Here is a 144179-nt window from a genome sequence, read left to right as displayed (position 1 = left end):
CCGGGTCTGGGTTTCAGTGTTTTCCCGACTGAGGCCACGGACCAGGGGCCTTGGCGCCTGCCGTGTGGCATTAACTCTTGCTTGCTCTCCCCGGACCCGACGTGAGGGGCGTGTAGCGGTGAGCGCTTTGCTCCGGTGAATCCTTGGCATCTGGGGAGTCATTCTGGGGAACGCCGGCGGGGCGCGTTCATCTTTAAAATGGAGTAATAAATAACCATCTCCCTGCCCATCCTCTGCTCCCACGGTGGGCTTCTGTGCGGATCAAGTGACAACGTGTCATGAGGGAGTGAGTGGAAGTGCTTTGGAACAAGGTGCAGCGTCATTTGCACCCGGCAGGGGTCAAAGCACAGGTGACCCTCCCCGGGAGACACCTTATTAGCTCCTCAGTCTCCCCTAACCGCTTCAGAATTCCAGCGACTTTTTGCCTATTCTGGAAATGAAATAATGGCAGGAACGCTTAGAGAAAACTCTCAGAAAATCGAAAGCAAAGAGGATGCCGGCAGGTGGAGGAGTGAAAAGGTTAGGGTGAGGGATGGAAATTGGGAGCGGGTTCAGCTATGGATGCTTCCTAGACTCTGATACTAGTGCCCACGAGTAAAAACGTGAATCCTAGGTATTTGCTCCGGATTCAGTGGGATTCCTCTGTGACTCCTGCAAAGTCCCAGAAATGACGATTCCCTGAGCTGCGCGGATTTAAATGCTTCCTGAGGGTGAGCAGCGAGGAGACTTCCGGGGGGAGCGAGGTGTCCTGTCCTGGACTGAAAACAAGTTGGGAAAATGAGCCCACGTTACCGGTTCCCCCGAAGCCGGACAGAGAGAGGCTCAGAGAAAACACGGCGTCCAGGAGGGCATGTTAAACTAAAAGTTTATAAATTAAAGGAAAAAAAATACAACGAATAGAACTTCCAAATTTCACAAATCTTTTTAAAGTTAATACTCTAGTTGAGTGCACAGTGACCTTAAGGAGGCGACAAGCGGCGAGGTTGACACGAGGTTGACAGGATCACCTGTCTTAGGTTGCAGGGACAGGGATGGGAGAATCCTGGGTCAGGACGCAGGAGTCGCCGAGGCTAAACGGTAGAGACTGGGCCCAGCGGCCGAACTGCAGAGGACGCCGAGGAAAGGCCGGTCAAGGATATTCACATTGAATACAAAAATAACCATCATTTGAATACAAGCAACTGAAAAGTGCTATAAGTTTTAACCTCCGAAAGAAAGAAGGAAAGAAAGAAAGAAAGAAAGAAAGGAAGGAAGGGAGGAAGGGAGGAAGAAAGAAAGGAAGGAAGGAAGAAAAAGAAAGAAAGAAAGAAAGAAAGAAAGAAAGAAAGAAAGAAAGAAAGAAAGAAAGGAAGGGAGGGAGGAAGGGAGGAAGAAAGAAAGGAAGGAAGGAAGAAAAAGAAAGAAAGAAAGAAAGAAAGAAAGAAAGAAAGAAAGAAAGAAAGAAAGAAAGAAAGAAAGAAAAAGAAAAAGAAAGGAAGAAAGAAACGTTCTGCGAAGGACTCCTGGGTTTCCTCTCTCCTGGTTCGGGGGCTCCCAGGAGCTCCCCCAGTTGGTCGCAGCCTGGACCTCCGAAAGGGAAGATGCGGGGCCCTTGCCCTGCCCTGTGCTCAGAGGCTCCCTTCCATACATTCAGCACCCAATCAGGCGCCCCCCACCCGAGCTCTGACACCGGGAAGGGGTGGGGAGGAGGGCCCGCAAACCAAACATTTCATGGTTCAATGAACCCCTAGCCTGGGGCTTCTTGGGGCTGCCAGGGCTCTAAACCCCTTTGTAACAATTGCAATTTCCAAAAATAATAGATATGTAGATACACATAGATTGGTAGCATGGATACCATGAACTAGTGTGGCCTAGCGCACGAAGCTCCCGGCAGGCCTGAAATTCTGGGATTCAGGCTTGTGTGGTCTCCAGGAGTTCTCTCCTCTCTGGGAAACGCCATCCCCAGGCAGACACAATCCAAACCCAACATTATGGTGGTAATAAATAATGTCCAAGGGCTTCTAAGCAAGTGGGGCGGGGGGGTAGGAACAGGGTCCCTAAGCCATAGGACGCCTCTGTTCAAACTAGAAATAGGCGCCCCCCCTCTGGGTAGACCCAGTCCCGCTGCCAGGGCGCACGTCCTGGAGAGCAGAGCCAGGGCTGGATTTCATCCTCCACCTGCCCCCTCCGCGGGGCTCTCCAGTACAGGGCACAACTTGTACAGCCATCAGCGCCCGTCTGGAGCTGGGGCGCGGGGATCATTCGCTGCCTCATCCCAGGCCGGCTCACTGGGTGCCCGCGGCGGCCGCACACGTGGAGAGTGCCCAGCCGGGGAGGCAGTAATAAGGGTAATAGTAGGAGGGCTGCAGTGGCAGCAGCGAGGGAGGCCGCAGCACCTCTCCAGGCAGGTACTGTCTCTGGTCGTCGCGCACCAGCACCTTCACTGCCACCTTCTTGGCGGCGGGCGCCGAGGCCAGTAGGTCGGCGGCCATCTGTCGGCGCTTGGTCTTGTAGCGACGGTTCTGGAACCAGATCTTCACCTGCGTCTCGGTAAGCTTCAGCGACGCGGCCAGGTCTGCGCGCTCGGGCCCGGACAGGTAGCGCTGGTGGTTGAAGCGGCGCTCCAGCTCGAAGACCTGTGCGTGGGAGAAGGCGGCGCGCGAGCGCTTCTTGCGCGGCTTGGGCGCCACGGGCTCCTCCTCCTCCTCTGCGCCGCCCGCGGGCCCGCCGCCGCTGCCGCTGCACAACGTGGGCACGCGTGCGCCTCCTGTGCCAACGCCGTCGTCCTCGACCCTCGGGCTGCGGTCGCCTGTGGACACAGTGAGAACAGAAACGAGGCACTGTCAGTGCCGCAGAGGAGTGAGGTCCGGCCTCAACCGCTGTGGTCGGGGTGGGGGGCGGAAATACCCTTTCATGCCGCCGGAGTGGTGGGGAGGGCCTGGAAGCCGCGGGTCCGGGAGGCAAGTCTTAGAACCCTGTCCCACTCGCTTCCTGCAGCTAAGCTTGTTGTGAGCCGGCAACGAACTCAGCCGCTGTATCAACGCTGTGCAGCCAAGATCCAGCTCCTTGCCCTCTCTGGGCTCCAGGCTCCTCGCAGCGATGTGGGCATTGGGCCTGAGCATCCTCGCACGCCTTCTCCGCCCTCAGCCCTCAGCCCTCAGCCCTGGGGTTCTAGATGGCGTTTCGGATACCCTCCCTGGGTTCACCCGCCTCCCCACACTCACACTCACACACGCATCGTCACAGCACGCACGTGTTGGCTGCGCGTAAAGAGAAAGTGGGGAGATGGATCCTGGAGACAGAAGTATTCGGAGTCTTACGCCCCCATCCACCCGGAATTGTGGGAGGGCTATGGCAATAGGCTGAGTCAAGGCCACGGGTAGGCTTCTACCTCTCTCTTACAAAGGCAATGAAAGGAGGGCTGGAGTTGAGGGTAGAGGGGTGTCCCTGCTTCGAATCCTTGGACCCTAATCGGACGACAGCTCCTCTGCCTCTTCCCCGCTCTCCCCGCAGAACCCTAGCAGGGAGGTCCAGCACTCTGGCCCGCAGCAGATAATATTTGCTTGGGGCCAGCGTGAGGCCTACAGCACCGTCCAGCTGACGGGGCAGGCATGGGGGTCTTTCTGACCAAATGACGTGCCAGCTCGTGGTTGAGGAGGTTCCTCCCCCTGCTGAGTCTGGGATGACCTAAATCAATCCCCTCTGCCTTCAGCTGGCTGCAGGGTTTGCCTCCAGCTCTTGGGTCCTCAGCCTGGCACAGGTCTTCTGGGCCTGGGGTCTGGGAAAGCTAAAGAAACCCTCCTCCCGAAGCTCGGGCTCGGTTGGCCTTCGGCCCACTTGAAATTATCCCTCGTTACCTAGAGTCTGTCATACAGAGTGAAGTAAGTCAGAAAGAGAAAGACAAATACCGTATGCTAACACATATATATGGAATTTAAGAAAAGAAATGTCATGAAGAACCTAGGAGTAAGACACAGACCTACTAGAGAACGGACTTGAGGATATGGGGAGGGGGAAGGGTAAGCTGTGACAAAGCGAGAGAGAGGCATGGACATATATACACTAACAAACGTAAGGTAGATAGCTAGTGGGAAGCAGCCGCATAGCACAGGGAGATCAGACCGGTGCTTTGTGACCACCTACAGGGGTGGGATAGGGAGGGTGGGAGGGAGGGAGACGCAAGAGGGAAGAGATATGGGGACATATGTATATGTATAGCTGATTCACTTTGTTATACAGCAGAAACTAACACACCATTGTAAAGCAATTATACCCCAATAAAGATGTAAAAAGGGAAAAAAAAGAAATTGTCCCTCGTTACCTATCTTTGAGCTGCGGGGCAGGCTCTGAGACCTCGAGCTGGGAGCATCTCTGATCTCTGGGCTAGGGCCCGGATACTGGCTACCCGAGGTTTCTGGGACCCTTGCTCTTCCCTTTCCTCGATTTTGGGGATTTGGAGACAGACTCAGCCGAAGGCACTGGCAGTGGACTCAAAGCCAGGGTGCAGTGGTTCTCTCCCAGTCTGGTCTAAAGTACACTGCCCCACGACGTCGTCTGAGGCTTTACCCCAGGACGCAGCGTTCTGAGGAGTTTCTCGGTCCTCTCTCGGGCTCAGTTGCCAGAGGCTTAGAGCAGCCCGCGCCGATGCGCAGAGCTTACGGTCTTGGCTAACCCGGGGGGCCCAGGGAACAAGGTGCTAACAGCAGGCCCACCCCACTCGGCGTGGTTGCTCTCCTTGCCCAACCCCTCAGCCCGGCACCCTTCCCCGCGAAGCCTTAGCCGACCTGAGACGCTGGCCGACATCTCACTGTCGCTCCGGCCCGCGGCTTCCTCCTCCAGGTCCTTGGCTGCGGGAAGCTCACAGACCGGCTGGCCGAGGCCCAGGGTCGCCCCTGTACGGCAGGCCCCGCTGGCCCCCGGCGGGTCCGCGCAGCGCCGTCCGCCCTCGTTCTCCTCGCTCAGCGCCGAGTCCGAATCCCAGCCTCCCGGGCTCTCCGTGGTCCGCCCCGCAGCCGTTCTGGTCCCAGGAGGCGACGCAAGTAGAGAGTCCTCGGCGCCCCCCAGCGCGCCCGCGTCTGTCTCCCCAAAGAGCCGCCAGCAACAGACAGCGGGTGCCGCTGCCACCGCTGTACCGCCGGGTACGGGGCGCCCCTCCGTCGCGGGCAGCCCGCCGCGCTCCTCTTTCTTGTTGAGGATCGCCTGGATGGAGAAGGGCGTCAAGGTGTTGGCGCCGCGCACAGCCATCTGCGCCGCGGGCCGGAGCGGCCGGCCGGGCGGGCGGCTGGGGCGCGGGGCAGCTCCGAGCTGAATGGAGCGCGCGGGCCGCCGCAGCGCGAGTGAGCCCCGCGAGCGAGGCCCCTGCAGCCCACTCCTGGGCTGCCCAGCAGCCTCCGCCCCCCTCTGGCCCCGGATCAGCGCCGACCCTCACTCCCACTTCCGAGGCCCACCCCGCCCAGAGACCCCCTCCCCCCCAATCCAGCGCCAGAAGTTCTCCTTTCGCAGCTCAGCTGGATTATCTCATCGCCTCGCGCCCTTAGGGGCGGGCCGGGGTCTGGCCCTCGGAGGACGTGGGGGGAGGATCAGTGAGGCCCCTCTGCGGCTGCAGTCCCCTCCTGAGCGCCTCCGGGGTGCACGGCCCGAGTCACTTTTTCTTTGCGCCTCTGTCTCTTCCCCGCCTGCAGGATTTCGCTTCTGGATCGTCGTCTCCTTTCCCTGCTGGGCCGGCTCTTCCGGAGCCCACCTCCAGCGGCGGCGGCGACGACTGCCGCTGGATTCCGAGAGGCTCGGGGCACCCTTTTACCCCTTGTCTTGGTTTTATCTGTTTCTTCTCTCTTTCCTTCCTCAGAGTTCCACCGTAGCCCACCCCCCCACACACACACACCCCCGCCCGGGTGTCATTCCTCACTGCTGAGGGACAGCCTCAGGCCACGCCCCTTCACTGGGCTGTCCCGGGAGCTCCCGGCCGCCCATTGGTTGGCTCTTGCTGGACGACGTCGACTTGAACAGACAAAACGGGGCACGCTGCGCGGAGAAAGTCAGGGTCTGACTTAACCCCTTTCCTCCCAAGCCTGGTCCTCGAAGCATCCTCCAGCAACAGAGAGGCTCACCCACCTAGACACGCTGAAAAACCACGATTCTTACCTCTACAGATGTAGCCACCTATTCTAGCACTTTTATGGAACACGATATTTAGTTGACTCAGATCTGGGAGGGAAACCCAAAGTTAACGCAGTTCCATAAAACGCGCGTAGTTTCTGTTCTCTAGGGAGGTTTATAGATTCGAAGAATGAAATGCTTCTTCTCCCCTTATACTTTCGCGGATTCCTCACTGGAATATTATTTTCTCTGAAATAATAAGTGAATTAAAATCACTGTAGAAATAGTTTTCTTTCCTCACCGGATTTTATTTGTTTCAATTTCTATAGAAGAATTAAAAAGAAAAAGATGGTAGAGATAGAGCTAAAGTCAGGAGAGAAATTAGAGGGCATCTTTGGGAGAGTTTCTGGAAATTGCGCGGTCGTTTCCCTGGGCTGTCAAAATTGAATGCACTTGGAGTTTGCTAAATTTTACACGAGGAAGAAAATTGAAACTTTGTTCTTTAAATATTCTGTTACTTGTGAGTTGAAAAAAATATGTTTTTGTTTAAAAGAATATCTGGGAACTACCATAGTAAAGATTCTGAACTGATGACATTAATTCGCTTTAAAAAAAAATGAGTAGTGCATTATTTTATGTAGTAGAAGAAGCCAGGCTAAGAAACACAAATACTGTGGATATCTCAAAACATTTGTTGCCTATTTATATTATTTATTTTTAAATGAAGAAGTTGCTTAAGGAACATACATCACTGTCTTCCGTAAATTTTACCAGAGATTTAAATTAAAACCAAATACACAATTTGAACCATTAAATACGTTTAAAGAGCTGTGATTTTAATTTAGTAAATTGCTGAGATTGGTGTTTTTGGTGCCACTAAAACAAATAATATTCGCCCTTGTAGCTTTCTTTTTGGTAGTTGTTTTTCTACACCTCAGGTTGAAATACATTAGTAGTTTTCAGGGTCAGTGGGTGGGGGGGGTGGCTTCGCAGCATCTATACTTTCCAGCATTTCAGCCACGTGATGCTCTTTTGCATCCCAAATACACTACAGTGCACATCCTGTAGTGTATTTGGCAGGGGGGAGCCTCATCCTTGAAGAGGTCATTGCCCATTTATAGCTCTTTACTACTACTTCAGTTTTGAGGGAAAGGTGTTTAAATTTGGTGTCAGTAGGTGGCAAGTGTAAGGAACGGGATGCTCTTCAGGCCCAGAGGGGGAACAGAACAGATGCTTAAGAGGTTTCAAAAGAAATCTGTCCTTTCCTTCCTCCCGCGGACCTTCATTTATTAAGTTACACCCCTCTCCCACCACCCTAGACAATTTGTAGCTACTCTCTGGGGGCGAGTTGAGGAGCAGATTGACTGACACAGGTCACCCAGAAGAAGAGAAACGGGCAGGTGTGAGCTGCCTGTCGCAAACAGCCATCCCTTTGTGGGGTTAGGACTTGATGTGGACAAATATAGAATGAGTCCGGACACACAGGCAGGCAGAGATGTTTGCGGGTTGAGTGACTGAGCATTAGAGTGAATTTGGGGGCTATACAAAGACTTACTTGAATATATAACCACCACTTAGTTGCCCCTCCCCGCCAATTTTTTTAAAGAACCCCAAATCAAAGTAGAATATACCCCTTGCCACAGGCTTGGATAGAGGTTTTCAAAGCTTAGAAAGATGCAATTCGGTGACTTTGAATTGTCCGGTTTTTGGTGTGTGCCCGGGGTATAAGAAAGTGGCCGCATTCCGAGTCTTCAGGAGGCTCACAGAGAGGGAGGCTCGTGTCATCTCGGGCAACTGCGGCGGTTAGTCAACCTTTAGGTCTGGGGAATGGCTGCAGGCAGGGCCGGGAGTTGGGTGTTGGCGGAGAGTAAACACACGGGTCTGGAACTACCACTAGAAGCTGTTGGTGGGGTTGGGTGGGAATGAAAAGGCTTTGGGGGCCGGTGAGAGGAGGTGGACGGATGCACAGAGGCTTCCCCGGGTACGTGCAGAGTCAAGGCCGGTGAGTGGGGGTGTGTGGCGAGGGCTCAGCAGGTCAGCGCATGTCGCAGGGCTGGATATCGCGGCGATAGGGGCGCGCCGGGGCCCCGCTTCCAGTTCATAAAGGGCGATTTGCTCCGCGCTTGACCGGGAGCTCCGGGGACCTACGGCTGCCTGACGGCGCCTGAGGTTCGGTGGGCGCCGCGCTCCGGCCTGGGCCGGCCCCGGGAATCTGCGGAGCTCCGGACCCCCCTCGGCCGGCCAGTCTTCGAGGGGGCGCCAGGCTTGCTCTGCGCCGGTGCCTTCCTCCCCGGCCCCTCGCTCAGCTCTGTCCTAATCTTCCCCTTCTCCTTTCCGACTTCCACCCTCGACCTCCCCTTCCTCCTCGGCAGTTTGGTTCCTGCGCGCCCCCTACATGCCGTACCCTCCAGCCCCGGGAGCAGCCTCGAGCCGAAGCGCTGCCGGATGGTGGGGCTTCCGCGGGCCGCGGCGCAGCGCAGGATGAGGGTGGGAGAGCCGAGGGCCCCGGGAGGAGGCAAACCCCATTACTCTGGCGCACGCCGCAAGCTGCTACGCACGCTTCCGGGACCCATGTCCGCGGGGATTTTCCTGTGGGGCCACCGCGCGCAGCGTCCCTGCCGCCCTCCACCTGCGCCCGCGGCAGGATGGAGGGAGATCCGGAGAGGAGACCATCTCCTGTGCCCACGAGCGGCCCGAGGGCGAGCGCCAGAGGCTGTTTTGCAGTGGGAGGCCAAGCGCGTCTCTCAGACGCCAACGGCGGTGACCGAAGTCACCTGCCGTCTCTTGGCCACGGTTTCCAGTCCCTTAAAACGAGGGTTTTTACCCGGTGCTCTCCGATGCCGTTGCTAAATTGCGCGAGTTGACGGGCAGGGAGAGGATGCCGGTGCTGGCTCTCCTGGTAGGAGCCAGATCCAGGCAGGCCGCGCTCGGCACTTACCCTCTGTCCCTATCCACAGGCTCCCGAGGGCACTCCAAGCATCCGAAGAATCCCAAGCATCAAGCAACACGCCACTTTCCCGCCAGCAGACACTGGCTCCTGGGTTCCTAGGTCATCCATTTTCAGACCCCACCAGGATTTTTCTCGTACGTGGTCCAGGTATATCAGACCATTATTATAGGCCGAGGTAGTTTTATATTTAAACAAATGTTGCTCACCAACAATGTGCCGGGACCGTAACTTATTGTTTTCTTTAGTCTACATAACCCTGAGGGTGGAGTGAATAGAAGACATTATTATCCCTATTTTACAGATGAGGAAACTGAGACTCATGGAGTTTAAATGATTTCACCATCAGTAAGCAGCTAAATCAGGATTCAAATCTGACTTTGTGTAATGCCAACCCAGCTGGGTTTTCTACTCTAACCGCTTTTTCTCATAAACCTTCATGTTTATTCTCATTAAATGTTTCCCATTGTCTTCCTTACTTATTTCTATGCTACACATTCATCAGAAAAGGAACTTCGAACTTAAGGAAATCAAAGAAAGAATTAGGCAGGAAAATCTAACGATTTTTTCAGTTTCGTACTTTTGAAAATAAAGAACGCTAAGGCCTGTGGATCTGAACCTAAACCTTGTTTATGTAGAAGGAAAGAAATACGCCATTGTTATTCTAATTAATAAACTAAACCATGTGTAGAGGGAGACAGCAGGTGATGGAAGTTCCGTTGAGTTCAGAAATATGGGGACCTGAGTTTTGCTCGAGGCTCCTGAGATGCTGCGATACGTCCTCACAGAAGACATTGTTCCTTTGGAGTTAGTTTTCTTACCTGTAAAAAGCCAGATTTGGAAATCACCTCTCAGGCTTAAAAAGAAAAGTACCCTTTTCGCCTGGGTACAGTGGAGGACGAGCACCACCTAGCGGGCACCTCTGAGGGATGTGAGGATACCAAGGTAGAGAAGTAGTGTGATAAGTAGAGTCAAAAAGAGAATGTTGGTTTCGTAAAACGGAATGTTTTTGCTCCTAGTTTTATGTTTCCACAGTCTCATGTTGTCAGGGATATAATAACCGAGGTGTTCCATTAAAGAGACTCAGCCAGACACAGTCCGGATCCCCACTGAAGACTCACCTCCCTCAAGGGGAGGGGGAAACGATGGGGGCGGTTGCAGTGGGAGCTCAGAGATCTCCTGGTCTAACATCTTCTTGATTCCTCTCTGCTAGCTCCGCTGACTGCCTCTCGTGCAAACTGGACCCGGGCACCCGCTGGATGGCGATATAAGGTACATGCAGTCTGTGAGATTTACTGGAGCCATAGGCAAGTTTTTCATTTTTTTCAGAAGCTAACTTTTTCATGAGACTAATTGGGGTATTTCACCCTAAACATCAATAAGTTCTGGCATTGCAAACAAGTCTGTCTTGTCGCTCAGATTTTGTTTCTTCATTTGGGTTGTCAGTTAAGACAGTGGGCAGATGATGATGCTATTTGAGGGGGCAGTTAAGGAGAAGAAGGAGATCTGAGTGGATAAAGGGGAAGATGCTATGTGCTGTTACTTGTACTGAGTTCGAGATGCTTGTAAAATAACAAGCAAGTCTTCTGAATTTACTGTATTTCTGTCTCTAAGTAACTATCCTGAGGGCCTTTGTGGTGTTATGCAGGTTCCCTTGTAAATTTTCCAGCCAATTTCCCTTTCTGTAGTCTCTTCCTATCATTTATTTAAAAATGTTCAACAAATATTTGAGTGCTTACTGTGTCTCAGCTACTGTTCTAGGCTCTGGGGCTCATGGCCCTGTAAGGCACTACTCTCAATAGGCTAACATTCAAGTGGAGAAATATCATCAAGAAGCAAATGCCTGCATAAAGCAATGGAGGAAACATCAGATGGTGTAAGTGCTCTGAAGAAAATTAGAGCGATCTGATAGAGGGTGATTTGGGGCTATTTAAAAAAAAAAAAGAAAAATTTTTTAATTTATGTTTTTATTTTAGTATAGTTATATTAGTTTCAGGTGTACAACATAGTGATTTGATATTTGTAGAGATTATACTCCATTTAAAGTTATTATAAAATATTGGTTCTATTCCCTGTGCTGTATATTACATCCTTGTGTCTTATTTATTTTACACTTAATAGTTTGTACCTCTTAACCTCCTTCCCCTATCTTGCCCCTCCCCCATCCCCCCACCCACTCCTCTCCGCACTGGTAAGCACTACTTTGTTGTATGTATCTGTGAGTCTGTTTCTGTTCTGTTATATTCATTTGCCTGTTTTATTTTCTAGATTCCGCATATAAGTGAAAACATACAATATTTGTCTTTATCTGACTTACTTCACTAAGCAGGATACCCTCCAGATCCATCTATGTTGCTGCAAATGGCAAAATTTCATTCTTTTTTGTGGCTGAGTAATATTCCTCTGTGTGTGTGTGTGTGTGTGTGTGTGTGTGTGTGTGTGTACACCACATCTTCTTCATCCATTCTTCTGTTAATGGACACTTAGATTGCTTCCTTATCTTACCTATTATAAAAATGCTGCTATGAACATTGGGGTGCATATATCTTTTTGCATTAGTGTTTTCATTTTCTTCACTTATATACCCATATGAACGATATGGTAGTTCTGTTTTTTAAAAAAAAAAACTTTTATATTTTATTTTTATTTATTTATTTATTGGCTGCACCGTGGGCCTTATGGGATCTCAGTTTCCCAACCAGGAATTGAACTTGGGCCACGGCAATAAAAGCCCTGAATCCTAACCACTAAGCCACCAGGGAACTCCCTCTATTTTAATTATTTGAGGAACCTCCATACTGTTTTCCATAATGGTTGTACCAATTTACATTCTACCAACAGTGTACAAGAGCTCCCTTTTCTCCACATCCTCGCCAACGTTTGTTCTTTTTGATGATAGCCATTCTGACAGGTGTGAGGTGATATCTCATTATAGTTTTGATTTGCATTTCTCTGATGATTAGTGATGTTTAGCAACTTTCCATGTGCCTGTTGACCATCTGTATGTCTTTGGAAAATGTCTATTCAGGTCTTTTGTCCATTTTTTTTTTGGTCCATTTTTTAATCAAGTTGTTTGTTTTTTTGATATTGAGTTTTATGGGCTATTTATATATTTTGAATATTAACCCCTTATCGGTCATATCATTTGCAAATATTTTCTCCCATTTAGTAGAGTGCTGAGACTTACTTTTATTTATTTTATTTTTTTTTGCGGTACTCGGGCCTCTCACTGTTGTGGCCTTTCCCGTTGCGGAGCACAGGCTCCGGACGCGCAGGCTCAGCGGCCGTGGCTCACGGGCCCAGCTGCTCCGCGGCATGTGGGATCTTCCCGGACCGGGGCACGAACCCGTGTCCCCTGCATCAGTAGGCGGAATCTCAACCACTGCGCCACCAAGGAAGCCCTACTTTTATTTTTAACTAATTATTTTTATTGAGATATGTTTGACATATAACTTTGTATAAATTTTAAAAAAATAAATTTAACTATAGTTGATTTACAATATTGTGTTAGTTTCAGGTGTACAGCTTCCTTTTCATTACAGGTTATTACAAGATACTGAATATAGTTCCCTGTGCTATACAGTAAATAGCATTGTATAAATTTAAGGTATACTGCATGTTGAATTGATACATTTATATATTGTAAGAGGATTGCCCTTGTAGGGATAATTAGCACCTACACATATTTATTACTTCTTTTTAGTGGTTGGAATAACTAAGATCTAATCTAACAAGTTTGGTGATTATAATGCAATATCGTCATCTATGTTCCCTATGCTGTGCATTAGATCTCTATTATTTACTACTCATTGCATCCCCCTTAAGCATCTGTCCTATTGCCCTTCACATTCCCTGATAACTACATTTAATACCAGAGATTTATCTTTAGATAGGAGATACTAGAATATGTTTTTATGTCGGTGTAAATAACCCAATAGAGAAAGATATTTTTTTTATTATTCCAGTAACCCAATTAAACCAAAAAAATTTATTTATTTAATTTTTGGCCACACCACGCAGCATGCAGCATCTTAGCTCCCTGACCAGGGATCGAACCCATGCCCCCTGCCCCTTAGGAGCACGGAGTCTTAACCACTGGACCCCCAGGGAAGTCCCAAGAAGGATAACTGATAATGCAGAAGAGAAGAGAAAACTGCAAAGTCCTTGAGAAAGTGAGAGCAGTTGGTCTCTGGTAAAAGAGAATGATATAGATGCTTTTAGGCTGGTTACTGCGGTGACTGACAATGACGTAATAATAACCATGGTTGACATTTACTGAGCACATACTATGAGCCAGGTACTGTTCAAATGCTTAATGCTTATTACTTTACTTAGTTCTCTCAACAAGTATGAGGCAAGCTGAGCACAGAGAGTGGGGCAGGGAGGATTAGGGGGATAGGGAGAAGGTGCAAAAAGCCGTTTGGGACAATGGGAAGGGAAGAAATCAGAATAGTTAGGTGGAACAGCTGAGCAGGAGTGAGGGTATATTTGAGATTCATGTCCATGACCTTAAAGTGTGACCAGTTAGCACAGGTTTGTGCTTTTCTCCAGCAACATTCCCTTGCTCAGGGAAACAGACACACACACACACACACACACACACACACACACACACACACACATATAGCATAGGTTGGATAGATAGTTGGGCTACTCAAGGCGGGGCCATTGCTGGATCATTAACAAGAGCAGCCAGGAATTTAAGGCTGTTTGTGAGGGAGGGCTTAGAATCATGGAACCTAAGCTGGATCAGGGCAAAAATAGTGACTCAAGGAAAGTGATTGATCGATTTAGGATCAATGGATTTTTTTAAATTTATGTATTTATTTTTTTGTGGTACGCGGGCCTCTCACTGTTGTGGCCTCTCCCGTTGCGGAGCACAGGCTCCGGACACGCAGGCTCAGCGGCCATGGCCCACGGGCCCAGCCACTCCACGGCATGTGGGATCTTCCCGGACCGGGGCACGAACCCGTGTCCCCTGCATCGGCAGGCGGACTCTCAACCACTGCGCCACCAGGGAAGCCCGGATCAACAGATTCGAAGTCCTAAAAGAGTAAAACACTTGCTGGAGTCTGAGTGTGGGTATTAGGGTTGTGAGTTGGAAAGAGGAGTGGTCACAGATTTGGGTACTTAGTCGAGTTCCAGAGGTCCGCAGGTTATCAGTGACACAGAGGTCAAGGTTGATGGTGGTAGGTAGAGGATTGACTCCTGGGGGCACTGCCTGACTTCCCCTAGCTCCTGACACAGCCGAGTGACTCCTGATGTTCCTCTGAAACCCCTCAAAACCTTCACTCCTGTTCCTACCGCCTACAGGCCATCTGTCCTGTTCCTCATTGTGGAGACCCCACTGACCCACCAGGTCTGGCGAAGAACACAGAAACAGAAAAATGCACTATTTTAAAAAGATACTGTTCTCCACCTGCCTGGCTCGGCTCACATATTATTTCAGTCCTAAGTCCTTCTGAGAGTCTCCCATCCCTACCTGTTGTGACCTTTTCCTTCTGGAAACAAGGAAACCCTCTACTTCAGAATGATTTGCCCATGCCGCCAACCTGAGCACTTGTCTTTCATTAAACCGACTCATCTGGGCAAGTTGCCACTCAGTGATGATAAACAAAGATGTGTGATTCAAAAGAGTGGCTTTTTTGGAGTAGCATTTCTTAAATTACGACCCTTTGCAACCTCTTTTCACATTTTTGTCCTCTGTGTGTATCCATCTATAATCTCTATTTACTTAATACCTTTATTTAAATGACTACTTTCCTTCCTTCCTTCTTTCCTTTCTTTCCTCTCTTTCTTATTGAAGTATAGTTGATTTACAAAGTTGTGTTAATTTCTTCTGGACAGCAAAATGATTCAGTTATACATATGTATACATTCTCTTTATTATATTCTTTTCCATTATGGTTTATCACAGGATATTGAACATAGTTCCCTGTGCTATACAGTAGGACCTTGTTGTTTATCCATCCTATAAATAGTTTGCATCTGCTAATCCCAAACTCCCACACCATCCCTCCCCCAGCCCCCTCCCCCTTGGCAACCACTAGTCTGTTCTCTATGTCTGTGAGTCTGTCTCTGTTTTGTAGATAGGTTCATTTGTGTCTAAATGACTACTTTTTAAACTGGAAAAAATCTCACTTTTAAAAGAACGTTTGTATAAATAACATCAATAACGTGAATATGTTCATATATAAATATACACATATATGAAGCATCATTAACCTATTACCAAATATAATATTTTAAAAATATATGTATATAATTCTGATAGAACTGTGTTGATACACTAGTTCGATATAATAGGATGCTGAAGGCTCTGGGCCTGAGGTTGGCTCTCTGTCATAAGGACAGATTGACAAGAGCTAGAGAGACATTACAGCACACCAGCACCAACCTGAGACTTTCTCTCTGACGTAAATAGAAAGACTAAAAGGGAATTGATCCAACAGAAATGTGTAGGAAAGTTCCCCGAAAGATGTATGCTAGAATGCTCAAAGCCTCTTTTCCCAGTTTCCAAAAACCCTGAAACTACTCAAATGTTCATCAAGTGGAGGATAAGTCAAATGTTGTACATTCACAACATAGGATACTACTCAGCCATGAGGATGAGCCACTCCAAGGCTGAAGGCAGCTGTATGGATGAACCTCACGAACATTCACCTGGGTGTCCCCAGTGCCTAAAATGGGCCTGGCACATGGTAGGCTCTTAGCAGATATTTATTAAATGAATGGTCTCTTTATTCTCACACAACCTGAGATCAGAGGGACAGGTATCAGGATTTCTATTTACAGATGAGGACTCTGAGACGTAGAGAGGCCAAGTGATTTATTCAAGATCACACAGAGCACAGCTGCTGCATCAGGATCCCTGCTAAGGCAGCCTGCTTGGTAAAATGTGTTAGCTCTCTAAACTTCCTCACTTACACAGCTGTTCCCTTAGTCTTTTAGCACAAATAACATATTTCAGCTTCTTTTGCTGTTGTTAAATCATCTTCTGAGGCCTAATTTGGAGATGTTTATTTCCATTATGGGATATTTTGGACTGGGTTTTGAAAGGGAAAGGGACAGAAAACTGTGCTTTCAGAGAAAGGGGTTTAGGATAGGGGGGAAGCTTACTGGAGAGATTTATGTCGAGGAATTACAGCAAACTCTGTCATTCTGTCTGATAAGTGTGGCTAGAAACAGGAAAAGGAGAACAGGATATGGTGGTAGCACATGGGCTTAATGGAACATCAAGTGAACAGATGGGACTGAGCTGTCCTGGCAACTATCAAAGGAAGAAGCTTGAGGAGCGATCCCTGCACAAAAGCAGGTGAACCAGGGCTGGAGACACGTGCTTCCTGTACGTTCAAAAAGGGCTCTTAGTGCAGTATCAAAAGCCCTCTCTTTAGAATCAATCCATATTTAGCTCAGAAGGAAGTAGGGGTCTGAGGGGCCGAGGGTGGATGAATTTATTGAGACTTGAATTTCACTTAAAGGTTGTTTTTTTTTTTTTTTTTTTTAATTTTAAATGAGCTTATTTATAAAACAGAAACAGACTCACAGACTTAGAAAACAAACTTATGGTTACCAAAGAGGAAAGGTGGAGGCAGGGGAGGGATAAATTAGGAGTTTGGGATTAACATACACACACAATATATAATAGATCAACAAGGACCTACTGTGTAGCACAGGGAACTTTACTCAGTATTCTGTAATAACCTATATGGGAAGAGAAGCTGAAAAAGAATAGAAATATGTATATGTATAACTAAATCACTTTGTTGTCTACTTGAAACTAACACAACGTTATAGATCCACTATACTCCAATATAAAATAAAAATGAAAAAGAAGTCTGAAGTGACCAATTATATGTCCTTTTAAACTCCAAGAATGCTTACTGGGGAAAGAATCTTTTTGAAGGATCAGAGGACCCCCAAGTGACAGGGATGAAATGAAAAACAATGTTTGAGGGTAAACAGAGACACATGAGCCCAAAATAGGAAAAGGCAAATTCTTGATGAATACTTCTTTAGGGATGAAAAAAATGTTATTTGACTCTTTCAAGTAAGACTTGTTGAAGAGTGACAAATTGTTTTCTGCAAATAAAAACAACTTTGAGCTTTGATGATATACTTATTTTGAAGGAATGACATTTGCAAAAAAGCATGGGACAGATTCTGCCAGTGATCAGAGGGGGCACATTTATTAAAAGCTAATGGAGAAGCTGATCCTTCCGGAGATAAAAACTGAGTGAATGAGAACACAGATGATTTCTGCAGAGAATGTGAAAAATGTATTTGGAGTTTCCACTTTAGAAAGCATGGCATATTAGGTATTTGTCAAGGCTCCACTGTAGCAAAACAACCAGATGCTAGACTAATTACAAACTTGAATTGCATCCTTAAAGTGCAGTGCTGAGCTTGCTACAGCATAAGGGAAATCCACAAGCCAGTTGTTCTTGTATTGAAGTTTAAGTATATGTAGTAGGGTGGGATAGAGTTGAGTAGTCAGAGGTGTGGCTTTGCCAATTATTAAGCTATCATCTCTTAGCTTCACATCTACCTTCTATATTCCATGTTGTGTTGGCTGGGCTGGGACTTGGAAAACCCCACTTCTTCTTAGCCAGATGGCTCTCCAGGTTCTTTCTGCCTATTTGGGGCACTAAGCACAAACTAGGAGGCTGAAGTTGGAGAAGGGACTTGCTTCTCCTTGTTTGGTCACTCTTGTTAGCCTCCCCCCAGAAACGGTTCTTCACTCCAGCAGTGGCAGCTGATTGCAGACACAGTTGGCTCCAATTTCCCATTTTTCCCCCACTCTAGGACAAGCCACCCTGTCTCGCCAACCCAGCCACCCTGTCTCGCCAACCCAGCCACACGCCTCAGGGGTCTGCTCATCACCACTGCTCGGTTTCTTCTTCAGTTTCCTACCAAACTCCATCTTTTCTTTCTGTTCCCCAAGCCAAGCAGTGATGGTGGTTGCTTTCTGAAGTTACTCTGTATCATGTCAGGATTACTCTTTTGCTCTTTAGTCCTCTAATAGCTACTGAAACCAACTGCCAATATTAAATTATTTATTAAAATAACTGATATAGTTTCTAATAGCTGACTGGACCATGATTGAAACGGGTCTGAAATGATTTCCTATAACGTAGTAGGAAGAATATGGCTCTCAACAGGCCTTCAATCCAGCACTGAGAGCTGCTCCTGAGAAAGAAATAAGGTGACCTGGAGTTAAAAATTCTTGTAAATTTGCTAATGATTGGACTCTAGGCAAACAACGAATGGTGTTTGCTAGTGGGAGAGTTGAAACTTAGGAAGTGCTTTCGACAGGACGTACCTGGTCTGTCCAGGATTGCTTACAGCAACAATACAACAAAGAAAAAAACCCTTTGGAATCTATTGATTTATGGGGCTTGGCTCCTGGGAAAACATCACGCAGGCTGTGTAACCTTCTGAATAGAGATGTTCAATGACTGAAAAGACTTTTTCCTATGTAAGTAGAGTAGCTGCAGGTATTTTTTTAGAGACTTCTTGTATTAATCTGGGCACATGTGCATCCCAGATCTCCATGCTTGATGGCACCAAGCAACTACTTATATCCTTGAAATTATTAGTAAAGATTTGTGCTGGCTATGGTCTCTGATGAGTCTGCTTTGACAGTTGGTCCTTTATGGTATTACAGAGGCCACTTCTCATAATGCTACTGGGGCTTCATCAAAATACAGCAGTAAACAAGCAAGAGGAAGATGGGGGATGCAGATCTTAGAGGCTCCCAAAGATGAGAGTGGTGAAGGGCATCCCCAGGATGGTGTGAGGAGACTCAGGATGAGATGGCAGCCAGCCCAGACTGGAGGCGTGTGACTCAAACGACTAATAGGCTGAAACCTGTTTTCAGCCAGATCCTTCGGCCATGGAGCATCTTTTAAAATCTAGTGGTAACTTCGAGTTTGGCCTGAATTCTTTTTTTTTTTTTTTTTTTGGCCTGAATTCTTTAGTAGACTTGGCTTGCCTGGGTCATGCACTGATACACCTCTTGCTTTCTTCTCTATGCTCTAAATGTGAGAGGCAACACATCAAAACTTAGAGATATCTGTTTGATCTTGAGTCTTAAGACACAACAAGATCTAATTCCAAAGTGAAATTTATATTCAATTACATTAAAATTAACGAAAAAGTACCATAAAGAAAGTGGAAAGATAAACCACCAATTGTGTGTGTGTGTGTGTGTGTGTGTTGTGTATTTGTTTGGGGGAGTGGTATTTGCAACACATTTACATGAAGGTTTGTTATCCAATATATAAAGATATATATATTTATATCTTTATATTAAATATATAAAGAATTCCTACAAGTCAATAAGAAAAACACAAAGAACCAAATGGTAAAATGACATGAACAGGCATATCACAAAAGAAGAAATAAGGATGGAAAATAAACACATGAAAACATATTCAACCTCCTTATAACCAATGCAAATAAAGACTACAATGAGATATTTTACATCCACTAGATAGGCAAAATCAAGAAGTCCTATATTACCAAATGTGAGGTAAACACACTGCTGGTAGGAGTACAACATGGTAAAAGCATTTGGGAAGAAATTTGGTTATCTTATGAACCTGAAAATATGCTTACTCTAGGAATTAGCAGTTGTACACTGAAGCAGAAAGCTGAGTGTGTCTTGGCATGGGAAATGGGGATATATATTAATCCCTCAGCCTTTGAAGTGGCTGAGTGGTCCTCTGGTTCACAGGCTAACGGTCGCCTCAGGCAGCAACCAGCCTGCTCCTTCAGCTTCCCTTAATGTGCCTATAAATGTCATCTTCTATATGTATGATGATAAGTTTGGGAGGCTCTGCCCATAAAATATCCATAGAATATTCATAGAAGCATTGTTTCACCTGGAAACAACCTAAAGACCAGTAACAGGCAAATGAACAGCTTAGTATATTGTGATGTATTCTTTTAACGGAATACTATACGGCAGCAAAAATGTACTAACTGGAGGTATGCATATTACCATAGAAGGTGTGCACATTACCATAGACGAATTTCAAAGCACAGTGTAGAAGAAAAAAGCAAGTCTCAAATGATCCTTAAAATATGATTCTATTTATGTAAAGTTCAAAAGTATTCAAAACTTAAAATATCGTTTAGGGATGTATATACATATACAGTAAAATGATAAACTTGTATTTAGAATGGTGGTAAACTTGGGGGCACGCAGGAAGCTTCCAAGGTGTGAGTATCGTTCTATGTTTCAATGTGTTGGGGGGCCCATAGTTGGTGTATTAAATAAAGAATGTACAGATTATAACCTGCTGAACAAGGAGGCACAAACCACCCTCATGGGGTTGGCAGGTAGCTCTTCCGGCATCCGATCTCCCACTCTGGGGAAGTGAAGACCCCGGGGTCACTTTGATCAAATGTGCAGTTTCAATACATTCATACAAAGGAAGTAAAGTCCCAAGATTTGTTGCTTACAGATCACAGATATGGAGGTGGGGTTGAGGGAAGTGCAGTGAGCTGGGGGAAGGGCAGTCCTCTGTCCCAGATCACAAGAGAGCAGGAGATGGAGAGTGGGGTACCAAGCACCTGTTACTTATAAGGTGTTTGGGGCAGAGGTCACTTATTTTTTGAGTACTCAACTCTAAGTGGTTATTTTAAAAGGTGCCCCAGGAAAAGCACAGCGGGAACTTAGGGCAGGAATCCTCAACTCAGGTTCTTATGTAAATGTCCAGAATCTGGGTGGGAGCAGGATTGTCAAATAGATGTTAAATTGTTGAGTTTGTGTGTGTGTATGTGGTGTGTGTTATGGGGAGGTAGTAGGGGTTCTAAGGTTTTGACAACCTTGGAAAATTCTGGGTTAAACGAAGTTAGCCAGATTTCTTAGAAATCCATGTGTGCTCGTGTGACTAACGAATTTCCAAGAAGGTGTGCAGTGTGAGTAAGCAGCCTTTGGAGCTATGTATGTGTTTTGTGTGGTTAGAGCTATGTAGATATTATCTGTGTGCTCCTCCTCCTGGAAGTTTCTGGAAGGTTGACTTGGCAGTGAGGATGGGGCCTGTCGTTGCCAGTCTGCTCCTCAGCTTTCAAAATGTTCTATTCTTTAGGTCCTAACCTTGCTTCAAACTCCATTTTATATTTAAACAAACAAAGACTCTCTTGTCCACCAGGAGTTCGTCCTTTGGCCGGCTTCTCTCAGGAAGGTAACTTTCTTCCCTGCTGCTGTGTCCTGCGGTGCAGTCCCAGGGCAGCACAGCTGGGACTGGGGCTCACACTTATGTCCCTGGTGTTGGGCTAGGAGCTCAACAAATGTGCATCCCAGCAGAGCAGTTTCAGCGGGAAGACACTGGCTATACAACCATTTCCTTCCCCTGAGAAAAATGTCTCACTCAGTGTATCAGGAAACACTTCTTGTTCTTGATTTAATTACACAAGGATAGCTAAGAAGTGATTTTAGGAAATGTAAGGTGCTCTCGCACTCAGGATGAACAATAAATAAAAAACAGATGAAAATTAAATCATTGAGCTCGAGTCATCCCCCCACCTCATCTCAAATCAGTTAGGTTTTCAGTTGTGGAGATGTTTGGGGATTCCTCCACTATATCATGGTCCTGCTGTGAGTGAGCCTGCTGTTGAGGTAGGAAGATCCATCCTCCCGCTGTTGGGGCTTTGCAGAAAGAACCTGGACCTGGGGTGAGAAGACAGGAGTTCAGTCCCAACTTGGCTCACTGTGAGATCACCAGACGGCCATTCCTAATGGCTGGCCTTGGCAAGCTGGAGTTAGTAGGTTCTAATCTTGAAGAAGTCTAGGTGATGGGGGGGGGGTCCAGCAGCATCGCCCTGAAGAAGGCAGGGAAGGACCAGCTTCAGCTGCAGAGGAACTGGCTGCATTACTTTCAGTCTGGGGACAGGCTGCCCCTTTGGGATGTCCCACTGCATTGGCCCAGCCTTGTGTCAGCTCCACAGACGCGGGACTGCTCAGGTTGCCTACGGACGAGCAACGAGGCATGGCAGTGGTCACTAAGCTGAGACGAGGGAAATGGAGAGTTTGAGGTGGTGTGAAAGTGTTTCCCAGTGGGATCTTGGGGGGAAGCTCCTGGCATTTTGGGCTGTGGAGTCAGGGGCTGTTCTGTGCATTGTAGGACACTCAGCATTCCCAACCTCCTCCCTTCTACTAAATATGGACCAGTGATGCCAAATCCTTTTGATGACCAAGAACTGCTCGAGTGTAGTTCCAGTGCCCCATGGGGTGGCAGCTCCTCCCTACACGGGTTTCAGAACCGCTGTAGGTTAAGTGACCCAGCTGAGTTCCCCACCAGACGATTCCTTATGCAGCTGCAATGTTTACTTCCAACTTTGTTAAGAGGTTGCATTTCCTCACCACCCAGCTACTCAGTCCCGTAAGGTCGTGCCCAGGGAGGGCGTTACTAAACGGAATAAGACTGGTTTCACGTGGAGAATACATTCTCGGGTGAGCACTTCTGGCGAACCAATCTAGAACCATCTAGTGCAAAGATGGTTTGCCAAGGAGTTTGGAGCCTTGGAACCTAGTCTGGCTTCTTACCCTTAACTAACTTTGAGCTTTGGTTAAACTCAATCATATAAATGGAAATAAGGAGTTCTCACATTCCTTGCCTCCCAAACCCCTTCCAGATCTAACCCTCAATTCTACCGAGACAGAGAGGCCATCACTGACTCAAATTTGAATGTGAAAATGGAACAATATATCTAAGACCAATTATTTAGAGAGATGAAACAGTTTTCACGGGAGAAATTTTAAAATAGGGGGAAAAAAATTCTTACCACTCAAGTTTTGGGAAACATTTTATAATTTATATATAAAATCTCAGTAAGAAACAATGTAAAATGACAGAAATATCCAACTTACATTAAGAGTTCAAAAAAAAAAAATCACACACACTGAATGTAAATTTTAATTATAAAACAAGAATATGAACAAAACATTTTAAAACAATCTCAATTATTTGGCAACTCATCACATCATTGCTAGAGGCAAATTTGATCTTAAGAAAAGCTTAATCTTATGAAAAACTTAAGTTGGACAGTTTGCTCATATGAGAGTTAAAACATGTTTTAAAAAAAGAATCTGGCAATAAAGCCAGTTTCTATCTTGAAATAACTGTGTATAAAATAACATATAATCCTGAAGCTCGATAAACAGGAGTGACTTAATCTTCAATGCATTTCTCTTCACTGAAAAAGACATTATGGAAAGAACATGGGGCAGCACAGAGAGGAATGGACACCGACACAGGGGTTTATGCTGCAGGTGACAGATGTAATTTTACTTGAACCGGAACCTCCTACGTCAGTGGGGCTGGTAGTAAAGTCAGAGATGCGAGTATAATCTAGAAACAAGTTACATTCTTAAAAAACAGAATCACAACTGTGAACAGAAAAGCAATGGAGACCCCTTCTTGAGCTAAACTACTTTACTTGGATACATGCGAGAAGAGTCTGTATTTCCTGCCAGATGAAATTCAGATAGTTACAGGGCAGGCAGAGTCCTAAAACATCTCTACTAATGACTGCATAGCATTTAAAACCCTTTTTTTTTATTAAAAAAAATAAAATAAAATAAACAGATATATAGTAAAGTTCACAGATAAGTTTTCTCTGTAAAATAAATAAAGTGTTCATTGATTAGCATCATACATACAGTAAAATACAACCTGTTTTTACATGTTTATATACTGTACACAGATTATCAATTGGCAGCCTGGTGTCTGATGGGCTGGAAGGGTTTGCGTGAGTGATGTGTCACATCGGGAAATCCCAATTTCAAATGTTAAAATATACAACTACTTTGTTTTGAGTTCAGGTACAAAGTAAACTTATTTTCCTTTATCTGAAATAAATGTACATAATACTTCTATGAACAATAGTTTATAAAGCTGTTTAAAACATAACAAGAAAAAGCTTGCACCTAGGAACTTGGGAGCACATGCACGGCCTTCCCCTGGTTAAAAACAACAGCCTGTGGCCCTGAGGCTTGTCCCTCTTCTCTCTACCGTGTCCCCTTGTGGACCAGCCAGGGGTGGCCGCAGTCAGATTACCGCTTTGCCTTCTTCACCGGGGTCTCCTCCACCCTCTGCTGGCCTCTGGTGCGTGCCCCGGGAGGGCTAGCTTCTCTCTTGCGTTTGGTAGGAGGGGAGAGCTGTGCCTTTGATCTGCAGTAAACAAAAGTCAAGGCCGTGGTAAGACTTAGAAAGAGTTGCTTCAAATAATTTGGGAGTTCTTCAAAAATTGGAAGATTTTTGACCTTGAGAGCCAAGAAGAGAAAACCTGGATAAGGTCTACACAGGACACGAAGACTCTAGAAGAGCCTATGCTGACTGGTTACTTGCTGACAGCCTCACATCCTAACAGGGCACGGGTGGGGGAGTTTGGAAGCCTGTACTCTGATTCCGGTTCTGTCCTACTCTGGGTGTGGACCTTGGTCAAGACCACTTTCTTCTCTAGGCCCTAGTTCTTCTATCTATACAATAAAGAAATCAACGGCCAGTCCCATGTTGAAACAACTGGTGAGAACACAGCAGGATGGCAGCCTCCGTCTGAGCACGCGCACAACCGTGTCTCACAGGACGTTACCACAGAGGACAGCTGGCAGTGTTAGAAAAGGCATGGGAACCTGAGAAGAGTTTCCTACCCAGTCTCCCTGCCAGCAGCCTAGCCCTGCTCTCCATTCTGCCATTAGACTGATGTGTCGGAAACTTCAGTTAATCATGTCAATATCACCGTCTGTCTTATCTCTTCTCTAGGATCTCTGATACTTTCAGCACAAAGTCATCCAGAACGCAATACACAAAGTCCTTTACCATTTGCCCTCAACGGCTGCACCATTCTGGACTATAGTCCTGCCAAAGTAGCCCCATTCCCAAACACAAAGTGTTCTCTGACATGTTCATATTTTGGCATGTGATTTTTTTTTGGAACAACGCCACACCTCCTATCTGGCAAACCTCATTTTGAAGCCCCAGTTCAAAAGCAACTCCTTCTGGGAAGCCTTCCTCATCACAGAGCAAGCTGCCCTTCGGAAACCCCACAGCACTTTCTGTTGTTAATTTATCCACTGGAGTTTTTCAAATTGCAGGCTAGAGCCATTATTTTAAAACAATGTATTAATAGAACACAATAGACCACTGATATCACTTCTATTCAGTTTGGCTCATGAAAATTTTGTTTCAGTGACAACGACAATATTGCAGAATACATTCTTAACATGAGCTGCTTACTGTCAAAAAAGTTTGAAAGTCAGGTACACATACGTCCCTCCATTAGACAGGATGTTTCTCCAGGGCAGCTGCTGAGGTTATTCCTTTTCCTCTCTCCAGTGCCTAGAACAAAGCCCGACATGTGTGGGCGAGCAGTAAATGTTATATCAGTGAAGACACTTGGAAAATAAAACTGCAGGAGATGGGACTCTACTGATGTGAAGACATGTTTTACTTATTGTTCCTTTGACAGCACAAGTAAATAAGCTCAAATCGAGTCAAATATTGTTGTATATGATGTAGTTTCAGCATGTTATCTATGCATGTGTTGAGAACGGCTAAAAACCAGTGGTTGTCAATATCCCATTTCAAACCATAACCAGGGAAAGCCATCAGCCACTAAGTGTGCAGCTATTTACCTAGGAGTGGGCGTGTGCCAGCACTGTGCTGGATGTCATACCGCAGAGAACAGAAGCTTTGCGCAGGGGCTTCCGTCTAGCTGTGTGAGCTTGGCTAGGTCACCTGACAGACCCTTTCCTTCCACTCAGAGGGTGGCCTATGACCAGCAGCACTGGCAGCACCTGGGAGCTTGTGAGAAATGCAGACCATCAGGTCCTGCCCCAGACCTACAGAATCAGAGCCTGCATCTCAGCAAGAGCCTCTGTGACTGGCCTGCACATTCATGTTTGAGAAATAATGAACCAGACCTTTCTAACATTCTTCTCATATATAAAGTAAGGATAAATACTACATTTTACTTAATGAGGATTAATGGGAGAATAGATGTGAAAGGTGCCCGGCACTTCAGTTTGCTTCGCTTTCTATAACATGGGGATAACAATGCATACATACAAGTATGCTAGGAAGATCAAATGTGATAAGAGACATCAAAACAGTTTTTATACAATGTGAAGTCTTTTATTTTTTGATGCTATAATGTACAGAAGGTAAGGCAAGTCCCTGACCTCAAGGAAGAAGCTTATGGACCAGAGAGGAAAACAAAACTAACACACTTAAAGCAATGGTATATGCCACTGTCAACTGCACAGCCCCAATTAGAAGGGCAACAGGAAGGAGGTGAGGATGAGCTGAACGGGCAGGGCAGCATCCTGAAGGGGGTGGGTGTACAGGACGGAAGGACCTGCTGACTGGGGGCTGGTGGTGAGGGCGCTCCTCAAGAAAGAGCCAGAACAAGCAGAGGCAGGGAGCAGGGGTCGGCACAACCTGTGGGAAGCGGGAAGATGAACCAGGCCAGGCTGAAGGTGTAAGCCGGCTCGTGGCTATGCCTCAAGGGCTCTCCTGTCACCTCATCACCTCTCCAGTGCTCTGGGCAAAACAGAAATGACCCCGGGCTGTTACCTGCTGGACCCTGCTGCACTGCTTTAACCAAGCATTCAGGTCTGTGACCACTCGGGGAGAAACAAGCCTTGTCTTTGGTTCTGGGGGGCAGGAGTTGGCAGGTAAGGCTCACACGTGTCAAGGATAAAGCCTGTGCAGGAGGGCTGTGAGGTGGGGCAGACTGGTGAGGCCACCGAGACTCCTTTTGGCAGCCCTTCCTACTCTGTTTGGAGTAGATTTCATTTGGAAAACAAATGATTCCCAAAGACAGTTATTTGGCAAGACAAGAATCTTAAACTTAGGGAGAAAGCATCACTGCACCAAAACCAGTCTCAGGGGTTTAAAAGTGACTTGAACGTCAGCAGGACTTACCTTCCTAGTTGGGGAGATTTACTAACTTTTTCACTGGTAGATAATTTCTCTTTTGCTAATTTTTGGTGATTTCTAAGAGAAACTGTTTCTGGGCTGCCAAGTTTGGATGTTGCATGTGTAGATGGCTCACTATGATGTTTTCTGAAACAGATGATAGAAACACTGGGCAATGGCAGCACTGAACACTCCAGTCCCTGGGACTCCAGAAAGGACGAGGCTCCTCATGGGCAAGTCAGAGAATGGGGACTAAAAGTAGGAAAATGGCTGGTTTTCTGGACCACTGTTGGTAAGCAGGTCTTCATGTCACCTGAGACTAACTCTGCTTATATGACTCTAGCTTTGCTTTCACTGTGTGGGACAGTATATCGTGATTTAGAGAAAGATAACTCTGTGATAAACAGAAAATATATTGGCTGATGATATAAGATCCCAAAGTGCTCACCAGAGTAGAATAAGGGGCCAAGATCGATGAAAGTACAGTTCACAAAGCTGAATGTTAAGGCCCTGGAACCGGGTCCAAGCAGTCGCCTGCACAAGCATCAGGTGAGAGAAGAAATGCCCCACGAGGAAAAAGAACGTGCTGAGCTGGTGTGCAGCCCAGGCAGAGGGAGCCCAGTGAGCTGGATGCATGTTGAAGCACAGTCTAGAAAATAAGGTGGACAGGCCTCTTCTAGATTCATCAGCGCACACTTGGTGTAAACATTTGCTTCTTAAAAGAGAATACAGATAAACTGAGGAGAACAAACAGGATGATGAGGGGGCTCAAAACAAGAGAAGACCTAGAAGCCACCCTCCAGTGTTTAAGGGAAAGTTGTACAGGCTCCAAAGGTAGAAGCTATGGGGAGGCCAGCATCCATTGGACACAAGAGAATGCCATGAGGAGGTGGCTTTCCTGTCCTGAGGTAACATACAGAAGCAGAAATACCTTTACAGAGGAGCTGCTGGCAGCATGATCGAGGTACTGATGGGTTTGCAGTATGGACCCACTGAGACCCCATGTGACCCTGAGAATCTGTGGGATTATAAAGATGCCAGAGCCCTGGAACCAATCAACCAATGCCAAGGAATCTAAAGTGAAAAAAATCCCTTTGTAAGTCACAAGCTCCTAAAGTGCATTAAGGAGAAGCATTGATAATCCGGGTGATTATAGAACCGTAAGTCAAATACGATTTATTTTTGAAGAATAAATTTTAAAGGGAAAATCTGTTAGCTACTTTTAGACACTCACTTGAAGATGCCTAGAAGGCCTGTGGAACTTTCTGAGTTGGGCTCGACTATACTGGATGATCTTTTCACGAGTGTAAAAGAGGGAGGGGTGTCTGTACCCAAATGCACCCTCTCAATCAGCAGATATCTTAATTCTGTGATTCCTATTTATCTGAGCTGCCCCACCTAAAAAACAACCATGAGACACCTCGCCTTCAGCCCTGTGAGCTCATAAAGTCTTCTGGCTCTAAAATCTCATTCTTTGAGAAACTAAACCACATCATGAATGGCTAATAATGTACAGGTTTAGAGGAATTAGAAATAGGTTCATTTTAAGTCTTCATGTAAACATAACACATTATTACTATTATACTACAGTGGCAGATGTTAGTAAGTGATACTCTTGAAATAAATATTCCTGAAATCTTGGATAATGAAATTATAGATGATGATACCAAGATTAACAGCTTGTGAATCACATTAAAAATAGAAAATATTCACGCTTCAGAAAAAGTTATAAAACTGTAAGGTGATGCAACACTTCTCAAGATGGGCTGTGGGGAAAGGAATACTGATTGATGTTAAAAGGTATAATAACAGGGGCTGGGGGGCCAAGTATAACTGACAAAGTTAAATAGGTTTCTTTCCTTTAGGACCATGATAAGCCCTTAATATGGTAATGTACACTATGGCTTAAGAAGGAGAGAAAATTCAGAGGCATTCCCCAAACTCACTTGACCATGGTCCTCTTTTCTCCAGAGGCTCTGGCTAGACTAGGGTTTGGGAGAACGTACTGTGGGAAACATATGAAATTGCCAGTTATGTAAGTGGAAAATGGTGGCCATCCTGGCGATTTCACGTGATGGACCCGTTACACAGCACTGTGAGGTGCATCTTGCAACGGGTATGGGCTCGTGATTTCTCTTTCTCACTGCAGCTAAGCACGCTGCACACAGAGACTGTGTTGTATGTATCTGTGTTTCCACCCACGGTGCTTAGCACTGCATCTGAGACATCTACTCATCCTTGATAAATATTTATGAAGGAACTAAATAGGTTGCACCAAACAGGTTTCTAAAGCCTGGAAAAGATTCCAAAGTGATCCTCAAAAATGGTTTAAGAGGGAAAATAGCCTCTCCCAGAGGAAATGAAATGTCAGAGGACTGGGAGCATGTTCTCTCCTGAGGATAAAACGAAAGGAAAGAGCTCACACTGTGGCACAAGTGAGTCAAAGACAAGAGAAACCCATGAAACCCACAGCTATTTTCTGATGGAGAAGCTGGTAAAGGTTCTGGAAGCTCTCCTTTGTCCCCTGTTACCTCTGAGCCTCTGATCTGGTGCTGGACCTTGTGGTGGCTCCTGTGGGCTCATCCTCTTCCTCTTCTTCCTCTTCCTCATCAGACTCCTGGTCTTTCTTGTCCTCAGTTGCTTCAGAAGCTGATTTCTGGCGTTTTCTTTCTGGCTCTGAGGACTCTGTTCAGACAGAACGGTAACACCTGGATTGTACAATTCCCAAAGACACTTCCAAAGGACAGATATTAGGGCCTTGGAGGCAGAAGAAGTGGTTTTCCACTTCCTTTTTGTTTCAGCACTTGCAATTCACAACTGTTTAACTTAATCTCTGGGATAGTTTACTTAGGCAGTTCACAGCCAGCATTTGCAAAAAATTCACATGTACTCAGAAAAGCACCTGGGATGTACCATTTCTGACACAGGATTAGAGCCATTTCACACATATTTATGTAGTATTAATACTAGCTGCACCCCCTGGATTTTTCCTCATCCAAAGAAAAACTCTTAAAAAGGTGATTCTGAAATGATAAGACTCTGTAATTAAGACTCTGCCAGGAACATACCAGCATCATCTGATAGAGTGAGCGAACGCTTGGGCTTTCTTCCTCTCCGACGCACATTTGCTACAGATTTTTCTTCACTGTCATCCTAGAAGCAATAAAATTAAAGTTGAAATGGTGGTCACTTGAGCATTTACTAAGTTTATTTCTAAAGGACATGTCTTGATAAGAAAATTAACACTTACATTGCTTCCACTTCGTTCTTGTAGGTTAGGTATTTCTTTATTGGACTCATCTTTAAGAAAAGGAAGATCTCTGCATTAATATTTTAATTAGTGTCAAATTAAATTTCAACAGTTTGGCTTGCTGTCTGTGAATGTACCAGTGATAATTAAGGTATTCTTACGCAATTTATCATTGTTTTTGTATCAGCCAAGCAAACGTTGAGGTGGAATACCTAAGCAAAAAAGCACGTCAGAATGAAAGTCAGGATACCAAAGTTTGCGTTTCAGATCTGTCATGAATAAGCTATGTGATCTAGGCAAATTACTTAAATTCCCTCAGCCTCAGCTTTTTCATCTGTGAAATGAGGATTTGGGTTAGATTGCCTTCATGGTTTCTCTCTTTCAGCTCAAATGCTCTGAACCTGGAAAGGGAGGAGGAAGGGGACATCTAGGGAGCCCCCAAGAAACAGCAGGAACTGCAGGTCAGGATTCCAGACTTTACTCAAATTGTAATGGAGCTCTATAAATAGTACAGCCCTCATTTGATAGGTAGGAAAATGAGGCTTGAGTAACTTAAGTAATTTGTTCAGAGTCACGTAACTAGCAGGTGAGGGGGGGGAGTTGGAATTCTTATGACTCCATATACTTATATCATGGTATCTAGAAAAGTACATTTTATAATCCTATTTTAGGTTGTGAATACCTATTCTTTATGTATTTGCTTTCTGTAGATGTTATCATTTTCTGAGAATGTATCTTGGTAAGAAAAATGAAGTTTAGTTCAATGCACTGTTTGAAGCTAAGATTATGAGGATGCTGATTAGACACTCAACAACCCCAAAGTGGACTTACTAGTGATGAAGACTGCGTAGCTGCCTTTTCTGCAATTTCACTAAACTAACGTAGGTAGAAGAGTTAAAAACCAAGAAAAAGGCTCACAAAGAAGAATCCAGTCTTTAACTGGTCATCATTACCCAGATTCAGAAAACTACTGCCCAACGACAATACTAAAACATAATTGCATAGCTTACAATAGAGTCTTTAAAGGGCATTTGAGTTCTAAAGATTTCTTGTTGTATGGATATAAAATATTATAAAATTATGAATAAAAGGTGGTTAAAAACAAAACATAAGCAAAACCTCCTTTTGTTAAAAAAAATAAACAAACCTTAATTTTCAAAGAGGCAAGAAAAAGTAAAATATGATCATAAGATCCCACACGTAGTTAAATGTGGAAAAAAAATTTAAATTACACATTTGCTTTTACCTTGCTAATCAAAATATGTACTTTCCTGATATGACCATGCTATTTATTTGGTCCAAAATACTTGTCATATTCTTTTTTTTTTTTTGCCTGTGTCAGCACTTTCAAACCCATCAATGGCCATTTTTTGCTTTTATGTATCAAAAAATTTAAACCATGAAATTAATACAGACACATAGTAAAGATTCTAGAAAATGCAGGCAACAGTAAAAACATGAAATGTTCCTACTATCTCACCAGCCAGAGCTAATCATTATCAACATTTTGGAATATTTTTTCTTCTTGAAATGAGGACAAAAACACTTCATTGAAACAATTTTATCTCTTGCATCCTAGTTCTGGAAGCTGCACAGGCTCCTTTCAAAATTCTTCTTCTGAAAACAATAGGCTCTTGGGCTGAATTTCTGTCTTCCTGATAAGATTTCCCAGTCCCAGGTTGATCTATTTCTCCCTAAAACATGTCCATGAAAGTATGGTTTGGACACAGCAGTGCCTTCCCTCTTTTGCTCCGTGTTGCCCTCCCCCTCCTCTCTGAAGGCTTCCCAGACTAACAAAACTGAGAATGACTCATTTCACAGGAAAAGCCACTAGCTAGAGTCTCTCATGGCTACAAGGACAGCCGCTTTTACCAAGGAAGCCACCCACTTCATTGGAAAACAATGAAATTCTAAAACCTTCCCTGACAGCCAGGCTTCCCCACCCCTTCCTTAAATCATACACAGAGCAATGCTTTTAGGTACATACCTGTTTGCATTATTTTCTGTTTGCTGCCAGGTGGAGATTGTTCTACCTAAATTTAAACAAAGAAAAAAACTGAAGTCAGAAGTTTGTTATCATCACGTAGAAAGTCAATCAACAATGTAAAGAAGGTACAGGAGGACCTCTGTTTATTATGTAGGCAGAATATCTGGAACCTACTTCCTGCAGTTGATTAAACATACCAAGCAAATATGGATGCCTATGATTCTGAACACACAGGCCTTTCCACAAGGAGGATTAGGGCTGCCACAAGCCTCTCCCAGCCACTGTGCTGCTATGCCGGGGGGCAAGCAATGGAGGGACACACATGGCCTGCTGTTAATATTCCCGAATCCGGCCCGGCAAACCATCTTATGTGTTGGTAAATGCATTCACACTCTTACATGTGGTTCTGTTGTCTTATAAGAATTCTAGTGAGATAATTAATGCAGATATTGTTATACTACTTTATATCCAAGGAAATGGGAGTCTCGAGAGGGTCACATGACTGGCCCAGTACCACAGATCTGGGAGCAAGTGGCAGAGCTGAGGCTTGAATCCCATTTGCTTTTGTTAGGTCAGTGGACATGTCTGTCCTCTTAATAATGTTATCATTGAAACTCATGCAATGACGTCTTGGTACAATGATTTTGTTGGGTATACACTTCAGGGTCAAAGATAAAGAATATTAAAAAACATAAAGTATTACTGCCAATTTTCCTGCATCAAAATAGGTGTACATTCTACTATAAAAGGGCCTCCATAAAAAGTAGTAAGATAGACACTTTGGAGGTTTCCATAAAGAAGCCGTTATCTAAAAATCATACAAAACAGCTATTTTCTATATTTTAATCAAGGATGACAAGAAGATAAGTCCCTAGATAATTTATATAACTGAACTGACAGGTGAGGATAGAGTCAGAGTGAATTACAATTAATATATTTATATGATGCTATTAGTAATCATAATATTATCTGAATGGTTATTTGATGTTTTATTTAAGAAAATCTCTTAAAGCTTTTCAAATACTTTTTAGAAAAGATAGTTGAAAATGCTAATATTGCAGTATACTCTTTCCAGTCAAGAGCAGATATTTGAAGAATTCTCATCTTTTGCAATTACTTACAGTGACAATGCCAGCATCTGTTTTGCAGTCATCTTCTAAAAAATAAAAATCTCACTTAGAAAATCAATTTGAAAATTTCTTTTGTGTGAACTGAAAACACACCAAATACCTACTTGTTTTTAATGATGTTTCTACAGGGTGTTTACGAGGTCTTCCTCTTTTCCTTTTAATAATTACTGGCTGATCTTCCTAAGGGGAAAAGGAAAAAAAAGCAATACAAAGTTTTATCCTCTATTATACAAATAGTTTGCTTTCTCAAAATGGGATTTAGAGTTCCCTCCTAAGAGGTCTCAAATCCCAGCTTTGTCTCTTAAAAAATATGTGACCTTAGGCTTAGTGCTTCATTTCTCTCAGTACAGTCCCCTCACTTGACAAACAAGTCTGAGTATGAATGAGTATGAGCTGACTGAGTATAAATTCAGAGTCCTGAGGATTATGAGATAATGAGATAATGGAAGTAAGTGCTCAGTGTCAGCTTTTACTTCTGTAATAAATATGTATGTCCACTTAAATGTGGATTTGGTCCTAGTCACTTGTGACCAAATGGGATCCCTTATAAAAAATAAAGGAGGCCACTGAAAACAAACAGAACTATTAAAAAGCTGTATCAACAAACAGCTTGGAGAGGGTGTGGAGAAATGAATAAATGCTGGAGAGGGTGTGGAGAAAAGGGAACCCTCTTGAATTGTTGGTGGGAATGTAAATTCATACAGCCACTATGGAGAACAGTATGGAGGTTCCTTAAGAAACTAAAAATAGAACTAGCATACGACCCAGAAATCCCACTACTGGGCATATACCCTGAGAAAACCATAATTCAAAAAGAGTCATGTACCACAATGTTCACTGCAGCACTCTTTACAATAGCCAGAACATGGAAGCAACCTAAGGGTCCATCGACAGATGAATGGATAAAGAAGACGTGGCACATATATACAATGGAATACTACTCGGCCATGAAAAGAAACGAAATTGATTTATTTGTGGTGAGGTGGATGGACCTAGAGTCTGTCATACAGAGTGAAGTAAGTCAGAAAGAGAAAAACAAATACCATATGCGGACACATATATATGGAATCTTAAAAAAAAAAAAAAAAAGTTCTGATGACCCTAGGGACAGGACATGAATAAAGATGCAGAGGTAGAGAATGGACTTGAGGACATGGGGAGGGGGAAGGGTAAGCTGGGATGAAGTGAGAGAGTGGCATGGACATATATACACTACCAAATGTAAAATAGATAGCTACTGGGAAGCAGTCGCATAGCACAGGGAGATCAGCTCCGTGCTTTGTGACCACCTAGAGGGGTGGGATAGGGAGGGTGGGAGGGAGATGCAAGAGGGAAGGGATATGGCGATATATGTAAACATACAGCTGATTCACTTTATTATACAGCAGAAACTAACACACTATTGTAAAGCAATTACACTCCAATAAAAATGTTAAAAAAAAGAAGCTGTATCAAGACTGGCAAACTTGGCAATGGTTATGTAGATCTGGCTGGTGTACAAGTTGTTTCCCTTGATTTATGGGCCTCCGTCTCAGGTCACTGTGATTCTGTGTCCCACTGGGCTCTCTGCAAATCCGAAGGGGCCTGGAGTGAGCAGGGATGGAGGTCTGCCTTTCCTGCAGCCTCCCAGGAATCCCTGACCTCACCTTGTCAAACTGGGTCCCGTCTGGCACTTGCTGCAGGCCTTCCGCACATCCTGATGCTGCTGCTCCCATTTCGTTCTGCTGGACTCCAGGGCTCAGCAGCTCCCTGTTCTCTGACCTGAGCTGGTGCCTGGCTTGGCCGTGCTAAGCCTCTGGGTCAGGAAGTGACATGGACACTGAGGTACAGATCTGGGCTGATCCCATGTGGCTGACAGAAGTAGGTCTCATACAAATGTTTGGATAAAATTAAGATATAGGGAACAAAATGAATCAAAATGACACTGATGAAGTGCACTGCATGAAATGCTGTCCTAGTGCACTAAAAAAAAAAGAGCTACTTCAAAAGCATTTAAGAAGAACTTTGGGTAAGAGCATTGAATGTATTTTATTTGTTTGTAGTACTTAAATAAATCTGAACAAATAAATATAAAAAACATTTCTCACCTCCTGAGATTTTATGTTGTCATCATCATTCTGCTCTGTCTTTTCGCCAGAGGCTTCACTGCTGCTGTATTCATCTGAAGAAAGAGCAGAGCTCGTTCACTGCTGGGGACTACACTCAGCCTTGGCGCCAGGACACCTACCAAGGTGACCTATGTCGTCCCCGTCACACATGCACACAGACTCCATTCTCAGGTGGACACACCAAAGTTAATAAGCCAGAGTCTGGTTAACCGATAAGAAGCACACTTTGGGTAAAACAGGAGCCAGATTAAAAATGATCCCCAAGTGCTACTGATACTCAGCACGACGTACTGTGTTATAACAGGAAGGCAGATCAGCAAACTGCAGTTTCAGTTGGTGAAGCCTGGTGAGAGATATGCTGACTGCTTTGAAGGATTAGTCTCCTCTTAAAACAATTTATCTAAGTAGATGTATTACTCACCTTTTTCTTCCATGGCCCTTGAAGCAGTGTTGTTTGTCTTAGAACTTGTTTTAGGTAACTCTTCCAAATCTCCAGAGTTCTCTTCCTATGGAGAAGTTGAACAAGACAAGAAGCTTCTTTTTCTTACTTATTTCAACAATAATTTCCTAGCAGTCTTTTAGATATCTGTGGGAATTTTTTAAAAAAAATAACAATCTTGCTGCTTGGGAGACTACACAAAAAGATACAAAATCTGAAGGCAGAAAAGCATGAGATAAGGCTATAAAGCAACAAGGCCATTTTTTTTTTCCCCTGCAAAATGGAAATTGCTCTCCTCCCTCACCCTGGACTTTTCAAGAGAAACTCCAAAGAAAGAACTGAAAGGAATTTACAACAGTTTTTTTTTTTTTTTTCTTTGCTGGTGGAGGCGAGGGACTGGGGGAAACGAATAAAGCAGAAGATGCCAAAGAGAACTTCTGGGTATCCAGCTGGGCTGATTTAGAGCAATGATTTCTCAATGGTTAAATTATTTGCCCTTAGCTGCAAAGAAGTTTTGAGCATGAAATACCAAATTGTTTATACTATGATACTAATATAATGTATAAATAAAAATATACAAGTTAAATTTAAAATCAGAATACTGTTTTATATTGAGAATATTACCTGTATATGTGATTTTTAAATGAAAATAAGTCAGAGTATATTTAAATTTAACATTAAAAACCTTACACAAAGTTGAAGGGAGAATAAAAGGATACCCTTTAATCTGTTTCTTTCCAAATTCAGGAGTACTGTCTCAAGATTTTTGTTCTGGATAGGGCAGGGGGAGTGATGGGCTTTTTAAAACCCAGTATCTTTCCTTGGCCACAACCAACTGAAATTCATGACAATATGTGACTTTACCTCTTCGGTTGTTAAAATTCTTTTACTACTTTTTATTTAGTTTATCAGTTATTGGGAGGAAAAGAGACTATAAACTGGTTTTAGTGAGCTGGAAGTCAGCTGCATATATTTATAAGGTGACTTAAATACTTTTGGAACAAGTTGGAAAAACAATAGATTAGGGAAAGAGAGAGAAAAAGAAGATGGAGGTGGACTGGAATAGACACTGAGAAGTACTGTCTCAGAAATGGGAGAAAACCCAAGAAGAGGTTATCTACCAGGAAATGGAGAAATCTGGGCCTAGAACAAAAGACAGGGTAAGAGCAGAAATGAAAATTTGTGAGCCGCTTCCCTGAGTCACAAGGTGAAAATAAGATCATAGGAAAAAAGAGGCAATGAGGGAGGGCCCATCCTTGGACTACCTATATTTTAGGGGCTGGAGTTATGGTAAAGAGAAAGCCAAATATTAAAATTTTTAAACAGTATGTATCACCGTATTTCACTGTTCTCATGTAAGTATATCTATAATAAAGCATATTACACTTGGGAAGAAAGGACCTGGAAACCTAAGGAAGTCAATGAACAAAAACCTAAGCAATGATTATATCTAAACTGTGATATTAATACAATCTCACAGTTTAAGATTATAAAGTGCAACATTTGTTTTTTCCTTTGAGAGAGCCTAAAAAATATACACCTTTTATTTTTAGAGATACATAAAGTAAAAGGGATATTAGAACTATATATATAATATATACACACACACACATATATATAATACAAAATAAGTATACACAGTGATGTAATTAGGTTACCCCTAAAACTTAAAATTAATATGTGGAAAAAGTACCTTTGTATCCTGTGGCTCAGTTTCAGAGCATTGCCTCTGTCCTGTTTCTATTATGGAATCCAGGACATCTGGATTATCATCTGTAAATCAGTTTGCACAGAATCACAAAGGAATAAAAGCCAAATAAAATGCATAGTTCTATTTTAAAAAATGACAGTTTGAGACTTCTATCTTAGGCATTTATGATGTCATGTGACTTGAGCACTGAACACTGGCCTTGGCCCTAGCAAAACCAAAAAAATAAAAATAAAAAAATCTAAATGCTCAAATGGCACCAACAAAGCAGGAGGTTCTGTGGAGAAGGCTTAGGACATAGCGTTTCCACAGATTCTTTTATTCTTGGCTGAGCTGTGTGGCTGTGGTTCCCCAACCAGGGATTGTACCCAGGCCACGGCAGTGAAAGTGCCAAGTCCTAACCACTGGACCTCCAGGGAATCTCTGTCCACAGACACTTTTAACTTCCTGAACAGGTTAGCACCTAAGAGGTATGGCTTAGCAATTAAGACCATGCTCTTGGGAATCAGATTTACTTGATGGCACCTGGTTGGGGCCCAGGCCCAGGTTACAGAGGAAGCCTGGGTTTTTGTGATTTCCAGGGGTTGGGTCTTCTGCAGGGAATAATCTAGTTTCTAGATCAAGTCCAGAAAAGACCTTGGAGGTGTCAAGCTGGTCTGGAAACACACTAGAGTTAAGAGTTGTAAACAATTACTACCCTCAAGAATTTTCTATGTTACCGGCCCATTATTTTGGATGTGAAAACAATATGATTTTCAAAGATGTCTAAAACAGGAACACATATATTCTAGATACCCAGTTCATCTTCTGAAGAGAGATACTGCTTCTTTCTTTTTCTTTTAGGCATGTGCCTTTCTTCCTCTTCAACCTAGAATTAAGAGTGACTATATTAAAGACAGTAGAATTTGGATCCAAATCTACTTAAAGAGGGGCACATTGTATTAGTTTCTAGCCCTTGGAATAAATTTTTTAAAAATCTAGAATATTGCTTCTGGCATCTAGATTTGGATTAGGCTCATTTTGTAAGCTTGAGGGTTTTTTTTTTTTTTTAAGATTTTAATATAAATCCATACAAAATATCCATATCTATTTTTGGTTACATACTGTATTTCAGCAATTCTAAAATACGTTAAAAAAATTCTCATTTTACCATCTCTGAAGTCAAACTATGTGTTACAATTGATGGCATGTCATAAATTAATTGGCAACATTTTTCTCCCGTCTTGGTGGCCTATTAAAGGGCTGATGAATGGCAGTATATGAAAAAACATCCTTGACTGTACCGTAGGGACATGTCCAAATAATCCTGGGACCTGCCAAATTACCTAAACCTTACAAGAACATAAAGAAGTAACAGTGATATGGAGAAATCTTAATACGTACATTTAATTTCTTATATACACAAAGAGGTAAAAGCCTTTATGCACAGGAGAAAGCACTATGCATAAAACATGAAATACTTGAGTTTCTTATGAAAACCCACCTCTTTAGGATTTGTTTCAACACTATGACTTCTTACGGCTTCTGTGTTGTCTTTTCCACTATTGGATGTCTCTGAGTAATAAATACAAAAGAAAAAAGAAAAAAAACAAAACCCCACCTTAAGTATTCACTCCAATACTTATTTTAGGGGTGTGTGTGGAAGGGGGAAGGAAAAGAAGAAAGAATACTTTACAAATGACTGTGGTGGGATCCTCACAAAAACTATGTCAGGTAAGTTCCATGATTTCCATTTCTAGACTTGAGTAAATGGAGTTGAAGGAGGGAAGAGAATCACTGGAATTTACATGGTAAATGTCAAAGCCATTTCTCCCCCCAGCTCCTGTATCAGCACAGTATGAACAAGTGTCCAAGGAAAACAATAGATCATGCATGGTAGCTCTCTTTGTAATTGGGATAAGTTGCAAAAAACCTCAATGTCCACTAACAAAAGAAGCAAAATAGTAACTGTGGTATATTCACACCATGGAATACTAAAGAGCAACTGAAGTAAAGTAACTAGAATTATACATGTCAACATGACAAAAAAGAGATTGGGATTGGGGAGGGGGGTGTATAATATGGATTCAAATATATCTGTACAATTTTTAAAAAAAAGTTATGAAGCAAATATACTGCATTTTAAGATATGACAAAACTAGGTGATGGATACATGGGTGTTTATAATTATTGCCACTTTACTTTGGTTTGAAATATGGTATAACTTGTTATAAAAATAACTGTATAGGGGATTAAGACCTCTTTCCCCATTCTTGGAATAGGGAATCAACAAAATCAGTAGGAATCAACAAAATTCTACATTTTGTTTTGAGAAGAGAATTATTCCTCTGGGGTTGGCAGTCTCTGCAGGTTGCGTGCAATGAGGTCTGACCCCTGGGCGATGAGCCTCATAAATGTGATGTCTCTGATCTGCTACCAAATTGAGATTGCTTGTCAGAAATCAACAGTTAAGTACTTAGCACAGAGCCTCTCCTATGATACAAACCACTGGGGTCTATACATTTTGTATCCACATTGGATAAATCTACTGTGAGGTTTCTGGCAAAGTTCTAGTAGCTATTTAAGGCAAGGCACCACTTACAAGCTATGCGGCCTTGAATGAGACACTGGACCACTCCATGCCTCAGTTTCCTCAACTACAGATGTGATGCTGTTAATGCTCATTGTAATGGATCATATAAATTAGATGAGTGAAAATTTGCAAACTAATTATAATTAGCACAGGGCATGTCACACAGAAGGCACTCAACAAATGATAACTATAATATTAAAATTACTACTATGAAATACACTAACTTACCTTCTTTGCTTTGAGATTTGCTATGAATTTCATTTGTTTTTGAGCCTGAATTTTCGACCTAAACACGCAACAGAAAAAGTTACTTATGGATAATCTCACACAAATCTTGAATATCTAGAAAATAATCTGGCCGTTTGTGGGAACGCTTAAAGGAACTGGAGTCCGTGTTTTTTTAATAAATTTCACCCACAAGCTCAAGAGCATAGGGCATTTTCCTTTTGAAGAAGTTTCAGTTTAACAAATTAGCATCCCACTGTGTTTACTCTCCTTGTCTTTAAAATGGTTATGGCAAAAGAGTAAGAAATAAGAGAGAAAAAATTTCCGAATTCTATGAATTCTCTTCCCATCCAACAATCCCTGAAGATTTTCTTTACTAAAAAATGTTGAGGGATTCTGTCATTCTGTCATAAGGTTTCCCTCTGGGAAATCTTGTCAACTGTACTTTTTTTTTTTTTAAACACAGAGAGGAAGTCTTAGAATATCCTACAACATTCTAAATCCTAGCTACAGAATTTCATATTTGGAAAGGGCAGCTGTGCTTAGATGGGAAAAAGCCAGCTGGGGGATTCGGGGAAACAAGGTAGGATGCTGGGGAGCTCTGGAGGTTTCAGCCACATTTAGAATCCTTTTAACTCCTGGAGGGTAAACCTGAACAGAACCAAGTGGGGCTTTTCTCTTCCTTTTACTCAGTAGACCGTGTGTGAGCTTCTAGATACAGACTGGAATGTCTCAACAGGGTGAGGTAAGCCCTCTGATGCCATAGTTGTCTGGTAGGAAGCAAAGCTCTTCTGAGTCCTCTAGGGGCACTGGAAAAAATGTAGCTGTCTGTGATTTGCAAGCATTTTACAAAATGTTCACTTCCCTATGCACTAAGAAAGAAAAAAAAAAGCAAACAAAAACCCAACTCTTTCAAGCACAAAAGGGATTATGAGAGCCACAGCTGGGAAAAAATATGTATATATAGCAATTATAGTTTAGTATCTTCACAAAAGGTTTCTAAAGACATAAAGTGAACTTTAGTTTTTAAAATAAAGTCGGTTTGGTCTACAGCACCAGGATAATTTAAGACATCACAGTCCAATTTGCAATCCCATTATAGTAATAAAAAAAATAGAAAGCTCCTAGCTCTTTGAAGGATTTCATTAGGATTACCAGGGGAGTTCCCTAGTCTGAGGGATCTGGGCCACCTTCTATTTCCTTAGTGCTGTTTCATGACATGGCCTAAACAGCCACTAGAACACAGTGCAGCTGAATTGAGTGACTCCTTTTTTCTGAGAAAAACAACTACATTTCCTGACATCAGTGGATATAACTGAACATGGAACTGAAGGTGTCAGTAGGTTGAACTTGAATGGAGAGCACGTCCTGTCTTCTAAAGAAATGCACAGCCAGCCCCTCCCCTAAATGTAATTGCTCTCAAAACCCCAAATCAAAGCAACCCCAACTGATAACAACAAAACTCTAACCATTACAGTGACTTACATTTAGTGATTCAATCACCAACAAAGGCTCCCTCTGTAGTTCAGCTGTTCAAAAATAAAAATGAGAAATAAGGAAACTGAATGTTGTTTCTGAACCACAGAGAAACAAATTTAGAGCTTTTTAGTTAAGTCGGAATATGTCGCTAAGTGGCCTAGCTGCTTTTGTGAAATATACAATCCGTGTTCTGTCCTACTATCAGAAAAACAATGTTGCCTGCATTTTTACAGTAATGGCAGTGATCCATTAAATCACTATAGTGATGTAGCCATGTCGGTGATCTGAAGCTTAGAAGGACGGTGGAAGGAAGGCCTTTGCTGTAACTGTTAAGCGACAGTGTAACACTGGTTCATTTAAAAATAACGCCATCAAATGAAAAGTTAGATCCTATCCCTTCAAACGGCAATGGTCTATTTATATTCTTTGGAAACTTGAAGTACAAGGTCTACTGTTTCTACTCAACAATGACAGAACACACATTTTTCTTTTAAAAACAACTTCCTTTTACATAAGTAGATCTCTTATTGAACTGTACCTAAACACAGTAAAGTAACCTGAAATATAACTGTGGGGACAAAGGACTTCAGAATCCAAAAATGTTACCTTCTTGACAATTAACAAATGGGATATTAATTATTTGTATTATAACACATACATACAAATTTTAATTAATACATCTGTCCAAGTTTTGGATAGATTAGTCATCGTTAGGGTTTTAACATGTGAGCATGAATGGCTTACCAGGTCTTGGGGTGGTCTTCCAGGACTGCCTGGTACTTTTGCTTATAAGGCTTCTGAGGTCACATACTTTGAAGGCTGCCCTTTCAGATGGTTGTGCCTTGGAAGGTCCCTACCCTGACTGCCCCTGATAGTTCCGGGTGAGGATTTATACACACTGCCTTTCTCTTTGCCTTGTCCACTGAATATACACCTACTCATCCTTCAATATTTGCCTCCAAATTAGGGGGACTATCAAGTGCTTGAAATGAAAATACAAAACTTACATATTCTTTGACCTCTCAACTCACTCTTATGAAAACACTTAGGGAAATGCATGGTTACATGCATATGGAAGCTCACTGCAGCTAGTAAAAACTACAAAATCTGGAGACCACTAAAATATCTAATAACAAATGGGAAAATGCATTACAGACCACTATTAAAACAAATGAAGTTGATCTGTATACAGTGACAATGAAGGCTGCCCACAATATATGGCTGAGTTAAAAAAAATGATAGAACAATATAATTCAGGTACCTAAACTGAATCAGAGTAAGTCTCAGGATTTCAGCCATGAATGACAGCACAAAGATATCTTCCTAAAGACCAAGAATGAGAAAGTGATTACTTCTGCTGGGGGCTAAAGGAGAAGATAAGAAATTGGGCCTTTGCAAGCTGTGTCTTTGCTCCTGGATCATGCTTTACCTGAACTTTTCAGTTTTTTGAATGCTATGGACTGGATGTTTCTGTCCCCCTCACATAGAATATATTGCCACCCACCCCATATACTGAAATCCTAATCCCCAATGTGACGGTATTGGAGTTAGGGTCTTTGGGAGGTAATCAGATTTAGATGAAGTCATTTGTAAAGTGGTCCTGACACCAAAGTGTTTGAGAGCCGCTGTCCTAATCCTGTCTGACACTGAGGCTCTCCCCTAAAAAATACTTAGTGGACACCGAATACTACTGCACAGAGAGACTGAGAAGAGGCTATGCAAACGGGAAGTAGCTTCAGTAACTGGGCAACTGCCAGAGCCCAGGAGCCATGAGCGTGAGGTTAAAAGAAGTGGGAACAGGGGCCGGAGACTAGACTTTTGGAAGTGAACTGTGATAGCACCTGAAAGGACATGGAGGGCCACACTGACACATCTGTGAGCCTGAACAAGGGTTTGCTCCAAAGCAACTTGTTTGACCACAATTATTTGGAGACATTGGTTTTAAACAATTACCTTACATAATATTGATTGACATAATACTGATACTTCATGAGAAAAAGTATAAGTTAAAAATGAAATAGTAAAGAGTTCCCTCTAACCTATGTTAAAAAGTGAGAGGTAAATCCATATAGCCTGTCAATGTTTTATTACAAGTTAGCTATTAATTTTATGTGGCAATAAAAGATAAAACCACATGCAAGGAAAAAGTAATGTGAACAACCACTAAAAGGAGTTTACCGACTCCACTCAGCTTTCTCCCACTTGGACTTTCTGGTGGTGCTGGAATTTCATGATTTTTCTCTTCCTCTGATGGCACAAATACCTAAAAAGTCCAAAGCACCATAACAAATAAGTTAAATGAGGTTTTTGAAATAAGAAGGTAAGTTTAATTCACCTCAAGTGAATTAAACAAAACACCCAATATCCTGTGACAATATAAAAGTCTACTTTCAAGTTTGTGAAATTTAAAAATGAATACTGTCAACCTTCAGAAACAAAAAAGTAAAATAAAATAAAATATGATAAAACTAATTTCATCCATCAATGGCTCTCCTACTGCTTTAAAGTAAAAGAGTACAACACACAAGGCCTTTCCTGATCTGCCCCACTTCCTCAAGAGGCTCAAGTCTCACCACAGCTCACCCTGAACCACTGCAGTGTCCGCTGTGATAAACAAAAACAAAAAAACACCCCCCAAACTAGATTTTATTCTAAGTATGATGGGAAGCCACTGGAAATTTCAAGCAGAGCAATGACATGACCTAATTTATGTTTTTCAAGATAGCTCTCAGGGCTGTGTGAAGACTAGAGGAGGGACCGGAGAGGAAGAAAGTCCAATGGGGACACTACTGAAGTAGTGGCTTAGATTATGTGGCAGCTATAGAAATAGAAATAGATGGATTCAAGTTATATTTTGGAAATGGACTGAATGTGGGGTGACTGAGGGTGACTCTTGGGTTCCTGGCTTGAGTAGATGGAATTGATGATGGCACTATTAACTGAGGTACTGAGGTTCTTAGCTTTTCCCCTACAGGATGTGACAATAACAAAACTTAAATGTCTTAAGTACAATGAGAAGCTATACTCTGCTTGTATAGCTATACAGAATACAGGAACTATATTCTGCTCAAGTGTACATATGTCTATATATGGTGAAAAGGTACTTACACCACTGACAGTTCAGCATAACTGAATTACCAGCCATACCTCAGTTTTCAAGTTGGCTTTCAGTCCCAATCCTCCCAAATCATTCAATGGAGACTCTTCCGTGCCTAATGAAATTCAAAGCACTAAATCAACTTAAGAATTTGCTTGCAAAATACATCCTGAATCAAAAGGTAACAGAATGTTGTTATCTAGTATGCCATGCCCTCTTCCTCTGGTATCAATAGAAAACAGTAAAAAGGAATATATATGAAAATTCTCAGATGAAAGGCAAGGGGTCATTTACTCATTTTTGGTGGAGGGGGTGTGTGAAAATGTTTTCTTGCTGTTAAGATGGCTGCCCACAAAGAATGAAACAATATTATTTGTGAGGACATCTTATTTCCAAGAATTTTTCTATAGTGATCTACATCAAGTTTGTCCCTAAAAGAAAATATTCTAGGCCACTGTGGTATATTCCCAATAAAGAAGGTGATTTGTGAATAGACTCACTGTACTTGCTTCATGCTGACACAGCAAAGTTGAACATAAAGTTAAAAACTGTGAAGTGGATAAAAAGAGAACAGAATTTTCTCTGCTAGAGACTCAAACCTATCCCTGTCTTGGTCATTTCTTTCCTTCTCTCTTCTGTCCTGTGACTTCCAGTTTCTCTCACCTGCCCACATGTAAGCCTCCAAAGAAAACCCTTCCTTTCTCCAAGAGGCTGCAAGCTTGCCTTTGCTAAAAGCCCTATTTCTGTTCCTTCAGGGGGAAGAAAAGGGGAGAGGCAGGAGGAATAATAGACTGTAGCAATGGTTGAGCCATAAAAAAACTTCCAGAGTGTTCAATTTACCCTAAGCTAAAATCAATGGAAAATTTTAAAGTCACTTATTTCAACCCTTGGGACATTTCTTAATGTCTCCTATCTAAGTCCCTATTTCTTAATGTCTCCTAAGTCCCTATAATGAACAGGACTAAACCTACTGGCCTCAGCCTCTGGAGGCTGCATTTATATGGTATCTAAGGTCTATTCCAGTTAAAAAGTCCAGGATGCTACAATTTATACAATCAGAGTAGAAAGGAAGACAACATCCCTGATCCCTTCAAGTCCAGCCCATGTGCCCCCTCTGAGTTCTCGCAGCATTCTGTGGTTAACCCTATTCTAAGCACCTGTCACACTGCAGAGTCACGGCCTATGTACAATACATGGCTAGATTCACAGCTATTTTCCCCTCTTGACTATTTATCTTTGAATCCACAGTGGTACCTGGTGTAATGTGTCTGAAGTGGGAGTGTATGAATGACCAAGCTTAAAGCTTACACCTTTGAAAGTTACCAACTGTTTCTAACAAGACCAGCACTCTCTGAAATCTACCAGGAAGGAATGCTTTTCCTTTTCAAACAATTCTAAACCAGAAACTAACTCATTTATATGAACAATAAACTCCATTAAAAACAATAATGTGCTCCCTCGATTAGAAGTAGCCAGCTAGACTGAACTGACACATAGTTCAAGTCTGTAAGTCAGATAAGGGTTAGAAGGATGCTTGTTTTTGTACTATTATCTCCTTTTTATACAACAGAAAACTGAGGCTCTGAAGTAATTTTTTTTTTCTAAGAGGCACCTGAGTACTATGCAAGTTATTTAAACTCTCTGAATCTTTTTCCTCATTTGTAAAATGAGGGTGATAAAAAATACACTAATTTCATACGTTGTTGTGAGGGATCTTCATTTTGATTGATAAGAAACCTGAAGGTCCAAGAGGTTTAGTAACTTGCAACAGTCCTGCAGACAACACTTGGCCAGCTGATGACCTGGCTCTCAGCCTCTGGCCTCATCGCACATGAGAAGCAGGTCTAAGGCTTTAAGCTTTTAAACACAATTTTAGAGAAGCTTGACCTTCAAGTTGGATGAGAGCTATTTTGTAACGTTCTAGAATCCAAACCATCTTTTGGAAGATTGTCTTAAATGTCCTCTACACACAATTATCTTTGTAAAATGCAACAATGTGCACTTAGGAGATTCTCACCTATGTTACGCAAATTCTCTTCAGAAGAAACAGTGACTTCAAGGCCTCCTTCTTCCTGGAAGGACACGGTCATGCTGCTACCATCTCCTGTTTTCTCAGCAGGCGCTGGAGCGCTCCACTTGCCACTGCGATCACTCCTGATAGTCAAGTCCTGCTTGCACTTAGGAGCCGAGAGAGCTACAGCGTAGGCAGCAGGAAGGACTGTCATGTGAGACGGAGCAACTTCTGATTCTTGGCCATTAATACACTCAGTGGTGGTTTTCAAGTTGCCCTCAGGCCCCTGCTGATCATCAGATTTTTTAGCACCAGTATGTACGGCTGTCAAACAGAGCAGCCTGACGGAGGAGTCGTTGGCTGCCTGTTCTGCTCCTCGAGGGTCGAGAGGCAAGTCCACACTAACCCCTGCCGGACACCTGCCTGGAGTGCTGTCCCCCGACGTCCCTGCCTCAGGGCTTTCATCTTCTCTCTGAACTTTGCCTGCACAGTCCTTGCCAGACTTCAGTGTCTCTGGTGCACACCCAGCACCTGCAGAGAGCACGCTGACCGACACCCTGTTGTGCCCTTCCCTGGTGCCCACTGCCACCACGGGGCCCACTTCTTTTTCTCCTGTGGATGGCCCAGGATACTGACAGTTGTCCTCAGCAATTAGGCTGGGCAGAGGGGCCTCAGCCTTGCTCATCTTCGAGGCTAACAGGTCATCTTTTCCTTCAGGGCTGCCTGCAGTCAGCTGACTCTCTTCGTGCCTGTCTAGGCCAGTGGCGGCCAGCACACATTCGGCTGTGCTGGTGGAGATGATGGCGGCATCGCTCAAGTCCTCTGTTCCCGCAATGGCGAGCTGATCTTCATCCTGTGGGACGGCACCCACCATGACTGCCTCACGTCCTTCTGAGGTGCTGGTGGAAATCATGGCGGTGTCACTTGTCTCCTCTGCTGGTGTGACCAAGGGATGGACTTCGTCCTGAGGGGCAGCACTGGACACTGGGCCCTCGCAGTCTTCTACTGAGCTTGTTGATATGATGGCACTCCCATCTTTCTCTTCCATGCCCAGGATGGATCGCTCATGTTCCCTTCCCACAGCCACACCACAAATGGAGGCCTCGCACTCTTCTGCGATGCTGGTGGAAATGAGGGCACACTCATCTTTCTCCTCCTTGCTGGTTGAAGCGAGGGGGCTCTCGACTTCTGCAGGTGCGCTGGGCATGGGCACATCAAAGTCATCAGCGCTCACCAAGACTGGCCCTTTAGCTCTTTCTTCAACTGCTACAACTGGCTGCTGACTCTCGGCACCTTGGATGGTTGTTGCACTGGAAATGGGCACTTCGAACTCCTCCCCTATGCTTGTGGAAATCATGGCACACTCGTCTTTCTCCTCGTTTCTAGCAGCTGGGAGTTGGCTCTCATCGCTTGACACTGCGCTGGGCATGGGGACCTCAAATTCTTCCACGTTCACTCTGGGGCCTTCCACACTTTCTTCAGTTCTTGGGGCACCTGAACGACCTTCTTCCATACTTACCATTGTGTTTAGCTGCAGGGTGAAATCATTTGTTGTACTGGTAGAAATCATCAAGCCTTTGCCTTGACTTTTACCGCTGGCTAAACAAGCCGGGTTCGTAATACTGACACTGGCTTTAGCAGCCACAAGGCCGTCACAGTCTTCATTTTCCACAGAAGTGATGATACCTTCATCTGCTTTTTCACCTGGTGACGTGTGATGAGCCTTGTATTCTGGGACTGCACCAGATACAAGAGCCTCATAACTGCCCCCCACCAGGCCAGTGGAAATAGTGGTATCGTTGACGTTTTCTTTTCTGGTGAGCTGACTGTCACTGTGATCTGAAGCTGCACTAGTCATGGGACCCTCGCAACCTTCACGAACTGCAGCCACTTCGCCCTTTCCTGCAGCTGCGCTGGTCACGCTGCTTTCCACAATCCCTTTGGCACTGGAGCAGATCTCTGCATCTTTAATGTCCTTCTTGGCACCACTCATGCTATCAACATTACTCTCATTTGCATTCGGGATGGCAGCCCCAGCCTCGGCTTCTACATGCCCCACTGCAGTGCCAATCCGACCATCCCCTTCTTCTGCACTTTCACAAATGGACACCCCTTCACCTTCTTCTTCAATCCCTGTGCATGTTGATGCGTGCCCGATCTCATTTCCTCTTCCAGTACTGGTCACAACACCCTCCCCTTCGTCATCTTCCTCCTTCGCGCCTGTGCTGGTCACGATGTCTTCGTCATCGCATGGACCAGCAGCAACTAATGGTATGTTGGTGACGTCTTTGGCAACTGTGCTGTCCATTGCACTCTCTCCGTTTTCTTCTGATTCGGAACTTAGAGCAAAGCCTTCGCTGCTCTCTTCTGAACCTGTGCAACTTGCCGGCCCCTCCCCATCTTCCTCTGTTATCCCTGTGCTGGTGACCGCGCTTTCACCTTCTGGGCCGTCATTCACAGACCCACCTCCCTCCTGGGTGGGACTGGCTCCTGCTGACGTGTCATTGTCTACTGGGACCTCAGGGGCCCCTGTAACCCTCCGCTCCTCCTGTGGCCCTGCACCAGCTACTGAGCACATGATGAAGCTATCACTTCTCCGTTCTGCTCCTGTACACGTCACAGTCCCCTCAGTTTCCTTCTTGGGGCCCATTCTCATCATATTTCTCCGGAATCCATCCACCTCTTCACTGCTTAGGGACCCCTCTCTGATTTCTGTGCCGGCACTTGTTACCGCTCCATCACTTTCAACCTCGCTAATAAAAGTAACAGCTCCCTCCACGAGTCCTGAGTCCCCACTTGAAGAACCCTCACACTTCCCCTCGGAGCCTGCACTGGTCACAGCATCATCCTTCTCTTCAGGTGCTGCGCTATTGACGTCGTCTTTGGTGGTCCCCATGGGAGCCGTCACTGGGTCAGCCACTCTTTCTTCTGGCTCGGCCACAGCACACTCCCCACTTTCTCCTTCCTTGGTGCTTGTGAGGAAAGTTTCACTTTCAGCAAATCCTTCTGTGACAATGCCTCCACCCTCCTCTGCTGCAGCAAAGATGGTGCCTTCCCTGGCTTCCAGCCCAACGTGAAGACAGTGCTTTCTGGAGTGCACACCCATTGTGAGGCCTTCATCCGCCTCGATGCTTGTGCAAGGCAGGGCCACCCTGCCCTCTGCTGTCTCTGCAGACGTGGTTGTGGCATCCCCCGCCTTCACTGGGTTTAGGGGAACACCTCTGTCCTTCCCTTCAGTACTGGTGGCAATGGAAGTCTTTTCTGCTCTACCAGACCTGGCTGTTGCAGTCTCAGCTTTCCGGCTCCTTTGGTGTAAAACAGAGGATGCAGTGTTGCTTTCAGCACTGGTGTCCACCTCACTGTTTTCATTCCTTCTGTCAGCATCAGTTGACAAGTTTCCTATTTCACCTGGGCCTCTACTATGCTTAAGTCCAACAGTTTTAGCATCTTTTTCTGTACTCACACCTACCACCTGATCAACAGCAATGCCATCCTTTTGGCCATTTTCTACAGAAGCCTTAATTGTCTGCTTTGAACTCAAGTTACTTCCTTTCCCAGCCACGCCCATTGAACCACCTTCTTTGATAACATTCTCATTTTCCATAGTCATGTCTGTTAACTCACTACCAAGAGGCATGTTTACTTTTCCTTGCTTGCTGTGGAGTACAGTGGCCTGGGAACCTTCTGGAATGTGTCTTTTGTTATCCATGCTTGCTTTTGCTGGTTTATCTACTGTGGAAACTGCATCACCTTCTTTGCTGTCACTTGTCCTAGGGACTTCTGATTCCCTAACAGTCAAGCTTTGGTTAGGGATTTCAGAGTGGTCCACAAGCAAGGTGCTGGCTGTGCCACCTTCTGAAACAGTTCTTTTGTCAACTGAAGGAGTTACACCTGAATCATGAGATTGTTTCTGAGGCACAGCAGTCACAGAACTTAATGACAGGGAGGAGTCTACATTTGTGGAATGTTCAAGAGCAGTATCTCCTTGAGCAACACGTTCTTCAGTGGGTCTGGTGGTGTTTTTCAAATTCTTTTGCGCCCTGTCGCTTTCTGACAGAGCACGAGGTAACAATCGATGACTTGTTTCAGAGTCTACATTCATTTCATGAGTTCCTTGTTGAGTGGGCTCTTTCTCCCCGGGATTCTGTTTGGACACAGCACCTTGGAGATGCACTTTCTTGGTCAGGGTGCTTTTATGGTCAGCGTGCTTTTCAGAATTACCAACAGTTCCTGTTCCACGTCCTGATTTACAGGCTGGAGCTGCTGTTTTTGAATCTACTATGGAAGTTCGTAACTCATCCTTTAGAACTGTAGTGGTTTTTTGTTTTGTAATATTTTCTGAGTCAATGTCTTGCTGAGAACTACTGCTTCTGATGTTTTGGGTTTTTGGTACTTCCAATGCATTTTCCATGGCTGGCTCCAGGTCAATTTCCATTGGCTCTTGTTCGGGCATCAAGGCAGGATCACTGCTTTTTTTGGGTCTCTGAAGGGAGGAACTACTGGGAGTGCCCAAAGGGTTTGCTGCTGGTTTTTCTTCTCCTTTGGTCATTTCTTGGGATAAGCTTCCTCTTCGATTTTCACACAACCTTCTGCTTAATTTCTTTTCCACGACTGAACTGTTTCCTCTGGACTTTTCATGACTGCTGTCAACTTCCTTACCATCCTTATCCTCTGATTTATTTTCTTCCTTCTTTTTCACGTCCTTACTACTATGCTTTAAGCTCCTGCTTTTGTGCCCATCTGATAACTTTCTCTCAAGTCTGGCAGAGCTTGACTCTTTATCACCCTTGTGCTTCTCCTTTGCTAGTGGTAACTTCGCTCTGTGACTGGACTCTCTCTGTGCACCGTGTGTTGAAGAGGCAGTGCTCTCTGATGCAGGTTCCATACCACTTTCCTCAGAAGGTCTGTCTTCAACTCTAGACTTCCGCAGCCTATCTGGGTCACTTTCTTCTGTGTTCTTCTCCTTATCTGGTTTTGAAGTGGTCACCTGTTTCGTGACATTTTCTTGTGATTCTGTTTCAACTGCTTTTAACTGTTTGCCTTGGCTTTTGGATTTAGACTTTAACACAAGTTTCTCTTCTAACAAGCTCTTGGTTCTTCGCTTCTCCTTGTGAACAACGTCTTCTGCTTTTGAATTACTATCTACATTAGTCGAGTCCGTATCACATTTATCCTCTGAGTAACTTTCACTTCTTCTATGTAAGGTGCTTCCATGTTGCTTGGAACTCAGAGAATCTTTCTGAATTTTAGAATCACTTGATCTTCTTGATTTGTGCTCTGCCTTAGTTTTGTCAGCTGACCCATGTCTCTCTTTTCTGTTGTTTTCTTTACGAACATTCTCATCAGTTTTTATAATATATTCAGAAACTGGTTTACCATCTTTGCCCAAAATTGATAATTTCCTTTCATTCCTATGTTTACTTTTTCGTTCAGCTTTATCATCTGAAGAAAGCCTTGTTTGTTGACTTGGCTTCTGAATATTTTCATCAACTTTCAAGCCTTTCTCAGAAGAGTGAAGCTCAGTCTCATCACCTGTTTTATGTGTACTGTCACCTTTATACTTGTGTTTTGTAGACAGTTTGTCTTCTGACAAAGTTTTCTCTTTTTCAGGCTTGTCCTTGGAGGATTTTGTCTCTTTCTTAGGCAGGCTTCTCAAGTATGGTGTTTCAGACTCATCCTTCTTTAGATGCTTTTCATTTTTAAGTGTGCATTTCTGTTTCTGGGGTTCTTCTGTGACACTTTCTGACCGTTCCACTGGCCTCTTCCCATCTCTCATGTCAGTCTCTTCCTGAACCCCTTCCACCACAACAGGGGTTGAGGTCCGTCTTTTATGTTCCCTTTCTATTTTGGATTCATTTTTGTTTTCATCAGCTGAATGCAAAGACTCTGAAAGTCTCCGAGCAGGTTTACTTGGTTCACTCTTTGCATGAATGTGCTTCAAATCCTTTGAAGAAGATACTTTTTCCTTTTCAAAATGCTGTAAGAAAATAAGTTAAAATATAAGAAATACTAACATTAAATTTTATATTCACATCTAACATTTGGGTGCATATAGTACGTTGAGTGCTGTCACATGTTACACCTTACTTATTTAACCTTTGCCAGCAGCCAGTAGATATTGTTAACTTCATTCTATGCATCAGGAACCTGAAACTCAGCATGATTCAATAACTTGACACCCAGAAATGAGTTCAGATGATTTCATTCTGAGTCTAGTACCCTTCCCACTACACTGCAGCATCTTTTTAGAGAGTAGTTCTTTCTCCTGAGATAGGTCCATGCATTTAGGAGGCCTTCTTAAACTCTAAGTTGCCAAAGCCCACTAATGCCCAGTGGTCATTAATAAATATAAGCTGAAAGAATGGCAAAGCAATGTTCTTTTTAGTCCAAAAGCTGAAAACCTAATGAAGGCAATTTAAAAATTTTGCAATGAAATAAAGGTTTCTTATATTTTAATTTAGAAACCCAAATTATTTATAGGAACTCCATGAATTTAGGTTACCTGTAAGACAAGCTACTTAGGAAGCTTCAAATGCACACAGTAACTCACGGTAATAATAACGTTATATATAATGTATGTATACATTGATGTATCCGAGGGAAGATACTAATAGACCAAAACATCCAAACTTTCCTCCCTATCCCACAGTACAGCTCTGAGGGGATTAATGTTAATGACTAAGCACACTCTAATAAAGACTCATGGACTAGCTATAATTATTCTTATTCAAATAATGGGCTAAAGTACTCAGAAAGCCCTGTGTGTCTCTGGGTCAATTTATCACTGCATCTTTTTACATTTTAGCAACTACTAATATTGGGATCAACATCTTAAAAAAATACTTTAAAATTAAACTCCTCAAAGAAAGAACAGGGATTTCATCAACCTAATTTTACAATAAGTTCTAACCAATTAATGTGAGTAAAATTTTATGAGATCATTTTTCACAGAAATTTCTCATAAAATAAAGTTAAATATTTTAAAGATATGCCATTAGAATATCAGGATATACTTACAAATATGCCTCTGATTTCTGGATAAAGACATCAAGAACATTTACTGGCTATGAATAAATAATTACTAAATCATTATTGTTTCCCTTACAAGTGTTAAGATAGTTCAGCTACAGAGTTACAAATATGGCAGTATACATAAACATTTAAACCCAGTGAAAACAAAAGTTTATCTCAAGAAAATAAGGCAAAAAGGAGAAGAAATGTACTTATTGAACATTTTGGGGGTAGTTTTATGTACATATTTTTACTATTTAATATGATCACATCTTAGAAACAATCTAAGTGCTCAACTAAGAAGAAATGCTTAAATTATGGTATTCAATATAATATTATACAATCAAATATTATAATTAGGAAGTTACAGCATACAATGAGCAAAGAGGGAACATTAAAAATACTTTGCGGGGCTTCCCTGGTGGCGCAGTGGTTGAGAGTCCGCCTGCCGATGCAGGGGACATGGGTTCATGTCCCGGTCCGGGAGGATCCCACATGCCGTGGAGCGGCTGGGCCCATGAGCCATGGCCGCTGGGCCTGCACGTCCAGAGCCTGTGCTCCACAGTGGGAGAGGCTGCAACAGTGACAGATCCACGTACCACAAAAAAACCTCCCCCAAAACAAAAACACTTTGCAAGATTACATCTATCTACAAAATTATGAACATATTTGATGAGAATGGAAGAGAATAGAACAGATAATCTATTTGTAGAGGGATTTTAGCTTTTTTTCCCTTTTCTTTTTCATTGTTATTCCTGGCAATTTTATTATTGCCAATATAGGAAATAAGAGGTGGGGAAGTTGGGGGAAGGGAAGGGAGTAGAAAAGTAGCTATTATCCAGATAAAAGATCATAAGAATCAACTTGCCAAAATGAGGACTTCTGGCCATAATAGGATGGGTGTGTTAGAATGCTGAATGTGATGGATTTTTTATTCAACTTGGAAAAAATCATATTGTATTCTAAGTTTTACTACAAAGGACTGAATGGCATATATCTAAAAAAAGAACAGTTAAAATGGGGTTTTATTAATTAAGACACACCTCACTTGTTTTGAGGGTTTCTTTGGAATCTTCTTCAGATTGCTGTTTCTTTTTAGAATTCTCGTCAACGTTCCTAGGTGGGGGAAAAAATGAAATATGAAAGACGGAAGAGATATGGGAACATATGTATATGTGTAACTGATTCACTTTGTTATAAAGCAGAAACTAACACACCATTGTAAAGCAATTATACTCCAATAAAGATGTTAAAAAAAAAAGTGAAATATGAACTCTGAATCAAATATCAGAATTTCTCAGGAAGATTAAAAAAAAAAACCCTTAGCTTTTCTTTACTATACACATTTAATTTGTACATAGAGACTAGTGAATTTCAATTTAAATCCTATTCTTGGTCAACAGTGAAGAACTCAATCCCAAATGTGACATGGAACACTCTTGGCCCTATAGGAAAGTATTCTTGAAACAGAATTTCCTGAATGTTGCTTGAAGATGAATATGATATGGGCTACAATTTCATTTTGAAAGTCTTATATTTTGAATAAACAGGGTAGTTTTATTTATTCAGATCGACAGGAATGAGGTCTATAAGAAAAATGAGAGGTAACTCCTCCCACTGAGTTCTGCAAATGACTGATTCAGCTATCTTCAAGTTTAAGATAAATTTATATAACTGCATCACAATGGAACAGCAAAGTTATAGCCCATGGCTAGACAGCCACTCTCAATCTCTTCAGTTTTGTAATTCTTATAGAATTAACCATGATAATGCAGTGCTAAAATTTTTTTTGGCTTGGACCTCTGGTTTATGGGGAGAAGCATGAGATTCTGGTGAAGTGAACTGCCTGGAAAGACTGGAGAATGGAAGCAGTCACTGTCAGTAAGAGGTAACTGAAGGCTTCCCTGGTGGCGCAGTGGTTGAGAGTCCGCCTGCCAATGCAGGGGACACAGGTTCGTGCTCCGGTCCAGGAAGATCCCACATGCCGCGGAGCGGCTAGGCCCGTGAGCCATGGCCGCTGAGCCTGCCTGTCTGGAGCCTGTGCTCCGCAACAGGAGAGGCCACAACAGTGAGAGGCCCGCGTACCACAAAAAAAATAAAAATAAAAAAAAGAGGTAACTGAATGTCCAGAACAGGGATACTTCCTGAGTACTTCTAGAGCGTCTATAAAACTCTCTGAAATTCTAGGGCAACTGTGTGCTTATGCATGTGCATTTTTCTGGGCAAAGAGCCCAAAGCTTCCGTCAGATTATCTAAAAAGTCTGCCCCCTCAAAAGATTAGTATACACTACTTTGAAATATTATAGATATTAATACAATGAATTATGATACTGAAAAGGAAAACCCTAAGGTCTTTCATAAACATGGAATAACATACATATTAAAGGTCTCACTCTTTACTGTCATTTTCAAAGCCTCTCTTCTGAAAGCATGACGAGAGAATGTTACAGTGGGAATGTGGCCAGATAAAATATGTACCTGGAATCCTTTTTTCTTTTTTTGCTTAAGGCTACCTTTTTCTCTAAAACTTTCCGTTCTTTAAGGACTTCTTTACTTCGAGGGGCTTTGGGTTCCAAACTCTTTGTTGATGATTCTTCTAAGTCCACACTACTTTTGCCTGGGAAAGAAGCAATCAATAAACTATCTCACAACAGAGTTTTAAAAACAGTGTAATATTTATTTTTCATTAAGGTTTTCTAATCACTGTAAAAATGCAAAATGGCTTTAATATCTCTAAGCTGTGTTAGAATAAAAATAATTTTTTAGATGGAGAAGTCGTATTTTTTATTTCAAATATTCATATATGTATATCTGTGTATTTTATATCACACAAGATCAGTGTCCAGAGGAAGTTAAATTTTATTCAATGAAATATTCCAGATAAATGTTTGACATTTTGGTTAACATAAAGTATAGATGAATTCCATTATTATCACTGCAAGGCTTGAGGACTCACAGGTTAACAATAAATGTTCCAGTGATAATTCATTCCATCATCACTGGAGAATAAATTGCTAACATGTGATGTGTATTATCTGGTATGTGATAGAATGTTTACTTTAGATACAGAAATATAATTTAAAAAGTGATGAAACACGTTAGATTAAAAAGGAAATCTTCCATACTTTAAAATACATAATTTAAAAAAGTGAAGTTTTTTTGAGATATGATTATAAAATAAAATGATCAAAATTATATCTCATAAGTTATATTAATAGCTACAAAATGATGGAGTATATAAGGTAGTTTAAAATATTAAAAGTTAACATCTCCCATACCTTGATTCTTAGCTTTTGAAGACTTTGTCTTTTCTGCTTTCTGTTTTCGTTTTTCCTCAAGTTTCTCTCTATTAATTTGCCTTCTTAAAAGCCTCTCTTCTTTTTCTTTAGCCTAAAACCACAAAACATTCATAATTATTCTGACAGATTATCAGGCAAAAGCAAAAACACTTTGGGGAAAAAAGCACACTTGCCCTTCAGATGTTCTTACAAATTAATGGGCTCTGCAAAAGTGCATATTTACTACTATATACATATGTGCGTATATGCGTGTGCCTGTGTTTCAATCTGGACGTTACCAGAGAAATAAAAGAGAGAGAAGTTAAACTTTTCCATTACTCTTAAAGAATACTGTCAATTTAAAGGTATAATTTTGGGAAGTGGTGGCTTAATAAACTGCTATTTCAGTTAAAAGGATAGCTGTAAAAATATCTATGAGCATCAAGTGTAGAGGTAGGTCTCCATAATTTTTTGATTTTCTCAAAAAAGAAAGTTGAAATACAGATTCAAGTGACAGGCTAGTCCTACAACAAATGTGACTTTCTGGTCATAATCTCAGGACCCAGGTTTTAGACATGGGACTTTCTGCAGTCATATTTTAAAGCCAGGGAAAATCCAGTCATTGTGTGCTACTCCACCATCTCTTTCCCACCCAGAACTCAAAGCCTCAAAGCACCAAACATCCTAAGCATAAGTGTAACTCCTTATCAACTAACCTCAAGAGATAAGCCACTATTAACATTTTGGTGCACTTCCTTCAAGTCATTTTTCATGTAGTAATATTTCCTCAATCTATGATGCACAATTTTTCATATTTTAATGTTTCTGATATCGTAAGCCATCTTAAAATTGATGTACATATACAACAAGGTAGCAATTTTTTTCTCTAAAAACCTGTTAATAATAGCACATCTTAGAAGTATTTTCAAATGCAGGAAATATGTGGATGGACTGTGCTTCCCTCTTAATATTATGTTAATGGCTGATGTCATCTCTCTTTATGGCTGGATCCATATTTGAGTCAAACATTTCGACACTATGAAACACCTAGGTTGTTACCAGTTTTTCACTACCATTAATCATGATATGAACACCTCCATCATATGTTTATGTCTATTCTGCCTAGTTAAATGACAAGGTTCCTGAAAGTAGAACCTATATGTCACTGTTTCAAATGCTCACCAGTACCTTGTAAACAGACTAGTCAAGTTTGCCAACCTGACTTAACAGGTTAAAATAATAAGAGATCAAATCTGACTTACTATAGATTGCCGCCGTTGTTCTACAGTAAGCTCGTCATCAGAATCACTATAATACTTTGAATAAAGATATGGTTTGTGAACATAAGCATGCCGTATACTTTTTGCTTTTCCTTCACTGGGATCATTGGTTTGAGTTTTTGTTTTGTTCTGCTTGTTCTTTTCTTCGTCTGGAAGAAAGTCAATAGAAAGATCAGTGCTTCTGCCAATCAGCAATAAGATCAACATTATGCTTGATCAGCATTAAGAGGCAAAAGTAGTATAATGTAGTTTGAGTGTATTTGTAGGTCTGACAGGAGAAATATCAGTATCTGAACATCCAGATATTGACATTTTTAAAGGTTATAATCCATTTATTTATTCATTTATTTAGGCTGCACCACATGTCATGTGGAACTTCCCCAACCAGTGATTGAATCTGTGCCCCCTGCACTGGAAATGTGGAATCTTAACCACTGGACCACCAGGTAAGTCCTCTTGACTTATTATTTTTTTCCTTTCTTTCAGCTTCTCACATATCAAAGAGGCAAAGAAAAATTAGGCCTTATAGTTATTTATGTTTCTTTGACAAATAATTAATCCTCATTTGTATGAAAACAGACTTGGTATGAATGCTTTACCAGTATTTAATTGAAAAAAATTCACCTGAAGCAACACTTTAAAGTAAACTTGAGATGTTAATGATAACCTGTGATCTTTCTTTTATGCAAGAGGGAAGAATCAATAATTGGCCCTACACCAAGTATATACTAAAACCTCTCTACCTGAGGAAGGAGGATAAGTTCCCCATGGCACAGCAAGAAGTAAAGAAGTGGTACTAAGTACTCCTTAGTACTCTCAAAAGAGGCATTTTCTTACTTTTTGGATCTCATATATAGAAAATCTAGTTCTGTCCAGGAAAAACCTTGAAAAGACCCAATAAAGGATCTAGAATTAAAATTTCCATTTGGCTAGAGAAAGTAGATTTTTAACAGGAAGAGAGCATTCTTCCTACATTGGTCCTCAAATGACCTCATGATGATAATTATGAAGAGTGGAGATTGCTGCTAATTCAGTTTTTTAATGGATACTAAGAAAAGAATGAAAAATAGGAGATACAGAAAAATACATCTGTGGCATTAAAACCTTCTACTTTTTCTCCCCTATGGTTTTCTCTCTAGGTATTTTATCCAAGAGCCAGCAACAAAGTTACAAGATGCTACCTACAGGCAATTGCAAATCATATTCAATATTTTTGACTTTTCAAAAGGCCATAAATAATATTTAATCATGTGGTAAAGAGCAGCATAAGGTATTGATTATAAGCCCAGACACAGGTTTGAAATGGCGCTGTGCTCACTAGTTATAACACCCTGGACGAGACACCCTGTTTTGGCAACTCTGTTTCCTCACCTGCACCTATACAATAGTGTAATAACTGAGCACAGTGCCTGGAACACACTAAGTACTTAATAAGGGTTGGCTGAAAAACAAACTATATAATAAAAGAGAGGTCTGGTCTTTCTTCTCCATTCTGGGAGGTAATCTCTAAGCCTTTGGAATGCCATGCCTGATAGGAGTGTTTTTATTTACCTAGGGTCATGGGTCAAGCCAAATTGCCCTAATAGTGTGATTTAGGGTGGGAGCATTGGGTCATGGGGTATCAGTTTGACCTCCAGAGGGGCTGGAGGCTGAGGCCAGACACATGGGCAGTCAACTAGGTGTATATGATGAAGCCCCAATAAAAACTTCAGACATAAAGACTCCAGTGAGTTTCCCCGCTTGGCAATAATCTGTATACTGTCAGATATCAATGCCAGGAAGGGCACCGTGTCCACAACACCACAAGGAAAGGACAATTGAGAGACAGCAGAAGCAAGAAGAAGTACAATCCTGCAGCCTGCGGAACAAAATCCACAATCACAGAAAATTATATGAAATGAAATGGTAAAGGTATATATGTCCCAGGTAAAGGAAGAAGATAAAACCCCAGGAAAACAACTAAGTAAAGTGGAGATAGGCAACCTTCCGGAAAAATAATTCAGGATAATGATAGTGAAGATGATCCAGGATCTTGGAAAAAGAGTGGAGGCAAGGATCGAGAAGATGCAAGAAATGTTTAATAAAGACCTAGAAGAACTAAAGAAAAAACAAACAGAGATGAACAATATAATAACTGAAATGAAAAAGACCCCAGAAGGAATTAATAGCAGAATAAGTGAGGCAGAAGAACGGATAAGTGATCTCGAAGACAGAGTGGTGGAAATCACTGCTGCAGAACAAAATAAAGAAAAAAGAATGAAAAGAAATGAAGACAGTCTAAGAGACTTCTGGGATAACATTAAATGCACCAACATTCGCATTATAGGGGTCCCAGAGGAAGAAGAGAGAGAGAAAGGACCTGAGAAAATATTTGAAGAGATAAATCCTAAAAAATTCCCTAACATGGGAAAGGAAACAGTCACCCAAGTCCAGGAAGCACAGAGTCCCAGTCAGGATAAACCCAAGGAGGAACATGCTGAGACACACAGTAATCAAACTGACAAAATTAAAGACAAAGAAAAAATATTAAAAGCAACAAGGGAAAAATGACAAACAACATACAAGGGAATCCCCATGAAGTTATCAGTTGATTTTTCAGCAGAAACTCTGCAGGCCAGAAGGGAGTGGCATGATACATTTAAAGCAATGAAAGGGAAAAAACTACAACTAAGAATACCCTACCCAGCAAGGTTCTCACTCAGATTTGACAGAGAAATCAAAAGCTTCACAGACAAGCAAAAGCTAAGAGAGTTCAGCACCACCAGACCAGCTTTGCAACAAATGCTAAAGGAACTTCTCTAGGCAGGGAAGACACCAGCAGCTTAAAACAATCTTGTACATACATAGACTGCTATATCAAAACTGCATGGGAACAGCAAACACAAAAACTACTACTACTACTACTACACACACACACACACACACACACACACTCTCTCTCTCTCTCTCTCTCTCTCTCTCTCTCTCTCTCTCTCTCTCTCACACACACACAGAAAAAGCAACCTGAACACAACACTAAGGATGGTCATCAAACCACAGAAGAGAACCAGAGAGGAAGGGAAGAAAAAAGACCTACAAAAACAAACCCCAAACAATTAAGAAAACAGCAATAGGAACTTACACATTGATAATTACCTTAAATGTAAATGGATTAAATGCTCCAACTGAAAGACACAGACTGGCTGAATAAATACAAAAAGAAGACCCATATATATGCTGTCTATAACAGACCAACTTCAGACCTAGGGACACATACAGACTGAAAGTGAGGGGATGGAAAAAGGTATTCCACACAAATAGAGATCAAAAGAATGCTGAAGTAGCAATACTCATATCAGCCAAAGTACACTTTAAAATAAAGACTGTTATAAGAGACAAAGAAGGACACTACATAATGATCAAGGGATCAATCCAATTATAAATATATATGCACTCAACATAGGAGCACATCAATATATAAGGCAAATACTAACAGCCATAAAGGGAGAAATCAACAGTAACACAATAAGAGTTGGGGACTTTAACACCCCACTCTCAGCAATGCACAGATCACCCAGACAGAAAATTAATAAGGAAACACAGGCCTTAAATGATACATTAGACCAGATGGACTTAATTGATATTTATAGAGCATTCCATCTAAAATCAGCAAATTTCACATTCTTCTCATGCACACACGGAACATTCTCCAGGATTGACCACATGCTGGGCCTTAAAGAGAATCTTGGTAAATTTAAGAAAACTGAAATCATATCAAGCATCTTTTCCAACCACAATGTTATGAGATTAGAAATAAACTAAAAGAAAAAAAACTGTAAAAAAGCACAAACATATGGAGGCCACAAAACATGCTACTAAACAACCAATGGATCACTGAAGAAATCAAAGAGGAAGTCAAAAAATACCTAGAGACAAATGAAAATGAAAGCAAAGATCCAAAACCTATGGGATGCAGCAAAGGTAGTTCTAAGAGGGAAGTTTATAGCAATACAGTATTACCTCAGGAAAAAAGAAAAATCTCAAATAAACAACCTAACCTTACATTTAAAGCAACTAGAGAAAGAAGAACAAGCAAAACCTAAAGTCAGTAGAAGGAAAGAAAATATAAAGACCAGAGCAGAAATAAATGAAATAGAGATGAAGAAAACAATAGCAAAGATCAATGAAACTGAAAGCTGGCTCTTTGAGAAGATAAACAAAATTGATAAACCATTAGCCAGACTCATCAAGAAAAAGAGGAAGAGGACTCAAATCGATAAAATTAGAAATGAAAAAGAAGTTACAACAGATACTGCAGAAATACAAAGCATCCTAAGAGACTACTACAAGCAACTATATGCCAATAAAATAGACAATCTGGAAGAAATGGACAAATTCCTAGAAAGGTACAATCTCCCAAGACTGACCAGGAAGAAATAGGAAATATGAACAGACTGATCACAAGTACTCAAATTGAAACTGTGATAAAAAAAACTCCCAATAAACAAAAGTCCAAGACCAGATAGCTTCACAGGTGAATTCTTTGAAACATTTAGAAAAGAGCTAACACCTATCTTTCTGAAATCGTTCCAAAAAATTGCAGATGGAGGAAACGCCCAAACTCATTGTATGAGGCCACCATCACCCTGATACCAAAACCAGACAAAGATATCACAAAAAAAGAAAATTACAGGCCAATATCACAGATGAACATAATAAAAATCCTCAAAATACTAGCAATCTGAATCTAACAGTACATTAAAAGGATCATACACCATGATCAAGTAGGATTCCTCCCAGGGATACAAGGAGTTTTTAATATCCGTAAATCAATCAATGTGATATAAGAACAAATTGAAGAGTAAAAACCATATGATCATCTTAATAGATGCAGAAAAAGTTTTTGACAAAATTCAACACCCATTTATGATAAAAAAAACTCTCCAGAAAGTGGGCACAGACTGAACATACTTCAACATAATAAAAGCCATATACATAAACCTACAGTTAACATCATACTCAGTGGTAAAAAGCTAAAAGCATTTCCTCTAAGATCAGGAACAAGACAAGGATGTCCGCTTTTGCCACTTTTATTCAACATAGTTTCGGAAATCCTAGCTATGGCAATCAGAAAATAAATAAATAAATAAAAGGAACCCAAATTGGAAAAGAAGAAGTTAAACTGTCACTGTCTGCAGATGATATGATACTATATGTATAAAATCCTAAAGACGTTACCAGAAAACTACTAGAGCTCATCAATGAATTTGGTAAAGTCGCAGGCTACAAAATTAATACACAGAAATCTCTTGCATTTCTATACACTAACAACAAAAGGTCAGAAAGAGAAATTCAAGAAACAATCCCACTTAACATCACATCAAAAAGAATAATATATGTAGAAATAAACCTACTTAAGGAGACAAAAGACCTGTACTCTGAAAACTGTAAGATGCTGATGAAAGAAATCAAAGATGACACAAACAGATGGAAAGATATACCACATTCTTGGATCGAGAGAATCATTATTGTCAAAATGACTATACTACCCAAGGCAATCTACAGATTCAATGCAATTCCTATCAAATTACCAATAGCATTTTTCACAGAACTAAAACAAACAATCTTAAAATATGTATGGAGACACAAGAGACCCCTAATAGCCAAAGCAATCTTGAGAAAGAAAATAGGAACTGGAAGAATCAGGCACCCTGACTTCAGTCTATACTACAAAGCTCTAGTCATCGGAACAGTATGGTACTGACACAAAAATAGAACTATAGATCAATGAAACAGGATAGAAAGCCCAGAGATAAACCCATGTACCTATGGTCAATTAATCTATAATAAAAGAGGTAAGACTACACAATGGAGGAAAGACAGTCTCTTCAATAAGTGGTGCTGGGAAAACTGGACAGCTACATGTAAAAAAATGAAATTATAACAGTCTTTTAACACCATACACAAAAATAAACTCAGAATGGATTAAAGACCTAAATGTGAGACTGGACACTGCAAAACTCTTAGAGGAAAACACAGGCAGAACACTCTCTGACATAAATCGCAGCAATATCTTTTTCAATCCATCTCCCAGAGTAATGGAAATAAAAACAAAAATAAATAAATGGGACCTAATTAAACTTAAGAGCTTTTGCCAGCAAAGGAAACCACAAACAAAATGAAAAGACAATCAGAGATTGCAAGAAAATATTTGCAAATGATGTGACTGACAAGGGATCTGTCTCCAAAATTTACAATCAGCTCATGCGGCTTAATATCATCAAAACCAACAACCCAATCGACAAATGGGCAGAAGACCTAAATAGATATTTCTCCAAAGAAGACATACAGATGGCCAAGAGGCACATGAAGATATTCAACATCACTAATTATTAGAGAAATGCAAATCAAAACTACAATATTACCTCACATAATCAGGCCATCATCAAAAAATCCACAAACAATAAATGTTGAAGAGGGTGTGGAGAGAAGGAAACCCTCCCACACTGTTGGTGGGAATATAAACTGATGCAGCCACTCTGGAGAACAGTATGGAGGTTCCCTAAGAAACTAAAAACAGAGCTAGCATACGATCCTGCAATTCCCACTCCTGGGCATATACCTGTACAAAAACATGGTCTGGAAGGATACATGCACCCCAATGTTCATTGCAGCGCTGTTTACAGTAGCCAAGACATGGAAGCAAACTAAATGTCCATTAACAGAAGAATGGATAAAGAAGATGTGGTACATATATACAATGGATTATTACTCAGCCATTAAATAGAATGAAATAATGCCATTTGCAGCAACATGGATGGACCTAGAGATTGTCATACTGAGTGAAGTAAGTCAGACAGAGAAAGAGAAATATAGTATGATATTGCTTATATGCAGAATCTAAAAAAAAAAAATGATACAAATGAACTTATTTACAAAACAGAAACAGACTTGTAGACTTAGAGAAGGAACTTATGCTTACCAAGGGGGGAAGAATGGGGGAGGAGGAATACTTAGGGAGTTTGGGATTTCCATGTACACACTGCTATATTTAAAATGGATAACCAACAAGGACCTACTGTATAGCACAGGGAACTCTGTTCAATATTCTGTAACAACCTAATTGGGAAAAGAATTCGAAACAGAATAGATACATGTATAACTGAATCACTTTGTTGTATACCTGAAACTAACACAGCATTGTTAATCAACTATACTCCAATATAAAATAAAATGTTAAAAAAATATATCCTGTGATAAACCATAATGGAAAGGAATATGAAAAAGAATGTATATGTATGTATAACTGAATCACTTTGCTGTGTAGTAGAAATTAACACAACATTGTAAATCAACTATACTTCAATAAAATAAAAAAAAAAAAAGAAAGGACAAGTGGAAGCTCTGTGTTTGAACTTTGCCAGACTCTATAGCCTATATGCCTCTTCCTTTGGCTGATTTTAATCTGTGTCCCTTAGCTGTAATAAACCATAACTATGAGTTTAACAACTTTCAATGAGTTCTGTGAGTCCTTCTAGTGAATTACCAAAACTAAAGGTGGTCTTGGGGACTCCGAATTTGCAATTGGTGTCAAACATGAGGGCAGTCTTGTGGACTGTGCCACTGACACATGGCAAATTCATATAAGATCTCATCTTTTATATTAATCCTAGGGAATGGAGTTAAGAGATAGAAAACCTAGGCTTGTTGAGGTTTAGTAACTTACCAAGCTTGCTCAGACAGACAACCTCGGAGCTGGGACTCAGGAACAAATCTTCCAACTATAAAGTCCCGTGCTCTTGCCACTGTACCACACTGTCTTTCATGATACAGCCATCTGAATATACAAATACTGCTCAATGCGAAGCTTCACAAAGGCATTATTAAGTAAAATGCTTTACCATCTGATGTAATCTCTCCTTCTTCCATGCTATCAGACATTACAACTTCCTCCTCAGTGTCTTCTTCAAAAGATGAAAGGTCACTGGTGTGGACAGAGCTAACTGTGATGTCTGTAAGTCCATCCACATCAGAATCTATCAAAGAGAAATCTTCAAGAAGGAAATATAACAGAAAATAAATCATCTTGTTATATAAGAATACACACAGCACCCAATTCCTAAATTACATTTAAAATTTTCTGGTTTAAATACTGTCAAAGAACTTCAACTTCAGAAATAATCCCTCACCATTAGTAACCAATATCAAATAAGGTACAGTTGTTTGCAGAAAATACAAAGGCAAATTATCCTGTAAAATTAACGAAACTCGTAATTCATGGTCTGAATGATATAAACAAAGGAAATTTTAAGTAAGGAACTGAAATATTTACTATCTAATAATTTAAAGATTATGAATTAAGCTTGGAATAATGTATATGAATAAATTACGAGTTACATAATAAGGTTTAGAACTTCTCTGTTCATTTACTTTGTGAATTGGTAAATTAGTATAGAAAAGAAATATACAAATGTTTATTGCTCATCTTTTAGCAAAGAGGGTATGAGTTTTCAGGCTTTTAAAACACACGTATCAAATACATTTTATTAAAATTTGAAAGCAAATCTGATGTGCCCCCAATGGACACTCATTTGTTCTTTAAACTATTGTTGATTTTTCCAAATTTTTACCTTCTTTGGTCCCTTCGCTGGTTTTAGCTTTATTATTGTTTTTTTCTGAGGGAAGTTTTGAACACTCTACTTCTTTATCCTTTGCTTGTTTTTCATCTTTTACTTTTTGGACATCTTCACTCCTTTTTGAGTGATCAAATTTCTTTTCAGCCTTTTCCTTCTTTTCTTTCTTTCTTTCTCCCTTTTCATTGCTATCTGGCTTCTTTTCACCTTTGTCTGTTGATTTATTTTTTTGGTCACTGCTTTCTTGTTGAACATCCTTATTTAGCAGAACTGAACTATTACTTTCTTTTATGTGATTTTTAATTTCTTCAACTGGACAAGGGAGATCACTAAATTCTTCAGACTTAGGGACTGTTTCCTGTCCTTCCCCTGCAGAGTCAGGTGTAGATTTTTCTTTATCAGCCGTGTCCTCTGAAGTTCTCTCTTTCTCAACAGTAGTCTCAGTGCTTGGCTGAGACGGGAGTTTTTTGGATATTCTCTCACTGGTCTTTGCATTTGACATTTCTGTCGAAGCCCTGGCAGCACTAGCTTCTTGGTTAAGAGAAGTGATGGTTTCCAAGATTGACATGGCATCACTGGCCACATTCGCACTGGCCCCAGGGGCAGGGACACCTTCGAGGGAAAGACATGTTTTAGAATAAATTTATGCAGAAGGTAAACCCCTCTGCTGAATCAAGGCCACTTGCCACTGTCATCTTTACATGACACATCACCTTTAGACTTTCAGGTACTGGTGCTAGTACTTAACACATTCTAAATTCTCTACCTCTGTAATACAGTATATTAGGAAAGGCACCAGCAAATGTGATACTAGTCTAGTTCTCAGAAAAAGGATGTGTTTTCTAATTATTTTAATTATCCCCTCTATTGAAACACACACACACACACACACACACACACACACAAACAGTACATTACTAAAATGCTCATCATTAAAAAAAAAATGTTATGCCAGTTGAAGAATCTGGGTAATAATTAAAATAAATATAATTTCACTAGAGTAGCCAAATAAATAAATGTTTTAAAGAACTAAATACCCCTAACTTGATACTCAGTTCAAGAAGGAAAGCAATGGAACTGACCAAGAGTAAAAGCAAAGCACCTTGTGTAACGATGGAAGAGTCTGGTTTCTCATCATCGGGGGCTGTGCTGCCACCTGTTTCCTCTTTGTGATTTAGCGTGGCCAAAAACTCATGCACAGCTTTCTCCACCTGAGGTCTGAATGTGTGGTTAATCTTTGGATCCACAACCTGAGAAATAATTCTGTCAATACCAGACTCCAACATTCCTGATCTGAAACACAGGGTAATTTACAGAAAGGTGAAAAAGATAATACTACATTATTTGCATTAATTACTTTTAAGTAAAGCCATATCTATTACATATATGTTCAACCTTAAATTGCCTCCAATCCATTCATTTGGAATATACAGAAAGAATACACAAAAGAAAATACGTTTCACAATACAGTGGCATTTAATACATCATACTGCAAAAAAATATGTAAACTTCCCACCACTGTGTCACCAGTGGCAATACTGAGGCAGACAGAACAAAAGCAAAACAAAATACCCTTAGAACTAGACACAGCACATTACCTAAAGACCAGGCTTGTAGGTGATGCTTATCTTACCTCAATCATGCCCATGGCTTATCTCACTAAATGACCTTAGTGATCATTTAGTGATAGGAATAAATGATGATTAAAGCTGAGCTCTGGGTATAAAATAAATCTATGGATTCTGCAACCTCTTTTTTTTTTTTTACCAGAAAAATGTACGCCTCTTGTAAGTATTAGAGCCTCCAGGAAAACTGAATAATATAAACAAAGTATAATTTTACCAAACTTACAAAAAAGGAAAAGAAAAAGAAAAAGAAAGAAAACTTTAAAAGAACAAAAATAAAACTTAAGATTTCTGGCCTTCTTTTTATTATCTTCTTGCTATAAAAACTAAATGATGTATTCATTCAACAATTATGTTACGAGTGGCATCTACACAACAGGCACCATGCTAGCCACTGGGCCACTACAAATCAGATCTGGTCCCTGTTCTGGTGGGAGAGAGAGACACAAACAAAATACAACATGATAGGCACTAGAACACACCATACACTGTAGGAAAAAAGTAGGATATTATTATTATTAGCTATGTCTGAGATTATTTGCGAAAGCTTTCCTAAGGAAAGCTTGATTTCCAGAGAAGAGAAGGGGAAGAAAGTGCACAAAGAAATATCATACATAAGAGACAGAGGAGCAAAAGGGACAGTAAAGTCTGAAACGTGCAGAAAATCACAAAGGTGTCTGAGCAAAATAAGATGACATGAATTTATCTGAAGAAACACACTTCCACCTTGTCCCTTTCTAACAAAGAACTTGAGGAGTCACAGTTCCCTGGATAGAGTTGGGAGAGTGGGGTGCTGGTCTTCTACAGCTCCGAGGCCTCACGCTCTCCCTGCATAGTGGGTGAGGTGTCTCTCCTTATACTTTGCAATGCTATTTCTGAGTGCAGCGCTGTCTGGAGTGTAGGATGGCTGTGATTTTCATTTCCTGAGGCACCTCGCAGCCCTGGGATACTATAATTCCACTTATGTGGACCATAGAGAAAAATGAGTCAACACTGCCCGAAGTAGGTAACCTGCTTTCTAAAGTTCTAAGATATAATACAAAAAACAAAAAAAAGGCAAATCCTGAAAACATTGTTGTTACGTCTTAGAGGTGTCTTTAAAATGTAGCAGGTGGAAAAGAAGCAATGACAAGCAATCTGAAAAATGTTTTGATTTAAGGCACAAGCACAAAGGCACAAAATAAAACCCACCCACCTCCAAATTACTGCTTCAGTCTCTTTCCCTGATGCCTATGTTCTGGGCCCTGGTGTACTTTAGTCTACTCTCACTCAGAGGTCAGCCCTGATCTTAAAAATGTATATGTATAGCTGATTCACTTTGTTATACAGCAGAAACTAACACAGCATTGTAAAGCAATTATACTCCAATGAAGATGTTAAAGGAAAAACAAAAACAAAAACGGAAGCCAGTGCTAGCGACCACATTGCTCTTCGTGGGCTCACTTCATTGAGGTGTGGCCAGAGCTGCCTCACCAGAGGGAGGAGAAGCCACACTTCTAGGTTCAAGGGCAAAGCCAAAATGCCAGCAGCTGGCACTGTCTTGGTTAAAGCTACTTCCTTGTCTTCCTTTTAAACACTGTACAGTTAAGGTCATTATTTCTGAGCTCCCTAGCATTTTTAGGTTTTGTTGTATAAACGAATGCATAAATAGAATAAAATAAAACTTTTTTCCGTCTATTGAGTTGGCAGACTGGCTATTAAACTGAACCATCCAAAACTGCTGATATTAGAGTATTTTGTCCTACAAAAATGGCAATTGTAGATGGTTCAATCTAATAGAGTCAACTGAGTATTTCTCAAAGTATATGTAAGAAAAACTGTCTGACATTGTATTTATAGGTGATAGTCCATCCCTATACCATTAGTTAGACACAACTAGTCTTTTAAGAAACTTTTAACATGTTATTTAAGAGACATAAATTTACTAATGGAATTTAAATAAGAGAACAGTTCTATTAAAAATAAATAAGAGAGCTAGAAGAAAATATACAGATATCCCAGTAAGAGCAATGCCTATATTACCCAAGAGACAGCTATTTCCCCTGTTATAAAACGTCTCTAGAGGAGAGTCCTCATCACCCATAGGTGGACTGCTCTAGTGTTAATTGCTGACAGTCACAAGAACCCTCTACTGATGTGTCCAGCAATCCCTCACCAAACAAGATTCTGTGAAAACAATGCCTTATATTGGTACAACAATTTTAAGTGCTTGATTTTACACGGGCACGACTGAGTTTAGTTCCCTTTGAAGAACAAAATAAATGACTGCTTCCCTACTTTATAGGTTCTGTATGCTAAGGAGTAAATTCCAGGAAATTTGCCTTCCATTTAGTCTCTCAATATATGGAAAAAAAAAAAAAAGAATCCAAGACTCTACCCTTGCACTTTTAAAGCAATGTTTTCCTTTGTGAGAGGGAAGCAGATATGCAAATTGTTGCCTGACAGTGCTCTGCAAGTGTGGACAGTGTCAGTAAGCTTCCCTCCCCCATCCCACCCTTAGCCTCCCATCCCCCTACTATTTTGGTTATTGTTCTCCTGAAGGTCTGGAAGTGAGTAATCACCCCCACCCCAGGCCTGCCACCCAACAGGAAAGGCTTTGACTTTTTCCCAAAAGGTATTATTATGCAGCCCTCTAATGGCATCTTTCACCTTACCTGGATTCTTTTATAGGTTCCTGAACATCCTTTAAAATGCAGACAACAAAGCTATTGTCAAATTTCCCTCTTCTCTTATTTACTAGGACACAGAGTCTGAGCCCCCAGGTTCCTAGTATCTAGTATTACCTGTGGCTAAATGGGTCTTTGAGTCAGAGTGTAAAGTTTTATTTGTGGGGCTTCCTGTGGGTGGAACTATCAATGGAGTAGCACACTAGGTAGGTGTGCAAGGTTCCTGAGGGACAAGAGGGAATTAAGAGGTAACAGCTATAGGGACTTCCCTGGTGAAGCAGTCATTAAGAGTCCACCTGCCAATGCAGGAGTCATGGATTTGATCCCTGGTCTGGGAGGATCTCACAAGCTGCAGAGCAGCTGAGCACGTGTGCCACAACTACTGAAGTCCGTGCACCTAGAGCCCGTGCTCTGCAACAAGAGAAGCCATCGCCATGAGAAGCCCGCACGTCGCAAGGAAGAGTAACCCCCGCTCGCCGCAACTAGAGAAAGCCCATGCGCAGCAACGAAGACCCAACACAGCCAAAAATAAGTTAAATAAATAAATAAATAAATAAAAGATGTAACAGCTGTAAAAACATTTGTCTGTTTAAAAGCCACATTTTGTAAATATTTGTCAAGGCAGGGAGACTAATGCAGTTTTTAAACAATGTAGTCACTTTTTTGGGGTGTGAAGCAGGGAGAGAAGGTCCAAGTCTTCTTGTCTTGTCACATATTTATATTCAAGAACAAGATAATATTGTTAATCTGCTTTTGGGGGAATAAATATGATTTTTTTAGGTCCCTCTAACCATTCCAGCTTTTCACTCTCTTTATGTTTACCAAAAAATGACTCCGACATGTCTAAATGCACTTCTCCCACCTTTTCTGGATATGTCATCATTAAAAAGCACAGGTAAAATCACAGTAAAATGCAAGTAAAAAGACAAAAGAAAAGGAGAGGGGCAATATTAGAACACACAAGACACAGTCTCAAATCAGGGGAAAATGTTTTAATCTCAGTGACCTTTGATGTCTTTATTTGTAAATCAGGCATAATAAACCCTGCTCTTTTAGGGCCAAGAGAATAACTGTGAATGTAACTGTATAGGATATACTTACCTATCTGGCATTAACCATCTATTCATATCATATCTAGAGGGTTTTTTTTTTTTTTTGAAGTCACGCTGTCATTCCCTTCCCTCAATATTTCCAAAGGTCTACAGGAGAAATCAGACTGTTAAATTTATGGGAGAAATGTGAAGTGATTAGCACCTACTCTAAAATCACACTGTATCATAATATAAAGTAGCCACACCAAACTTGACAAAATTATCACCAGGTGAACAAACTTCTGCACCATGTCTCTGCTTTCAGGCAAAGTATATGGTGACATTCTCAAGCCCTTGTAGAAACTCTGCAATTCTGAGGCTTACTTGAGCACTTGCTGTCGAATATTGTTTCTTAGCTGGTTCTTATTGAGGTGCGGACTCCACGTATGAGTTGCTAAGTGGTTTGCAACAAAGTTGTCAACACGTTGTCTCAGATTCTGATAGGCAGGCTAGAACGAAAAAAGACATAAATGTTAAAAATCTCCATTGTTATACAATATCGATAGCCTCAGGAATTTGAGTATCTTTAACAGTGTTAAACATTTCTTAGATTACAGTGTCAATGTGGCAACAAAGTTTCACAGCTTACGACAATCCTGCTTTAAGATAATTTCAGAGTCATTCAAATACCATTTATTTTGTCTAAGACAATACGTTTGGAGATGAGGACTACAAAGAAGACAGACATACCTTCTATTTACAGACAAGGGACTAGAAAATAAGATACCAATAAGTGTTACTGTTAGATGATTTGGAGCAAAGAAAGGGAGAAGAGCAGAGAAAGTAAGCCTTCATTGAGAACGTGGCACCTGAGTTTCACAACACAGCTGGGACCAGGAAAGGCAGGCCTTGCAGGTACACCCAACAATATAAGAGCAAGTAGATGAGAAAACGTGGGGTCAGGAGCATTAGGGAGCCCACCACATTGTTAAATCCAATTTGGATGCAGAAGAGACTATAAAAAAGCAGAGAAATGAAGTTGGAGACAGAGCTTGGGGCCAGGGCCTGGAAGGATCTAGGGACCTGTATACAAAGTCTGGAATTATGGGATAGAGAACAGGAACCCACAACACATATAAGCAGAGTGATATGTGATAGCTGAGCTTTCTGATGAAAACTTTCTGATAAATTAAAAGCTTTCTGATAAAGCTTTTAATCTTCCTACGGTGAAAGAGTAAACAGACACAAAATATACTCAGGAAAGGATGCAATGACTAGAATAACAAAGGTCTGTACTGGGGTGGCAAAAACGGGCTGAAAGACATGGATTCAAGAGAAATTATGAAGTGGCAACCACTGGAGCTAGGCATTAAGTTTGATGTAGGTCACCAGTTCGTAACTGGAAGCAATTGTTGCCCCCCTCCCCCCCGGGGTGGGGGGGTACATCAGGCAACATCTGGAGACATTTTTGATTCTCACAGCTGAGGGGAGTTGCTTTCGGCATCCAGTGTGTCGAGGGCAGGGATGCTGCTGAATATCCTACAGTGCACAGGACAGACTCCCACAACAAAGAACTATCCAGCCCCAAATATCAGCTGTGCTAGAGCTGAGCACTCCTGACATAAGGGAAGCAGGAGAGAGGACACATACTATGTCATCTCATCCTAAAAGGATGCTGCCTAGAAGGAATGTTTGACCACTCAGTCAGGACTGCATGCTTCGTTCCTCCAAGCTGTCCCCCACATGTCATGCTGTTCATATCTTTCTTTTATGTGGCTCTTAACGTAGATGAGTTTGAGTGTTCCGAATGATTTTAAGCAAAACTGTACAGCCTCGTCTTCTGCTATCTGCTCCCTTACCCTTCAAAGCTAATTCTCTAGTGATAAGTTCTCATGCCTTCAATCTTGCTTTCACTTTTGGAGTTCACCCAAATCTGTGAAGTCAGCCTGACACCCAAGGTAGGCTTCCGTGGCCCTTCTCCCACGTACCAACTATCTCCTATACATACTGTCATTCAAGTAATTCTTGTGTTGTACTATATTTTGGGGAGGGGGGAATATTTATCTCCCTACTGAAATGTAAGCCTGTTCCTTCCACTCTTTCAATCTTTGTTTCCACACACCTTTCCACACTGCTAGGCAGATAAGCAACTGAAAAGTCATTGTCAGGTGAGATGACTGGGTAACTATCTAGGTAACACAGATGATAAAGATTTTATCCCTCTGTGACACCCCTTCATCTCTTCCAATTTCCAGACTTTTGCTAATACCTATGTTCAATCCTACCAAAAATGGTCTCACGATCATTTTTCATGTTCTTCTCCATTTATCCAAAACCAATGTGAATGAAAATTAATTTTCTCCCCAATGATTCTAAAACATAATTCTTCTTTGCAGTATTCCCAAATCTCAGAAACAGTTAGGCTCAAATATCACAACAAATTTAGCACTCTAGTTGCCCCATAAAACAAGCTTCAATCTGAACTACAACAGGTAATTCTCCTGGTTGCTAAGTTCTACTTTAGGTCAAAAGCCTAGTGACTAGAGAAATATTTTAGATTCCATTACTCTTCTGGGAATAGCTATCTATCTCTTCTTCCTTCTCCAGCGCTCCGCTCTGGGTCAAAAGCCTTGATGTCCTCCTTGCTTCCTTCCTCCCTTTCACTTCCACCCCTCTTCCAAAACCATCAGCAAATCCTGTCAGCATTAGCATCAAAAAACAGCCAGAACCTGACCACTTCCCTCCTGCTTCACTGCCACCACTCTGGTCCAGAGCATTCTCATCTCCTTTCTAGATTATTGTTGCTGACCTCCCTGAGCTACCCTTGTTTATCTGAAGTCTGTTTTCCACAGTGCAGCTAGTGCCAATCTTCTAAGATTAGGGTAACCATATTAATTTATTGTCCAAACCAGATCATGACTGGGTGCAAAGGGGACACTGTTAATAATTATACGAGGTCAAGCTATCTAAAATGAAAGTCAGATCATGTCCTTCTGCTCAACTCCTGCCAGTGGCTTCTCAGCTCCAGTAAGCACCAAACTCTTACAAAGGCTTCCAAGGCCAGACAGATCTGTGAAGGGAGGGAGGGAGGGAGGGGCAATTCTACCTCACCTCCTGTCACTTTCTCCCTCAGTAGGCTCTGCCTGAGGCCTTCCACACTTGCTGTGGTCTCCACCTGGAACCCTCAGCCCTGATAGCTGGACAGCTCCTTCAGTTATGGCTCAAATGTCATCTCATTGAAACCTTCCCTGAACAACTTACTCAAAACACATCAGCAATCCTTTCCACCCTCATCCTGCTTTCTTTCTTCCATAGACCCTCTCACATATTATTTATTGTCTGTTTCTCTCTGCCGGGATTCAAGCTCCATATAAGCAGGGACTTTGTGTTCACTGCTATATCCCTGGCACCTAAAACAATGCCTGGTACATAATAAGTATTTGTTGGGTGAATAAACTTATATACTTCTGTCTTCTATTTTCCTTTTGAATCTAAAAAGAAATAGACAATAATCATAGTGACCAGGAGCCATTTATAACTGAGAAAGTATCCAAAAATTGGCCTCTACCACCTGGGGTGAAAGGTGCCATATTTACTTGGTCAGTGAGCTCCCTGCCTGGGACAGAAAGATGGGCCTCTCTTGATTTTCCCTCCTCATACTCTACTCAGTGCAAAGGGGTCAGAATGGCTTTGTAACCTCTCAGCTTGTTCCAGGGGTCTGGGAACTGGTAGTCTACAGCAGAGGAGCTTCACCATTAGCTGGATCTTATGGCTGCATGTTAATGTGAACATGTGCATTTTCCCTAGTTTTCATTAGACTGTCAAAGCCCTGAGCTTCCCTCCTTCCCGCCCAAGAAATGTTTTAAGACTCCACTTTGAGAGGATCTGGCAGGGATATTACAGATACAGCAATAACACTCAGTGGGGATGGGGATGAAGAAAAAGTTGAGCCTTAGACATTGCAGCCCCCTCACCCCCACCACCAGCATATTAAATTTTCAATCTGCATACACAATAACACACAGATTTGTAGGTTTCTGTGAACAGCAAAGTGAAAATTCTACTTGCTGAATACAAATAACCAGCTTTATTTAGTTGGGTAACATTTACTTGGCCATGTCCTTTGAAAGGAAGGAAGGGAGGGAGGGAGGGAGGGAGGAAGGAAGGAAGGGGCAATAGGCATTATTTTCAAAAAGGTGGTTGTGCATATTCTCTAAAAGTGAGAAAATTACATATCAATACTTCCTACATAGATAAATATCCCCAAGTAAACTGAATTTTCTGTGGTGCAGAAACTCTGACAACTCAAAAAAGGCACATGCCATTTCTGGTCTACAAGGTGGGCCAGAGTTTTTAAAAGGAAAGATGTTCCCACATATCAGGAAGGTTTTCCCAGAGAAGATAAAGGAATTGTGCGCAGTTCACCACAAAGCAATTTTCTCAAACAAACGAGGTTCTTTAGAACAGCTGAACACACTATGAGAAAACCCTCACCCCATCAAAACTCTAAAAGCAGTGAACCAAACCAGACCTAAGGAAAAAAAAAAAAGAAAACAATTGTTTCCAACAGAAGCTTCCTGCTTCACTTGCTTCCAGACCCTACTGGGTTTCCATTCACCTCACTGAGTGCTCCTTCCTGGTGTCCTCTACTCATCCCTTGCAGAACTAGCTAAGTTTACCTGTTCCTGCTAATGCTCCTTTCACTTTGACATTCGGTACAAAATCCCTTCCCCTTCCTAGCCCCTAACTCTTTCTGTACAGGGAACCACCGTGCTGACCTTTCCCTTCTACCACTTACTCTTCGGAACTCACTCTTTTGTCCAGTCCTTCTTCCACTTCACTATCTGCTGCCCCCTCTCCTCCATCCTTTCCTCAGTTTTCTCTGCTCCTCACCCCTCACCCCACCTCCCTTCTCACTTTAGAGAAGTGACTTGGCCTAAGCTACCTAAATCAGTCATCGGTAGAAACAAAAGTCCTGATCTCCCCAGCTCTGCCTCTTCACCCCTGCACCCCTCACAAAGTCCAGCAATGCACACTGCAAATAACTTGATTCATTACCACTTAGTAATTTCTGCAAAGGACAAAGATATGATCCTTGCCAGAAATCTTCGAAAGAAGGCAAAAATAACTTGGATACAACGTAAACGTGGCGGGGGGGGGGGCGTAAATCAGAGATGAAAGCACAGTTAACGTTAATGTTTCCAAAAGAGTCTCGAAAAGAACAGTGACTCCCTCTTGCTCACCTCTACATTTTCCAGCACCTAAGCAGTGCCTGGCACGTTGGAGGTGCTTAACGCTAGTCTGTTAAACGAACGAAAGGCTAAGCGAATGAATGAACACAGCGTGCCTTGCACAGTGCCGGGCACAAAGCAGCAGCTCAGAGAGGAAGCGGCTGCACAGGGAGCTCGGCGGGAGACGCGCCTCAGAGGGGCCTCGGCAGGGGAAGCCAAGGCGCCGCCGGCCCATCGACGAATGTGGAAGACTGCCCATCAAGGCGGCCCGCGGGTCCTCCCCTGTTCCCCCACGCCCGCAGCACCTCGCGCCCCGAACCTTGGTGTCCACGTCGGCCAGGCAGTCCCTGCGGAACTGGTCGAAGAGCCCTTGACTTTTGAGGTGGTTCACGATCATGGCCACGAGCTGCGGGTCCCCGACGCCGGCCCCCGCGCCGCCCGCCCCGCCCGTGCCCGGGCCAGCCCCGGGGCCGGGCGGCGGCGGCGGCGGCTGCGGCTGCGGCGGGGGAGGCGGCGGCGCGGGAGGAGGCGGCTGAGGCTGCGGGTTGGTGGCCATGGCGGTCTGGGCCGGGGAGGGCGCGGGCCCGGGCGGCCGGCGCTCCTGGCAGGCGGCGGCTGCACAGGTCCCGCCGCCTGAGGTAAGCCAACGGGATGTTGTTACGGAACCAGCAGATCAAGGGCAACCCCGGAAGTGAAAGGGAACCGGGGGAAGGGAGGAAAAGGCGGTGACAATAGCAACGAAGGTCCGGCTACGGGGGCCGCGAGGGGCCAGTTACAGCAGCCTCAGACTGCGGGCGCCCTCGCAAGGCTGGGCTGTGTGGGAAGCGGCGGCGGGCGGCGGGCGGCGGGCGGCGGGCGACGGGCTCTGCGCGCGGGTTTTGGGTCTGGAATCCAGGGCAGTCGGGCGTTTGACTCACGCGACCCCCAGGGTCTGGGCGCCGGCTAGCACCTGGCCGGGGCGGGGGAGCGAAACGTTGACCGTTGGTTGGTTACAACCGCGGTGGCGTTTAGGCCTGATGCTGTTGCTCCTGATTCACGGAGCAGTCGAGATCCATAGACGTTCGCATCCGTAGACATGCGAACCGTTGGTAGAACTGCTTAGTCCAAACTCTCCCAGCCCTCTTCGTTCTCAGTCTGTGATCCTGCCCATTTTTCTTCCAGGCAGGTAGCTCCAGGGGCCTCCTGTCTCTCTCCTCCCCGTCCCATCCCGTTTTCTCTTGAGCATCCCGTTGCTCTCAGAGTGCGCCTGTGGTCTAGAACCGGATCCCTCCAGCACTTCCTTCCTATTCGTGAAGACAAACCGCCAGGCTTTTAGTTTTTAGGGTGTTGCTCTTGATTAGTTTGATCAATAAGTAATGCTTGCTTATATAGCACGCACTAGGAGCCAGGCGTGGCGTGTGCATTAATTCACCCAGTCTTTGGAACAGCGCTAAACTAGGTCTTACTATCACTAATTTGCAAATCAGGAAACAGATGCGAGGAGATTAATTGTCCAAGGTTACACAGAGAGCAAACCGCCTGATTCTTGACTGAGTTATCTTTAAAATTATTCTTAGTACACGATCAAAGCAAAATAAATATTACAAATTTTCATAATTATTCAATAGAATGTAAAAGTTATGGGAAAATACATCTCAGTGAAATGGATTTTGTTGCTTTTTAAAATTCATAGATCTGTGGATGAATATGTCTTATTGCTAGAACGGAAAGGATTGAGCAACAATTCTATTCGTATTTCTAGTTTTTATAGCTGTATGACCTGAGAAATTGTGTTCATATAAACAAGTACTATACCTGGGAACGGAGTTTTATTGTAGCAATACTCAATTCTCGATCTCAAAAAATTAGATTTGATGATCTTTGAGCTGGCTGTTCAATTAGTCCTCCTTCAATTTTCTTGAAAACAAAGAATTGAAAACCACCCGACTTGCCAAAGGATTTGTTTACCTGTTTACCTAGTCCTTATTCTTTTTCGGTTTCTAGAAAATATACCAGATAGGCTTTATCAAGACATCAAATGATTAGAGTAGGGTGTTAAAAAAGAAAAAAAAAAGACATCAAGTGACTATGAATTAGACTTTTTTAAAAATGAGATGTACCTTGTTTAACCCAATATACTCAAAGTTTGGGAAAAACATTGTTCATTTGCATAAATAGTTTTGGATAAAATGCATTTTTTTTTTTTTTTTTGGTTCCAGGTGGTTCAGTTTTGTATTGTCAAAACTTTGCAGCTAATGAAATAGCTGATTAAAGTTAAAACTGTCAAATATAGGAAATATTTGTCATATAACCTAATTAACAGCCATTTTCATTGTCAGACTAGCCAGATCAGCCTGATTGGATTTACTTTCTATCAGAAACAGTTTGACTTCATTGTTTCAATTCAAATAAAGTGTCCTGAATTTTTTTTTTTTTTTTTTTTTTTTTGCGTTATGCGGGCCTCTCGCTGTTGTGGCCTCTCCCGTTGCGGAGCACAGGCTCCGGACACGCAGGCTTAGCTGCCATGGCTCACGGGTCCAGCCGCTCCGCGACATGTGGGATCTTCCCGGACCGGGGCACAAACCCGTGTCCCCTGCATCGGCAGGCGGACTCTCAACCACTGCGCCACCAGGGAAGCCCAAGTGTCCTGCATTTTGAGGAGTATAATGAAAACTGCAGAGAGCAGAAGTCGTGCAATAAAAGCTTTATCACTAAAAGCAAATCAAGATCAAAATGGTATAATATATAACTGTTTTATCTATTTTCAAAATTAGTTATGAAAACAAGATGAGAATATGACGTTGCCCTTTAGTTAATTACCAACAATGCGATACAATATATTGTTAAATGTATATAGTACTTATTGTGTGTAGTAGGTAAAAGGCATGGTATTTCTTTGGTGTATATAGATGTGTGTATCAGATTTACTCAACTATTTGGGAATAACTAAAGAGTCATCCATAAGAATTCAGCAAAATTCCATAAATTTAATTAGGCAAATGATCAAACTTAAGAAAATAATGAAACAATAAGATATTTGGTGCTAAAAATGAATTGGTTCAGTGGCTAGTAAATAATTTTATGTTTTGTAAACAACATATAGAAAATCCTAAATATTTTTAAAACATCATAGGGTGAAAATTAACTATATTCTGTTTTTACTTTTTTATTGATATTATTGATATTATTAATTTTATTTATTTTGATTCATTGGTTACTCAGTATTCCAATTTTTTTTTTTTTTTGGCTGCGTTGGGTGTTCGTTGCAGGCTCTAGAGCAGAGGCTCTAGTAGTTGTGGTGCACGGGCTTAGTTGCTCTGTGGCATGTGGGATCTTCCCGGACCAGGGCTTGAACCCGTGTCCCCTGCATTGGCAGGTAGATTCTTAACCACTGCGCCACCAGGGAAGTCCCCAGTACTCCGTATTTTTAGAGACATTTAAAAGTACATATTTTTGTGATTGTAAGGTTAATACTCATTGTAGAAAATTTGAGAACTATAAAATACAAAAGAGAAAAGAAAAACAGTCTCTTTTTCAGATAACCACTATTAACGTGTTAGTATGAATCCTTTTGGATATTATATTGATATATATGTATATACAGTTATTCCATTTTTTAAAAAACTAGGTAATACATTCAAATGGAACACAGTGGAATATTAAGTCTCTCCCCTGTGCCCCAGTTTCCCTACCCAGAAGCAAACTCTATTACCAGTGTCTGGTATAATCTTCCAGAGATGTTACACACACACACACACACACACACACACACACACACACACGTGTTTTAAATTCCTCTTTATTTATTGGTGAAATTTATAAATCATGGTTGGTTTAAGATGATGGGTTCCTTTTCTGGTCCAATATGGTTTCTTTTTCTTTTAGTTTGTCCCACTTCTATTAATCCTATTCTTTGCCTATTATTTTGCAGAATTATCAGTCTCTGTGTATGTTCCAAATTCACTTTAAGTATTGAGTTTTTATAAACGGTATTCCTAAGAAAATGTACTTCTACCATATGCTCTATAAAATGTCTCTAGTAGTTACACAAAGAAAATTTTTACCTTTCATGGTTCCCTTAAACTTGCTCTGAGTGCTCTAATTTAGACCTCTATAGGGATTGGACAAGGCAATTTAAATTCTGTTCCTTTTGGCAAAAAAAGTAGAAAATTATAATTTAAATAGATAATTCACAATTGATTTTATAAGATGTATGTTAACTGTCTTATTGAATAACACACAGTTAATCTAAAAGAAATGAGAATATTTGTATCCATGGGTTTGTTACACTGGTTACACAGACTGGGTACAGTGTAACTTTGAACAATTTTTTAGCCTTGGAAAGCATTCTAGTTACATTGAAAAGAATCAGGGTCACTGATCTGTACTGCTTTGTCTGTTCCAAGGTGCTTTTCTTTCCACTTGAAGGCAGGTCCTAGGGATGAGTATCGTGAATACCTAGGGGGAAAATGGTGTACATTTAAATCTAAAAAAAGAGGGGAAAAAAGCTGTTTTAGGCAGTCATTTCTTACCAATGGCCTTGTTGCTTTGTTCTCTTCTCTTACAGTTTCTTTAGAATCAGTAATATAATTTTTGATAATAGTGGGGGCCCTCTTGATGAGGTGTTCAAAAAAACTTGCCATTGCTTCCCTACCCCACTGTATGTATGTCTGAATTCAGAGCATCTCAGCAAGAATCAAATACTTTCTCTTTTTTTTTGCCGTACGCGGGCCTCTCACTGTTGTGGCCTCTCGCGTTGCGGAGCACAGGCTCCGGACGCGCAGGCTCAGCGGCCATGGCTCACGGGCCCAGCCGCTCTGCGGCATGTGGGATCTTCCCGGACCGGGGCACGCACCCGTGTCCCCTGCATCGGCAGGCGGACTCTCAACCACTGCGCCACCAGGGAAGCCCACTTTCTCCTTGAGTATGATCGAGCTTTCATTTGGTTTCCCAAGTTTGATGCTCCGGTGACTCTAAACAAACTTTACAAATACTTTGGGAAGGAGGGGAACAATGGTGGGTTATTATGGCAGCCATTACTGGTAGCCATTTGTGTCCTTGGGCACCAGATACCTGCCAAATATCTGACCCCTGTGATTTCCTCTCTTTTCTACAGCCCAGCCTGCCCCATCGCCACCCCTACCCAATCCTCCAAACCCTGTTTCCGGGGGCTAGTCCTGTGAAAGTCAAACATCAGTTTACAGTGATCTCCTAACCCCAGGGAGCCCATGTGCTTATTAGGCAGAGTCATTTGTTCCCATTCCAAAGCAGGCCCCAGGCCTTGCCTTTCATAATCAAAAGGCTGATGAATATTATTTCCTAAATGACTCTCCATCAACTCAAAGTTCAGTTGAAATCTTGAAAGTTCACTTTTTCAGTGATAACAGAACACATTTTAAGGTGGGGTTCAAAACACCCCCATTAACAGTTTTTGTAAGAGGCGGGGAAGAGGATAAGATGTATTATTTGTCTTTCCAAAGCAAACTCTGTGGTCACAGCTAATTTCTATATTTCTGCTGCGGTGTACAATAGTCAATGAAGATGGAGATGGTAGTTGGGCAGAACATTTTATAAAGTGTTAATGTGAGAAGGGGGATTGCTTTTTCTCCTGAAACAAGTTGAAGGGCTTGTCAGGACTTGGAGGTGAGGGTGGCACAAGGGGATGGTCAGGTGGAGAGAAGGAGGGTCAGTTCTGGCAGAGATGGGAAACCTCCTCATTCCCTGCCACGCTAGGAGTGCCCAAGAGTAGGGGTGTTTTGGGAATTGTGGCTGTGTGAGCATATGCTCCCTGGACAAGCTGCAGAATTGAAGGCAGCTAAGTTCTAGCAGGTGCGAGATGGAAGATGGGTCTGGGACAGCAAGATGGCAATAATGGCAACAGAATACTAGGATTGGATTGCATAAGCCCCTGGGATATTGGGGCAGGAACTCCAGAGGAGGAGAAAAATCGTGATTTGGAGCAGAAGATATGAGTGGAAGGTGGTGGAGAGAGGCTTTCTGGTGAAGTGGGGCATAGCCATCACCTTAGTTATTCATACTTTATGTGGGAGGGTCCTGTGTGGGTAATAAGGAAGATTAGCAGTGGCTCTCAAACTTTAGTGTGCATTAGAATCTCCTGTTAAGACTTGTTAAAACAGTGCTGGCCCCATCCTCAGAATCTCACTTTTGGTAGCCCTGGGGCAGGGCCTGAGAATTGAAATTTTTAACAAATGCTGATGGTTCACCATTTGAAAAACATTGGACTAGATTGTGTCCCACAGGCCTAATCTGGTTGATGCATATTTGTAAATAAAGTTTTATTGAAAGATATCCAGATCCATTGGGTTTGCTTTGTTTGCATTGTCTAAGGCTGCTTTTGCTGCAAGGCCAGAGTTGTGACAGAGACTGCATGGCTTACAGAACTGAGAAGCTTGGGCCTTTATAAAGCCTGGACTAAAAGGAGGCAGCAAAGATGTGGTTGTGAGACTTTGGAGGTGAGAAGCCTGTATTCAAGAATGTATGCCTTTCACTAGATAAGAAGTTGCTTCTCTGAACAGTGAAGATAATGCCTAATTCACAGGGTTGTTGTAATGACCAAGCCAGCTCACATAAATGACAATGTGACATATATCATTTTGTCACATGACAATTTGTTATATGAAATGAATTATTAAGAATGGGTGGAATTTGGACAAAGAGAGGGGGAAACTCTGCATGCTGAGGAAAGAGCAGATTACTGGAAAAGGGTCCAAGTTTTCCTTTATTATAGTTTCTAATGGTACCGTGAATGAGAATAGAATCAAGGCAGGACACTGGGTCTCTGGTATGGGTACTGGATGCACACGACGTGTCCAATAAATGCACATTTAGTATCATATATTTATTTCATTTCTGTTAAAATGTTCTGTGACATAGCCCATCAGTTAATTAATACACATGCAGATGTGCTACTTTGAGAAGAAATTGCTTTTGGCATTGGGGGAGGTACAGTGGGTAGGCTGAGACAGAATTCTAAAATATGAATTTTCTCATCAATGTTTGGGGAACTCTGATGGCCATTCGTGGTTCCCTTAAGTGATTGGTTGCCTTTTAGTCAGGTTTTTATTCCACACTTCCTAGTTTCAACATGTTTTTGTTTTCAGAAGAGGATACTCCTTTTATGCAGGTAACATTACTTTTTTTCATATTTCTTTGCCTTTAAGATTTAAACTTCTGGTAGTGATAACAATACGATTTAAAGAAGTAAGTTTTATTATGAAGTTAAGCAGCCAGTGTCAATTAATGTTACGGAGTTGCTGGCTGTTTTGACAATTGGGATGGCAGTATATCAGATAGCTTGAAATAAAAGATATTCCTTAATATGCTTATAAAAATCGAAAGGAATTTTGCATTTAGAAGAGTTAGTCTTTAAGAAGATTGTTTTTATTTTAAAAATAACGTGTGTGTGTGTGTTTCCTGAATATTCTCGATGATAGATTGTTCCCTGCAAACTGAAAGCCACATCTCCAGGAATGAAATTAGGAAAAGTAGAAATGAAAGCAAGATTTGTAGAAATGATGTAATATTATCTGAAACACCCAAATCTAATCCAGGTCATCTGTGTAGAAATTCTGAAAAGGATGAGAAGGTTGATTATAACCAATAAATCTTATACCTAAATAATGAAAGTATTCTACCTCTGAATGAAGAATCTTTTCAGAGGGGAAATGGCTGGCATAGCATCTATGGAAGGCAGGGATCCAAAGTGTCTAGAACTGACGTTGTTTCTACAGAAAGCATGCATTTGCTAATAGGTGCCAGCCATTAAGATCATCTAATTCATTCCTCTTCTGACTCTGTGATCATTGGACAACTTTTGGTTCATATTTGGCTTCACATCTGGCTTCGCATCTAGGAAGAAAAAGTGCTGTTCAGCAAATATAGGAAGCTCTCCACTTGGTGGTTATATCTTTCCCCATGGATGATTTTTATGCATAAGGCTGTAAGAACTTGGTTAATGGTGAAACCATGTGGGATTCAGATCCATTCTTTGTGTACTGATATTCACCCTCTGACCTTGCAAAACGGAAGGCTGATCCCCACACTGTGGTGAACAAATTGAGATATTGCTGTGGGACCATTCCGGATGGTCTATCTCAGGTAACATCAAATTTTCTTGGCCATGTTTTAAATTTAAATTTAAATTCCACAAGTTCCTTGTGGAAAATGAGGAAAACACAGAAGTTTATTGAGAACAGCTAATCATTTAGAGATAAGCCCCCATACAAGCTGTACCAATTAGAACTATCCTTGGGGTTTTTGAAGATAATTGATATCCCTCTCTGGTGGCCACACTGTAAGCAGATGTCTAGTAGTCAACCACCAGGTCCTCTGCCATATGGATAGAGCCAGTCTGCAGAAAAAAAAACATCTGACAACCGGCAGAGTGAAGCACAGATAAGGGATGGAGAGTGAAGGCCCTGCCTGTCCTCCACTTGTTTCTGAGGTCTAGTTATATTTGTTCTTACCCATCGTTTGATTATGTAAAACAAATACTGAAAAACATTCAAACTAATAAAGATTCTATTGTTTAATATGGAGGATGCCTTGTTAGGGTGATGGGGAGGGACCCAAAAGGGAAGGGATTGTGAAAAATGGTGCCATGTGCACAGGAACCTAGTGAATATCAGCATTTGTCACTGTTTGCCCCCTTTGTAAACTGACACTTTACAAACTGACACTTTGCGAAGTCAGTTGGCTTGACACTTCCTACTAATCCATGCTGGCATACTTCAAAACATCAATACAAATCTAATATTCTTTAAACCACATGGCTTGCTTTTTAATACTAGAGCCTCTGTTACTCCAGTGAGGCCATGGATTGGGTGGGGACAATTCTTTAAAAAGTGTTGCCAAAAGCAAGTTCATGTGTCCCATGCACAGTGAGGCCAAACAAACTGAAACATTGGAGTTTGGAGCTGAGAAAGGTTTATTGCAAGAGCCAAGCAAGGAGAATGAGTGGCTTGTGCTCAAAAAAACCAAACTTCTTGATGGTTTTGAGAGAAGAGCTTTTATAGGCAAAATTTGGGGTGAGGGCTGCAGAGTGTAACTTTCTTCTGACTGGTTGGTGGTGAGTTAACAGGGTGGTGCTCTGGGAATTTTGTGCTCAGCCTAAAGTCACCATCCTCCACCTGGGTGGGGGGCCTTAGTTCCTGCAAAAGAAGTCAAAGATAATATTGTTTTGTATATTCCTTGGGGAGGAACCAGGACACTGCTTTATTGCTTCACCATTGTTTCTTGACTGCTCCTCATTTGTTTCTGAGTTCCCTCCCTTCTCTAATTAGTAACTGAATCTGCCCTTTGGAATTCAGGGAATGTCTAGGAGGCTGACACCTTTTCCCTACAAACAAGAAACAGGGGTCATGGAAAGATGTTTGTAACTGGGAGAGCCTCACAGGGTCCTCCTTCATTTCAAAAGCAAGAACTTTCTTGCTAGAGAGATTTGACTCAAGAATGATTTTCATAGAGTTGAATCATGTGTCTCAAGAGATATGAGTTACTTGGAAAAAGAGAAGTTATGCTTACTCTTGAAAGAAAATTGAATAAAAATACTCATCAAGTAATTCTTTTAGACAATGAATACTAAACTGACAATTGTACTCTTCTGGATATAAGTAAGGAGTTTATGTTGAAATGTCTTGCACCACTCTTTTTCTGTGATAAGAAGAGACCATAATTAACAGGTGAGATTCAGGTAACCATTAAGAACATAATAAAAGGCTGAGTAACGGCTAAGATTCTTTTAGATTAAACATAAATTTGAATTTTTACTATTTTAGGTTATTAGAAACACATACTTTGGTGTGGTAGATATGTTGAGCAAGTTACAATGGTGGTTAAACAGTGAGTTTTACGATAAAGAAAGCATTTGTGTTGTTCCCAAAATTCAGAACTTTCAGAACAAGGAAGGAAGAGGGAAGAAAGTGTACTTTCATTTATATGCACATGTTTTCTGTTATTAGGCAACTGTATAGGAATTCTATACCATCTTGTTGGTTCTAAGTAGAGTTCCCTAAAATAGGAAGCCCAATGGGCATGGGCCACAGTCTCAGGGAGCTAACATGCTGATTATAAAGACAAAACATGCTTCTTATGCACACAATACATGTGTGAAATAAAATAAGAGGAGTTGGGTAATGTAGAAGTTGAAATTAAGCAGGACCCCATAGGGCCCTCCCAGGTACAAAAGCCTTCTCTTGTCCCCAGTTTCTTATTTGCAGGACAAAGGCTTCAGCCTCCTAGGCTTTCCTGAATACCAAAGAGCAGATTCAAAGAGTTGTTAATCAGGGAAGTAAGGGAAAGAAGAAACAAAGGAGGAGCCATCGAAAAAGGGTAGTGCGGCTATTGAAGCAGGATCCTGGTTCTTCCTCAACGGAGATACATAACAATATATTTGAGTTCTTCTACAGAAACTAAGGCCCCCACCCAGGTAGAAGTGAAACCGTGCAAGTAAGATTGGGACTTGAAACCATGGTCTTTCAACTGAGATCACACACCTGGTCTCAGGACTTAATGAAACTCAGGTTCTTGATGTCTCATCGCAGAAAAAAATTCAGTGAGAGACAACATGATAGGTAAGAAGTAGATTTATTTAGAGAGAAACACACTCCACAGACAGAGTGTGGGCCATCTGGGAAGGCTAGAGGCCCCAAAATATGGCGTGGTTAGTTTTTATGGGCTGGGTAATTTCATAGGCTAATGAGTGAGAGGATTATTCCAACTACTTCCGGGGAAAGAGTGGGGATTTCCAGGAATTGGGCCACCACCCACTTTTTGGCCTTTTATGATTAGCTCTGAACTGTCATGCTGCTGATGGTTGTGTCATTTAGCTAATGTATTACAATGAGCATATAATGAGGCTTCAGGTCTACTGGAAGTCAAATCTTCCACCATCTTGGATCTAGTTAGTTCTAACTAGTTTTTGTCATGTCCTATGGCTATGTCATTCTTTTAAAAGTTGTGCCCTGGCCCCTCCCCTCCTGTTTCAGAAGATGGTAACTACATGCTGAAACCCGAGACTGGTTGAAATCAGGAGGCTGATGGTTCACAATCCTGGAATCCCCCACTTACTTCACCATCAACCAATCAGAAGAAAGTCACACACCCTGCAGCCCTCACCCCAACTTTTGCCTATAAAAACTTCCCCTGAAAACTATTGGGGAGTTCAGGTATTTGAGCACAGTCCACCCGTTTTCCTTGCTTGGCCCTGGAATAAACCTTTCTCTGCTCCAAACTCCGACGTTTCGGTTTGTTCAGCCTCACTGTGCGTCCAGTACACGAACTTGCATTTGGTAACAAAATGAGGGCAAAGTGGAAGAAAATGAATGTGTACATTTGTAGGAGGGTGGCTAGAATGGACTGAATTAATCAATGAAGCCATCTACAGGAAGGCAGCCTGGAACTTGGTTTTGAAAGAAATGATGGATGCTGGATGGGCAGAGGGAATGGAAGGCCTGAACAAGTTAAGTACCTTAATCTTCAAGGGCAGTACTAGAAAATATATATTCATACAATTAAAGGCATATTCACTCCTGAAGTGGGCATTTTCCTTAATTTAGATTTACATAAAACAGTAGATAGCATTTTGACTAATGAATGGCAGAGGAGCTAATTTAAAGTCTAAAGCAAAGGCAGATTTACTTCCATTTCTTAGACTAAATGTGTAATATATAAAACAGGAACGGTGAGTGAGGAAGCTTATTTTTACAGGCATGATGATGAAGAGGTGGAGCCTGAGGCCTTTGGAGCCACAACTGGGTTTGCTTTGCTGTTTTCTAGCTTTACGACTGTGGGCAAATCACTCAACCTCTCCGTGTCTTGTTTTCTTATTTGTGAAATACACAAATGTACCTACCATAGTGTTTGGGGAAAACTGACTGAGATCATTCATTCATTCTGCAAATATGTTTGGGGTCCTTCTATGTGCCAGGAAATATTTTAGTCATGGGAGAGAAAGCAGGTAAGCTAGGCAGACAAACGCTTGCCCTACCTGTGCTTCCATTCCAGTGGAATTAGCTGGTCAGCAAACAAATGAATGAATAAAATATCAAGAAGAGATAAGTACTCTGCCTAAGATGAAGTAGAGAGATACAGCGGAGGTTGACTGGACAGCAACTCACAGGTTAGGGAAGGTCATTCTCAGATCTGAATGTTGCAGTGAAGTCAGCCATGAGGAAATGAGGAGTAGCTAGTGCAGGAAGAACTGCTAATGCTAAGGTCCTGGGGCAGGAATCAGCTTGATGTGTTTGGGGAGCAGAAATATGGTCATTGCAGCCGGAGGGTATTGGGGTAGAGTAGTAACAGGTGGAATCAGATCACAAAGGGCTTTGACCACAAGGATAGGAAACATGTTTTGTCTTAAGTGCAATGAACAGCCCCTAGAGAATTGTGAACTGGCAAATGACGTGATTTCATAATGGATGGAATGTGTTCACCACTGGTTCTGACACAGGAAAAACACTCTGTATGTGTTAGCTGTTGTTACCATTTCATATAATCCTCACACCAGCCCTATGTGATGGTTACTGTGAAAGAAAATCATTCCATACCTGATCTGGGGCACAACTTTGTGAGTTGACGTGATTTTCAGCCTCTTTGGGAAGGATCTAGCATTCCTAATAAAGCTCCGGAGTATTTTTCTGATGGACTTTAAAGCAATTTAGATTCCTTCTGGGAAGTTAGATTGACTCCACTCTGCTCTTGTTTAGATGTGCCCAGTAACCCTTAACCAGATATTCAAAGGTACAACACTCTTTAAGCCATGTGCTTTCCTAATAACCTTCAAACCAGACATTTCTCTTTTAAAACTTTAGTGGAGTGGTGTTTAAGTCACTTTTGGTGTCTTCCCCAAAGAAAATATTTGAGCTAGCTTTTTTTTTTTTTAAGTCTTTCGCTTTGCCAACAAGCTTGAAATGAAATGTGGATAAATGTTTATAAATCATTAATATCACCATTCTACAGACAAGGAGACTGAGCCTTAGAAATGTTAAGTAACTTGGTCAATGCCACAGATTTCCGCCCAAAGCCTATGCATTTAAGCACTCCACTGTGCTCCCCACCCCCCCACCCCCGGGAAGACCAAACTCAACTTAAGCTAGTTTTCCAAGAAGAAGCAAAGCAATTCTGAACCTGAGAGATGACACAGTCCCCAGTAATCATACTTTCTTTTATTGCAATTCCATTGTTATCTTTTTTTTTTTTTTTGCGGTACGCGGACCTCTCACTGTTGTGGCCTCTCGCGTTGTGGAGCACAGGCTCTGGACGCAGGCTCAGCGGCCATGGCTCACGGGTCTAGCTGCTCCGCGGCATGTGGGATCTTCCCAGACCGGGTCACGAACCTGTGTCTCCTGCATTGGCAGGTGGACTCTCAACCACTGCGCCACCAGGGAAGCCCTATCTATTTTATTTTATATTGATTTTTAAAGGCTGGTATTATATAGTTCATTGTAACCTTGCTTTATTCCACCCAAGATGTATGTGTAGTTCACATCCACTTTACTCTGCTTTCTGATTTTTAAGGGTTTTAATTTGTTCTTTCACTAAGTGAACCCAATCCTAACTAGAATGGACCTTTTCTCCTACTTTTCAAGATTCACAAAATCTTTTCTTCTGGTCTAGGACATCACTTACTTGAATCTTCTGTGCATCCAAGCCCAGAGATTTAAATCATTAGTGTCTATGATTAATGCCAAACATACAACCAGATTGTATGAGTCTACCAAGCTGAAGTAAACAATGTATTAGCCCTTGTGAGAAAAATCCTGAATGAGATCATTGGGACTGGATTGGGACTTCCCTGGTGGCGCAGTGGTTAAGAATATGCCTGCCAGTGCAGGGGACAGAGGTTCGATCCCTGGTCCAGGAAGATCCCACATGCCGCAGAGAAACTAAGCCTGCGCCTAGAGTCCATGCTCCACAACGGGAGAAGCCACTGCAGTGAGAAGCCCGCGCACCGCAACGAAGAGTAGTCCCCGCTCACCGCAACTAGAGAAAGCCAGTGCACAGCAATGAAGACCCAACACAGCCAAAAACAACAACAACAACTGAAATGCCCACGGTCACAAGACCCCTCCACAAGACCACCAGAGACAAGAGTCAAAGCCAAACGGCAAGGGTCATTTATTGCAGGTTCGAACCTGGACCTCCGCGCACTCGTTGCCGGTGACGCTAAGAGGTCCCGATGGAGTTTAGTACAGCTCTTTTATAGACAGGTACAAACAAGCTCGCGACCTTCAGGGGTGGGGAGTACTGATTGGCTAACTTTTAAACAAAGACACTAGTCACTGATTGGTTAACTTTTAAACAAAGACACTAGTCACCGTCTGATTGGTTGGATGGTTGCAAAAAGGGATTCAGCAAGCATAGTTACAGAAGCGAGAGCGGCTGGTTAAGTTTCGGTTTCCTGAGGCTTTGTTTTTCAATTAGGAATACTTAAGATGGGGCCATAGTTACAAACAGTACAAACAGGAAGATCGATGCAATCCTAGCAGCGCTATGACCTAATGGCAGGGCATCAATTCAGTCCTATTTCTACCAAAGTAGAACATAGCCCTTCACATCTACAAAATACTCTGGGTTATTTTGGACTGGAGGATGGGGGAAGTCCCTACTTCTAGCTAACAAGCCTCATTCTCTTAGAATGGAATTGATTCCATAGATGTACTGGAACCAGTTTAAATAAGCTCATGTTAAATTTTCAGGAAATTTGTGAAATAGTTGATGCCAAGTTGGTAGCTCGAAACTGGCCACCGTGGGAATATTTATACCACAGAAATTGGCAAATGCCACAAATCAGGGCTTTCATACCCCATAGAGCCAGTTTTTAAACACTCAGCAGTACACAACTGCAAGTACCCTTCTAGCTCATGTTTTTCTGCCTAGTTATAGAACAAGAGGACATAAAAAAGCAGTGGGATGGTTTCCAGGACAGGTTTTTGCTGGCATTTGGTTTCCTGCCTGCATTTTTCCCGTGTCACATACACTGCCAAGAGTTCTGTAGTCAAACAGACCCCACATTCCTAGCAGAAATGAAGTTCACTATTATTTTCCCCTCAGTTGAATCCCAGATCCATTACTAGCTCTGTGACTTGTGCTGGTCAGTTATCCACATCTCTAGACCCGTATCACTCCAGTGAGGATAGTATTGCCAACATCGGAGTTTGCAAGTGTATATGGGATGCAGAGGGTACTCAGGAAAGGCTTTGCTTAGAACTTGGTGCATTGTAAGCTTTCAATAAGCGATGGCTCTAATTAAAATGATATTATTATTTACTAGATGTTCACAGACCCTCAGAGGATTCCTGCCCTTGAGGCACTTGTAATGTGCTAGTGTCTAGAGGCCTCACATTTCTGGTCCAAAGCCCTGAACCAGCATGGCTTGCACCATTTCCCCACAAGATGGCGCCCTGTTTCTGCCTGTGCTCAGTGAGGCTGGGAGCCCTGGCCCAGGTGGGATTCCTTTGTAATCCAAGCCACACCAACCACACTTTCTCCCTTTCATTCAATGCCTGCCTCCCAGTGATGTAACTACAAGTGACTGAAGCTTGACAAGCTTTTTGGCTAGAAAGAAGTGGGAGAAAGAAACCTTTCTTGAAGTATGTTGATTTGGCCTGGATGGCTTTTCACTGACAAGACATGAAGAAGGAAGACTTTTGTGTCTCTGTGCAACATCTTCCTTTTATTCGCTGCAAGGATTTTTTTTTTTTTTTTTTGCGGTACGCGAACCTCTCACTGTTGTGGCCTCTCCCGTTGCGGAGCACTGGCTCCAGACGCACAGGCCCAGCGGCCATGGCTCACGGGCCCAGCCGCAGCATATGGGATCCTCCCAGACCGGGGCACGAACCCGTGTCCCCTGCATTGGCAGGCGGACCCTCAACCACTGCACCATCAGGGAAGCCCTGCAAGGATATTTTTAACTGGTAGGAAGCTGAAGTCTTTGGGGGGTTATTTCTGTTCTATCTTGGTTCCTTTTTCCTCATTCTCCAGAATCTTCAAGGCAACATGATAGAGTAAAATCAATATGGGGTCAGCAATCAGAACTAGATTTGACATATGATTCTGAAGCTTATCAGCTGAATTACTTTGGGCTACTTATTTGACTTTCTAACCTTCAGCTTCCATAAAATGGGGCTATCTATCTATCTATCTATCTATCTATCTATCTATCTGCCTTAGGTGAGTCCTGTTCTTCACAACCTCCTACACATTAGATTCACCTATGGAACTTTTCAAATATAGTTGATTGCTTGGCTCTAGTCCAAAAGACTGATTCAGTTCAGCTGGGTTCAGCCCAAGTATCAGTCTGTTTTAGGACTTCCCCAGTAATTCTGTGTGCAATGAGAGTTAAGAATGGCTGAGATCCTATTATTAAGCCTCTCTAAGCCTCAGTTGGCTCACATGCTCAGAAACTGGAAGTCCCTAGACCTCAAGAGCTCATACAAAAGCAAAATGAATCTCTTTTGCTAACAGCCACTTTGTGACTGCAATCCTTCACCTGTTCAGATTAGCAGGCAGTGCAGTCTCTCCCACACCCACACCTTGTCTTCAGAGATCTTTCCTGGGAAGCCCAAGAACTCCTATTGTTGCTCTGCAGGTGAGAAGAACTAAACCTGGGATGCCTGGCCCTTGCTGAAGCTGGGCAGTCCCTGTGGTCAGGAGAAATGTCAGCTCTTGCTGCGGTTCCGCAGAGAACAGCGGACGATGCTTCTTCTCCTGGGTTACCCTTGGTCAAGGATACTCTTCTCTCCAATTGACCTGGGTTGCCAGGGATGTGGCCCATCAGAGGTCAGCTCTTTCATTTCACACAGAAGCAACCGTATTCCCTAAGGCCCAGCCCATCATCCAGAGAGCAGTATCGTGAGCTAAAGCACTCACTGCCCAAAACCAGCTGCTTCAACAGCCTTTGCCTGGGTTGCCCAGTCCACACTCCTCCCTCTTGATGAATTTCCTCTTGGAGATCCTTCTTTTTCTTCCCATCGTCTGGCCTCAAGTAGGCCCGCCCTTGTCAGATGTGTCCTAAAGAATATAATAAGTAGATAAATAACCAAACTATTTTCTCGCAGAAGGCTCCTTGACCCACCATGTAGTTTCACATGTGTAAACTGATGTATGAGAGAGGATTCATTCTGAATTTACACATCAGCCTCTTCTAAACCTAAGCCCTTTCCAAGCCCCATCTCCACCGAAGAAGTCCCTTTCCCAAAATCAATGGGTAGGAATGTACTTACTTTGCACACCTGTAACTCAAAGGGACTGCTGAAATGATTGTTTCCAAGATAAAAGACAACTTGCCCCAAAAGTAAGTTCAGGTTTTTACCCTGAGCACAGAAATCGCATAAAATAGCCAAGATGGCAGTGTTCTTAGTTTCAATTAATTCTAGGATTTAAACTCCTCTGGGCAGCCCATTATATGTAAAGGGGGTTGATTTGAATGGCAACCTCACAGGGTGGCTGAAAATAAGTGAGAAAAGATGCAGAATAGAGCAATTTGTAATGTCTTATTGTCACTGTTACTAATCATTAATGCTCATCAGCATCTAATCAGAGTTGTCCCTTTGAAAAATGGGTACCTCAGGACCAAGTTATCTCCCCTCCTCTTCCTGCCTCTGTACGGTAGTCAGTATAGGGATCCAGACCCCTGACCAATACAACTCAGTGGTCCCAGGTTCTTACCCTATCACCAGTAAGGGTAGTCATGTTAATTAGAGTAACGGAGCCTCTTCACTTAAATGCAGAGCTGTGGGCCCAAGTATTACTTGCTGTCTTTCCCTCCTGCTCTGGTTATAACAATTCAAGAAAGCAACTTTTGGTCAGATGGTTTGAGTTGGTTCTGGAACTTTGGTTCTCCTCTGAATAGACCCAAATGTCTTCAAGGGGTTAGGAGTAAAATTGGGGAAGGTCTGGTGTGAGCCATGTTCTCCAACATGGTAAACCCAAAGCCCTAAATATTGAAGCTATTTGTACTTGCCTGGTCTTTTAGGAAAGTGCAGTGCTGGATCTTGATTCTCATGTGGTTCCTTGGGTCTGCTGTCTATTTCTCAGGAATCTGGAAGGGAGGAGCTTATAATAAGCACCCCTAAACCTACAACAGTTCTCCTGGTTGAAGGGCTAAACACTTCTACCCTGGGGTTTTAGTGACCACTGACATTTTAAGAAATGCATGCATGTCTCTCAAAGGAAGATCAATTTGGGGGTCTTCTTGCAGTTGTTAACTACGGAATATGTGGGTTTGATTATTTAAGGTGCCAGCTTGTCTCTCTTATGGATGACCATGAGACATATTTTGGAGGTAGTGCTGACTTGGTTCAGTGGTTGAGTGGATGAAGCAGGAAGGGAGAGGGCAGTATTCAGGTGGATAAGTTTCCTCTAGAGCAAGCATTGGCCAACTATACCAGCAGGTCAAATCTAGCCTGCTGCCAATTTTTGTTTTTACCTTTTTATTTTGAAATAGACTCATTTGCCACCTATTTTGTAAATAAAGTTTTAATGGAACATTACTACACTTATTTGTTTACAGATTGCCTATGGCTGCTTTCCTGATACAATAGCAGAATTGAGTAATTGCAATGAACAACAGCGTATGACGTGCAAGGCCTAAAGTTTGTGCCATCTGGCTGTTTGCAGAAAAACTTTGATGATCTTTGTGCTAGAGTCAAAGATGCTTCTCACATATGCTTCCCAAAACTGCCTCAGATTTCCCCCTTGCTGCAACCCAAAGGCCACAGACCCCTGTTGAATCAGAAAACTCTGGAGTTGGAAGGAGGTATTAGTGGATATCCAGTGAGATTTCCCATCTGAGACCAGAATCTTCCAAGGATGCCTTCTCAAGTGATCCCCTGGAGGTGAAGGCACACCATTGCCTGAAGGGGCCAACTCACCTTTTTTGGGAAGTTCTGGCTGTTGAAAAATGATTCCTTATATTGAGCTAAAATCTTGTAGAAAGAAAAATTGCTCAAGTTTTATTATTTTATGATACCATCTCCAGCTTTTGGAGGAGGAAGACTCCATCATCAGCAAGGTGGGCTGTGCTGTCTGTCTTGTGTAGAGTAGCACGATGGGTGGGGAGGAGATGTGCAGAAGCTGGCGTACTCTGCAAGGGAAAAGATGCTGGATGCCTCTAGAGAGAAAGATCCAGAGAAGGGAGGCTGGAGGGGCATGGCTGGACAGGGGTGGGTCAGAGAGGAGCTACAGGTGAGGAAGGAGACAGAAGTATGGAAGCTGAAGCTATCTCAAATTATTCTTCAGTGCTTCTGGAATAGGATTTGAGTTTGTGGCATGCTTCTAGATGCTTCCACTAGTTGAAATGTTCTTCAAGGGAGAAAAAGCGGGCCCAAATGGTACAGATGTATTGAGCTGTGTCAGTTTCCCTGAGGTTCTCATTCATCAGTGTTATATTCTCAGTCCAAAGAGCTTTCAGACCAAGCAGCACCATAGACATAATGGTCCAAATCCCACCTCACTGCCTTTGCTCCTAGTCATAGATTTCCTCTTCTCTCACCTCAAATGTTGCTTCAAACCAGAAGGCATGGAAGGAGATAGAGGTGGAGGGAGGCCATGTGCCATCTCTTTGGCCCAGGGTTGAAGGTTTTCCAGGTCACAGGACAGTGCACAGATTTCCAGAGGTATGTCAAAGGCCCTGTGTTCAAGATCTATTTCTGCAATAATTTTGTATGCAATATTTTGTCATTAGTTCTCTTCTTGGTGCCTTAGTTTCTTCCTCTGTACAACAAAAGCCTGGAGCTAGGGCAGTGTTCAAATACTGCTGTTGAGCTTTGAGTGTTCTACAAGGGTTCTCGGGGGCTTGGGGCAGGATGGGCGGCAATGAGGAAGCTGAGGAGCTGGGTTTCCTGGCCATCTTACTCAACTTTCATCAAAGCTTCTCTGCGCTGTCTATTGGATGGATTGGGGTTCCTCAAAATCCTCTATTACCACTAAATTTCTGCTGCTAAAGAAAAGAAAGGTTAGAATCTGATGAACTTTATCAGTATTTCTCAATGCTGTGGTACTTGTCCCATTAGAGGGACTCAAGCTGGTTTTATGTGATATGTGGATGAACACTTTTTTTAATTGAGATATGCTTGACATAATATTATATTAGTTTCAGGTTTACAACATAATGATTTGATATATGTATATATTTCAAAATGATCACCACAATAAGTCTAGTTAACATTCACCACCACAAATAGTTACAATTTTTCTTGTGGTGAGAACATTTAAGATCTACTGTCTTAGCAACTTTCAAATATACAATACAGTATTATTAGCTCTAGTCACCATGCTGTAGATTACAAGTCCAAGATTTATTTATTTTATGACTGGAAGTTTGTACCTTTTGACTTCCTTGACCCATTTTTCTCACCCCATCTTACCTCTGGCAACCACTAATCTGTTCTCTGTATGAGCTTGTTGTCTTGTTTTGTTTTGTTTTTAAGATTCCACTTTTAAGTGAGACATGATATTTGTCTTTGTCTGACTTATTTCACTTAGCATAATGCTCTCAAGGCCCTGCAAATGGCAGGATTTCACCCTGTTTTTCTCTAAATACTATTCCATTGTGTACATATACCACATTTTCTTTATCCATTCATCCATTGAGGGACACTTATATCATTTCCATGGCTTGGCCATCCTAAATAATGCTGCAGTGAGCATGGAGGTGCATATATCTTATGAGTTAGTATTTTTGTTTCCTTTGGATAAGTACCCAGAAGTGGAGCTCCTGGATCATATGGTAGTTCCATTTTTAATTTTTTGAGGAATCTCCATACTTTTATTCCATAGTGGCCACACCGTTTATATTGCTACCAATAGTGCATGGGAGGTCCATTTCTTCACATCCTTGCCAACGTTTGTTATTTGTTGTCTTATTGATAATAGCCATCCTGACAGGTGTAAGGTGGTATCTCGTTGTGGTTTTGGATAAACATTTAAAATTATCATAGTTCCCATGTTTATTTTAATACCTATAAGGAAAATATAACCAGCACATCAAGTGTATGATTTTATTGATCTATAGCTTAGGATGAGGCTAAATGTAGTCAACTAAGTGGGCCTATTTAAAGAAAGAGGATACGTCAATAATAGTACACATCATATAGGCATATGGCAAACCTTTTGACATTTGGGAAGACAGGAAAAATGGCTTCTGCAGGCTCTCCTGGCTGTGACATTCTAGCATTCTTCTCCCTCACAGTCTTTTCTCTTGTTCCCTCTCTCTCCTCAGGAGAGAAGGCATTTGCAATGTGTATTTTCAGACTCAAAACAGTGGTCCTGACATGCCTGGGGTCTGGGCTCACTGGTCCTCTTGGTCCTCCATTGCAAAGACTTCTGCTTTGTCAGGGGGCAGCTCTGCTTTCCCACCTCTGGTCTCTGATGAGATACACGAAACTGGCAGGAAAGCAGACCAAACTGAAAGCAAGAAAAACAGGCAGGGCTCTGCAGACTATGGGCAGCTGCACTTCACGAGATTAGCCAAGGTGTTCTCTGTTCCATTAGCAGAATACCCAATGGGCTCGCGCTTGAAAAAGCCAATCTGCAGAATTAGCAGCCAGTAAATTGTTAATCTTGCAGACTGTTGATTATGTCTTGCTTCTTTTAAATTATCAGACCTCACTTATATTTATTTACTTCTTGGCATGAAATCATTTTCTATATTCTCTTTTTAACTCACTCCTAATGGTATAATGCATGTCTATTTCCTTGTTCTGGATTCTGGATGATGCATCCACAATTGTCTAGTTTCTAATAGACATGCACTGCATGTTCAAGTTAATGAAGCATGGCATGCCATGGCGGACAGACTTTGGACGTTAGAGTCTGGATTTGAACCTGGTTTAGCCACCTCTGACCTGTGAACTGGTGTTACTTAAATAAGCTTGGGTCTTACTTTCTCTGGTTACTCAACAAGAATTATGCTTCTTTCATAGAATTTTTGTGAGGATTTAAGTGGTACCATTAAAAACATAAAAAAAAAACATCTGGCTTGAGTATGTTGAGTTTTAGATACTAAGTAAATACCAGTTCTTTTTCCATTTTTTTACAAGCTCGACAGGTCTTTGTGCTAGATGCTGCAGACAAGGCAAAGATGAATGTGATGTAGGTCAGGATAGCAAATAGGTTTTATTTCATATGTCAGCTCTCACGGAGTGTGCCGCTTCAGGGAGAACTGTGTGGAGATGGATTTTAAGGGTCAGCGGGGAAGAGTGTCATAGTTGATTAGCCATGTCCTAGGGCTCAGGAGTGGGCAGTGGGGGACACGAGTGTCCTACATTTGCCATCACTGACCCAAGCCCTGCTTTGGGGAAGTCAAAGCTAATGGAGTGTGAAATTCCTGGAGAAGCATAAGGACAGTGGTAGCACTTCTACATATGTTACGTCTGGAATCCTCTCAGCCAACTGGAAAGGGATGAATTGTTATTCTCATTTTATACATGAGGAAATGGAGGCTCAGACAGGATAAGTAATTTTCTCAAGGTCTCACAATGTAGAAAATACTGGCAATGAGATCTGAACCCAAATCTGTCTGACCTCAGAGACGTTTTGTTTGCAGTTACTAACTTTTTAAATTGGGGTGTTCAAATAGAGTCTTTTTTTTAAAATGAGGTGAAATTTGGATATTTTAAGGTTTGTCAAAGTGCACTAATCTTAAGTGTCCAGCTTGATGAACTTTTGATTACACCTGGGTAATTTAAATACGCCTGTAAAACCATCAAGCAGACCAAGTTACAGAATTTTCTCACCTTTCTGGAAAGTTCCCTGTGTGCTTTCCTAGTCAATAACCTCTCCACCAAAAGACAACCACTATTCTGATACTTATCAACATTGACTAATTTCGACTGTTCTTCAACTTCATATGAGTGAAATTATATAGTAATTTCACATTTGTGTCTTGCTTCTTCAATGAAATGTCTGTGAGATTCATCTATGTTGTGGTATTAGTAGTTTGTCTTTTTTTTTTTTTTTTTAATCACTGTGTACTACTCCACTGTATGAATATACCACGATTTATTTATCCATTCTCTTCTTGGGGGACATTTGAGTTGTTTGCAGTTTTTGGTTGTTATGAATAAAGCTGCTATAAACATTCTTGTAATGCCTTTGGGTGGGCATGTACCCTTATTCTCTCCAGAGTCCCTACCTAGTAGTGGAATTACTGGGCTATAGGTTAGGAGAATATTTAGCTTTAGTAGATATGAGCCTTTGCCTTTTCCAGTGAGAGTTCTACAATATCAGGGGCTTGAGTCTTTTTGATCTCTACGGCATCCCAGAACCCACAGCAATTCCTGGCTCAGAGTCGGTGCTAATGATCTAGTTTTGAGTAAATGAAAATATATGCATATTGTATATCTTGAGTCTTGGCTTTGTATTGGGGGCTGCCATGTTTCACTGAACAAAGAGGTCATAATCTCTCTCCCTGTGCCCGGAGTTCCCCTTTCAAAACAAGTCTTTTATAATGCCTCCTTAAATATCTCAAAGCAAAGTTCACAGATAATACAACCTGTCTACACACATATTTTCTTTTTAATCAATTTGGTGTCCTAACTTTTCTGTGAAGGAAATATAAAAGGGAAGTAATTTCTAGTAAGGTAATGAGTATTTCAATATACAAATGTCTGGGGACTTCTATATTGGAAGACATAAGGAAATACACAGATACTTGCAACAGATACTATACATATGATCAGTACAAATGCAAAGTGAGAGAGGGGCAATGTTCTGCTAACTCCTATCATGAGATGCATTGTTATCAGTGATATGATTTTCCAAATGGTGACCAATGCTTGCTAATATTTTTAATAAAAAAAGCACAATCTTCCCCCAATTGGCTCTGAAAAATTCATTGTATATTAAAACCGTATAAGAATGCTTTATTTTTTATGTAAAATGGTGTTGGGGTCTAGGTTTAGATAAACTTTTCAACAAGAAGAATGTTTTGTGGGATATACATGGCATGAAACATATTCTTCATTGGACAGGATTATTCCAAGCATTGTATAGGGTGTCTAGCCTTCTTGGTACTCAACCATGAAATGCCTTTGAACATCTTCTCATCATAGTGCCAACTATTCCTTTAAATTTACAAAATATCCTTTGGGATGGTATCACCCCCACGAGAATCATGGTTCTAACTCAACTCTCTCATTTTACTGATGAGGGAAACTCTCCCTTGAAAAAGGAAGAACTTCCTCCCAGATCTCACAGGGACTTAGAGGTTAATCATGGATCACAATCTTCTGACTCTTTAGTCTAAATCAGGACTCCATCCACCACAGCAGTTGGAGCTGGGGCTTTGAGTCAGATTTGGGTTCAAATCCTGACTCTGATCTTAGGCAAATTGCTTCCTTTTTCTGAGCCTCTGTTTCAACATCTGCAAAATTGGAATTAAAAATAACATTTCCCTTAGAGAGTTGTTTTGAGAATTAAGCAGGTTTATGACTATGAATACCTGACACATAGTGAGATCTCAACACAAGGTAGCTATTATATTATACCCCCTTTAAAGCACATTTATTTAAGTGCCCACAGAAGTTGGTGTATCCTCTTCTGGGAGAACTTCTCCATTTGAAGTTTTCTCTACAGAGAAGCACTTGTCTTTATCCGTTGTTTCCAAAGCTTCAAACAGTCCCTTTCCAGGGCAAAGTGTCCTTCTAACCTCCTCCCCACCAAAGCTGTCCTAAGTCACAGTCAAGGACAAAATGTCTTGAGCTAGGTAGCTCAGATCACCCTGACACTTAGCCTCTTACTTAAAGGATGGAAGAAGAAATTTGGGGGCTGCAACTGATTTGAAAATAAGGACGAAAGAGGATGAAATTTTGTACCAGATGCATGGTGAATGGTCTAGATTTTTCATCCTACCAACACCCTTTGAAGTGGAATTGTTTATTATCACCTCCATTTTACATATGAGAAAATGGGGACTCTGAGCTGTTAAGGCCCTTCATCTAAGTCACACAGAAACAAGACTGAAATCAGGTTTGATGGACATTCTGTTAATGTGAGTTCTTTCAAAATCAGACCCTGAGAAAAGGATTTGGGTGCAAATAGTTTATTTGGGTTTTTTTTTGTTATCAATTTATTGCCTCTTAGATCTGATGCACCCTTGAATATGTGGTGTATGATAAAGGAATTCCTTTAAGTATTTCTTCTTTAACATGAGCATGATGCTCAGCTTTCTCAGTAAAGGATGCTGGAGGGATATTGCTGGAGAAGGAGGGTCTCCTGCCATTTCTGTGCCAGATGAGGCTCAATTATGGGTGTGGGGACATTCTGTGGAACCTGCCCACAAGCCAAAATATGGTCCTGAAGCCGAATCCAGCCTCTGTACCTCGACACTGAATTAAATCTCAGAGACAGAGTTTTGGGTAAAGTAGAAAAAAAGTAGCTTTTTTATTTTGCCAGGCAAAGGGGGCCACAGGGGACTAATGCCCTCAAAACTGTGTGTCCCCTCCCCACCCCGATGGGGTAGGGAGAAGTTTTATAGTGGTGGTTCAAAGAAGACTTGATCAGCTTGTGGACATTCTTCTTATTGGTTGGTGGTGAGGTAAGTGTGAGTGGCATCAACCTTCTGGTTTCAACCTGTCTGGGGTCTAAGTGCTTGTGGGCAGCATACCGTTAATTTCTCCACCTGGTGGGGGTTTCAGTATCTGCAAAACAGCTCAAAGATATTGCTTTATATCCCTTGAGGGGGAGCCAGGACCCTGCCCCAAGGCTGCACTACTGTTTCTTGACTGCTCCTCCCTTGTCTCCGCATCCCCTCCCTTCCCTAATTAGCACCTGTTTGAACCTGCCTGTTGGAACTCGGGGGAAGGTCATGGAGCTGTGGTGTGGTGATAACCTTCATGCAACCCCCCTTGGTATGGAAACCAGAGCCAGCAGCACAGCTTACATGCTCTGAAGGACTCCTATCCCCCCCGACTCCCAGGCTCCACATCCCCATAATCAGGTGCTGATTGACTGCTCCCCCATGTGCACTCTGGAGGGTGGCTTCTTGCTTGCAGCACCTCCAGACCAGCTCTAGCCTAGCCAAAGCAGCAGACTTCTCTACTACACTGTGGACTGAGCCACATCTTCTCCAAAGATGTCTGGATTCCTCCCAACTTTGTCCTTCCGTGGGTGTTCAGCCTAAAACATAGGGTGCCTTAAAGAGTTTACTTGTATCTTACAGTTACTCTTTATCATAGTTAATGGTTCTTTGTATTACACTTCCTCTGTTTTAAGTTACTGTGTGCTCTGTCTCCTGATTGGATCCAGACTGTCATAGGAAGTGATCACAGGAAGAAGGTGAAAGAGTGGGAAGGGACAAAAGCCAATAAGGAATGTACTAATGAGTGGGTCACTATTGTCAGTACCTGGGACTCAATCACACTGGTGTCCCTTTGAGAGTCTGGGTGCCACACACTTCAGCATTGCCCCAGCAAGAGGCAAGAGGGCTGGATATTTATCTACCAACTCCTGTCCCCCATTGATTGAGGGTTGCTTGGGAATTTTAACTCCCTGGTACTTTTGTCCTGCCCTGCATGCCTGGACTTTCCAGGGCATACTTATGTAGCCAGAAAAAGCCCTCAGGTAGAAACAAATCCTTGATGGTAAAATATCTGTGTGCATGGGAACTTCCTGTGATGCTGCAGGTGACCTCTAGGGTGGACCAAGGGGATGTGGGTCAGCACAAACTATCTACTACAGACATGTTGTAGGATGCTGGGTGGCAGAAGGAAATTGGTCAGCTAGAAGCTGATGAATGGCTCAGATTGATTCAGGGTTAATTTTCTGGAAAAGTCCAGTTGCAGAGGATCAAATGTTTTCCTGACTGGTATAATTTAATTGTATAGTCAGTGTTTGCTATGGATCATTGGGTTTTTCTTTGACCTTGACAGTCTCACTGGCTTGCTGTCTGTGCTAGAAGACACTGTCTTCTAGCCATTTCAAATACAAAAAACCAAACCTGGTTTCCATCAAGAGTTGGCAGCCCTACCATTTTCAGGAGGTGCCAATGGCTGTGGTATCCAACCAGCAAAAAGGCAGTGGTGTTTGTATTTTCCACTTCGCCCTTTACAAGAACATTTCAGCTGAAGTGGAAGCCTTTTTCCTTCATCTTGGGTGTTTTAATAGAAATCTTGGTGACATTAAGCTCTTTTAATTCTGAGCACTAGCTTCTAAAGTTCAGTGACGCAAAGCTCTGTTCTGCCATGGAACACAATGGGTACCAAGGCGAGAGACTGTCATCACCAGGAGTACCAGAATGAAAATACAGCCAGGAGACAAGGTGATTACAAAGAACCATGGACAGTGTTTGTCTGTGGGAAAGTGTGAGCTGAAGGAGGTTATGTTTATATCAAAAAATTTAAATCATTCACATTTTGCAATAATGTAACCAATTTATAGGGTTTTGCAACTGGCAGTGTGTTCTTTCCACATTTAAAATATTCTGTGAAGAGAGAGCAAGGAAGCTTACTCTGTCCTGAAATGGAAAGATCTCCAAGACATGGTGTTACATGATAAAAGCAGTATGTAGAACAATATTGAGTAGCTAACTATTGTACGAGAAAGAAGGAAAAAAAATTATATGGTCATGATTGCTTGTATTTACATGAAAATCTAATAAAAATATCTAGGTATGGTTTAGGAGGGCAAAAACAAGGGGTGAGATTTTTTTCAATTTATAACTTTTATATCATTTTGATTTTAAAATCACATCAATGTATTTCCTGTTCAGATAAAGAAATAAATAACCGGGACTTCCCTGGTGGTGCAGTGGTTAAGAATCCGCCTGCCAATGCAGGGAACACGGGTTCGAGCCCTGGTCTAGGAAGACCCCACATGCCGCGGAGCAACTAAGCCCGTGTACCACAACTACTAAGCCTGCGCTCTAGAGCTCGCAAGCCACAACTACTGAGCCTGTGTGCCACAACTACTGAAGCCCACACGCCTAGAGCCTGTGCTCTGCAACAAGAGAAGCCACCGCAATGAGAAGTCCACGCACCTCAACGAAGAGTAGCCCTCACTAGCCTCAACTAGAGAAAGCCCGTGAGCAGCAACGAAGACCCAACGCAGCCAAAAATAAACAATACAAAAATAAATTAAAAAAAAAAAGCCCAGTGAAGAACATAATCATTCGAGAGCATGCCTCTGTTATTTGATCATTTTTACAACCTTTGAAGGTAGCTTTGGATGGGAAAATGCATTCCACAAAATCAAATATCTGCACATAGTGATTCCTTTGCAAACATTTAGGGAGTGAGTATTTTTATTCGATCACGGAAATTTTTTACATCGATGCTGCTATTTACCACACAGGCAGAAGGGGGCAGTGTTTCTCTGTTTTTCTTTGTGCCTTTCCCTATCTCCCCAACCCAATAGGCAAAACCAAGATTTCTCTAATTTAAATCTCTGATAAAATGTACCACATTTTCTAGATTCATGTTGTTACTCTCTCATCCCAAAAATCTTTTGAGGACTTGAAGCTTCCAACAGGCTGCTTAATGATTATTCAAAAGGGGCTGATTTTTGGGTTTGCTCTTGTGAAGTCTTCTCTCTTCTCTCTCTCCCTTTTTGTCATTCCACTCAGCTCCCATACATCACTTTCCATGATCAAGTCAAAGAAAAAGACCCTTAAATTATGAAAATTCACAGCTCTCTCTCTCTTTTACTTTGCAGATGAGACTCAGGATTTGGGAGGCAAAACAAACAAACAAATAAAAAGGGAGAATTTTGGACCTCCGTGAATAGTGCTAATGTGGAAAAAAAAAAAAGCTAAAAGGGAAAGAGAATAAGCTTTGGCTGAGTGTTTATCTGTGTGCCTGGCTGGCACGGCACCTGCCATAACTCCTTTTACATCTTCACTACAACAAGGATGTGTCATTAGAGCCATTTTGAGAAGGAGGAGATGAAAGCTCGTAGGCAATGAACAACTAGCCTAAATTTATGTTGCTGCAAATAGATAGAATTGGAATTGGGAGGCAGATTGCATCCAAAGCTGGACCATTTACGTGTTTTTTTCCCTACACCATCCTAAAGAAATGGAAGGCAGTGCCTCCCTTTCGACTCTCTCTCTTGTCCCCCATCCTCCCCTGGTCTCTGTACCTGCTCTAACACAAGTGTGCACCAGCCTCTTCCTACGCCACATGGTGTCTGTAAAGAGAGAAAACGGAGACAAGGCAGCAGCCTCAAGAGCTCCCCAATGTTCAGTGGAAGCTGGTCTTTGTTATACTCAGGCAGAGATTCCTTTAGAAAAGGCAGCAACATTGAACTGCCCAAGGTCAGACATTCCTCAAGCTGTGGACTTGGGGAAGTGCCAGGGGAGGCACTGCACTGTTTCCAAATTGTTTTGGAGTATTTTGTGCTTGTGTATTTGTGTGTGTGTGTGTGTGTGTGTGTGTGTGTGTGTCTGTGTTTCTGAGTGTTCTTGTTTTCTCATTCCAGCTTCCTGGCAATGCCTGCAGATGAAGGTGACAGTGAATATGCAGAAATAGACAATTTGGTGTGTTGGATGGACTAATTTTAATAGTGAACAAAGAACAGTGGTGAAGACATTTTACCCAAAGTGAAGGTCTTGGGAGTGATCTTGGGTGGTGTCCATCCTCTGTATTGAATAACACCAACTTCCCTGGAGAGAGAGCTGTGGCCCTTGCCAATGCTGAGTAGGACAAGGAGAAAGTCTCCTTGGAGGCCAGCATGACTTTCGCATACTTTAACACTTGCTGTGCTGCCATTTCAACAGAGAGGGCCAAGCAGCAGACCGGGGTCTTTGGGTGGACAATAGCACGTAGCTAGAATTTTTTTAGGTTGTTTTCCTTTAGTTATAATTCTATTTATGGCAAATGATTATGATTTTCTGCTCATGGTAGTGAAAAGTATCCTTTTCAACACATGCATTTTGATAAAAAGGTTAACCTAAAAATAGTTGAGCAAATAATAGGGTAGGTGGTATATACATGTAGCAAAAGTGATGAAATGGCTCCAAAATTAAATATGGAGTTGTTGTAGCAGATTATTTCTAAAGTGTCTTCCATCTCAGACAACTTGTGACTTTAACTCCATCATTTGAGAATCATGGGAAAATTAGAATTGTGCAATTTCAGAGCAGAAAGGGATAATCTAGCCCAACCTTCTTGTTTTATAGTTAATGAAAAGGAGGCTTAGAGGGGCATGGCTGGCCCAAGGTCACACAGTGCCCTGCTGGCTGATAATCTGTGGGGGAGTGTGTACTGACTGCGGAGACTGAGTGAGGATAGCAGGGCAGGATGATAGTCTAGACAAAGGGCTGCTTTAAGTAATTCAGGTCGTCTTGGCACCAGGGAGGGAAAGAGGGAAGAGGAGGGGGAGACAATCTTTGAACAAAATGAAAACTCCTAGATAAAGCGGAGAAGAATCCTTAAAATCTCAGTTCCTTCTGCTTACTGCAGCAGCAGTGACAGGAGCTGACTGGTTTCCCCCCAATAAACGCAGCAGTAGCTCTTTGCTGCGGAATGTGGCGTTAAATGCAGTAGGTCAGCACTAAGCTTGAACAAAATGTGATGACTGATTAGGAAATGAATGGTAAGTCATGGACGGCAAGTCCCGATTATGGAGATCTTATCAACACCCTCCCCCGACTTCACCCCGCCCGAGCCAACAAAGCTGCACTTGCAGACTGACGAAACCGAACCCAGATGTCCTTGTTGCTCTGGGGACACTTCAATTCTGGCTGTGACAGACATCTGTGAGGAAATCAGATGTCGCAGGGAGAAGACTCAGCCGAGCCGCAGGAACTCAGGATCTGCTGGGGGGTGGGGAGGTGGGGGAGTCATTGTCCCCTGCCTCCTCTTCACTGTGAGTCTTGCTTTCCTCTGGGGGTACTGAGATCATAACGGTGAGATGTAGTCAAGGATTAAAGACAGCTCCCCCTTGTGGATGGGGCTGGGGAGCCCACGGCATGGTTCAGGGCAGGAATTTAGCGTATGTTCTTGGATTGAATGACCAGAAGGCCTGGTAAATCAATCAACAGGCTTTGCATGGTGTTTGGCATTGAGCCAGATCGCTGCTCACTCACATTCCTGTGTGAACAAATCACTCAGTTTTTTTCTCTGTCACTATTTATTTCATGACTAATATTTCGATAAGAAAACTCTGTCCTACAAGTATGTGGTTGGGATATGACGGGTGAGTCTAATGAAAGTAGTGGTTGCTTTTTCGCTCATTAAATTATTTATTCATTAAGCACTTAGTGGGGAGATAACCTAGGCCCTTCCTTATAGATTAAGATCTAGTTAGGAATTTTCTAGAATATCAAATATGCTAGGATCAAAAGGTGCTTAGATTAAAAAGTAATAGTAATAAAATTGATAATGTATTAAATACATTAAATACTTACTACGTGCCACCCCTGTTGTAAACAATTACCTGTATGGTACATTTAATCCTTACCATTGTACTAAAAGAGATATAATGATTATCTTTCAATTTATTAAGGGAAGCTGAGGCAAAGAGTTGGATAGTAATGGGAAGAGGTGGGATATTTTAGACAGCAGACTTCATTGGAGTAAGTCAGACAGAGAAAGACAAATATCATATGATATCATTTATATACGGAATCTAAGAAAAAATGATACAAATGAACTTATTTACAAAACAGAAACAGACTCACAGACTTAGAGAACGAACTTATGGTTTCCAGGGGAGAAGGGTGGGCAGAGGGATAGACTGGGAGTTTGGGATTGACATGTACACATGGCTATATTTAAAATAGATAACTAACAAGGACCTACTGTATAGCACAAGGAGCTCTGCTCAATATTCTGTAATAACCTAAACAGGGAAGGAACTTGCAAAAGAATAGATGCAGTACATGTGTATGTATAACTGAATCACTTTGTTGTACACCTGAAACTAACACAACATTGTTTATCAACTATACTCCAATATAAAATAAAAATTAAAAAAAAAAACTCATTGGGAAGTGACATTTAAACAAAGGCCAGGAGTGTACATTGCCTATGTATCTTTAAAATCTATGATTCCCTTTCTACTCATTCCCACGCAGCCCCACCCCACAGTTGTTTGGTAAAGCCTACCATATCACTCAAGTAGTCCTTGCAACTACATTCTGACTAGACTGACCCTCCTTGCAGCCAGAGTGGTGTGACAGCAAGTGGAGGGGACAGACAGATGGACTAAATACATTTGACTCTCTTATTGGTCTGTTGATCTGTCTAGGGTGTGGCTTATTGGTGTCCTCTGAATTTGAGAATATAAGGCTTAGATCTCTGAAGTAACATAGCAGGGAGTAACAGCTTGCCACTGTGCACTTACTCATGGGGAGGCTGGATGTATTTCTCCTCTTCCCTTAAACATTGAGTCATGGCCATTTACTGTGGGAATGGGGGTAGAAAATAACCCAGTGGTGGGGGGCAGGGCAGTAATCAGAATAAAAGTATCCACATGCATAGTACAGTAAGTTCTACAGCCTTTCATTGCAAGATTCTACCTGGGTCTCCCAACAACCTTGTGGAACAGAGATTGTCATGCATTTTTGGGTGATCAGAGAAAATGAAGGCTGATATACATCAGAACTTTAGCCAAGGTCATGCAGCTGGTGGGGGACAGAACTAGTGCTTGCACTTTCTGATAAATGAAAAATCTGTTTAATCCATCTGACTATAGGCTATAGGGATAATGCCTTGCTTAGAAATAACCATTTATTGTTATGAATGCCTACCTTGTGCTAGATTCTGAACTGAGAGCATTGTGTACATTAACTCCCTGAATCCTGTTGCACACTGCTCGGAGAGCAGTTGGCACAGTGCCTGGCACATGGTAAGAACTCAGTTAATGTTAACTTATATGGTTGTATTTTTGAATAAAGGGAAACTGAGGCCCAGAAAGATTAAGTAATTTGTCCCAAGCCATCTGTCAGTAAACAATGGGGCTGCAGTTTGAATGCAGGCCTTGTGGTCATGGGGTTTATCTCTCATCCATGATGCAGGCTGCCTACCTGCTTCACGGTTGGATCCCCAGTGCCTCAATGTGTGTTGTGGGCGGTGCAAACTGAATTTTAGACTTCTGTAGCTTGTCTCTGGCAACATTTACAGTTTATTCCATTTTTCATTTGAATTACCATTCAAAGCCATTTCGACTTTGGGCCTTCAGCTCTGCAGAGATGAGTGAGGCTGTGGCCCCCTCTGTGGTTCCCCTCTAGAACCCATTTGCCCCTCTCTTCACTCAATAGAGGCTGAGAATTCGAGGTAGTGGAGGAGGAGTTTTTTTCCTCATTGTGCCTGAGGGATGCATATTTCTTGGAGGGGTTGGTAGAATCTCATCCCTATGAATGCAGTTGAATTTGGAATTCAAGTTGTAAGGATTTCCTGTTTCGTACTTTGCCAAATTTTCAAACATAAAGCTATTTCCTAAGTAGACAACGTCTTGGAACTCCCCAGTCTCTCTGCTCCAGGCTGCAGCTTTACATTCACTTTGCTTAATTCCAGAAATAATTTATCTGTGGGGCCCTGGGCTCAGTGACACAGAGAAGACAAATTGAGAGGGATTTCGGGTTCTGTTTCCATGTTGCTGGGATGTGGCAGAGAAAGGACAGATGATTCTCAGTGGAACCTTTCATCCAGGAGGTAGAATTTTAGCCAAGCTTTGAAAGACATTTGGATTTTGATAGGTGGAGGAGAAAGGAAAATGCAGCAAAGCCTACATCTGATAAGGGGTTAATATTCCAAAATATACAAGGAACTCAATGATTCAATAGCAGAAAAGCAAATGACCTGATTAATAAATGGATGAAGGATCTGAATAGACATTTCTCCAAAGACGACGTGTACTAATGGCTAACATGTACATGAAAAGGTGCTCAACATCACTAGTCATCAGGGAAATGCAAATCAAAACCACAGTGAGGTATCACCTCACACCTGTTACAATGGCTATTATCAAAAAGACAAGAGATAACAAGTGCTGGTGAGGATGTGGAGAAAAGGGAATCCTAATGCAATGCTGGTGGGGATGCATATTGGTGGAGCCACTATGGAAAACAGTATGGAGGTTTCTCAAAAAATTAAACATAGAACTACCATATATAATCCAACAATCTCACTTCCAGGTATTTATACTCAAAGAAAATGAAATCAGGATCTTGAGGAAATAGCTGCACCTCCATGTTCATCGTGCCATTATTTACAATAGCCAAGATATGGAAGCAATCTAAGTGTCTGTTGATGGATGAATGGATAAAGAAAATGTGGTACATATATACAATGGAATATTATCCAGCCTTAAAAAAGAAGGAAATCTTGCCATTAGTGATAATATGGATGAACCTGGCCTGCATTATGCTAAGTGACTTAAGCCAGTCACAGAAAGACATACCACTTGATCTCACTGATATGTGGAGTCTAAAATTGCAAAATTTATAGAGGCAGAGAGTAGAATGGTTTGTTGCCAGGGGCTAGGGTATGGGGGAAAAAGGGAGATGTTGCTCAAAGGGGATAAAGTTTCAGTAACACAGGATGAATAAATTCTGGAAACCTAATGTACAGTATGGTGACTATAGTTAATGATACTGTTTTGTATACATGAAATTTGCTAAAAGAATAGATCTTAAGTATTCTCACCACACACAAAAAAGTGGTAACTATGTGAGGTTAATTAGCTTGATTGTGATAATCATTTCACAAAGTATACATATGTAAAAACATCATGTTACACACTTTAAATATACACAATTTTTGTTAATTTTACCTCAATAAAGCTGGAAGGAAAAAAAGCCCCAAAATACCTTAGACTGAGTGGCTTAAACAAAAGAAATTAATTTTCTTACTGTTCTGGAGGCTGGATATTCAAGATCAAGGTGTGGTCCAGTTTGGTCCTGGTTTGCAGATGTCTGTCTTCTCTCTGTGTTTTCATGTGGTCTTTTCTCTGTGTGCCTGCATCTTGGTGTCTCTCTGTGCCTCCAAATTTCCTCTTCTTATAAGGATGCCAGTCAGATTGGATGAAGGCCCACCCAACAGCCTTGTTTTAACTTAATCTTTAAAGACGCTTTTTCCAAATACAGTCACATACTGAAGTACTGGGGGGAAGGTTAGTGCTTCAACATATGAATTTTCAAGAGACATGATTCAGTCCATCACAGACATCAAGCTAAACACTTTACATAATTATTTTTAATGTTCATAATAATCCCATGACTAGTACTATTAGTAACTTCATTTTTCTGAGGCAAAAAGAGGTCAAGCATCTTGTTCATGGCCACACAGCTGGTAAATGGCAGAGCCAGGATTTATCCATAGCCACGTCTATCTTAGAAGCATCTTCACTCTTACCACCGGGTCTGGCTACATGAAAGCGGGCTATTGTCATGATGGGTATATCTGGGGTGTAGTCAAGGGCACGATGCACCTTATTATCAGTTCTGCCTAATCATGTGTGGAAGAACAGCATTGTCAGGGCATCAGGGAAATGTCTCCAGAAAGATGGAGAACTTGAGAGTGCAAGTAAGTTTTCATTGTTTCCAGATAGACATTTTGATCTTGGGATGGAGAGGTAGATTTGGGAAAGGCAAGGCCACTGTATAGATTGGGTTGAATAATGGGCTTGACATCCTGAGCTAAGGAGGAGATGAGGATGGCTTCTTGGGCTAGCTCCATTCTGAGCATGAAGAACATGTTATTTGTTCTGAAGTGTAGTTGACTGAAACGCAGGGATGTGAAGTAAATATCAGTAGTGTTGGGTTGAATTGTGTCTGCTTAAAAAGGTGTGTTGAAGTCTTAACCCTGGTACCTGTGAATGTGACTTTACTTGGAAATAAGATTGTTGCAGATGTAATTAGTTAAGATGAGGCCATATTGAGTTAGGGTACCCCCCTACATCCAATGACTGCTGTCATTAGAAGGCTGTATGAAGACACAGAGAGACACAGAGAGAAAAGACAGCTATGTGTAGACAGAGGCCAAGATTGGAGCCATGCTTCTGCAAGCCAAGGAATGCCAAGGATTGCTGGCAACTGCCAGAAGCTAGGAGAGAGGCATGGGACAGACTGTCCTTCAGAGCCTGCAGAAGGAACCAATCTTGCGGACATCTTGACTTTGTACTTCTAGCCTCCAGAACTGTGAGACAATACATTTCTGTCATCTAAAGCCATTTAAAGCCATCTGTCATTTAAAGGTTTGTGGAACTTTGTTAAGGCAACCTTAGGAAATTAATATAGATGAGAAGGGAGAAGCACTCATGTAAACTATTGCTTAGAGTGAGAGTAATTATGACTCAGAGAGAAGAATGGAGGTGTAGAACGTGTCTGGGGACTTATAGGAAAGAACAATTTTCAAGGAGGATGAAAATTATGCTTTCAGGATCTCCATACAAATGGGCAGACTATGAGAAGTAAAAGAAACTAATGATAAAAGGTGGTAGATGTGACATTTTAGAGTTACCAGGACTCGGGATGGGATTCAACATTGGTATATGCTGAAATGAAGAGTATAACCTATTGTGTCGGGCCATATTTTGTATTAAAAAAATGGAAATTAGAGGGCTTGAGTGGGGAAACAGGCTAGCAGAGCATAGGATAAGGATATAAGTAAAGATGCATGGAAGTCCTGTCTTTAAAGGTATAATAAGAGCCATGTGAATTTTCAAATAAAGAGGCTGCATGTCTTTCTTGCCCAGGTCACAAACTTGCTCAGAGGTAGGATATGGTAGTAACTGGAACTTCCATTACCTCCCCAGATATCTGCTACAAGCTTTATCTGGCTGAAAGTGGGAAAACTTGACACATTTTTATCTTGCTTTACTGATAATTTCATCTCACAGGGGCAGTGACTAAAGAATTTCCACTCTGAATTTAATAATGAATTGCTACTTGGTTAGTAAAGTAGAAGTGACAGAATCTTAAGGTAGGGCCTGATGGAATTTCTCTTTTTGGGGTGACCATGGCCTCATAGAGTTTATGAGCTCCAGTGAGAAGCTGGATCAGAATTGTACCCTAGACTTCGGGAGGAAAGATTTTTAAAAATTCAGAGAATATCCATTCGTCTGTTCCTGTTGGTGGACAATGCAAAACTCCATAGGTTTTTCTTCCCTCATCCCTCCTTTCCTTTCCACAATTCTATCTTTTAAGTGAGTCATTAAGGGACATTACATTTTAGCCTTTAGAAGTTGAATCTAGCCAGTACTGGAGTATGAGGAAGGCTGGAATTGGTGTTCAGAAGGAAGTCAAGCAGCGTTATCACAAAGCTCCCATGCATGGCTGCATCCAGGTGGCCAGCACTCCCGCTATATTCTGGAAGGACGATTAGTCATCATGTATCATCAGGGCAGTCTGTAGCTTATGCTTTTCACATGCCGCTATTTATACTTGATAAATATAAATGGCAGTTTGTTTTGTTTCATCATTATTAATTTAGATTGTTGTACATTATTAGATGAACGTTACACTGCTCTGTTGGCCTTCCTGTGGGAAATGAAAATATTTGCATCACTTGTGTTTTAAAACTATAGTTCTCTAATAGCTATAGGTTAAGATATATATTACTGTGGATTTTAATGTGAAACAAACTGTTATCGTTAATGCAGGGGTATACATTATCTTCATTATCTCTAAATATTGTACAGAATACAGTCATGGTCTCACCTAAGCTGTTTCAGCTTCACTCTCTTTATCTATAAAATGGGAATAGTAGGACCTGCCGTAGTGAGGATTAAATGACATCATGCGTGTACACTGCTTACACAATGCTCAATAAAATGGGAAATAATTATTACCAATATTTAAAGGATGCTTGCAATTTGCTAGGCACCATATGAAGGTTTCATATGCTGAGTACTGATCCTCAGAATGAGGTGGGTATTACTGTTCTTTTTTTTTTTTAGAATTTTTGTTTTTAACATCTTTATTGGAGTATAAATGCTTTACAATGGTGTGTTAGTTTCTGCTTTATAACAAAGTGAATCAGCAATACATATATTATATCACCATATCTCCTCCCTCTTGCACCTCCCTCCTCCCCTCCCTATCCCACCCCTCTAGGTGGTCACAAAGCACTGAGCTGATCTCCCTGTGCTATATGGCTGCTTCTCACTAGCTATCTATTTTACATTTGGTAGTGTATATATGTCCATGCCACTCTCTCACTTTGTCCCAGCTTACCCTTTCCCCTGCCCATATCCTCAAGTCCATTCTCTAGTAGGTCTACGTCTTTATTCCCGTCTTGCCCCTATGTTCTTCATGACCATTTTTTTTTCTTTTTTTTTAGATTCCATATATATGTGTTAGCATATGGTATTTGATTTTCTCTTTCTGACTTACTTCACTCTGTATGACAGACTCTAGGTCCATCCACCCGACTACAAATAACTCAATTACGTTTCTTTTTATGGCTGAGTAATATTCCATTGTATATATGTGCCACATCTTTATCCATTCATCTGTCGATGGACAATTAGGTTGCTTCCATGTCCTGGCTATTGTAAATACAGCTGCAATGAACATTGTGGTATATGACTCTATTTGAATTATGGTTTTCTCAGGGTATATGCCCAGTAGTGGGACCGCTGGGTTGTATGGTACTTCTGTTTGTAGTTTTTTAAGAAACTTCCATACTGCTCTCCATGGTGGCTGTATCAATTTACATTCCCACCAGCAGTGCAAGAGTGTTCCCTTTTCTCCACACTCTCTCCAGCATTTATTATTTCTAGATTTTTTGAATATGGCTATTCTGACCAGTATGAGATGATATCTCATTGCAGTTTTGATTTGCATAACTCTAATGATTAATGATGTTGAGAATCCTTTAATGTGTTTGTCTGTAATTTGTGTATTTTCTTTGGAGAAATGTCTATTTAGGTCTTCTGCTCATTTTTGGATTGGGTTGTTTGTGTTTTAGATATTGAGCTTCATGAGCTGCTTGTAAAATTTGGAGATTAATCCTTTGTCAGTTGCTTCATTTGCAAATATTTTCTCCCACTCTGAGGGTTGTCTTTTCATCTTGTTTATGGTTTCCTTTGCTGTACAAAAGCTTTTAAGTTTCATTAGGTCCCATTTGTTTATTTTTGTTTTTATTTTCACTTCTCTAGGAGGTGGGTCAAAAAGGATCTTGCTGTGATTTATGTCATGGAGTGTTCTGCCTATGTTTTCCTCTAAGTGTTTAATAGTGTCTAGCCTTACATTTATGTCTTTAATGCATTCTGAGTTTATTTTTGTGTATGTTGTTAGGGAGTGTTCTAATTTCATTCTTTTACATGTAGCTGTCCAGTTTTCCTAGCACCACTTATTGAAGAGGCTGTCTTTTCTCCTGTATATTCTTGCCTCCTTTATCCAAGATAAGGTAACCATAGGTGTGTGGGTTTATCTCTGGGCTTTGTATCCTGTTCCACTGATCTATATTTCTGTTTTTTTTTTTTTTTTTTTTGCACAGGCCTCTCACTGTTGTGGCCTGTCCCGTTGCAGAGCACAGGCTCTGGACACACAGGCTCAGTGGCCATGGACCACAGGCCCAGCTACTTCACGGCATGTGGGATATTCCCAGACCGGGGCACAAACCCGTGTCCCCTGCATCGGCAGGCAGACTCTCAACCACTGCACCACAGTGGAAGCCCTACATTTCTGTTTTTTGCCAGTACCATACTGTCTTGATTACTGTAGCTTCGTAGTATAATCTGAAGTCAGGGAACCTGATTCCTCCAGCTCCGTTTTTCTTTCTCAAGTTTGCTTTGGCTCTTCAGGGTCTTTTGTGTTTGCATACAAATTGTGAAATTTTTTGTTCTACTTCTGTGAAAAATGCAAGTGGTAGTTTGATAGGGATTGCATTGAATCTGTAGATTGCTCTGTGTAGTATAGTCATTTTCACAATGTTGATTCTTCCAATCCAAGAGCATGGTATATTTCTCCACCTATTTGTGTCATCTTTAATTTCTTTAATTAGTGTCACAATTTTCTGCATACAGCTCTTTTGTCTTCTTAAGTAGGTTTATTCCTAGGTATTTTATTCTTTTTGTTGCAATGGTAAATGGGAGTGTTTTCTTAACTTCACTTTCAGATTTTTCATCATTAGTGTATAGGAATGCAAGAGATTCCTCTCCATTAATTTTGTATCCTGCTAGTTTACTAAATTCATTGATTAGCTCTCATAGTTTTCTGGTAGAATCTTTAGGATTCTCTATGTATAGTATCATGTCATCTGCAAACAGTGACAGCTTTACTTCTTCTTTTGTGATTTGGATTCCTTTTATTTCTTTTTGTTCTCTGATTGCTGTGACTAAAACTTCCAAAACTATGTTGAATAATAGTGGCAAGAGTGGACAACCTTGTCTTGTTCCTGATTGTAGGGGAAATGGTTTCAATTTTGCAGCGTTGAGAAAGATGCTGGCTGTGGGTTTGTAATATGAGCCCTTTATTATGTTGAGGTAGGTTCCCTATTCCCACTTTCTGGAGAGTTTTTATCATAAATGGATGTTGAATTTTCCTGAAAACTTTTTATGCAACCACTGAGATTATCATATGATTTTTACACTTTCGTTTGTTCATATGGATTATCACATTGAATGATTTGCGTATTGAAGAATCCTTGCATTCCTGGGATAAACTCCACTTGATCATGGTGTATGATACTTTTAATGTGCTCTTGGATTCTGTTTGCTAGTAGTTTGTTGAGGATTTTTGCATCTATGTTCATCAGTGATATTTGTCTGTAGTTTTATTTTTTTGTGACATCTTTGTCTGCTTTTGGTCTCAGGGTGATGGTAGCCTCATAGAATGAGTTTGGGAGTATTCCTCCCTCTGCTGCATTTTGGAAGCGTTTGAGAAGGTTAGGTGTTAGCTCTTCTCTAAATGTTTGATAGAATTCACCTGTGAAGCCATCTGGGCCTGGGCTTTGTTTGTTGGAAGATTTTTAATGAAAGTTTAAATTTCAGTGCTTGTGATTAGTCGGTTCATATTTTTTATTTCTTCCTGGTTCAGTCTCGGAAGGTTGTGGTTTTCTAAGAATTTGTCCATTTCTTTTAGGTTGTCCATTTTATTCTCATATAATTGCTTATAGTAGTCTCTCATGTTCTTTTGTATTTCTTCAGTATCAGTTGTTACTTCTTCTTCATTTCTAATTCTGTTCATTTGAGTCTTCTCCCTTTTGTTGTTGATGAGTCTGGCTAATGGTTTATCAATTTTGATTATCTTCTCAAAGAACCAGCTTAAATTTTGTTGATCTTTGCTATCATTTCCTTCATTTCTTTTTCATTTATTTCTGATCTGATCTTTTTGATTTCTTTCCTTCTGCTAATTTTGGGGGTTTTTTTGTTCTTCTTTCTCTAATTGCTTTAGGTGTAAGGTTAGGTTGTTTATTTGAGATATTTCATGTTTCTTGAGGTAGGATCGTGTTGCTCTAAGCTTCCCTCTTTGGACTGGTTTTACTGAATCCCATAGGCTTTGGGTCATAGTGTTTTCATTGTCATTTGTTTCCAGGTATATTTTCATTTCCTGTTTGATTTTTTCAGGGATCTCTTGGTTATTTAGTAGTGTATTGTTTAGCCTCCATGTGTTTGTACTTTTTACAGATTTTTTCCTGTAATTGATATGTAGTCTCATAGTGTTGTGGTCAGAAAAGATACTTGATATGCTTTCAATTTTCTCAAATTTACCAAGGCTTGATTTGTGACACAAGATATGATGTATCCTGGAGAATGTTCCATGAGCACTTGAGAAGAAAGTGTATTCTGTTGTTTTTGAATGGAATGTCCTATAAATATCAATTAAGTCCATCTTGTTTAATGTATCATTTAAAGCTTGTGTTTCCTTATTAATTTTCTGTTTGGATGATCTATCTATTGGTGAAAGTGGGGTGCTAAAGTCCCCTACTATGATTGTGTTACTGTTGATTTCCCCTTTTATGCTTCTTAACATTTGCCTTATTTATTGAGGTGCTCCTATGTTGGGTACATAAATATTTACAATTGTTATATCTTCTTCTTGGATTGATTCCTCGATCATTATGTAGTGTCCTTGTTTGTCTCTTGTAAGAGTCTTTATTTTACAGTCTATTTTGTTTGCTATGAAAATTGCTACTCCAGCTTTCTTTTGATTTCCATTTGCATGGAATATGTTTTTCCATCCCTTCACTTTCAGTCTGTATGTTTCTCTAGGTGTGAAGTGGGTCTCCTGTAGACAACATATATATGGGTCTTGTTTTTTTCCATTCAGCCAGTCTATGCCTTTTGTTTGGAGCATTTAAACCATTTACATTTAAGGTCATTATTGATATGTATGTTCCTGTTATCATTTTATTAATTGTTTTGTGTTTGTTACGGTAGGTCTTTTCCTTCTCTTGTGTTTCCTGCCTAAAGAAGTTCCTTTAGCATTTGTTGTAAAGCTGGTTTGATGGTGCTGAATTCTCTTAGCTTTTGCTTGTTTGTAGAGGTTTTAATTTCTCTGTTGAATCTGAATGAGATCCTTGCTGGGTAGAGTAATCTAGGTTGTAGGTTTTTCCCTTTCATCATTTTAAATATGTCCTGCCACTCCCTTCTGGCTTGCAGAGTTTCTGCTGAAAGATCAGATGTTAACTTTATGGGGATTCCCTTGTATGTTATTTGTTCTTTTTCCCTTGCTGCTTTTTTTTTTTTTTTTTTTTTTTTTTTTGCGGTACGTGGGCCTCTCACTGCTGTGGCCTCTCCCGCTGTGGAGCACAGGCTCCAGATGCGCAGGCCCAGTGGCCATGGCTCACGGGCCCAGCCGCTCTGCGGCATGTGGCATCCTCCCGGCCTGGGGCATGAACCCGTGTACCCCGCATTGGCAGGTGGACTCTCAACCACTGTGCCACCAGGGAAGCCCTCCCTTGCTGCTTTTAATATTTTTTCCTTGTATTTAATTTTTGATAGTTTGATTCATATGTGTCTTGGTGTGTTTCTCCTTGGATTTATCCTGTATGGGACTCTGCACTTCCTGGACTTTACTGACTATTTCTTTCCCATATTAGGGAAGTTTTTCAACTGTAATCTCTGCCAATTTTTTCTCAGTCCCTTTCTTTTTCTCTTCTTCCTCTGGGACCCCTATAATTTGAATGTTGGTGCATTTAATGTTGTCCCAGAAGTCTCTGAGACTGTCCTCAATTCTTTTCATTCTTTTTTCTGTATCCTGCTCTGCAGTAATTATTTTCACTATTTTATCTTCCAGGTCACTTATCCATTCTTCTGCCTCAGTTATTCTGCTACTGATTCCTTCTGAAGAATTTCTAATTTCATTTATTGTGTTCTTCATCATTGTTTGTTTGCTCTTTAGCTCTTCTAGATGCTTGTTAAATGGTTCTTGTATTTTCTCCATTTTATTTCCAAGATTTTGCATCATCTTTACTATCATTAGTCTGAATTGTTTTTTCAGGTAGACTACCTATTTCCTCTTCATTTATTTGTTCTCGTCGGTTCTTGTCTTGTTCCTTCATCTGCAGTGTGTTTCTCTGTCTTCTCATTTTGCTTAACTTACTGTGCTTGGGGTCTCATTTTCGCAGCCTGCAGGTTAGCAGTTCCCATTGTTTTTGGTGTCTGACCCCACTGGTAAGGTTGGTTCAGTGGGTTGTGTAGGCTTCCTGGTGGAGGGGACTGGTGCCTGAGTTCTGGTGGATGAGGCTGGATCTTGTCTTTCTGGTGGGGAGGACCACGTCCAGTGGTGTGTTTTGGGGTGTCTGTGACCTTATTATGATTTTAGGCAGCCTCTCTGCTAATGTGTGGGTTTGTGTTCCTGTCTTCCTAGTTGTTTGGCTTAGGGTGTCCAGCACTGTAGCTTGCTGGTTGTTGAGTGGAGCTGGGTCTTAGCTGTGAGATGGAGATCTCTGGGAGATCTCTTGCCATTTGATATTACATGGAGCCAAGAGGTCTTTGGTGGACCAGTGTCCTGAACTTGGCCCTCCCACCTCAGAGGCACAGTCCTGACACCTGGCTGGAGCACCAAGACCCTTCAGCCATGCGACTCATAAGAAAAGGGACATAAAAAGAAAGAAAGAAAGAAAAAAATAAAATAAAAAATAAAATAAAACAAAATAAAGTTATTAAAGTAAAAAATAAAAGAATTATTAAAAATAAAAAAAATTATAAGTAATAAAAAAAAAAGAAGAGAGCAACCAAACCAAAAAACAAATCCATCAATGATAACAAGTGCTAGAAACTATCCTAAAACAAACAAACAAACAAACAAAAGAATGGACAGAGAGAACCCTAGGACAAATGGTAATAGCAAAGCTATACAGAATAAATCACACAAAGAAGCATATACATAAACACTCACAAAAAGAGAAAAAGGAAAAAATATATGTATATATAAGAAAAAAAAAGGAAGAGAACCACCAAATCAATAAAGAAATCTACCAATGATAATAAACTCCTAATACTAAACTAAGACAAACATAAAGCCAGAAACAAATTAGATGCAGAAAGCAAACCCCAAGTCTACAATTGCTCCCAAAGTCCACTGCCTCAATTTTGGGATGACTTGTTATCTATTCAAATATTCCACAGATGCAGGTACATCAAGTTGATTGTCAAGGTTTAATCTGCCTCTCCTGAGGCTGCTGGGAGAAATTTCCCTTTCTCTACTTTGTTTGCACAGCTCCTGGGGTTCATCTTTAGATTTGGTCCCTCCTCTGCATGTAGGTTGCCTGAAGGTGTCTGTTCTTCGCTCAGACAGGATGGGGTTAAAGTAGCCATTGTTTCGGGGGCTCTGGTTCACTCAGTCTGTGGGGGAGGGAGGGCTACAGAATGTGGGGCAAGCCTGCGGTAGCAGAGGCCGGCATGAAGTTGCAACAGCCTGAGGAGTGCCATGTGTTCTCCCAGGGAATTTTTCCATGGATCACGGGACCCTCGCAGTGGGAGACTGCACAGGGTCCCAGGAGGGGAGGTGTGGATAGTGATCTGTGTTTGCACATAGGTTTCTTGGTGGCTGCAGCAGCAACCTTAGCATTTCATGCCCATCTCTGGGGTCTGCGGTGATAGCCGCAGTTTGCACCCGTCTCTGGAGTTCATTTAGGCAGTGCTCTGAATCTGCTCTCCTTGTGCACCTGGAAAAAATGGTCTCTTGCCTCTTTGGCAGCTCCAGACTTTTTCCCGGACTCCCTCCCAGCCAGCTGTGGCGCGCTAGCCCTCTTCAGGCTGTGTTCATGCAGCCATCCCCAGTCCTCTCCCTGGGATCTGACCTCCGAAGCCCAAGCCTTAGCTCCCAGCCCCCATCTGCCCTGGTGGGCGAGCAGACAAGCCTCTCAGGCTGGTGAAGGCTGATTGGCACCAATCCTCTGTGCGGGAATCTCTCCGCTTTGCCCTCTGCACCCCTGTTGCTGCACTCTCCTCCGTGGCTCCAAAGCTGCCCCCCCCCCGCCACCCCCATCTCCACCAGTGAAGGGGCTTCCTAGTGTGTGGAAAGTTTTCCTCCTTCACAGCTCCCTCCCAGAGGTGCAGGTCCTGTCCCTATTCTTTTGTCTCTGTTTTTTCTTTTGCCCTACCAGGTGCGGGGGAGTTTCTTGCTTTTTGGGAATTCTGAGGTCTTCTGCCAGCGTTCAGTAGGTGTTGTGTAGGAGTTGTTCCACGTGTAGATGTATTTCTGATGTATTTGTGGGGAGGAAGGTGATCTCCACGTCTTACTCCTCTGCCATCTTGAAGGTCTCCAGGTGGGTATTACTATTATCCCTGCTTTACAGATAGGAAAAACCTAAGTCACAGGGCATTTAGGTCATGTTCAAGATCACACAAAATGGCAAAGTGGGGATTTGAACCTGGGAAGCCTGGTTCTAGACTTATTGCTGGTAACTACCACATCACCTCTGGTAATAACAAGAATACACACATTTATTTTCCAATGGGTCATACAATGAGATCAAGGCCAAGTGAACGGTCTCTATTCATTTGCAATCCATTTAAAAAATATATTTATTTATTTATGGCTGCTTTGGGTCTTCATTGTTGTGTGTGTGCAATCCATTTCTTTCCTCATTTGCTGTGGGTATCTGGAGGGGCTGTGTCTTACTTACCCCCAAATCCCCAGAATCTAGCTCAGCCCTTGATCTGTGAATGGATCCCCCTCAGTGACCTTTGCAGTTACCCTAGTCTTTGCTGATGATGCTGACAAAGTATTGTTCTGCTTGGGAACACCACCTGGATACAAGTCTTTTTAGATTAAGCTTTGAATTCAGTGCTCCTTGTGTAAAACTTGTGGAAATTTCACGAGCTTAGGCCTCCTTCAGGATGGAAGCCACCCGGTTGAGCATCTGGAAAATGTCATTTTCTACTAGTACTTCTTAAAATTCCTGGAGCTGACTGATGGTAGCTTTTTAGTCTTAAAATGAAACTTAGTGATAGCTTGCAAGAGAGGAAATGGGTCCAAAGATGTGATGTTATTTTCCGGAGGTTACTCAGACAGTAGAGGGTAGATTCCAGACTGTAAACCAAGATTCCCACACTGTCCAGGGTACATTTCAACTTGCATATAGAAGGAGAATTTGGAATATTACAGATTTTACAATATGGGCTTTGCTTATATGTCCCATAACATTTGGACTAAAGCTGAAAAATTCAAACAAGTATTCATATTTTGCTTTTTTAAGAAATGGCAACTGTAGCTTTAAAAGGCTTTTTAAAACAATGAACATTTTTGAACTTACATGAAGATATTTGTAGAATGCTCATGGACAATAAAACTGTGGAAGTATTACTTAAGGCACTCAATGAGATCTTAGTGAATGTTCTGTACAATTAGTATTTTGTTTTGCATACCATAGATCAAGTAAATTTCTACAAAATATTAAAGACATCCAAAACATTCTGAAGTGTATCATTTGTGGAAATCTTTAAGCATCCATGAAACAAACTAGACAAACTCAAATGATTCTACTAATGGAAACCTTAGAAAAAATGGTTTGAATCAAGGTTTGAATCAAGATCCATTAAAATATTACTTTAGGGCTTCCCTGGTGGCGCAGTGGTTGAGAGTCCGCCTGCCGATGCAGGGGACAGGGGTTCGTGCCCCGGCCCGGGAAGATCCCACATGCCGCGGAGCAGCTGGGCCCGTGAGCCATGGCCGCTGGGCCTGCGCGTCCGGACCCTGTGCTCTGCAATGGGAGAGGCCGCAACAGTGAGGGGCCCGCGTACCGCAAAAAAAAAAAAAAAAAAAATATTACTTTAACAGATACGCCATTTGTGAAATTGGATTTTCAAACAAATGACTTATCCATATTTTGAAATGAGTGACTTACAGTTTTGCTTGAAAAGTAAGAAATTTGTGAATTTAGGGGAAAAATATTTTCCTATCGACTATATTGAGTGGTCAAAGATAATGATTATCAATTAATCGATGTCAGACAATTACTCAATAAATGACCCAGATACACTCTGTTGCTCTTTCCTCAGAACTAACTCTGTCCTTTCCATACGTTTCTAGTATGGCAATAATCTCACCCTGAAAGAGTAGGAAGCTCGTGAGCTATGATGGGCAGGGACCCTGCTTCTTTCTATGTTTTAAACAGAAAAGTTGGGTTATTCAGTGTCACATATGGAATGATTGGCAGATTCAGGATTAGGACTCAGCTCTTGTGACTCCAAATTCTGTGGAAATAAATGGGGATCAAACAAATGAGAAAAGCAAAGACTATTTCTTTCTGAACTTGCTCTAGCAAAGGAGTCAGCCACTATGACTTACATTTAAGCAGAGACTTAAAGGCAGGCAGAGGAATAGAAAAACTTTATCGTGGAAAAAAGGGAAGGCTTCATATGTGTCCTGATTGGAGGCTGCAGCATGAGGAAATTGTCAGGGTAACTAGAAGAAGGACATCCTATGTTATTGGTTAGGGATGCAGATTTAACTGTTTCGTCCTAAGTCAGAAACGGGGACAAAAGTTAGGAAAGCTGTCAGTTATTAATCAAGTCCTAGCTGTTTTGGGTTGATTATTATAGGACTTATTGTTTGCCTTCCTGGACGAGTTGCCAGAGGTAGTGTCTGACTACCTACAAGTCTGACTGACAGGTAGCAGATTGACTTCCTGGGCTGGTTACTGTTGGTAATGGATTGGTTTCTTGGGCTGGTTGCTGTAGACTGTGGGTCAGAATTCATATGGGTTCGTGTGGTCATTTTTTATGTGGTCTGGCCAGTATTTACTTGCATACTCAGTCTGTCAGTTCAGTTCTCTTCCTTCTAAATTAGGGGTAGCAGACTTTCTGTTAAGGGCCAGACAGAAAGTATTTTCAGTTCTATGAGCCCTGCAGTCTCTGTTGAAATTACTCAACTCTGACATTTTAGCACAAAAGCAGACACAGACAATATGTAAACAAATGGATTTGGCTGTGTTCCAACAAAACTTTATTTACAAAAACAGACAGTATGTTTGATTTGGCCCTAGGGCTGTAGTTTGCCAATCCCTGTTCTACAGTGAAGAGTTTGCATAAAATCAACAAATGTGCAAATAAGAGCTGTCTCCTGTGTCGTGACTCATTTCCTTTAGGCTGGTTTTCATACTATTGAAATTATGATCATTGTGGTCCAGTTTCTGAGTGATGTCATAATCAAGAAGCATAGTTCAACAACCAAAAATTTTTTTTAAAAATTCCATTATATTTTCCTTCTTGTCAAAGGACATTATATGGTACCCATTTAATAACTAAAGTGATCCTTCTTATAATGTTATTTTCCTTCTGTCTCATTCTTCCATGGCCCAAACTCCATTTTCAGAAGCTCTTATTTGTCAAAACCCACAAAGAAACCCTCTGTCATGCACAGTGAATCAGCACAGTGAACCATCTTTTTCTGTATATGTCATATGACAGACAAAATTAGGTGAGAGGAACATTGTTAAATTGGTAAAGATGGTCTGTCCTTAGTCTGGCGCCCTCATGTTTGCAAGATGGCTGCCACAGTTCCAGGCATCACAAATAGACAGAAAAGTATCCAGAGGAAGTAGCAGCCATTTCTTTCTACATCCCTTTATTAATAAAATCCCTCTCCCACAAGCTTCCTGGCAAACTCATCCTCATGTCTCATTCACCCAGTTGCATCACAAGCTCATGCCTAAGTCCCCATTGGTAAGGAAAATGGGACCACCAGGACCATCTTCGATTAAGCAGTAGTTACCTGCTGAGGTTGGGGGTACATCCTGCCTCCTCTGTTGCACATGGCCTTCAGAGAAGGGTGGATGAATGAGTGCAGTTGAGGTTCTGTAGGAAGGATGAGGGAGAGGGGGTCAATATTGAGAAGCCAATAAGCTGTAACTTCAGCAAGAGGCAAAGAGAGAAAACAATTGTTGTAGAGAAAAGGCAGCAGGAGAAAAGAGAGGACCTGTGAGGAGTCCATCTCTAAGTTTTTAACATCCCCAAAGTAGTAACAGTCAAGCCTTCCTCTTTGTGGCAGACAGAAGGCTTGGATTCATTGACAGAGTTGTCTGTCATCTTCCCCTGAACACATCATATATCAGGCAAGAGCAGGTAACAACAACAGTGTCAAATTGGCAAAGGTAGTCTTTCTTCTCTCCAGCCCAATTTTGATGTCTGCTTTCACTCTTTCTATAAATCTCACCCTGTTGTGCATTGAGTACCTTGCACACTTGAGCAGAAGGAACTCTGTTTATGGAGATGGAAAGACCTGGGCATGAACCTGGCTGTGCCACTTCCTAGTCTGTGACCTCGGGCGAGTTACTTAACGTGATGAATATCAGTTACCCTGTCTGTAATGTGGGAAGATGGCATCCTTTCTTACTCATGCAGTTGTGAGGACTAAATGAAATTATTTTCTGGTGCCTATGGTGCATAGGAGCTAATTAAATATTTTGTTTTTTCTTTGGATTAATCAAACTCATTTGCTCATTGTTCCCTGAAGCCCCATGTTTGTTTTATGATATTCTAACTTCACATGTCATTTCTTCTTAATCCCCCCACCATCCCCCATTACAATGCCTTTCCCTTTCTTCTCCACCTTGGATCTTACCTGCTGTCTGAAATCTGGCTCGACTCCATCTTGCTTGTGAAGCCCTCTTCTCCATTCCAGACACAGGGCAGCATTCTCTGAAGGAGATTGAGGGATTGAGGGCATCACTGGGGAAGCCCTCAGAGAATCAGATGAGGGAGATCCAGAAGGTCAGCATTGTCCAGGGGATAAGTGGTCCTCAGGATTATCAGAAAGTAGAACCATGTGGCTGCCAGGTCTGGGATCAGGGGCTATGTAAAACAATGGAGTAGGACTCCAGGGATAAACAGAGAGAACAATTATACTGGGAACCTTTAGTTGGGAGTCCTGGTCCTTCCACATGTCATTTATTTTTTTTTACTGGATGCATTATATATGTTATTTGAGCATAAGTTTTCTCATCTTCAAAATGAAGTCCATACCTACTTTTTCATCCCTCTTATCCTCCATGAGAATATTAACTCCAAGAGGCAGGGGCTGTATTTATTTTCAACTTACCTATTACATTCAGCTCATAGTATATTACCTGGCACCCAGTAGGCACAATACATACTTGTTGAAAACTAAAATGAGTATAAAATAAGACAGCATAGATGTTAATGTCTGTAAACTTAAGGTATGACACAAATGGAATACATTTTGTTCTCACCACCTCCTACTGGCCATAGCATCCATCTCTACGCCCAGCAGGTATGCAGTTTGTGTTGGCTGATAGGCCATACAACCTCTATGCAATGTACAGCATACTGTGAGGCTGTTTAAATAAAAATTTGGAATCTTTTAGAGTGGGAGAACACCTGTCCTGTGTCAGACCATACCTCTAAATCTTGCCTTCAGGTTGTCTAATGTCTAATGCAGGTAGATAACATGCATGCCTCTTACCTGCCTCCTTTGCACTCAGGGAAGACATTGCTAATTGATCATGATGCTTTCCCTCTGAGTCTGGATGTAGCTTCCACATTCTTTTAAAACTATTTTTACAGGCAGCTGCTACCAACTGATCAGAATTGATCAGAAGTCAACTTAACTTGAAGTCTATCTGCTATCCCTGGTCTTAACTGAAGAGAACTCTCTTTTTGCTTGTTTATTTTCCTGAAGATCTCCATTGACAGAATCTCCACTATCTCCTTTTGTCAACAATTTGTTTGTTTTCTTCTTTGGCCATCAGAAAGTTCTCATATCCAAATACAGTCTCTCCTGCTATAAAAATAAAGCTGTCCTGGGAATTCCCTGGGGACACGGATTCACGTTCGATCACAGGTAGGGGAACTAAGAACCCGTAGGTCGCATGGCACAGCCAGAAAAAAATAGCTGTCCTTATCCTTCAACCCAAACAAATATCGCAGAGAAATGTGATTTGGCTTTGCTTCTAGGAAATAAGAGAAATATCAAAGGGGGAATGAATCAATCCACCTCAGTAAGATTACTGTGAAATTTATTAGAAACAAGCCCCTCCCCATACAAAGGCCACACCTAGAACACCAAATTCAATGGCCCAGTTTCTGTAACATGTTGCACTTAGCCACATTTTTTATCTTTTAAAGCACTTTACAAACACTTCTTAATTGATTTATTGCCCTGGAACCAGTTCAGAACACAGCAACAAGAGTGATTAAAAGACCAGAAGAACTGATTTATGATGAAATATTAAGAATGGAATATGATCTGAAACTTGACCAAACAAAGATCCACGGGCAGACATCTCAGCTGCCTGTAGTTACCCGGTGGAGTGTGAACTCCAAAGTGAGAGATAAATTATTTCATTCTGCCATTAAGGGTTTCAAAAGAGAAAGCTGATTTTTTTTTTTTTTTTTTTTGTGGTAGTATGCGGGCTTTTCACTGACTGGGGCACGAACCCGTGTCCCCTGCATCGGCAGGCAGACTCTCCACCACTGCACCACCAGGGAAGCCCCAGATTGATTCTTTAACAGCTATGGCCTGTCCCAGAAAGCTGCAGACTCAAGGTTGCTGCAGGACCAAGGTTGGGAGCAGAGAATGACTCTCTTCTTCTGTCAGGCATAAAACTAAAGCCTCCTTCTATTCTACTGCTCCCATCCTCTTCTCTCCCAGGTCCATTGGTTTTCGCATATGATTTTGGAAGACTTTACTATCTTTGTGTCTCTGGGAATAAACTGAGAATATGCAACCCTTAACCTAAGGAAAATTACAATATGATCTTCTGTGGAGGATGCTCCCCATCAAAAAGATTGTTTATTGATTATAGGTACAAAAATGGGCCTTTATGTGATGACTTCTTCCAGGTTTTTGGCAAGCAACTCTTCTCAGATTTGTAGAAAATGTGTAATAATAAAATCAATGAAATAGCTCATGGATTCTTTATGTTTCAAAATTAACTTTTGCTTAATTTATTATTTTAAGAATGCATTTCTCTCAACTAAAGATAAATAATGTTTCTTAGATTCAAATTATTCATTAATTTATAAATGCGTTCACCTAAAAAGCATTAAATGAGTATTTACTATGCACAATTTATGATTCAGCCAACTTGGGGAGAGAGAAATGTTTTGAAGAAATTAAAGGCATGACCCCTGTCTGCAAGGAACTAATTTAGAGACTAAAGGGGCAAGGAGTCCCAAACTCTTCCTGAGTGCCTTCTTTGGGGTTGAAATCTTCTCGTTGGTGACTGAGGCCTGGAACTCTGGCCAGGGTGAAGTTTTGGGAATTGGACCTGTGTGGGGAATTGTCCTGTCTATTTTTGCCAGATATAGCCAAGTGGAAATCAATGATACCGACCCAGGAGAAGTTGAACTTAAGAACCACTGGAGAAATGAACACTTTCAAATCCCAAAGCATAGGGTCTGTAAAAAGGGTTAGTTTGATGGAGTAAACAGGTTCAAAATATGGGTGGATCCAGAAAGGAACCTGAGGACTTACAGGCAGAGGAAGGAGTCTCTGAAATGGAGCTGTGGTCATAGTGATAAGTGGAAGGTTGCTAAGGGGGATACAAGGGGGTGGGAGACAGACAGGTAAACAATTGATTTAGGAGCAAAGGCTCAGAGCTGCCATCTCGCACAATGTGGGGGAGTCCCCTTCTTACAGTGTTTGATGTGAATCGTGTATCTGGAGTTGGGGTAAGCAGAAACACTGGAAACATTATGACAGAGAGTTACAGGGGTGCAGAGGAGGAGACATGATTTTTTCAGAAGTGTTTGGGAAGAGGCTTGGAGGACATGGCATCTAAGCTAATTCATGATGAATTAACTAGGAGAAGAGAGAGTGAAACAAATTTCAGACACAGGACAAAGCAGCTGCAAATGTAAGGGGGTCTGGGAGAGCATGCATTGTCCTAAGCATGGTCTGTAGGACTGCAGAAGGGAACACTTGGGTGTATAAGTAGGAGTGGTACAGAGAAGGCAGGGGAGAGGTAAGTTACTCTATGGAGATCCTCAAACAGCATGTTGGAGTGCAGACATCATTCCCCAGGCATGGGGAAGTCATTGCAGAATTACACAGGAAGCTATTTGATCAGAGAATGATTGAGAAAGCTCGTACTGTCCAAGGTATAGAGGGTGGAGTTGGAGTGAGACCAGCAGTGGGAGACCAGTTAAGAGACTGTTGAAATAGTCCAGGCAAGGAGCAATGAGGGTCTGAACAATGTCACTGTAGTGGGAGGAAGAAGCATCAGGGACAAGACCTCATGGCTCTTTCGCTCATACTTTTGCCTACGTCTGCTTCCTCTCTAATGAATCAGGTTGGATGTCTTTCACATTTATGCTATCGAGGTCACTGCTGGCTAGTACATGGAAATACCTGTAAATGTTTTATTTTTAACTTGCTTGGGCACAGAGGCTGACAAATATCTAGAACAACAGAACCTGCCTTGTCCTTCATCATCTGGCAAAATGACTGCCTTATTAATAGCGGGAGCCAGTTCATAAGCCTTTACTGCATTTCTAACAAACAATTTTCCTTTCTCTGGGGTTGATAAATTTGATAAAAATTTGTAGTAGTGTGGAAAGTTTATGTGGAGCATATCCCACTGGTTGAGAACCAGATGGATTTTAAGGCATAGACTCTAATAATGTGTGATATTGTAGGGAGCGAGACAGAAAAAATATTATGGCAAGTCCAAAGGACCATACCTACCACAATCTCCTGAGTTTACAGCCCTCCCACCAGATATAAGATTGCAGTCCAATGCTATAAAAGGACTTATATAGTCTATTCTGAAAAACTGCTACTTCAATAATTAAGATAAGTGGAGGAACCAGGACATAAGAAAACATATAAAAAACCTTTAGAAGGTCAATGAAGCCTAGGGAGATAAAACTCAATAGTTCAGGGACAGAAATGAAATGGAGTTTTCTTTGTTTCAGATAGAAATTTACAAGGCGCTGTTTGAGGTTATAGCTGGAGTTGGAGTAGTCCCTTGTTGGAGTGCAATTTAACAAGCCAGCTGGGAATCTGACCCCATCTGCCTAAAGGAAATGGATAACTTTTTGCTGGCTCTTCACCATGATGAAAAGTGTCCCACTAGTAAGGGAACTTGGAAGGGGATGAAAAATTTCAGTGCCTTGTTTTGGGTGGTGAATACATTGGCAAAACTGACAAAACTGCACTGTTGGCCATCTCACTTCTTCAACACTTCACCCTTTCTAGTCCAGATCCTTAAAAAAAAAAAGAACAGATTGAGTATACATACTGTAAAGTGCAAGTGCTCAACCTTTGGTGCCTCTTTTGGGGTGATCACCAGGGTGACCAGTTGTCATACTTTGCCTGGAACTGAGAGGTTTCCTGGGATGTGGAACTGCCAGTGTTAGAACTGGGAAAGCCTCAGGCAAACCAGGGTGGTTGGTCACACAATTCTGTCTCTGGTCATTATTGATTAATTTTGCCTGGTTTCTAACCATTCAATGGAGTCAGACATATGTACTTGTTTGTATCTGGCTTCCTTCATGCAACACCATATCTGTGTGAGTTCACTCTTATCATGGCACGTAGCAGTTCTTTTTAAAATTTTTATTGCTGGTTAGTGTCCATGGTATGAATATATTGCAGTTTGCCCATTTTCCTGTTGAAAGGCATTTGGGTTCCGATACTTTCTGATGAGAATAATAAAGACACTGACTGGCCTGCTTTTATTGTGAGTTTCCTCTAATTTGTAGGAATTAGGAGGAAGGATAAATTATATGCACATCTATAATCAAATAGGGGTTGGTGATTATTCCATTTCCTCAACACAGTTTCAGAGACTGTGCCAGGCACTAGGTAAAGAGATTAATTATTCGGTTTTCATGATGACCCTACCTCATACCATAATAAAGCCCCATTTAACAGCTGAGAAAATTGAGGTATTGAGTGGTTAAATAACCAGTATGTGCCAGAGTTAGAATTTGAACCCAAGCCATCTGGCCCCTGTGCCTGATTTCTCAACACTTCGCTCAATGTTTCTTGCAGAAGTGAGCAAAATCTTACTAGGATTCAGCTTTAGGTTTTCCTGAATATAATATTGCAATCTGCATGGCCTCCATAAATTTGGAAAATTGATGCTTTCCTGCCTACCCCAGGATTATAACTGACTGTAGACTCTAAAGTGATGGATACTCATAAGGAGCTGAAAAATTTCTTCCAGTGGTACAATGGCCCAGCCATTCTGAAACCATGCAACTCAGATTGGGACTTGAACCCACATTCTTTTAACTGAGATCACGCACCTGGTCTCAGGACTTTATGAAGCTCAGGTCCTTGATGTCTCATCGCAGAAATAATTCAGTGAGAGATAAAGTGATAGGTAAGAAGTTGATTTATTTAGAGAGAAACACACTCCACAGAATGTGGGTCATCTGAGAAGATGAGAGGCCTTGGGAGAAACACACTCCACAGACAGAAAGTGGGCCACCTCAGAAGGTGAAAGCAGCCTCAGGGTATGGGGTTGTCAGTTTTTATAGGGGTGGGTAATTTCATAGGCTAATGAGTGGGAGGAGTATTCCAGCTGTTTTGGGGAAGGGGTGGTGATTTCCAGGAATTGGGCCACTGCCCACCTTTCCCCCCCCCCCCCCCCCCCCCGCCCGCCGCCCCGGTACTCGGGTCTCTCACTGCTGTGGCCTCTCCCGTTGCGGAGCACAGGCTCCGGATGCACAGGCTCAGCGGCCATGGCTCACGGGCCCAGCCGCTCTGTGGCGTGTGGGATCCTCCTGGACCTGGGCATGAACCCGCGTCCCCTGCATCAGCAGGCGGACTCTCAAACAACTGCGCCACCAGGGAAGCCCCACTGCCCACTTTTGACCTTTATGGTAGGCCTTGGAACTGTCATGGTGCCTGAGGGTGTGTCATTTACCTTGCTGATGTGTTACAGTGAGTGTATACTGAGGCTCAAGGTCTAGTGGAAGTGGACTCATCCGCCACCTTGGACCTATTTGTTTCTAATCAGTTTATGTCATGTCCTTGGGCTACGTCATTCTTTAAAAGGTTGTGCCCAGCCCCCTTTCCTCCTGTTTCAATTTTTCACTTTTAAACTAAAGATCTGCCTCACTTTTTCCCGGTTTTTATGGCTCTCTGATGTTCCATGAAGTTCTCTGTACTTGAAACATTATGACTGTCCTAGAGTTAAGGCGTTATTGAGTGTGTTCTGTGTTTCAAACAGTGGGATGCTCTGAAGGGCAAGACAATTACAGGAAACGCAGATCCCGATTTTCTTAGCAGAAGAAAACTAGTTTCCTTCATCATGCTCCTCAGGACCCTGGTAGCCCACAGACAGGAGGAAGTTTTGTCCCCAGGTCACTAGTGCCTGGGACTCTGGAGAGAAAGGACGTGTGAGTATTTTGTGGAATGGAGTTTTCAGCACCATCTTTAACTGAGTTGTTTTCCACCTCAGCCAAATGCTAAAGGTGAAGTGGGCAGATAACAGGAATAATAGCTTTATTTCAAGGGTGAGTCATTTCTAGCCTGAGGCACTAGAGCCAGATTTCAGTTTGACTGTATCACGTTCTGCTTTAGCATAGAGATTAATTTCTGCCCTGGTGGGCTTGTGTGCTGAAATTGTTCTGTGAGATGTTTAGAGGTTTAATAATTAAAACAGATGAAGATCTGTGATTAATTAAAGTTTCAAAGGACTGTGACTTTTAAAAAAATATTTATTTATTTTTTGGCGGCACCGTGCAGCAACCAGGGATTGAACCCATGCACCCTGCACTTGGAGCACAGAGTCTCAACCACTGGACCACCAGGGAAGTCCCAAGACTGTGACTTTTAAACAAAGACCTGATGAACAGTAGGCTGTGACTTAAAAATCAACGTTCATCTCAAAAATCTTCTGAGTTCATACCTGCTTTGTCTGTTTCCCTCTCTTCTTAGCTTTCTCCTTCTTTCTTCTCTGACTCCTCTGTACTTCCTATTCCCTTCAATTTCTTCCACACTTCTCTGGCTCTCTCCTATATTCACAAATTGGCCACATTGTATAACAAAAGCATTGAACCCAAGATACTGAGGGCAACCGTTGTGTTTTGTAGTTGAGGACATTGGAGCATAGGCTAGGGAAGGGATTAGAAGTAGAGTCAGAATGGAAACTTGACTTTTGTGATTCACTGATCAATATTCTTATTCAGTATTTGCCAAAAGTATTTAAAATATTGATTATTTTATCTCACAATAAAATAGTATATGGCCTTTGCAAAATATGTTTTAAACTACAGAAAACTGTAAAGAAAAAAATAAAGTACAACTACTATCCCTTCACCCAGAGGTAACCATCAGTAACAATTTGGGTATATTTCCTTCCAGTCTTTTTTCCACTCAAATCAACAGAAAGTACATATATTTTAAAGAAATAGGATACTGTTATAGAGGCACATTGGACTCCTGACTTTTATGCTTAACCTTTTGTTAGCATTGTCTCATGGCATTAGATATTCTTGAAAATATCACTTTTTTCAAAATTGAAGTAGAGTTAACTTACAGTGTTGCATCAGTTTCTGGTGAAATCATTCAGTAATTATTTGTAATACACACACACACACACATATACACACATATATACAATATGAAATCATTCAGTAATATACACACACACATACACACATATATACAATATGAAAAAGAATATATGTATTTGTATACATATTATTTTTCATATTCTTTTCCTTTGTAGTTTATTATAAGATATTGAATATAATTCTCTGTGCTCTAGTAGGACCTTGTTGTTTATCTATTTTATATATAGTAGTTTGTATCTGCTAATCCCAAACTCCTAATTTATCCCTCCCCTTCCCCCTTTCCCCTTTGGTAACTGTAAATTTGTTTTCTTTTTTTTTGGCCACGCCAGATGGTGTGAGGGACTTTAGTTCCCCAACCAGGGATTGAACCCATGCCCTCAGCAGTGAAAGCTCAGAGTCCTCACCACTGGAGTGCCAGGGAATCCCTGTAAGTTTGTTTTCTATGTCTGTGAGTCTCTGTTTTGTAAATAAGTTCATTTGTATCATATTTTAGATTCCACATATAAGTGATATCATATGATATTTGTCTTTCTCTGTCTGACTTACTTCACTTAGTATGATAATCTCTAGGTCCATCCATATTGCTGCAAATGGCATTATTTCATTCTTTTTTATGGTTGAGTACTATTCCATTGTACATATGTGCCACATCTTCTTTATCCATTCATCTGTCAATGGACATTTATGTTGCTTCCATGTCTTGGCTATTGCTGCTATGAACATTGGGGTGCACGTATCTTTTTGAATTATAGTTTTCTCCAGATATATACCCAGAAGTGGGATTGCTGGATCATATGGTAATTTTATTTTTAGTTTTTTAAGGAACCTCCATACTGTTCTCCATAGTGGCTATACCAATTTACATTCCCACCAACAGTGTAGGAAAGTTCCCTCTTCTCCACACCTTCTCCAACATTTATCATTTGTGGACTTTTTAGTGATGGCCATTCTGACCAGTATGAGGTGATACCTCATAGTAGTTTTGATTTGCATTGCAAATATGACTTCTAATGAGAGCATGCTACTCCAATCTGTGCTGTACCATAGTTTGTATAATCATATGTGGAACTTATTGAATGAAATTCCCTGTTTTTGATTTAAAAGCAGACGAGTGAAAAAAAAAAGAAGCAGACAAGTGAGACATTTTATATGCCCCAAAAGGGAGGGGCGAGATCAACAATCCTAAATGAGTTGCTTCTTGTTCGAAGCTCTCAGTTGATTTCTCCCTCTGTGGGTCAGAGACTCTCATAAGGGAGAAAAGGATGGTTCTGTACCCTGATCATGTTGATTTAATTACCATCTTTGTCTAGAGACTCCCTTCACTCTCTTGTTCCCACACCAGTGGAGAATCCACTTCATTCTGTGCCTTTTTCCCTTGCTACCAATGTCATAATAAAATCCAGTTGCTAGCTCCTGTTGCCTGCCTTATGTGGAGCACTCCCCACTTGTCCTCCCCATGCTGGCTTTGCTCAAAATCCTTCTGAAGCAGAAAAATTACCTGCTGGGCACTTGCCAAGCATTGCCAGAAAGGGCAAAGAAAAGCTTGTTCATTGCTTGAGGATGGCACTTTACAGTTTACCAATCCTTACCTGCCCTGGGAAAGGTAGAGAGAAAATGTCTCAGAGGTCAATGGAGACTCACTCACAATGTTGGAATCAACTAGTTTTTGGAATTGTTTTCCATTGCAAAGATGAGACAGTATATATAGCACAGGCTTTGATGGCAAACAGACCTCTGCTTGAATCATACCTTTGCTCTAACTTGTTGTGGGATACTGGAATTCATGGAAATTACTGGTGCCTCAGTTTCCTCATCTGCAACTCAGGAATAATCATAGGTCCTGACTCATAGGCTTGGGCAAGGATGAAAAAAGGCATCATGCAACTGAAGAGTTCAGCACAGTGTCTGGAATGTCAAGGGGGTAACAAATGGTGGCAAAGACCATCACTTACCCTGCCCGCCTGGCTTGTTTTTTTCCACATGCAAGGTCAATGTTTATCTTCTCAATGAATAATAGAAAATTAAAATTAAAGTGATAGCCCTGAGATGATATCTTGCATATATACATAAAATAAAGCATACTTTGGTTTAAATTGCAGAATGAGAGCCTCATTATTAGAACTTGATGGGGAGCTGGAGATCAAGTTTGAGAACATCTTACTAAAGGTATTTTGAGCAAGGCACTTAAGTTTTTCTTTCCTAGATGCTTATATGCCTACGAAGCTCTACAGTTTCTGACTTTGAGGCCTGCGTCCTGCACACTGACCTTCCTGTTTCTGAGCCCATTTCTGGGAAGCTGCCTGACCAAGCTTCCTGTTCCCATGTGAGCTGACCTGCTGCCCTTTGGCTTTGGAACCTGGTTGGAACTGTCACATCCACTTAAGAGGATCAATGTGACCTTCATCCCACACCTGAGAGTGTTCTCTGTGAGCCAAGCATGGAGGTCCCCTGTACAGAAAATATGTTCTGTGCTGTGGAGAACAACTTAGAGTAATATCTGTTCATAAACACAGCCATTTCCTCTGAAAGTGGTGCATTAGCATGCTGGCTGGCCGCTCTGCTGCTCTTTCAGGCTGAACGGCAGCGAGGTGTGAATCACCTTCCAGGAGCACCTTGTGGCAATTTGCTAATTATTTTTATAATGCTAGGTCAGCAATAAAGGTGGACTTCCTGCTCTGCTCTTTCTCCACAACTGTTAGACAGGACAGACCATTTTTTAAATGAGTTGAAGTGCCCAGCCTGCCAGGCTTGGGAGGCCCTGAACACTGGCCCAGTTGCTTCTTGTTCCTTTCTCTTTGCATTTTCTTGTCCCATGTCTGGGTTTTCATCCTCCATGGAGTTGGAAGGTGTTTTCTGGTTTCCTAGGGCTGTCGTAACAAAGCACGACAAACTAGATGGCTTAAAACAACAGAAATTTACTGCATCACAGTTCTGGAGGCTGGAACTTCAAGATTAAGGTGTCAGAAGGGCTGTGCTCTCTCTGAAGTCTCCAGGGGACACCCTGTTCCAGGCCTCTCTCTTAGCTTCTGTGGTTGCTGGCAATCCTTGACATTCACTGGCTGGTGGATGCACTACTCCAACCTCTGCCTCCGTTGTCACATGGTGTTTTCTTTGGGTGTGTGTCTGTTTCCTCTTCTTATTAGGACACTGTTTCCAAATAAGGTCACAATGTAAGGTACTGGGGGTAGGATTCCAACATATTATTTTGGGGTGGCCACAATTAAAATTATAACAGACGGTAACAAAGTGTACTTCATTTATGAAAGCTTGGGACCTTATTTCTAACTATTTATTAAGGAAATAAGTAGTTCTGGTTAGGAACTGCTTTAAGTGTTTGCTTTGCAGGTGGGAAGAGGGGGCCCAGCTCCAAGCTTATATTGGTTGTGTGTGCACATGTGTTTACAAGCACGTCCTCTGTGAGCAACTTTTGTTTGGCTGAACACAACTCCCTGAGTATCCTAACAGGATTATAGTGTTCCAATGAATAAAGAAATAGAGGCTACCCACCTCCTAATGGGGTCACAAGACCTAAGCTATGGGCTCCCTTGTTCTGGTGGCACCTCTTCCATGATGAAACCCTGCTTCCAGCCTGAAGGGAAACATTTACAGGGTCATAATAAAATACCCACAGAAAAGTTAAAACTCTAAAGTTAGTCATTTCAGAAAAGTCTTTTAACTAAACAGGGCAGCTTTGAAATTTAATGGAAACCTTGCAAGCTGTAATATAATGTGAAACACCTTTTTCCTTTTAGTAATTTCATGAAAAGTCAGGCATTTCTGTGGTGACTTTCATCTGAAGTGCCTCAAATGCCATGCTACTTTTATAAATTATGCTGTCTCTGGGGCTTCCGTATCCTGCCCATGTTTCTTTCCAATTTCTGAATCTTACGGAGGTTCAACCCCCTCTGGGGTCCAGGTTGAAGGGCTCTGCGCAGTAAGGAATCTAGTTAAATGAGTTGTTTGAGGATTTTGAGAATTTCTCATTCCTAATTTATATCACAAGGAAATATTTAGCACAGTGGAAAGAAATATGGATTTGAAAGTAGCTGTGTGAATCTGGGCCTGAGTTTCCTCGACTGGAAAATGAAGCATTTGGACTTATGACTTCTCTGAGGTAGTCTTCCGAGTCTAAACTTCCAGGAGTCTATGATTTGTGATGACTTTTCTAAATTGCTTCAAAAAGGTGATCAGGAAGTTAACCATGCTTTTAGGGAACTGTCTGTGAGTTGGCATTCTGCTCAGCTCTGTTGACAAAAATCTGCTGTTGCATGAAGGATTTTCTAGTAGCCGACGTCCATTTTCTTCAGGCTTGTCAATGTCCGTAGCACAGCAGTGACCTTGCAAAAGGAAACGGCCATTTTGCATTCTTTCTGCTGGCATTCTTGCTCCCTAAAGGCTGTCCCAGAGATTAGTGATGAGGGCTGTGGCCCAATGTGATCCCTAATATCTGGATAGCTCTTTATACTTTTCACAATGAATTCATGAACATTCATTTATTTAATCCCCACAATAGTCTGGAGACAAGCTAGACTGGCATTATTATTCTCATTTGAGGAATGAGGAATCCAAGGAACATTGAGCCTACATCACTTTAACAAGGTCACAGAAGAAATGAGTGGCAGAGGGAGGACTGGAATACAAATTTTCTGGCTTCTAGTTCAAGTTTTCTTCCACTCCATTACAGTTGAACTGAACTGTCCAGGTGGGGAAGAGAAAGACCTTAATATCTACACCTGTTATGTGCTGGAAACTACGTTAGACTGGACTCAAACCACCATCTATGTGATTTCAAAGACTAAATTCTTTCCGTTACCTAATATTTCTTCCTTGACGACTGGAAACAAAATTTAAGTACCAAGTGCCATTATATGAAGTAGATCAAATTAGTTTGGTTTTATAAGCAGCTTGAACTCTCCTGATTGTGATGGGCTAGTGTGTTTAGGGATGCAAATAGCCCTGGGCTGGGTTCAGTTTCCTTGGTTTCCTCCAGGGAGATTCTATGGGCGATGAGTAGGGAGTGAGGGAAGCTGTACAGGGAGTGTGTTATTTCTACGTGGGAGATCACACTAGAAGATGTGAGAAGCCAGGAATGTCACTGCCCTCTCTCCTAAATGGCTTGTGTCATGTTCAGAGGTACAGTCTTCCCTTGGTATCTGGGGGATTGATTCCAGGACCCCCTGCAGATATCAAAACCAGCCAATGCTCAAGTCCCTTATAAAAAAATTGCACTTGCATATAACCTATGTAATCCTCCTGAGATATTTTAATCTCCATATCTCACCACACTTAAAGTCAGCCCTTCCTTTGGTCTGACTGCTTAGCAGCTTGGAACAAGAACTTTATGGTTCAAGCTAGTTTCAATTGGTTTCCTGTCATTTTTTTTTTTTTCCTGTCATTTAAAAAAAAAAAAAAATAATTATTTATTTTTGGCTGTGTTGGGTCTTCGTTTCTGTGCGAGGGCTTTTTCTAGTTGTGGCAAGTGGGGGCCACTCTTCATCGTGGTGCGTGAGCCTCTCACTATCGCGGCCTCTTTTGTTGCGGAGCACAAGCTCCAGGCTCAGTAGTTGTGGCTCACGGGCCTAGTTGCTCCGCGGCATGTGGGATCTTCCCAGACCAGGGCTCAAACCCGCGTCCCCTGCATTAGCAGGCAGATTTTCAACCACTGCGCCACCAGGGAGGCCCGGTTTTCTGTCATTTTTAACGGACAAAAATTCCTAACGAGTACTTGGAATGGCCAGAGGAGCTGAGAATTGGGTGTCTAAGGCATCATGTAGTGTAGGGGTCTCTGTGGAATGCAGTGAAGGTACATGACTAGCTTTGCCTAACTCAGAATGGGGGAAGCTGCCCTCCTTACACCAGACTAGCATTGCTGTTTTCTGGAGGGAGATGCAGTCAAGGATCAGGACCTCCCCGCTGTCCATTCCCAGACCAGCTAGTCTCATAAATGCGTGTCTGTATTCCTAAACAGGCACTTCCATTCCAAGGCACTTTTGTCCACTTTGACTCAGTACCTTTGTAGCTCTAGCCCCCCCCAACCCCATCCCTCTGGCTCACATGTCCATAAAGACGTAGGAGCCTTTTATTCAGGGCATCCTTTCCATCTGTGCTGCATCCATCAGCCCTCGCCTGATACCATTCTGTGGGGAAAAATGGAGCACTGGGGAGCCGGCTTTTCTTTTTTGCCTCTTGCTTGCATTGTTGCAGTGGGTGAATAAAGGCTTGATTACTGCTTTCAGTTTGGCTCCTAGTCCTAATTGACCACCTGGACACCTGGAAGCACAAAGCTTTAAATTCATTTCTCTGGATTCTTCTAAACATTATTATGCATAATTATCCAGACTGGCCAGGAGCATAGAAGCATAATGAGACTGGATCTCAAACTTCAATGCAGAATTTCAACCCTGGTTGTCCATTTTAAAATACTGATGCTCAGGTCCTATCCGAAACTGGTTATATCAGAATGTTTGTAAATGGAGCCAAAGCATGGTATTTTTAAAGCCCCTGGTGATTCTAATATTAGCCAAGGTTATGAACACTGCTTTTATGGACATCCAAATCATTAATCGGGGAAATTAATAGCATAGGTTCATGAGCTCTCCTTAACCTACTGGAAGAGAATCATATAGGGGTGGATACTGGGAATGTGAGTCCAGGTGGTTCTGATGCAGGTGGTAACTTCTTTGGGAATGGTTGAAAAATATTGGTCCAGTATATGAGTGTATGTGTATGTGTGTATGTATAGTTATGCTTGTGTGTGTGTGCGTGTGTCTGTGTGTATGTATGTACATGTACTTGCTTGTTGGAAGCAAATGAACAGGAAAAAAGAAAACAAAGAACCAAGAATCCAAAGAATAACCTCAAAAGAACTGTATATTCATCCACCAATCCATCTATCTAGGTTGAGTGGCAATGTAGTGCAACAGTTAAGAGCATAGGATCTTATCAAAAACACCTGAATTCTGGCTATGCCATTCATTAGTTCTGTTTCCTTGGGCAAACTATGTAACCTCTCACAGCCTCAGTTTCTTCATCTAAGAAATGGAAACACATATACTATCTTCTTGCAGTTTGTCATCACATTTAAATAAATAGTATTTGTAAAGTATTTACCATGGTGCCCAGAACTGCCCTGTCTGATAGCCAAGTGTGGCTACTGAGCTCCTAAATGTGGCTAGTCTGAATTGAGATGTTCTGTAGATAGAAAACACACATTGGATTCTGAAGACTTAGAATGAAAAAAAAAAAAGCGAGAATTAAAAATTCTTATTAAGAATTTTTAAATACTGAAATTATAATATTTTGGATATGTTGGGTTGAAATGATAATATTTTAGACATATATCGGGTTAAAATATATTATTGAAATAGTTTTACCCATTTCTTTTTACTTTTTTTTTTTTTTTTTTTTTTGCGGTACGCGGGCCTCTCACTGTTGTGGCCTCTCCCGTTGAGGAGCCCAGGCTCCGGACGCACAAGCCCAGCGGCCATGGCTCACGGGCCCAGGCGCTCCACGGCATGTAGGATCTTCCCGGACCGGGGCACGAACCCGTGTCCCCTGCATCGGCAGGCGGACTCCCAACCGCTGCGCCACCAGGGAAGCCCCTCTTTTTACTTTTTTAAATGTAGCTACCAAAATATTTAAAAATAACATGTATGGCTTACATTATATTTCTGTTTAACAGTGTTGGCCTAGAACACAGTAAACTCTCAGTGAATGTTAAGTGTATAATTGTTATTGGTATTGTTTTATTTATTTAATTCAAAAGCAGCTAGTGAACACTTGCTGTGAGAGATATGAACATCAATCATTGATCAGATGAGTGCGTAGCATCTGGTTAAGGCAAACAAAGTAATCAGGAGTGTGTGGGACTTGATTCCTCATAGGACTCTGGGGTGTGTGTGGTATAGTCCAATCAATGCAAGATGAGATGCAGAATCATTCCTAGGACCTTACAAATTGTGGTGATTGCCTCAGATACCCCAAAGTATATACACTGTTTAATGACAAGAAAGTGTCTCAGAGAGGACGCTAGAATTGAAGAACTTCATAGCCCTGTCAAACTATTTAAAGAAACTTGATTTTAATACACATCATGTAGCCCATCATTCCTCTCCCTTTCCTCACATTACAAAGAAAGGAATCAATGCTTATTGGGGTAGTGGTACTAATAGTATTCCTCCCTGCCCCAATTCATATCTACCTGGAACCTTAGAATATGGGTTTATTTGGAAATAGGGTCTTTGCAGATGTAATAAGTTAACATGAGGTCACACTGGATTAGCATGGGCTCTAATACAATGACAGGCGTCCTTGCAAGAAGAGAAAACAGAGACATAAGCAAACACAGGGAGAATACAAGAGAAGATGGAGGCAGAGATTGGAGTCATACAGCTGCAAGCCAAGGAAGGCCAAAGCTTACTGACAACCAACAGAAGCTTGAAGAAGCAAGGATGGATACTCCCCTAGAGCATTTGGAAATAGCCTGGTCCTGTTCACACCTTGATTTCAGACTTCTGGCCTCTAGAGCTGTGAGAGAATAAACTTCTGTTGTTATAAGCCACCTGTTTGTGGTAATTTGTTATGACTGCTCTAAGAAGCTAATACACTGAATATTACTTGAGCCAGTCTTGGTTTTCTTAACACTTTGTAAGACATA

The 144179-nt window shown here is 41.8% G+C and overlaps 2 protein-coding genes across 2 annotated transcripts; both read right to left on the bottom strand.

Annotated features, from left to right (window-relative positions):
• Positions 1 to 2264: 2264 nt before the first annotated feature.
• Positions 2265 to 5223, bottom strand: NKX3-2 (NK3 homeobox 2). The gene is made up of 2 exons (XM_065878215.1): positions 4764 to 5223; positions 2265 to 2788 (listed from the first exon to the last, which is right to left on the bottom strand). Exons 1-2 carry the CDS (start codon positions 5221 to 5223, stop codon positions 2265 to 2267), a joined length of 984 nt encoding a protein of 327 aa, XP_065734287.1.
• An 18863-nt stretch (positions 5224 to 24086) lies between these two features.
• BOD1L1 (biorientation of chromosomes in cell division 1 like 1) lies at positions 24087 to 78379 on the bottom strand. Its single transcript, XM_065877629.1, has 26 exons — positions 78012 to 78379; positions 72846 to 72970; positions 68242 to 68432; positions 67137 to 67751; positions 66408 to 66557; positions 58510 to 58676; positions 57248 to 57359; positions 56448 to 56586; positions 55013 to 55085; positions 46965 to 52935; positions 44998 to 45062; positions 44029 to 44113; positions 41857 to 41900; positions 40375 to 40432; positions 39058 to 39128; positions 38370 to 38442; positions 37560 to 37639; positions 35849 to 35933; positions 35407 to 35480; positions 33424 to 33499; positions 33311 to 33345; positions 32190 to 32235; positions 30203 to 30252; positions 30021 to 30105; positions 29484 to 29637; positions 24087 to 24204 (listed from the first exon to the last, which is right to left on the bottom strand). Exons 1-26 carry the CDS (start codon positions 78246 to 78248, stop codon positions 24087 to 24089), a joined length of 8979 nt encoding a protein of 2992 aa, XP_065733701.1. The 5' UTR covers positions 78249 to 78379.
• Between the last annotated feature and the right edge of the window lie 65800 nt (positions 78380 to 144179).

The sequence above is a fragment of the Phocoena phocoena genome, chromosome 5 (genome assembly GCF_963924675.1).
Source record: "Phocoena phocoena chromosome 5, mPhoPho1.1, whole genome shotgun sequence".
Lineage (NCBI taxonomy): Eukaryota > Metazoa > Chordata > Mammalia > Artiodactyla > Phocoenidae > Phocoena > Phocoena phocoena.
This window is presented reverse-complemented; position numbering and strand designations above follow the sequence as displayed.

Bases quoted from the DNA above. Each gene is read 5' to 3' on its own strand.
- NKX3-2 (XM_065878215.1), bottom strand. From the start codon at position 5,223: ATGGCTGTGCGCGGCGCCAACACCTTGACGCCCTTCTCCATCCAGGCG. The intron at 2,789-4,763 runs GTCGGCTAAGGC...CTGTGTCCACAG, and splicing joins GATGTCGGCCAGCGTCTCAG to GCGACCGCAGCCCGAGGGTC.
- BOD1L1 (XM_065877629.1), bottom strand. From the start codon at position 78,248: ATGGCCACCAACCCGCAGCCTCAGCCGCCTCCTCCCGCGCCGCCGCCT. The intron at 55,086-56,447 runs GTACATATTTTA...TCCCCCACCTAG, and splicing joins AAAAGAAAAAAGGATTCCAG to GAACGTTGACGAGAATTCTA. The intron at 35,481-35,848 runs GTGAGTAATACA...CTCTTTCTTCAG, and splicing joins AAGGGCCATGGAAGAAAAAG to ATGAATACAGCAGCAGTGAA.